The sequence below is a fragment of the Scomber scombrus genome, chromosome 17 (assembly GCF_963691925.1).
Source record: "Scomber scombrus chromosome 17, fScoSco1.1, whole genome shotgun sequence".
Classification (NCBI taxonomy): domain Eukaryota; kingdom Metazoa; phylum Chordata; class Actinopteri; order Scombriformes; family Scombridae; genus Scomber; species Scomber scombrus.
In genome coordinates, this window is record NC_084986.1 from 13955544 (window position 1) to 14099722 (window position 144179).

General features: G+C 39.7%; 5 protein-coding genes and 1 non-coding gene across 8 annotated transcripts; 5 read left to right on the forward strand and 1 right to left on the reverse strand.

Moving 5' to 3' along the window:
* Positions 1 to 639: 639 nt before the first annotated feature.
* Positions 640 to 61147, reverse strand: xkr6b (XK, Kell blood group complex subunit-related family, member 6b). The gene is made up of 3 exons (XM_062437110.1): positions 60582 to 61147; positions 2354 to 2550; positions 640 to 1610 (listed from the first exon to the last, which is right to left on the reverse strand). Exons 1-3 carry the CDS (start codon positions 61145 to 61147, stop codon positions 640 to 642), a joined length of 1734 nt encoding a protein of 577 aa, XP_062293094.1.
* An 8970-nt stretch (positions 61148 to 70117) lies between these two features.
* On the forward strand, positions 70118 to 81464 carry mtmr9 (myotubularin related protein 9). Of its 2 annotated transcripts, none has more exons than XM_062437552.1 (11): positions 70118 to 70159; positions 70533 to 70735; positions 71941 to 72049; positions 72185 to 72310; positions 72492 to 72665; positions 72786 to 73003; positions 73095 to 73256; positions 74332 to 74473; positions 74616 to 74836; positions 75216 to 75367; positions 78900 to 81464. In XM_062437552.1, exons 2-11 carry the CDS (start codon positions 70554 to 70556, stop codon positions 79061 to 79063), a joined length of 1650 nt encoding a protein of 549 aa, XP_062293536.1. In that variant the 5' UTR covers positions 70118 to 70159; positions 70533 to 70553; the 3' UTR covers positions 79064 to 81464. The 2 variants fall into 2 exon arrangements, with proteins under 2 accessions (XP_062293536.1, XP_062293535.1); XM_062437551.1 differs by having other exon boundaries at positions 70151 to 70401.
* Positions 81465 to 84509: 3045 nt separating this feature from the next.
* On the forward strand, positions 84510 to 90374 carry tdh (L-threonine dehydrogenase). 2 transcript variants are annotated; one of them, XM_062437066.1, is made up of 9 exons: positions 84510 to 84667; positions 86529 to 86723; positions 87053 to 87095; positions 87251 to 87321; positions 87836 to 87985; positions 88081 to 88253; positions 88366 to 88456; positions 88806 to 89075; positions 89184 to 90374. In XM_062437066.1, the coding sequence occupies exons 2-9, from the start codon at positions 86537 to 86539 to the stop codon at positions 89321 to 89323; spliced, it is 1125 nt and encodes a 374-aa protein (XP_062293050.1). In that variant the 5' UTR covers positions 84510 to 84667; positions 86529 to 86536; the 3' UTR covers positions 89324 to 90374. The 2 variants fall into 2 exon arrangements, with proteins under 2 accessions (XP_062293050.1, XP_062293051.1); XM_062437067.1 differs by lacking the exon at positions 84510 to 84667 and adding an exon at positions 85636 to 85750.
* Positions 90375 to 96168: 5794 nt separating this feature from the next.
* pinx1 (PIN2 (TERF1) interacting telomerase inhibitor 1) lies at positions 96169 to 117956 on the forward strand. The gene is made up of 7 exons (XM_062437127.1): positions 96169 to 96193; positions 97240 to 97349; positions 97472 to 97564; positions 98378 to 98459; positions 99245 to 99334; positions 103788 to 103870; positions 115849 to 117956. Exons 1-7 carry the CDS (start codon positions 96175 to 96177, stop codon positions 116536 to 116538), a joined length of 1167 nt encoding a protein of 388 aa, XP_062293111.1. The 5' UTR covers positions 96169 to 96174; the 3' UTR covers positions 116539 to 117956.
* Positions 117957 to 120443: 2487 nt separating this feature from the next.
* Positions 120444 to 124285, forward strand: sox7 (SRY-box transcription factor 7). Its single transcript, XM_062437126.1, has 2 exons — positions 120444 to 120898; positions 122006 to 124285. The coding sequence occupies exons 1-2, from the start codon at positions 120667 to 120669 to the stop codon at positions 122965 to 122967; spliced, it is 1194 nt and encodes a 397-aa protein (XP_062293110.1). The 5' UTR covers positions 120444 to 120666; the 3' UTR covers positions 122968 to 124285.
* An 8086-nt stretch (positions 124286 to 132371) lies between these two features.
* trnal-cag (transfer RNA leucine (anticodon CAG)) lies at positions 132372 to 132454 on the forward strand. Its single transcript has one exon. It is a non-coding gene; the product is annotated as a tRNA-Leu (tRNA).
* The last annotated feature ends 11725 nt before the right edge of the window (positions 132455 to 144179 follow it).

The following is a 144179-nucleotide window of genomic DNA, read 5'->3' on the forward strand; positions in this document are numbered from 1 at the left end:
GTGTCCACTCTACAATATACAGTATCATGATAGAAAAATGAGTGCTTTTTAAGTTATATTCTAAGGACTTGGTAAACATCATCATACATTTCAATGATTTACATAAAGAATGGCAGTAAATGTTGGGATGTGCAAAGACCTGCGCCCACTAAGATTCTCCTCCATCATTCCCATCAGGCTTTGCGCCAGTGCCATGTCACAGGGACATATAATATGCCCTTCACAAGTATTCACAGGTTGAATCACCAATACAGTATAATGCATTAAACACATTTCATAATGAAACATTCATATGTTATCTACACTCATCCAGAACCCTCCTCTATCAATGTAGAGGGATTTATATGAGACTTCTGTATATATTATCACATAAGATACTGTAGGTTTATAATTTTCTCTCTGTACTTTGTTTTTTCCAAAAATAAACCATGACTGTGTGTTTGGACTGTCTTAACAGATTTTCAGTTGACCAAACACACATCTCCTGCAGGAAAACTGAATGATCTCAGAGAAGGAGACGGTTGAGTGTCAAATAGAAAGAGATAATACCTGTAGAGGAAGAAGAGCAGAATGAAAGAAAGGAAATGTGTGTGCATGGTTGTGTAGGAGAGGGTAACAGAGCTGTGGGAGAGGATGCCTTCAGAAGGAGGATTCGTACTGCAGGAGTTCATAAAGAAGCGGACCGTCCCTATACCTGATGCCCACCGCATTAGGGCTAATGTACTGCAGCACATTTATGGTCCTGCGCAGGCGCCGATCCACAAAGTGTGCATCCCAGGCTGGGTAGCGTTTTCTGGGCATGTCTATCTTGATGAGAGGACCCTCAGCCTGGATGGGCCTACCGGCTGCATCCACAGGCTCTGTGGACCTCACCTGGAAAACTGGAAGGCAGGTGTCCGTGGCTGTTTCATCTGACTCCACATATTCCCCTGCCACACCCCGTGTAGGAGTGGCCTGGGAGCCACGAGGGCCTGGTGTGGGAGCCATGGGCTCAGCCTCAGGGGGTAAGGGAAGGCCCCACAGCAGCTCAGCACAGCAGGAGCTGGCCAGCACTCTCAGCCGGGGGCCCATGGGATGTAGAACCCCATAATAGAGAACCATACAGGCCACACCTGAGGCAAAGCACAGGAAGACGCCACAGAGGGCAAAAGAGGCATAGGCGTCAGTGGTGGCTGGGTCGCGGTACGCATACCAAAGGGAGCTGAGGATGGCATTCTCTAACATTACTACTGTGTAATAGGCCACCATTCTGTACCGTGTCCGGCCCTCACGTACACTGAACCAGCAGAAGACATAGACCACGCCCACCACCATGTTGAACAGTACCTCCTCCCATTTGGACATGCAGAAGTCGGTGCCACCATGGATGACCCAGAAAGCCATGGCACACCAGTGGAGCACCACAAAAATGCCAAAGTAGATGTGGAAAACAGAGGCAAATAGGGCAAAGGAGAGCACCCGTGAGGAGATGGTAAAAAGGCGCCAGAACAGATGCAATAGGGCACCTCGGTAACTCATGCTCTTCTTGTCATCACGTGAATCACGCAGGAGTTTGTGGTAAGACGCTAGCACCCAGGCCAGGGACAGGAGGGAGGACATGGCAGAAACACCTGGAAATACAGACAGAGAGAAAGAATAAAAGCAGAGAAAGACTAAGAATGGCAAGAATAAAAGATAGTGACAGATAGTGATAGATGGTGTTCCTATAAACCTTAGAAATAGACAAAAAAGATCCAGTTTAATTTTAAGTATAAAGCCTGAACCTAAGATTTATGGTTTTATCTTGACTTGGCTGCCATTCCACTTACTGTATATAGTATGTTGTATTTCAGCCAAAGCAATCCATCACTGTTTTGAAAGGAATATTATTACCAAGATCATCATGGGTCATTCAGTCAACACAGTCTCAATTTAGTGCACCAATATAGTTTCCTTAAGACATGTATAACAGTAGAGACAGCAGATATGTCAGTGCCATATCCTGGTGCATGAAAAATGATAGAGGATTATCTCCAGAGTAGCAGCATGGTGCATCTCAGCAAATGTATTGATGGCATTTCTATAGACACCCCGGCAGTGAAGGGTATCACTGGTTATGATTGAATTGCCTTTCTTGGGGAACTGTATTGCATGGAAAAGTGGAAACCTCAAAGGTTTCAATAACCAGAGTGATGAATGTTGGATATTTGATATAATGGTGTAGAATGTCATACATGGTGTAATGTAAATACGTGATATGTGAACTTGTGCATGGGATAACCAATCACTGTACAAGTAGACCTATGACATATAATGCAAAAAAAGAAATCCTGTAAACTAAACACAAAATACATCAGACTAGGGAACCCCTTACACTGCAGCCACTCAGCCTTGTTGCTCTGGATCATGATGCAGAGCTGCAGCACCAGCTGAGGGGCGCTTTCTAAGAAGGTCTCCAGCAGTCGCAGCATGTTGACATCGGCATACTCATACATCATAGCCCAGTAAAAACGCCGCTGGTTCTCCTTCTGCCGGTGACTTTGTATGCCGAGGTACATGGTGCGAATATACCTGCAGAGAGGAAGAATGAACAGGTTTTGGTTTTTTTATCCATCATTGTGATGTTCTCTAAATCCCTTCACTAATATTTCACTGTATTGATAGAAAAGTCACAAGACCACTCATTAACATCAATATTGCAATGCAAAATGCAAAATGCATAAATTCACTGTAAAACACCTACACATGGTTGAGTTTTGATAACACTAGAGGGCATACTTAGCTACACTTTTGAACACAGAGTATATCCATCTGCATTTATGTGGAATTTATCATTGGGTTCTGAATTAGTTGAAAGAAATTTGCTGATGTCTAGCAATGAATAGAGTTGATGTTTGATAAAACAGTGATAGAACAAAAAAACAAAAAAAAACTTAACATGAGTTGAAGGGAAAACGAAACAAGAGCTGGATGAAACTCAAAAAGTCTCCCATAATATGAGGAGGGCCTTCCCCTGCGTACAAAGCAAATACTTGCATCTCTTAACAAGTTTACTTTATGATTGCCTCGTGTAAAGCAAAAATGAGAAAAAACATCACTGGCATGCCTTGATTAAAAACATTCTCCAATGGTCTCTATGAACTCTGTAGGTGTGGTTATTAAACTTGTTATAGAAAACATACTTTAGTAAGCAAGGCAATAATCATTGTCTTAAGTGCACCACATGACCCATATTGTTCGCTGCTGCAGCGGCTATTTTCATGACTGACTGGGGTTTCATAATGATGAAGTGACTCTAGTGAAGCCAGGGAGATGGTAGGTAATGCAGCAGAGAATGGCAGCTAATTGAATCGCGCTTCTGTTGCAATCAAAGCCACACCACCTCTTTTTTTTAAAAGGACAAGAATCAGAGGCTCATTGTGTGCTGCTGAGCAAAATGTAATATGCTCCAGGCTGTGATACAGCTAATTAAGATCATAATCTTCTTTGGGTTTGGGTTTGAAGAAAGAAAAAAAGGAAATCAAGATGACAAAAAGAAAGAAAACAGCGATCTGGCAGGCTTCTATCCTCTCCAATCTGTAAACAAACCTAAGCTCCACAAACAAGTTAACCCAAGTCTGGCTGTAGAGAAAACAATCACTGAAACCACTATCACAGTTATAGTGGTTTATAGTTATCTTAACAGTGATTCAGTCATTGCATATTGGATGGTAGCTGCAGGGTCTGTCTGCCTGAGCTGGCAGAGTGGCCAAATAAATCCAGCACTTGATGTGAAGGCAGTCAACCGCGGACAATAGTGTAGCAAGGACAGAAATAGACTAGACAGTAGCACTCCCCAAAACAAATTGAGAGGCCGTGGATCCACATTCAGTTCCTACAAGTGAGACACGGATATACTGCAACATAACAACAAAGCAAGAACATGCTTGTGAGTGGTTTTCAACATAATTAGCCTCTGCTACAGCTAATGGGAAAGAGATTACTGTTTAATTTGAAATGAGGTTGAGTGCAATGCACTGTAAAGAATGTATGGTCTGGTAGGGTCAGATTGCCTTTGGCCATTGTTTTGGCTGATTTGAGCATGCACCAGTCTTTTTCTCCATACACACGATACAAATCCCTTCACTTCAGCACAGTTGAATGTAATGTAAAAGAGTGGAAAAATGCATTACATCCAGTCGGACCTATTATTTGTATTATTATAGTACTATAGGTTGTGTTCACAAAACAGTTTTTTTGTCTTGTGATCACTAAATAATTGTTTAAAGGTCAAGAAAACAAGCTCACTCTACCAACAGATCATATAATAGATCTCAGGAAATCAAACTCTATACCAGGTATAAGATATAATCCCCAGGTCTCTGATTGTATTTGCTTTACATGAGGCAATTGACCACACACCAAAAAAACCCAGCCAAGTAAATTACATTTGTGACATTTATAAAGAATTGGGGTATAAGTAAGAAAAATCTAAACACTCAGTGGATCTGTCTTATTTGCTCCCTCCCTTTTTCTTTTTCTGACAAAGCTGGCAAAACACTGCATGGTCCAGTCTGTCAGTCAGCTAGTCCGTCAATTAGCTAACCAAAAAGACAGCCACTTTCCCAAAAAGAGAAAAAGGGAACTAAATAAATGGAACAGTGGAACAAAGACTTCAACTGTAGCTACAAGACAAGTGTGGAGATTTGAGACACCAGGTATGAGATTACAGTGTATTTTAGCAGTTGTGTTCCAGTAGCTCAAAAGGAGAAAGAAAAAGGCTCAAATGAACGTGTTACTGACAAATACACAGTGAAATATCAATACCAAGATTCAGGTGGAGGACTTAGGTTTACTGTTATGAAAAACATACAATTACAGCTGATCTATCGTTAGCGCTGTTATAGCTTCCCCTCCCCACTGAGCCAATGCTGCTGTGATGCACGGTGTAATCAAAGACAGAGGAATGTCTGGCTGGGCAAGGAAATGTAGGAGTGCAGCGATGGTGGTCTTTCACGGGATAGTGGACAGGGGAAACAAGGTGGGTGGGGGCGTCTACAAAAGTTTTTTTGGGATCAATAGCTCTGGGCTGTGAGAGGCACCATTATATCCAGAGGTAAAGGCTGGCATTCCGTGACATTTTCAGTTGGACTGGTAAATGTCAGATGGAACAAGTCAGCCCCTCTTCCTCACTAATGACATGCCACAGAGACCTACACAGGCCCTTTGTCTCTATCCCACCATTTCCATTAGTCTGTGTTTTCCACTGCTACATCTCACTGGTCTGTAGTGCCTCCGTCAGAACCAGTAATCTTCATGGCCTCTGTAGCTGACTCGCTTTGAAAATCACAGCCGGGCCAGCAGCTCTGTGAGGCTGCATTACGTAAAGGCACAGCAGTACTTTGAGCTGAATGCCAACATCAGCATTCTAGCATGCTCATAATGACAATGCTATAATGCTGGTGTTTAGCAGGTGTCATGTTTAATGTGTTCACCGCCTTATTTTAGCATGTTTGCCATGAATTACTTAGCTTAGCCTTGAAAATGAATGTCATTAGTTTTGCAGGTATTTGGTCATAAATAGTTTAGGACCAAATTAACTTTCATATGATAGAATTCATAAATCTAGCATTCTCATAATATTTATATATTTTGTGGTGAAAAAAGGGAAGAATAAGGGTATATGATAATGTATTGTATATGCATATACATACCTACACACATACACAGGAAAGAGAGAAAAAGGGAAAAAGAAACAAGCTCATCGATTAACTCATTCATCTATGTTGTATAATCGTTTGGTCCTTAACATTGACTTTATTACACCTTTTACTCTTCGACTCTTACAAATTCATTCTGATGGGTACTGTACCAAATTTGATGGCGATCCACCCAATGGTTGTCAAGGCATTTCACTAAAAGCCACACATTTCAGGGTATCACCAAAGTCAGTAGGATACATTGTCTGGAAACTGAATATCAGTAAATGTAAATCTATCTAGTAGATGTTGAGATATTTCACAGGATCTGTGAAAACTTTTAACTGTACAGATCACCAGAGTAAGTCAGATTACTCTTCTAGGCACCATGGATATCTGTATCAAATTTCATGGAAATCCATCCAATGCCTGTTGAGACATTTCACTAAAACTTCACCCAAAATGTCAGCCTCATGGTAGCACTAAAGGAAAAGTCATATTATAACCTATCATTCATTTTAAACTGAACTTATTCTCTATTCAAGCAGGTAAATGAGAGTTCTCACTGAACAGATTCACACCCACCCCCTTTCCTTTTAGTTCATATTCCTTTGGTTTCAGCAAAAAAACAAAACAAAAAACCTGTACAGTTAAACACTTTCATGGCTGTCAGAAAAATCGGAACTCACTCCATCATGTCTCCAACACACACACACACACACACACACACACACACACACACACACACACACACACACACACACACACACACACACACACACACACACACACACACACACACACACACACACACACAGCGTATGCCTTCACAAGACTCTCACACACATCCCCGGATTGTGATGCACACTTTTAACACTCCCACTGTGCCTTTTCAGATGTAGTAACATAAATGGCTCCCTAAAAATAAGCAGACACACACACACACACACACACACACACACACACACACACACACACACACACACACACACACACACACACACACACACACACACACACACACACACACACACACACACACACACACACACACACACACACGTGCTCGCACAAGCATACTTGTCAGCTCTGAAGGTAATAGGGGATTTCCTCTCTATTCCAGACACATTTGTCAGATCTCTCTGTCTTCCTCCCCTCTCCTCCTGCCTTCACTCCACTTATGCTGAGGTCCACTCCTTGATGCCCCCACCACCAGCAACACCTCCCACCCCCCCTTTCCTTTTAGCTCCATAGCTCCACTACAGGACTCCTCATGAATTATTTGTGGCAAGATCATAGCGATCGTTCATGGCTCGTTAAGCAGCGTACGCATGGCCTAACAGCTCGATGCTGTGCCAGGGTCGTGTTCCAAGCCCTGCCGTCTGCCATTGCTGTCGAGACACAGGCAACGGTTAACCCACACACACACACACACACACACCCACACACACACACACACACACACACACACACACACACACACACACACACACACACACACACACACACACACACACACACACACACACACACACACATACACACACACTACATGCATGTGCACAATCAAACACACAAGCATCACACACATACCTCACCTCTGATACAAATACTATATGAAACTATTTTTAGTCATTAATAATAATAAAATAATAATTAAAATTTGTATGAGTAGACATCTTGCTGTCTGAGCATTAGCTGCATTGACGGACAGGTGGAATGACAACAGACACACACACAATCACAACCAATCACACACACCATTCGGCTGACCGGCATCTTGGCCATGTTTTTCCTCCCTCTCCTCCAAAGTCATTGACCGATGAGTCATCCAACCACCCTTACACTAATCCCTTGAGTGGGTGGTTAGAAGGATCACACGCACACGCACACACACACCTAGCCAAGTTTAACAGCATCTGTCTTCTAAGTCATGGTCGTGGGAAGGCTCAGGAGCTAAGACTGAATTCATGTCTTGTCATAAGCTGATTCATAAGAAGATCACAAGTACTATTACAGCAAGATGAAGCAGGGCTTATGCATCATGTATAACAGGTAGAATCCGGCAGAAAACTAAGCATGGGGGACACACAACATACGCAAGGCCTGAGGGTTTATAAAAACGTGTGCGTGTGTGTGTGTGTGTGTGTGTAAGGTGGAGGCAATGCCGGCCGCGATGAGTCACACCCTGAGTCACTCCGAGGGGCTGCACATCGACTCTCAATGAGGTTTAAACCTATTTTCTCAGAGAGATTTACATTTCTCTTCCTCATTTGCTCAGCATCTTTACTTCTCTGTGTCTGTCTTGCTTTTCACAGCTCTCCCTGATAGCCCGCCTTCCTTCCAAGACAGAATTCAATTTCTGTGTCTGGATATTTAGCTCTTTTTACAATGCTTGATGGAGGATGTGTGTGTGTGTGTGTGTGTGTGTGTGTGTGTGTGTGTGTGTGTGTGTGTGTGTGTGTGTGTGTGTGTGTGTGTGTGTATGTGTGTGTGTGTGGGAAGGGGGTAGCAGTTACAGCAGGTACTGCCTAATTATAGCAAATCTGTTTCCCCCCTTTCTGTTTTGTTATCTCCTGTATCCACCTCTTCGCCTCTCATCCCACATTGCTCGGTTAAGTTATGGCTATTCTATCCATCGTGAGTGTAGTTTTAACACATGCTTTTTGTTGTCTCTCACAGAATTTTGTTTTAAAATGACACTCACGCCATTTCAACAAAATGAAATGATCCCTTATCAAATGCCAGTAAACACTCACTATACAACAGGAGCATAAGTTGTAATTACTACAATTACTAGAGGGTTTAAAATTTCAAAAAGCATTTCAAAAACATGTTTCTTCAAACTGGATATATCTGGATATAAGTACAGCCTTTCAGTCATTGTGTATAAATTAGTATTTTTAGAGTGTGCTCATATTACTTTATTTATAATGCTAGTGTGTTAGTGTTACTGTAAAGTGTGGAAAAATGACATGATCAACTCAAGAACTATAGTATTTATTTATCTATTCTTCTGCACATGCCCTCTATTTGCTTGAACGGGTCAGTATGCTTTCAACAAAGGATCAATAAACAGTATCCAAACCCCATATCTCAACAGTTTTATATTGTTGGAATGAGAGGAGGTATCGCGTCCTGAAATTGCATTTTTTGTAACAAACCATGACCACCAATCCATCAAGCATCTCACTTTATATAGAGCTGAAAAAGTATGCAGAAATCACACATCTACTTCCATATTTGTGTGAAGAACACCAGGACTTACTTTGTCTGAAAGTTTCCACTGTTATCCTCACTTGAACAATTAGAAAATCTTGCATCGCACAGGTTTTTCACCCTGCCTTTGAGTGTGGCTGTACGAAACAGCAATAAAAAATGCTTCAAAAATCTTCTGACTTCTAAGTTTCCCTTTTTAGTCCAAATTACCTGAATTGTTAAACAGCAATTATAACCGCTAGGCCGACACACAATATTTTCCCTTTTCATGCAAAAAGGAAGCAAAAAGCAAAAATACTGTTGTGGCTTTTTATCAAAAGGCACCACCACAATGGGAGAGCAGCAGTGGGAACACACACCCCTATTTATGTATGAGTGGCTGAAACTGTTTTCAGTAATATTTGCTTGATCTTGGAAGGAGAAAGTCATCCTTTCACTCAAACATGTGGAGGTCAACAGCACAGGTCAGTAAAAAAAAAACTGGCAGGGACTCAATGTCTTGGTCAAGGACACTTCAAAAGAAGCCATCACATGAATGTGTCTCTTTCTGCCCTTTATAGTGAATGAAAGTATCCCAGCTCCAGTGGGAGCCCACCAATGATGTCAGTGTTATTTTATTCATTATTCACCAATTTGTACAGTATCAAAGAAATCTGTTATTGAAAACATCTCTTGAACATCACAGCTTGTTTGAGAGAAATAGAATAGAAATAGAAATATGGCATGGTAGCTGGTTTTTAAAAAAAGTCTACATTTGTGTACATCAAGAGGAGAGATGTTTATACTTTCCAGGAACACTTTGTGGCTCTATGTGGCTCAACCGGCTTCCCCTTAACCGCGTACCACTGATCATACATCAGGTATGTCTTTATCCTCCTCATGGCAGTGAATAGCCCCGGATGAAAGGCCAGCTGTGTTGAGATCTGAGTTCCACAGTCGAGGCAGATACACTCACATACAAACACACAACAATATGTGACCAGAGCCTTTGGGTGATTCCTACATCGAGAGGTGCCAGAACGTTGCATGGAGACTGGGCTGACATGATGCAAGGTGAAAGCGATGGGGAGCAGCAAGCTGAGATGAGGGATGCTGCGTCAACTCTGCCTCGCCCTGTCAGTTCTTAGAGTGTGTGCTGGTTAACCACCACTGACATCTTGACTAAATATTATCAGTGTAATTAGAACACTTCATACATATACTTCATTTCATGTGGTCTGTTAGAAGAAGAGATATATGATGGACATTTTTTTTTCCAAAGGTCAGCAACATCAGTGAGACTATTACCGATAAACACAAATCTACAGTGCTTCATTGGAAATTATGGAGATATATTTGCACCAAGCTTTTTTCCCCATCTTGATCTGTGCACAGACACTGAACCCCAGCATGTATAGCAGCTCTCCTCTCCCCTGCTGCACTCTCTCTCTCTCTCTCTCTCTCTCTCTCTCTCTCTCTCTCTCTCTCTCTCTCTCTCTCTCTCTCTCTCTCTCTCTCTCTCTCTCTCTCTCTCTTTCCCTCTCCACACAGCCACTCCTTTGTTACCATTAGCAACAGCTCGCAGGTACCCCAACTCACTGAACTGTGATCACATGACATAGAGGCATCACTAAGATGAGGAAAAGCAGGGAGGTAAAAAAAAAGAAAAGGAAATGAGAGCAAAGGAAATAGGAGTAGATACATAAGTCACGTGACCAAGGCCTCTCTGCCCTCAGATGGACGACAGCCAAAAGATTCAAGCTGATTTAAGATAATTTGGGGTCATTCTCCAATAATGGACTAAAAGCATGATATGGATAAGGAGGTGCGGATTCTGTATCAGCGCTAAAGAGAAGGGACGTTCCCTTGCGTTTCAGACACAGAAGGATATTGATCACTTCAGATGGGCATTAGCAGCTATCAACAGCAATATGGGGCAGCGCTATCCAATATCCAGATGGTTAATCAAACAAAGGACAGGCCTAATGAAATGACTGATTCATTCAACAGTTAAGATAAAAACAACATAATGCAGCTCCGACCAGTATCATGAAATGGAAACAAACACAGACTGAAAGTGAACTCCTAATGTGAAATACAGCACAAACCATGGCAGTCTCTGTTGCCAGAACTCGTAATCTAAGACATTTAAGAAGTCCTTTTTTTTTGTTGATCACTCCATCCAACAGCAGTGTTTGTTCCTGTTTTGTTGTTCTTGTACTTACTTCTGTCATTTATCCCTTACCTGGTTTTCAGTGAGCCATTTACATACAGATACATGACTTGCAGATTAACTGTAAAAGTTAATGTAATGTAACTTGATGTAAACAAGTGATGTACACTGAGATAGGCTGTACGTCTTCATATTCATTCGTTTTGATTTTAGTTTTCTAAGGACTTGGCTGGCAATAGCTTTTTGATTTGTTGTTTGTTTTGGAAATGTTAAAGTGTATGCCGCAGTGATATTTCTGAATTACCTTTTCAAACACACAGGGCATTACTAGCTGGTTTCTCAGCGCTTTATATCAAAATTGAATCGAGGCACGCTCACAGCGCGAAATATGCTGCTGTATTATTCCTGCTAATGAAAAAAAATCAAGCATATGAGTTTAGATATTAGTAGTACAGTATTATTACAGTAACACTCATTTCTTACTCTGTGGCCTTTTGCTATCTTAAAACACACTACTGGAGAGAAAGTCTGCAGCCTGAGGTGAAATCTTTCTCTCTGGCTCTCCACATCTCCTGTACTGTTTTGTGGCTGCTCTTCAACAAGAGGAAGGGCCAGATTATGCACGGATTAAGAAGAAAAGGCTTGACCCACTTGCTTTTCAAAGAGTGCACCACCAAAAAAAGGGCTGTGCGGATGCTGGCTTCCATTCAGTGTCAGCACTTCTGTTGTGCTGTGCGAGACACTTGAAGCTCATGTTTATTTCTCTTAAGACTATAATTAGCAGGGCTGGCTTATGGTGTTAAAATGCTTCCCTGACTAACCAACTGATTGAAAGTTCTCTGTGTAAATCTCCTTTGTGCCTAGAAATACTGCCTCGCGGTTGCATGCTTCCACCAACCAGTCAAGTTGCAGCCTACATCCATGTCTGGTCAGACTCGTATAAGATTTGTAGTGGAGACTTTGAGGGAATTTAATAATAATAATAGTAGTAATAGTAATAATAGTATTAAGTGTATTTATTGTGAAATGGAAGTTATTACAATATTGTATGTATGATTCGAGTGAATCATTTCCATGTTGTCTTCACTTAGAGACTATTTTTTACAGAGGAGTACAGAGGACTGATAGAGCGCTTTGTCATATTGTACAACGATAATTACCTGAAGCTCAATATCAGCAAAACCAATGAGCTTGTGGTGGACTACCAGAGGAACAGGAATCCTCTTGTCCTGGTTGTCATCCAGGGAGAGGCATTGAAGAGGATGGACTCATACAAGTGCAAAATGCAAAGTAGCTAAACATTTTAAAATGTTGATGCTTTACACACACATCTTCAACCTGACAGCACAGAAGATCTTTACAATCACTATAGTTTCAAGGTGGGCACCCAAGATTAGTGTCACCAATTCAGTGTCTCACTACATGTGAAATATAGGCACAATCTCCCCTTGTGTTTCTGAGTTATGGTGTTGAATAATAGCCAGAGAAGTGTTTTTGCAGAACATTATGATCACAGTGAAGTTGACCTTTGATCTGTTGGATATAAAATGTCATCACTACATCATTTTATTCTAATAGACATTTGTGCAAAACTTTGTCATAATTAGTGCATGAATTCTTGAGTTATGCCCAAAAAACATGTTTTTGTGAGGTCACAATGACCTTGACCTTTGACTACCAAAATCAAATTAGTTCATCCTTGACTCCAAGTGAAAGTTTGTGCCAAATTTGACGAAATTACCTCAGATATATTGTGTTCATGAGAATGGGAAATGGACAGTCTATAAACATATTGCCAGCCACAGCTGTCAGCGGTGCAAAGGCATAAAACTACATAATCACCTCAGAGCACAAGGATGTCGGAACTATTTTCTGGTAGAGAGGGTGCTGTAAATATGTGATTGTCATTGGGGGGGGGGGGGGGGGGGGGGGTGGACTTTAAACCTCTATCGTGGTGCCACACCCTAGACAGCGCTGTCCAACACAGCAATGCTGATCAAACTGAGCTATTAATGAGCCTGACCCAATGCTTTTATTTCAAATAATTTTAGAGGTATGGTGCTATTAAGAAGACTAGAATGTAAGATTTTGATGTACACAAAGCATCTCTTTTATCATAACAATAAAAACAAAATTATGAAACTTTAATAAAATCCTTTAATAAAAAGTGCAAAACCAAAGTCATTAGGCAAATCAAAGGCCTTTGAAGGTCAAAAAATATGTATAGCCTACTTCAACAAGAGACCATTTCTGAATGAAGGCTGGCTATTCCATATAGTTAAATATCTCAAAAATAAATTGCGTGAGACAGAACCTGAGGCCAAATGATAACAGGCAAAAATATAAAAATAGGTACTTGCAGTTAGTTCAGCTGGTGCATGGAAACTTTTATTATCAGCTGTCATTTCTCTCTCTCCAGACCACCAGACATTTTCAGACATTCATTATTTTGTAGTTTATGAATGCAAACACAGACTAAGAGTACATGTTGTATTAAACTTAATTAACATGGGTCAGTAATTTTTCTTGCTAGGTTGCTATGGGACCCTTCTTGGCTCAAGATGATGCGAACTGCACTGGCAAGGCTATTTGTTTACATATAGGTCAAGATGCATCAAGTGCTTTGAGCAGGAGACAGGCTTATCATTTCTGACTATCACATAACTAGGCTATGAAAGCATTTATTCCTTATATTGTAAGAAAACATGGATGACAGAAGCGACAGGCAAATTTAAACAGCTTTTTTATGTAAAAACCCCCAAAACAAAACAAAACAGCATTTGGTGCAGTAAGGGGAAGCTGTCGCTAGCCTTTCCAGGGGTGGGGGGGGTTGTCACAGTGTAATTTGTTTTCAAGGTTTGATGGACTTGCTTGCAGGTTAGGTGTCTTTATGCATTTTGTGTCTTTATGCATTTTTCAAGCCCTGAAGATAACACAAGAATGGAGGCCAGAGCCAAGTCAGCACACAAGAAGGAAGAGGAGGAGGAGGGGATGGTGGCGAGACAGAGATAGAGAGGAGAGGCAGAGGAGATAACCGCCAAGAAAGTGGAGGAGAGCAGGCAAGAGGAGGAGAGAATAGAGAGAAGTGACAGTGTGATGTAGTGACAGAGAGAGAAAGTGGAAAGAGGCGAGAGGGAGCGAAAGTGGCAAGACAAAGACACAAGGAAAAGCTACAAGAGGTAGGAAAGACCTGGGGAGTGAGAGGAGAGTGAAAGGAGGGGAGTGAGAGAGAATGAGACCCAGGAGGTAAACTAATCACCGAGCACGCAATGCAATTTTCTGGCTCTGTGCCTCCACTCTACCATACTCCTCCCTCCTTCGCTCTCGCTCCCTTCCTCCCACCATGTACCCCCTCCATGTCTCGGGGGCTCTTTTTACTATTCCGCTCACACACACTGTCTCTTGCTCCTCTATCTATCAGGCTGTACCATTTCTGCACTCGCCTCTTCTCTTCAGTACTGCCCAATAATCCCCTCTGGCTCCCAAAAATGGAATAAGCCACTATTGGCATCAGCATTAAAAAATGCTGTAGATGGAAGGAAGAATGAGTTTTAATAGAGCGGTTTCCTGTATATCTTTTAATTCATTGTTATCATTATTTGGTGCTGGTTTCTTCAGGTGTTCTCATATGATACCTTTGTAATTGGGTTTGTGTGCGACAAGGTGAATGATGGGAAATACAACATTCAGTGGAAAGAAGAAAGAAAAATGTCATAAAACAGCATCTGTCTGTTTGCATCTGTGAATGTGTGCTGATGCGAGTGCGCAGTGTGTGTTTCCCCCGAGGTGAAGACATTTAGGAACCATTTGATATCGCTGCGGTAAAGGTTTGAAAGTGTGTTCAGTCTCTCTCCTGAGAGTGTCGGCGGCACCTGCCTGCCTGCTTCACTGTTTTGCAGCGCCTTGATGATGATGATAGATGTTCGCTCCAGACATGCAAATAAAGAAGGCGGCTCCCTAGAACTGCAGACATGCTCTCAATCACATACACAAACACACAGACGCACACACAAACACACAAACAAACAAACACACACACACACACACACACACACACACACACACACACACACACACACACACACACACACACACACACACACACACACACACACACACATACACACACACACACACACACACACACACACACACACCAGCACATGTGTATGTTTGACTATGATCAAATCATCCATTGATATATTAATGTCCTCTTTACGGAATATACCCACAGGAAAATGCAGAAGGTTCCCACACACAGCAGTCTCACACACAGCAGTCTCAAAACTGCCCTATTTTCACAGGCGCACTGACTGTAGAGGAAGATTAGTCACATAACATGGTAATTTGAAAGATAGGAGCCCTTCTCTAAGAGGAAGGTGTGAATGTATGAGGGAAGCACGCTCGCTCATTATTGATAAGCAGTATCCATCATAAGTGACACTACTATCACTACTGAGTCTTATAGAGACACACAAATACACAAACATACTTACAAAATTGTAAAAGGACATATGGACTACAGGATCAATTTTATCAAGCTTATAAAACATTCACTCTTACACAACAGTATCAATATGCACATTCTCCCTCTCTCTCTCACCCATGTCAACACATCTGTTTTCAAAGAACATCATGAATACAACTGATGCATTGCACATAAAACCTCTTCCTTTCAAGTAACAAAAAAGCTGTCAGACACACACATGCATGCACACACCTTTTTTTTTTCTTTTACACCAGGCCATCAGTAAGTGTCAGTTTGGGAAAGCCCCTAGCCCCATATTAACCTAAGGGGATCCAATGACACAAAGCACATGTGTTAGCCCCCGACTGCTAGTCACTGACAGGGCCTGCTGAACAAAACCTGTTGTGACAGATCAAAATATCAGCCTGGCAGGCGCAGGAAGGGAGAGAGAGAGACAGGAGATACAGAAAGAGAGAGAGAGAGAGAGAGAGAGAGAGAGAGAGAGAGAGAGAGAGAGAGAGAGAGAGAGAGAGAGAGAGAGAGAGAGAGAGAGAGAGAGAGAGAGAGAGAGAGAGAGAGAGAGAGCACATAAAGAGGCCATCATATCTACTAATCCAGAGATATCTTTGCTATGCTAGGTACTTTAAGGTCACAGACCTGACAGGCACTAATGCAGAAGGCATGCACAGCAGACTGAAAGAGATATAGTTACTGACAATGAGGGAAAAAATTAAGAGTCATGATAGTTTACTTGAGGAACACATACACACACACAGTTATGGTGGAAAAAATGTCTCCTGCCCATTCTAGCATTTTCAGCCTCATATACAGCTACTCCCCATCAACCAAACACTGGGTAACACAATATGATATAAATCCTCTGAGACAGTAGCCTGGATTCATGGTGTCAGCTTTTTCAGCTCTTAAAAATGCACACACACAAACATACAAGCACACACTGAGTAGCAGACATAACTACACATACGTACACATTCACAGACTCTTCTGTGGGGGATGGTTAGATGGAGAATACAAGGAAAAGAGACGGGGGGATGGGATTGGATCGATAAAGGTATCCACCTTTCTTTTCTTCCATGAATCTAAGCAGGGAAGATCGGATGCTGACAGGGAAAAGCCCCCCCCTCCAGACACCTTCTGAGTGGACTTCATCAGCGAACACAGTAAATGATTGGCTGCTTGAGCAGAAGCAAACATCCCTTGTGCATCCTTCATACCTGTTGTATCAATAAAAGTGGTGTGTATGATAGCAGATATCTCCATTTCTGTGCCTCAGGGCGAAAAGGAAAGGGCTGTGATGTGTGATAAGAAACATACTATGTATTGAAAAAACCCCAGAAACTACCATGATGATGTATTGTAGAAATAAACATTCTGACCAAATGAAGATCCAAGTAGGATTTAAACGTTATCTTGATTAAATTTCGTGGCTTGGAGTAAGTTTGCAGGCTTTACCTTCTTTTATTGATAATGATTTCTAATAGCTTTGAATCTATGTGATTTGAGTATAACTACTCTCCTTCAACATGTATGATGTATTGACAATATGCCAAGAATGATGTGTGTTTTTTTATGAAACAGCTAAAATAAAAGGATGTAATTTTAACAGGACATCAAAAATACAATATCTGGATACAAAGCCTGCATTTATAGTATGAGACATGCATGACTGCCACCCTGTATAGAGTATATGCATATATGTACTGTATACAGTATATAGCTGATAGGTTAGTTTCTAAATAAATAAATATGCTGTAATATTCTTTTCAAGTTATTGTTCAGTCAGTCTAATTAGATGCTTTCAATTTTTTTGTCACAACTGGATGTCTGTCTCTGCAACATATCTTCATTATTAAGAACCCAAATAGGTCGATTGTACCATGTACCACAGAACAACCAATGAGAGCATTTTCTAATATGCCATCACAGACTTTCTCAGCTTTAGGAAAGTTTTACAAATATACAGCCTCCATGGATGAAAAATTCATAATTGAGTCATAATTAACCTTGTTTGCAGTTTAAGGTCTCCTGTCAACAGTTTTACAGATTTATTTTTTACGATGGCAATACCACTGCAATACCGCAAGTGGCCACTGGCTACAAGACTGAGCAGCAGCATCCTAGCTAGCCCAGCTCTTGTATTACATCCACGGTCCACTTTTTGCCATCTATCTGGCCACCCACAAAACATACTGCCTCCGATTTTTTCACGTCACTTCTCCAGTTCATAATTACTATGGCTGCTAGATAGCGTTTGTTATTTAAACATTACTATAGGCCATTTTGCTGGCTGACTCATTGATTAATCTGTCAATTATTTCCCTGATTAATTGATTACTTGATCTATAAAATAAAATAAAAAGTCTGTTTCCCAAAACCCAAAGTGACATCCTCAAATGCCTTCTTTTGTCCTGATTAAAAGTCCATTACCCAAAGATATTTAGTTTACTACAATAGAAAACTAATTAAATATTCCCATTAGAAAAGGTGAAATAACAGAATGTGGACAGTTTCTTTCTTTTAAAAAATGACTCAAAACTTTTAATTGATTAGCAAAATTGTAATTTTCTGTCAAATAAACAATTCATTAATCGACAAATCATTGTTTGAGATACAGTCCTGGACTGATATCTAACTGTCTAATATACAATATACAACTATCAGCCAATCATAATCTTTGGATTTCTGGTTGGTACTTTGAATTTTAAATCAGTTTTAAACAATGGCAAAGATACCCTCTGGCCTAAAGTATTGAAATATTACTGAACTATTTCATTAAAACATTTTTATGTTACCAGCGGATGTTCAGAAGTCATCAAACTTTCACTTATTCTAGTCATGCATAGCTTATACCTGAAAGTAGAAACTTGTACACCGGTAAACTTAAATGCATCCATGTTTATCTTGTTCCATGTGTCATATGACATGGCGAAACACAGGTTGGCCATTACTGCTACAGAGCACTTTGAGTCCAGTGGGTGGATGGAGAGAGATAGGGAGAAAGCAGAGAGGCCCTGTGGTTGTTTGAAGGAGTTTAAATGAAGTTGTGTGTGTATGTGTGCCTGTGTTTGCCTGTAAATGGAGGCTGAGTAAGTGAGTGAGAAGAAGCAGTGAGTAATGGTGAGAGTGAAATAGATACATCTAAAATGGAATCGATTTTTTTTATTGCCCTGCATACACAGATATAAAAAATATACTGCATCTTTATTTTCTGATTCTGAAACACTGCAGTGATACTCGGAGAAGAAAATTATACCCTACCTATATCTATAGCTATTGAATATATAGTAGCTTATATCAGCTTTCCACATGTATACTTTGTGATTAACACTATAAATTAAATGTATTGTGTATAGACAACATAAAAATCTTTGTATAAACTACATTATACTACTGTTACATCTCCTTGGTGGAATAAGGGTTAACAGAGACAGTAGCATGACAACCAAAAATTGAAAGAGCCAAAGAAGAAGTAAATGAACATCCAATCATATGCATGCACAGGGGGAAATCAATTAGTTGATGGCACATTACCTTTGCTTAATCCTTTTAGGTATTTTGCAATTTTTAATAGTAAATCTACAGTCTTACAGTATATACTTTACAATATACTGTTTTGACCACACTACTATGATACTTTAAAAGCTACAGTGAGAGAGAGAGAGAGAGAGAGAGAGAGAGAGAGAGAGAGAGAGAGAGAGAGAGAGAGAGAGCAGATGACTCCTGGGATTTGCTAAGTGATGGTAACTGGACTCCAACATGTTACAGTCTGGGAAATCTCCTTATGAATTGGAAGGAGAGAGGGCAGCGGAGGAGAGACGGGAATGAAGACAGGAGAAAACCTAGCTGTGTAATGTACGGGCGTGATGCCAAGGAACCCATTTCATTCACAAAACCCCTCAAGGTCCAACCCCAGGCTGAACAATCTGCTCCTACTCAGCCCAGGGGAGAAAGGAATGAATGCAGCGCTCAAGTACGGATAGAAAATAGTGTTTGTTTTAACAAATGTGCATGACAATTAGTGAGTAATTTATGGTATTTGTAAATGTGTTTTCCAATCAACAAATACCCATCAATTTGAAGTGCAATGTATTTATTCTACAAATAAATATTACCCAACTTGAATACATTTCAGTATTCCACATATACATATTTTTAACTTTAAATCATTAATCTAATAACATTTACTTTTGAAAATCATCCTGTACATATAAATGTTTTAAACATATTTGTGAGTTATTGTACATTTATTTACAGATTCTATCACCTGATAGATGTAGACTGGGTTATATTGTTTGAGGAATTTAAAAATTATTTTCACAGCCTGCAATCCACAAATTCAACGCAGATGATTTTTGTTTGTCTTAAAACTTGTCTGAAGGGGATCTTTAAAATATCTTATACCTCTTTGATGAGATAATAATTAAGCAAGTACTTTTCCATGGCAAATTGACTTTTTGTACTGTTTTTGTCATGTTAAGCATGTCAAAGCGCTTTCCCTTTCCTGACCCCTGCAGAGATGGTTATAGATTGCCTGTGTCCCAACATGATAATTCATTATCAAGTTAAATTGTTCTTTAACATTATGTTTTCACATTTTGGTTTAGGACAGGACTATGTCTATATTAGAATACCACAAAAATCAAGCCAGCTAGGTGACAGACACCCTCTGTGGTAACAGTGAGACATAACCCCACCAAGAAATTGCCAGATGTTTGACATACGAACTTTCCTTTATTCAGCTGTTCTTTCTCATATTCTCCAATCCGATCAAATAGTAACACTAACTACTCTGCACTGTCACCTACTATGTGAATTCGAGATTTCGTTTTGGTATGCTTGTAGTTTGATGAAATGTAAAGGTTCACCATAAAAAAACACTACTGCAAATCAATGAACAAAGTAGAGGTAGGAAGAAACAGAGAGAGTTACAGCAGTGTCACCTGTGATAGTGGTTCTTTCATTGCTGCTCACTCCTGGCATTGCAGTTAGCAACCAGCAACCAGTTGAAGGATCCCAGCGCCCTACTTTGATAATGTACCCCCTGAAGAAACCCCCCAACCAGCTTTATACAAAGGTAATGTAACCCTGGTTCTCTGATAACATGAGTGAGGTGTCTCACTATGGGGTACGCACCTCTTTGTAGTCCTCAGAAGCCTTATATCATTACGCCAGCCCAACTGGCTGGCAGTCATGACGACTGCATCAAGAGGAGGGACAACCTCTCCCTACAAAAGGGATGGTACAGCGTCATTCAAAACAAGCAGACCTCTTCCTCACCTCACACACGGAGGATGGTCTGGTGAGATACCTCACTCATGTTATCAGAGAACCAGGGTTATTATCAGAAGTGCTTGAAGTAAGTATGTGATACTTGAAAGTGACTTTCAAATTATATACAGGGTGTCCATAAAGTCTCTTTACAATTTAACACATTTATTACAAAAGCAAATGAATAGAGAAATCTGTGGAAATGTAATAATTTAATACACCTATGGGCACCATTAGTTGCACGAAGCACATCAAGACGGTACTCAATTTCTTGCCATGTTTGCTGTAGCATAGCCTCATCAATGGTGGCAATGGCATCAGTGATCTTTTGCTTCAGGTCGTTGATGTCCCGTATCTTTGTTCTATACATGATACACAAATGCAATGTGATTAAAAACTTCGATAACCACTGAGTACATAGAACAAATTTGATTAACATATCTCATCAATTGCTTTTGTAATGAATTTTTTAAATTGTAAAGAGACTTTGTGGACACCCAGTACATCTATACCTAGCCTTGATGTATTTATGACAAACTATAGCACCACCATATAGCCTCAGCAAGACAAAAATCTCAGCCTATGGAAATGTGACATATAGCAGGATTTTTATTTATTTTGCATTTTTAATTAAATGAATTAAAATTAATTAAAATTGTACCTTGACACTGACCAGCAGCTACACTTACTTGTCGGTGCTGCTGTCTGGGCTGTGTAGTTGCTGTAATTAACTGAACCAAATAACTGAGGCATTAATGCCAATTTGTAGTCCTACTGAAATTAGTAGAATCTCCAAAATGGAAAAATGTATTTTAAAATGTTTCATAGGCATCCTAGCCCACATTTACTCACCCTGATCCTGGGGTAATTTTGAGTCAGAGGAACTGCTTAAGCCTGTCTAGTCATCATTTTTGACAACAGCAATGGGAAGAAAAAGCATACACAAAATGATGTGCCTGTAAAAGATGATCTGAGTCTGTAGCTGAAATCAATTTAGTTGAGACACTGATGACCTTTCTTATAGTACCAAATTCAGTCCAGCCCTCTCTCCAGAACCTGAGACATACTATAACTGAACTAGCTAAATGGTAGAGGAAACAGATGGCAACAAAGGGAATAAAAATGCTGAAGCCATCTTAAAGTGTGAACACTTCTCTGAGATAATCTTATAGTTCATAGCCTGTTTTGCACTTAATGTCATGAACTCAGGAGACATTCTCATCACACACCTACACATTTGCAGATACCTTCAAACCATAGCGTAGGTACACATACAGTACACATACACAGTAAAAATGCACATTACAGCTTGCAGCTGTATTGTCACATCATATTAGATCAAACTCTCTTGAATTGCTCTTTTAAATTAGCACAGCATGGAAAGTTTAATATAAAGCAGGTGGTTGTTTTTTTTGCAAAGTGGGGATCCTCCAATTCAGAGCCTGGGTTTCTGTATTTGCCTGTGAGTCATAACTGTTGTGTGTTTATGTACATGTCTGTGGGTATGTGTGTGTGGGTATATGCTTTTAGAAACAAATCCAGATACATTTTTTGTCTTTATAGGTTTCAGATTAACCTTATGTCGCCGTGTGTATATGCGTGACTGGATGCATATCTATGTATCAGTGAATTTTTCATTTGCAAGCTAAAAATGCTGCCAATCTTCTCACAGGATTACAAGTTATGGGTGGGTGGACAACCAATAGTAAAACAAAACAAAACCCAGAAAAAAAGGCGCAGGGCTATCAACAAAAATGTCAGCATGATTTTGTGATTCTTAAGCAGCAGCTTGGAGCATGACTTTAAAGGCTGTTGGTGATTGGGAGAGAAGAAGAGCAGGAAGAGGAGGAGGGAGGAAGAGGAAGAGAAAGTAGGACAGAGATGTGTGGGCCTGGCTCTAGAAGGACAGTGGCTCTAATCAGGACTGAACAGCTGCTATTACTCCCATGCTCTCTCAGGGAGAGAGCAAAACCCTACTCATGCTCAACATCAAGTAAGGAAATCTAAATCATACTAGCTACTGTTAGAGGCAGCATATAGCTTTGAAAAAATCTGAAGTTGAAACAGCTTTTTTTCTCTCCAGGCTTTCTAAATTAAGATATTTTGAGAGTTGATCTGCAGATGAAAACGATCAAAGTGAAACTGATTTGAAAGTACTTCACCCATTTGGACACTGTCTATTTCACCCAAAAGTGGTAATTAATTGTTGTGATATTCTAGATTGAAAGAATTTGGAGGGTGTTGCCATTTTTAAGCCCATTTTTAAGCCTTTCAAAAACCAAAAACAGAAGAGTAAAAAAAAAATGGATTAAAAGTGTTTGCCTGCTTTATTGTGAGCTGTAATCATTAGCATATCTTGCAAACTAGCTTACCACCCACCGCAGTAACTTAAGTACAAGTTCCAAGGCAAAGAAGCACATCAATGCATTATTTTGCAGAGTTACACACCGCAGATAATTTTGAAACGAGTGAGGTGGAAAGTAAGTAAGCTAGAGGCAGTGTTTTTAATCAATTCATGTAGCTGATGTTAGCTTTGACTACTTAGCTGTCAGTGTTAGTGGTCATTTCAGCCAACATGAATAGTTGTCGGCTAAAAATGTGAAATCAGTGACCCATCTAACCATAAAGCAAGGACTTTCTCTGTATGTATATGTGTCCTTCTCATATTTCAGGATCCGTTCAACCAATCTACTTCACACTTGGCGACTATATTGACATGTTCAGTGTTAATAAACTTTGACTAACTAAGAGAATAATGCTCTGTGCAGTAGTGGGAGCAGAGTTTTATAGCTAGTCAGAGAAAAGTATTTTCTCAGACACATGACATGTTTATTGATGAACTCTGAATAAACAAGTGAACAGTGAGCTGCTCAGTTCTGTGTCTGAACACAGAGTATGCTGCTGGGGCAGCCGGGACGGACAAGATACCTGGGCATCTGCTCAGGGAATGTGCGGACCAGCTGGCCTCGGTTCTGACGGACATTGATTCACTCCGATAATGATGAAGTGCTTTGAGAGGCTTATAAAGCAGCATATGGTCTCCAAACTCCCCTATACTTTTGACCCGTTCCAGTTTGCTTATCGCCCAAACCGCTCTACAGAGGATGCCATCTCCTCTGCACTCCACCCAAGCCTTCAACACCTGGAGGAGAAGAACACCTACGTGCGGATGCTGTTTGTTGATTTCAGCTCAGCATTTAACACGATAATCCCCCAGCACCTGGTGAGCAAACTGGCACCCCTGGGATTCAGTACCACACTGTGCAACTGGATCCTGGATTTCCTTTCTGAAAGACTCCAGTTTGTACGTGTGGTGAAGAACACCTCCTCTGTTATCACCCTGAGCACCGGCTCCCCTCAGGGCTGCATCCTGAGTCCGCTGCTCTTCACTTTGATGACACATGACTGTGTCGCCAGGTCCACCTGCAACCATATCATCAAATACGCTGATGACACGACAGTAGTGGGCCTCATTCGGAGCAACGACAACCAGGCCTACAAAGAGGAGGTGGAGCAGCTGGTGAACTGGTGCAGCAGGAACAACCTTCTCCTGAATGTGGACAAAACAAAGGAGATCATGGTCGACTTCAGGAATAATCAGCACAGTCACACTCTGCTGCGTATCAACAACACAGCAGTGGAGGTGGTGAAGCACCAAGTTCCTGGGAGTGCACATAACGGACACCTTAACCTGGACGAAAAACCCCAGGTCTCTGGTAAAGCGAGCACAGCAGCGTTTGCACTTCCTCCGCAGGATGAGAAAATCACACCTCCCGCCTCCCATCCTCACCACTTTCTACAGTAGCACCATAGAGTTTTTTAATGGCCAACTGCATCTGCACAGCTGCAGACTGGAAGGGCCTTCAGAGAGTGGTGAGGACAGCGGAGAAAATTATTGGGACTTCTCTTCGTTCCATCCTGGATATTGGACATAAACGCTGTCTGACAAGAGCAAAGGACATTATCAGAGACTCCACACACCCACAACATGGACTGTTCTCACTGCTGAACTCTGGTAGGAGCTTCCGCAGTGTGAGGAGCAGAACAACCAGGTTCTGCAACAGCTTAATTCCCCAGGACATAAGACTGTTGAACTCTCAATAAAAAGGAACCGTACCACCCACATATACATTGAAATGTTCTGTGAAAACTGCTGCTAGAACTACTTTACTTTACTTAGAATTGTAATTTTTAATTTAAATTTTGTATATATTTATTGCAGATTTTTTAACTATATGCGCACAAGCACTTTCACTTTTCCTGAATAATTGTGGTGTACTCTTGCTGCTATTTTGAGAGTCAAATGCAACGAAATTTCGTTCAAAGTGCACTGTGTCTTTTCATGTCTACCTGAATGACAATAAGGTTATCTATCTATCTATCTATCTATCTATCTATCTATCTATCTATCTATCTATCTATCTATCTATCTATCTATCTATCTATCTATCTATCTATCTATCTATCTATCTATCTATCTATCTATGAGTATAGAAAGAGCCAGGTGTTGAAGTGGTGACCGTCCTCATTTAGAGCATTTTTAAGAGCATTTTAGAGCATTTCTCTAAATCTGGAAATGCATTTGGATTACTGTGAGTGAATATTGTTACTCAGGATAAAATCTGATGATTTGGAAACATTGGCCCTACATACCATGTAGGGCCTAACTGGAAATGGCTATATGGCCTGCTAAATCGTGAAGTAATGGAAAAAACTAGTGAGAATGTTCAGTGTGAGTATTCATTAAACCCTCAAGTCCCAGGATTAGTTGTTTTCAACCGAAAAATATTGTTGTATGTTGTATGTTTCTGGGTTTTTTTATACCCCATTATGAAACCATAAACACCACAGCTGGTGATCAGAGCTGTACAGTGAGTCAGAGAAAAGTCTTAGGCTACTTCCCACGGGCAGTTGTCCAGTATGTCTCATATAAGCACAAATCCTTTGAATAAATAGTGCTACCCACTCAAATGATCTAAACTTGAAACCAAAGAAAATTATTTTTTTAAGAGCTCAATATGATTAATCCACTTTATATTAGGATACAGTTTTTCAAAAACTTTCTGTGATATATTTTATTTTTAAAAGCAGTCCTAATCAAACTTGAAATGAGTACTTAACATCTGTGTATAACAGAATGTTAGTCTCTTTCATGGGTCAATGACGTATAAGGATTTGCAACAACTCAATTTTAGAATAATAAAAACAAGCATATCTAATGCAGTAGTTCAAACATTCAGAATGTTGTGTACCTGAAGATCCATATTATAAATTTGAAATTAAGGGATTTTAGTGGGGGTTTTTCAAGATTAATTGGCACTGGCCTTAAAAACAGTCATGTGGTGCGACCATGATTCATCTTGAAATAAATTAATTTACTTAACACGCTTCACATCTTTTTTTTTTTACAAGTTTTCAGTTATATAAAGTGTTTGGAAACAAAGTATGTGAATTTTTTTTTAAATTTTTGTAAATGATGATCTTTTATTTATATAAGATATTTCAAGATGAATCATGGTCGCACCACATGACTTTTTTTTCAGGCCAGTGCCAATTAATCTTGAAAAACCCACTAAAATCACTTTCAAATTGTAATATGAATTGTCAGGTACACAACATTCTGAATGTTTGAACTACTGCATTAGATATGCTTGATTTTATTATTCTAAAATTGAGTTGTTCAAAATCCTTATACGTCATTGACCCTCATATTGTAAGTGAATACTTATTCACACCTCACAACAGTTCAATTTATAGATTTGTGTACACTGACATGAATTTTCCATTTTTTTCACGACACTCAGCACAACTTTCAAACTAATGTTATTCAGTTGGAAGCACTTGTCATGCCTACACCACCATGTATATGAATCTATAGATTACATTTTGTGATTATTTCACAAATTGCCATGGGACTCTGTTGCACTGAAGCAGCAAACAGGCATGTTTGAGCGCACTAGTTGTTTCAAAAAAAGAAGAATTTCAAGTGGTAAATCTGCTGGTGTTATAACCATAAACCACATAAATGCTATAAAATAAGAGAACGTTTGACAGGCATAAAAACCAGAACTCAATTAGTTGTCAATCTCAAAGCTAAGCATTTTCACATTACTTTGGATAGAGACAATTTTTGATAAAAAGACAGTGATGTGTGATCCAGCAATCATCATCATACTTTTTCATTCAAACTTTTTTCCACACACAAATTGTTTATCATGCAAGCCAATAAAGTCCTAATCCCTAGCAGACCCTGTAGCAACAACAACCAGAAACACCTGAAATATTAAATAGCAAATGGAAAGCGACAGTCTCTTGAAAACACAGCGCTTTGTGGTAAAAACAAGCTGTCAATATCAGCACCCTGGAAGCACATGAAACCTGAAAGAGACAAAGAGACAGGCAAGACAGTGACAGAGATGGAGAAACAGAGAAGAGAAAGAGAGAGACAGACACACTGACATCTTTGTCTCCCACATTGTGGGATAACATGCTCGTCTCTGACAAGGGAATGTCGATCTATATGTAAAGTGGACAGCTAAACCAACAGAGCTATCCTATGCTGATACTTTTGTTGGTTCGTGACGGACATGGGGGCAAAATCCTCCAAAAGAAATATTCTCTCTTTGCTAGTCTGGCCCAACACGCTTAAAGTATGGTTGACCAGAAAGTTTTCAAGCCATTAAGTTTAAAATATGACAATAATGCAGAATTTTGATCCATCCACATGATATAAACAGTGGTTTGATATGCCCAAGTGTGATCTACACATTTGTGTGTCATCATTTGCCATCTGTTGTGTCCCAGACAACTGTTTGTATGTGTCAGACATTCCGAAGAAGTAATGTCCTCTAATTTATTCATAAGGTTATTATTTTCCAAAAATGATCACCAGACATGTGTTCATCAATGGATGATGAACAAATGCAAGCACGTAATAAGAGGGACACCCCAGAGCGGGTGGTGGGCTAACACTGCAAGACATAACTAAGCATAACATTTTGAAGCAGCAACATCTCAAATGCGAGGCCAAACAATCAATAGTTACTCTGCTGTCTTACTCTGGTGAAAGTCATGCCAGCACCATTTGCTCAACTCCTCCTTACAGTATGTGCCAAATGTTTGGTATTGTTCATTTAAGATTTAATTTTCATGTAAGTGTAGAGAAGTTTTCCCAGCAGAGAAGATATCTATCTCTGACTGAACTGCATTTATTACAACACAATTTTGACCCAAAAACAGTTGCCACAGTTCATATATTTGCTTGTAAATGTGAGCGATGCTTTCAAAAGTTCTGTTTACATTCACTGTTACTTACCAAAATGCATCTTTGAAGTCTAACAAACACGTTGAAAGCATTTCTCTTGACTTGGCATATGATGTGAAGAGTGGATTGTTATGACAGTGTAACATTTATATATATATATATATATATATATATATATATATATATATATATATATATATATATACTGACTTTCTTCACTTTGATAATTTGAAGTTGCACCTGTAACTCTAAAAGCTCCAGGCTTACTCTGTGGTAACTGTTTTATTCTAGTTTGTTTGTAGTTTCTAGTTTCAAGATCTTCAGTATCTCAGTTTTATACTCACATACTCACAGAAAACAAGGTAATAAAACTCAGTAATTCAGTAAAATTTGTTCTTGTGACATGACAAGGACTATGGATTTTGTTGTCCATCACTGATCCATCAGGCGAGTTTCTTAGCCTGCATCGACAGGAGAAACTATTTCAGCGACCTACAATCCTTTTAAAGTATAAATGGTAATGTCAGTATTATGGTAGACTTGAAAAATGTCTACCTAATCCTTTAATCATATTAAATCACACCTAGTATTAGTATTTTCTTTGCATAGAATTGAAAGCAGTGAGTGGTTTGCACGTTTGGATTTTGTGCTCTGACCCTACTGATGAAACCCTTGGCACTACCCTTCATGGCAGTGGCCAACTGTACATGGCAAATGGTTGTCATGATACTGTTCTTTCTGTAGCTATAGTTTTTTAAATACATTTTATGATGTCAGTAATGTCAGAATATTTTCTTTGATGGTACCCCTGACCAAGCCAGACAGCACCTTAGTAAAGAAAGGCTGATTTAGGAGGTTAATCTGGCCACTGTTTGGCGGCACAAATGCTTAAGTCAGAGACCAATACTTAGAGGTGTTGCTCATTCTGTTAAGTAGAATTCAGGCTGTCCAATAAGTCTTAGTTATTGTCAGTATGCTCCCCCTGTGAATCTCTTCAGTTGTTATGTCTCTTTTTCTCTGACCTCCTTCCATCTCCGGTATGTGTTTCTATTTCTCTTAGTTGATAGCCAATACTTTCAACTTTATTTTGTTGCAGGTGTCCCTTTATATGGATTCCCTCTGTGCCGGGGTTGCAAAGCATCTCAAAACTAAACATCTGGGAGAGGATAATTACCTAGTGTGTGTGTGTGTGTGTGTGTGTGTGTGTGTGTGTGTGTGTGTGTGTGTGTGTGTGTGTGTGTGTGTGTGTGTGTGTGTGCGTGTGTGTGTGTGTGTGTGTGTGTGTGTGTGTGCATGGTAATATGTGTTTGCACCCAGGTCACCTCCCCAATTCACATCAGACCACATCAAACGACTGTGACTCAAGTCTGTGACACACTTTCATCAAAGGCAGCACACAAAAGAGAGAAATCTCTTCAGAAAGGCTCAATATGTTACGGTCGGGTTGCTTTGCTAAAGCAGGCCTGGATAGATGAAGCACTATATAGCACAGAAAAACACAGATATATATACTAATACATTGCTGTAAATGGAGCCAAGTCTGAAAGAAAAGAAACAAGCTGTATTCAGTAAACATACACAAAAACAGGACTGTACAAAAAATTATGCAACTTATTCACAGTCTAGGGAAAAATCTATATGTAGTTCAAAATAAGGGTTTTTATAAAGGAGAATCCTTCCTATAAATCAGCTTCAGCTATGCGTCAAAACATTCAGCTCAGAGATGTTTACATTTTCTTGGCTTTTCCTATTTTTACTGTATTCAGCAGAGTGTCTGTCTGTGTCAGACTGCAAGACAACACAGAGTTGACTTCAAACAGTCTGTCCCATTGAACAACACACCACAGCTAGCCAGCTCTACCTTTGAAGCATCCTGTATGGAGCATGCTCAGCGACGCCTGGTCAATAAGTAATTAGTGGAGGCTTCAATGGCAGTTGCTCATCTTGTGAGGCCGTGCACTGACCCAGACTCAAACCAGGGACCACCAGCTTACTACCCTGTGCATAGCTTCGTCTCACAGATCCAAAGGACAAATAGGATTGAGAAATATCTTGGAAGATAAATTGAAGAATTGGATTATAAAGCGAATTACTGAAATTATGAAAAATAAAGGCTTGGGATCACTTTTGTAAATAAACTTAAATCCCATCTGGCTGTGCATAGAAAAAACACTTGATTGCAAACAACTAGCATAACCTTGCAGATTTTCCCCTATGAAATCCTTGCTATTATACAAGTGCAATTTAAGGCTAGACGTTGAACATATAAATAAATAAATACTACATACTACAAGCAATACAGGAAGAGCTTTAACCGGGTCAAGTCAAGCTGTGTAGACATTGTAAAGAAGATACGACAGCAAGATTCAAAAGTGAAAACCCACAGCAAGATCAGTAGGCATTTATGAAGCCTGGGGACTGAGATCAAAACCTCTATGCACAGCGCCTGGGTAAAGACGCTTCAGAAAGTCTCTTTCATGGCTGTTCTTGTTGTGACTACAGTCTATGGTTGTGACCCACTCTGAGGCCATGTGTGGTTTTACCTTCAATTACTTATTTCTTTGCTTTTTGTCTCTGTCCTCTTACCCAATTTTCTTTGTCTTTTTTCTACCATCTGTGTTTTTCCCTCCTCTTCCTTTTTCCTCTCTCAGTCCTTTTACTCAATTTTGTCAAGGCTCTTTTTATGAAAGACACTGAAACACACAAACCCTGCCAGTGCGATGACAAACTGCTTTGCCGCTCTTCTTTCCTTGATGTTTTGTTAATGCTGGAAAAGTGATGTAAGAGCATGCAAATCATTTTTCCTCTATAAAGGAACAAACATAAACAGCACATTTCATTGTGAACATTAATTTTAAATAGCAACTGAGACCTTTAACCATTATTCAAATCTTTTATGAAAAAAAGCAATTATGTCTTATGAATCACACTCTTGCCTTGTATTTTACAGCACATTTTTTCAGTTTTGTGACCTATTCTGTAGTGTTTTGTCACATATGGACATTTTTGTTTGCCTATGTACATTATATACATATCTTTCATATATTTTACAGTTCATACGAACAATAGGACTCTCTCTGACAGTTGTCTCTATAGCTCTTTGAACATAAGAGGATCTGATAAGGCAGATCCTGTGTTTAGTAAATTCATATTGGATGGAGCAACAATGGCACACATCGAGGGTCTTTTTTCACTGTCATAGCTTGCATTGGCTCGAATCCCTCCTCAATTTTGGCAGCAAGATTAGATATTACTATGCTGACAGCCAGTGTGTTTTGTAGCCTTACTCAACTTCATTGTAGTTAAGCCAAGAAGCTGATGCTTGATTTGTTTATTAATTCTTCATTTGCATGTATAACCTTTTAATAGAAGTTTAAACACAGTCACCAGCACAGCCGCTTTCCCCTTATGTTTGCCTCCTCAGCTTCAGTAATTTCACTAAAAGTCGTCACTGGGTCCTGGTTCCCAACATTGCTAGTATTTTTGTGTTCAGTCACTAATTGAAGCCCAAAGTGTCTGTTAATTTATCAGTCAAGTTGCACAGGTAGAGGAATAGAGGTCTCAGTTGAGTGATTTGTGTTTCACGATGTTATGTTTGTATATTTGAGTGCTTCGATGTTTCTATTTTGAGAATTTTGTAATGGTTAGGCTGATCGTCTGCTTAATCAGTGATAGTGACAACAGGTGTGCATCATTAACTGCACTCAGTAGTGAGTCATTAGGCAATGTGATGTTGAGATAGGCATTCTTAAAGTACAGATACAGTTTCCAATTTAAGAAATAGGACTTTCTTTTGCATGTGATTAATCGATTGACAGAAAACCAATACGTAACAATTTTGATAATATTTTGGAGTTCCTGGATTCAGTAAGACATTTTTAATATTTTTACTTTAGAAACAAGAAATTTGAAGACACTAACTTGGGCTTTAGAATATTGTGATCTGCACTTTGGGTTTTCTGATATTTTATAGACTAAATGACTATGTGATTAATCAAGAAAATAATCAGCAGATTAATAGATAACACAATTAACAATTAGTTTCTGTGGTCTCTAAAATAAATAGAAAAATGTATACCAGAATTATATAAGCATATTTAGTTGAATTATACCAGTAGTAGAGTAGAGTACAGTAGAGTTCCACTGTTTTTTCTGTTTTTTTACACTACATATTCCTACTATAATATTCATCAGCATAATGTTTTAGCAGAGCTTGTGTCCACCAGTCCCCCATCATCCCTCTAACCAGAGATCCCTCTGCCCCTGATCATTTTCCTGCGTCTCCACCAGGCTGTGTGTGAGTGAGTGTGAGAGAAACTGTGATTTCCAGGGAGAAGCAGAGAACTGGCTCAGTAGCGGCACAGCCTCAGGCCTTACACACAACTCCTTTACCCAAGTCTCAGAGGATCTGCCTGTAACCAGAATGATACCTGACAGCCAAAAAGAAAAATAGAGGACATGCGACGGTGGTAGAAGCCAGAAAACACTGTAAATGCTCCAGTCATGAGATATTCACATGTACCCCTCTGTGCATTAGCTCTGATTGCAATGTACTCTAGGAAATAAAACTAAAATAAGGCTAAACTGGAATGTGTTATATAGGTCAATCTAACCCGTCATCCTTAGTGCATTGATCCAGAGGAGGCACATCATTAAGAGGCTGTCTTCTCCACTTAAAATGTCAAAAATTACACCAAACCAAACTGCATGAGCATGACTTTCTATAAATTATTCTTCCAGCACTTTCACAATTCAGTGGAAGCTGAAGGGAGGCGGGGGGATAACTTCCAGTTTTGAGAAACTAACATATAGACAATCTTAATCTTTACCAACGCTATAGAGACCAAATAACTAATCTGTTATCTTTGATGTCAGATTAAATTGTAGAAGTGTTTTAATGCTAATTATTAGATAACTGTCCCTCGCTGTAAAACCAAAACAATCCTTTAATCTTGTTAGTGCTACCAGTTTTAAACCCATGAGTGCACATCAATTCTCAGATAAAAAATTGTGGATGCTGCTGCTGTTGCAGTCAGCTCTTCAAACAGTAGTTGTCAACATTTTTTGTCCATTTGCAAACCCTTGTCAGATTGCATGTACTATATCTTTCCATCTCAGACTGTTTTATTTTAATGATTAGCCATATTAGCGACATGGATGTAGGGCTGGCAATGTCTTTGACTGGCAATGTGCTTTCCTCCAGACTGAGATAGATCAACAACTATTGGATGGGTTTCCATGAAGGTTAGCACAAATATGGTTCCCAGAGGATCAATGCCATTAATTTTGATGATCCCAATCATTTTTGGCTTTTAAATTAATAAATTGACAACTATTTGGTAGCCTAGTATTGATGGTGACCATGAAGGTTGGATCCTTCTAAATCATGTGTGTTCAAAATTTAAGTTTGTATAATAATTTAGCATATGACTAAATACCTGCAAAAGTAATGATCTTCAGCCTCAGCTATATACTTTGAGGTTTGTGCTAATAAGCAAACGTTAGCATGCAAACATGCTAAACTAAGACGATAAATATGGTAAACATTACACCTGTTTAACATCAATATGTCTACATTGTCATTGTAAGAATTAGCATGTTATGATGTTATGTCAAAAGAAGACAAAGCAGCTGTGTGAGATGCTCCTGCCTCTCATTTCTCTGCAAAATAAGCAAACTAAGACAAAACATCTTGTGCAAAACACCAACCCAAGAGTCCGCCCACTCTGACTCTTTAGTAAGTGGACACCTGCTGGGTGGCATGTTGGAATGACATTATCTGCAGAGGGCTCGAAACACCCCTGCACTTGGACCTCAGCAGGGGAGTTTGTGCTTACACAAGGATGCTATGGTAACTACATTTGACTTTTTTTGTGAGGTTTTGCACGCCTGTATGCAATGATACCTGGAGATGAGATGGAACTGGAGAGAGGCAGTATGTGTGTGACAAACCCTTTCAAATAGAGAGATGCTGGTCTGCACACAGTACTGTAGATACACAAAACAAACACTGCATTACGCTTCAGAGGTGCAGGCATTGGGAGACAGTGGGATGAGTCAACACTGTATAGACCCAGATCACAACGCCATCTGGAAGCCAGGAAGTGTCGCCGTCATTGTGTTGCTTCTCTGAACCTGAAATCTACCACAGAACCTTGTAATCAACACAATGCCGCTGGAAGCCGATGTCCAACTGAGAGAGGAAACAATTAGTGATGGCGTTTAGCACCCAAAACGCTGCATCAGCCAGACAGCCAGAATCCAACGAGCATGTGCTGATTGTCGTCTTACATTTAATCATGACTCGCTGCTACATTGGAATAGTGGGTCAGCAGCTGGTTGGGAGTTGTGAGGAGGATGGGGAGGGGGCTGAACATCTGCATCAAGGTTTACAGGGAAGAAGGGGTTTGATTTTGGCGCAGACTCCTCAAAAAAAAAGCTTTGAAAAATGACAGTGGTGAGGCTCAGTTAGAAAGTCCTCAGTCTTCTTCTTTCTTGCAACCTGGCGACTAAAAGCTCTCAAGGGAGCAATCACTCACAGCCCACTCATTGCCATGGTGATTAAATGTCAATCAAGAGATGGCGGGGTTCTCTACATTAGATTTTACACCCACATGCGCAGGCACTCAGTCTCACACTTGCCTTATTCAAGCAGAGAGAGCTACAGCAAATAAACATAAACATGTGTAGGTGGGGTTCACTGATCATGTCATGGAAATCATTCAAACCCAAAAGGATTTGATTTTTTTTTCAACTTGAAAATTATGCATTCACCTCATTGTACCTCAGGTCATTTTTTCAAATTTTCATCCTCATATCTCTTTTTCATTACAATTTTTTTATACCCGTCCCTCTCCATATATATTGCTCTCTCCTATCTCTCTTACTACCCCCTCATCTTCCTCTCCCTTTGTTACTGTGGCTCAGACAGTGTTGTTAAGTCTCAGTGGGGCTGAGTGAAAGTGACCTCGCAATCGACTGCTAATACAACTGTCATCGCCTGCTGCCCACCAAGGCCCACCAGGGTAGGCCTGTGTGAAAGGAGAGGAATGAGAGATGAGACGAGAAAGAGACAGTGAAGAAAAGAGGGCTGTATTAGCGGAAATGTGAGAGAAGATGGAAAAGTGGTAAAAAATAAAAAATAAAATAAAATAATTTGAGGCCCTGGGGGAGAGATAGTGGCAAAAAAAAAGAAAAAAAAGTGAAGCATTGGATTGAGAGTGAAGAGCAAACAGAAGGATGGCAGAAAAGCACAGTGAGACAGGACGTATGTCAGTGGGTGAGCGAGAGCAGAGTTGGGTTGAGCAGGGTTGCAGAGGCAGACTGCTCAGATTGCCGTGAGTCAGTGAGGTCATCCTGTGACAAGGCTGCACACTGTAGCATCACGGTCAGCAGGTCAGACAGGTGGATGGCTGTGAGCAGACAATGTTTTCTACCTCACCGGACACAACATTGTACACATGGGTGCCCTTGACACAATGTGCTGTAGAAAAATATGTACATACAGCTCTCACCTCAATAAATGTATCATTTGATCTTGTTTTGTACAGTGATGTCCTCCTTTGTACATTTCCTCATGACACGGTTTAAGGTTCTGTAAGTGCTGCTGTTTGTTCTTGAACCTTTTCTATATATTCCTAACTAAAGCTGCACTGATCAATATTTGTGTATTATCAGTGGATTAAAAAGACTATGTATGTATGTAAGAGAGGTCACTTGAAGAAATGAACACATAATTATCATCTATCTCTGCAGTTTGCCTCAATACTACAAAACATTATTTAAGCATCTTTCAGCTCATTGTTTTGGTTTTTCAGCCTCACAACTTCACTGTGTTGGTTCAGTCTCACTGCTCTCATCAACCTCATTTCCAGCTGGTGCAGGCAGCTGTTTTTGGTAAAGTAGGGAGTTAGTAAATGCAAAATATTGAGAAAAGAGAAGGATCTAGGAGACAGGGTTGGCCCAGCAACAAAAAGAAAACAAACAATCTCAGCAGGGGTTGGTGGAGAGTAAAACTGAGCTAAAAGGAGATAGGATTACATTCACCAGGTCACTAGAAGCATGATTTCAAATGACTGTTGCTTTGGGTTCACATGACTATAAATATTAGTTGAGGAGATGATATGAGGTAATATGAGATAAACGTCGGTGAATGTTGAACTGCCCCTGAAGCAGCAAAGGTCAGTTCACCCAAATAACGGGGGAAAAAAAGATCTCACTTATATATGGTGGTAACCAGCCATCTAGATAGTTTTACGTTTTAAGAGCTTAGTTATTATATTTAAAATGCAGCATTTGGTTTGGAGTAAGATTTATTAAAGTATATGATACATTATATGCTATATTTTGATGACACATTCTTGTGAGATTAGGTAGAGAGGGTATGAGAGATTCAGAGTGGGAGAGAGGGGCATTTCACGTCTTCATTTTTCTCTGCATGGCTGGAGCTGAGCGTGGACTGTGTTTCAGATGAAAGCAAAGCACTGCCACAGTACAGCAGCACTGGTCTAACTGGCCAGTGCTGGACCTCATTAACAGTTATCGATATGCACATCTACATTTTGGCCCTGCACAAGGAAGTTAGAGGGTAAAGTATAATACTGTGTATATCAAACACAATTTGTTTGAATTATAAACTGGAGGACTTAAAAAATAAGTCCCAATAACAAGTTCTTACACAGAGGACATTTTAACATGACTGCTTTGACTATAGAGGGTACACATATAGCTGCAGATATGAAAGGAAATTAACTGTAATTTATTAAATCCCTTTAGAGGACACAACAACGTTAAAAAATTGCATCAAATCGGTTTAGTGTCATTGAGTCTCTAGCTGTTTTTGACTTGTCTCATTTTAGTGATGTTTGAGTATAGAAACAGCAATTTTAAGAGTGTAACGTACAACAGTCTCCAATGATCCCAAATGAATATTTTCCAGAAATTCCTCAAAATTCCAGACACATTACATGTTTATTTACTAATAATATGATTATTCAACACTGCCACGATGAATTCCGCAGCAGTTCTGACACTTGGAAAATGAAGTGTCAGATTTTTTTGTTTTGTTATTCTGATCTGCAGATGTTGTGCAAAGAGCTAATTAAAACTGCACAGGGAGGTCAGCAGCAAATAATTAATTGCATTATTAGTGTACTGCCAGATGATCTATTAAATAATTCTCACTATAGAACAAATTAGTTAAGAAAATCTCTCAAAAAGCAGAAGATGGAGCCGTTTACATTTTCACAATCTCATAATCAACTTACACAGCAGTGCTTTCCTATGATCTTTTCATACTCTCTCTCATCGTTATCTTGCTCTCTCTTTCAATCACACACACACACACACACACACACACACACACACACACACACACACACACACACACACACACACACACACACACACACACACACACACACACACACACACACACACTTTGCTTTGGTATTTCCTCTCTATTGCACACACAGAGCTTTGATGCAAGGCATGTTAATGACCAGTTGGACGTTTTTTAGAAACCTTAAGCAAATTAATGTTTTGGCTCAATTAATTTCACAGTGTCTCTGGCAAGGACAGGTGTAAATGAAACCTGACACATCAAATCATTGTCAACCATCCAGATCCTGCAGGGGAACGCACAAATACACAAGCCAGCCTGTGCACACAGTTACAGTGCCACACACACAGTCAGCTTAAGTGTAAAAATGATTGTACAGTATTGAAAGCATTGGGCTTGGTACATCAGTGTAACAGGTATGGGCAACAATGCAGATGGTGGGGTCTATAATGGGCAAAACTGAAAAATGTCCCCACTCACAACACTAATGAATATTCTAGGGGTCAGTGCTTCCAATTAAATGGTATGGATTAAAGCCATCCACCCACCTTGCCCTCCTCCTTGTGCGAACTTTGTGACATTTTAAGTGGGACATATGCTTTTTGTGATTTTCTGTGCCCACAAACAGCCATCTGTTAAATAGTTGTTCATGCTATGGTTGTTGATGTATAGTTGTCCCATGTTGTCCACTCCCTGCAAGAAAAAGAAGTTAAACCAACTACATTTGTTTGGGTATGTAGCCTCCGGAGCCAGAAGAAGTCTTCCAAGAGGACAGGCTCAATATATCTGCAATAAGCTAATATAAGCTTTTTTTTTTTTTTGGTCAAGCTCAATCCTTTTAAATTCTAAAAAGAAATAAATATCTTAAAATCTCTAATGTCTGTAAAAGTTAGTTCTAAAATCACCCAAAAGATTAAAGATGGTAGTTGTTACAAGAAATAGATTGTAATTGTCACCTTCAGTCACCAAAGGTCACCTTCAGTAGATACAGCGACCTCAACTATATGCCCACACTGTAGGGGGTGCAAGTGACTTTAAAAGCAATTGTAATAGAAACACAAACAGAGGAGTGATCAAGCATAGGTCAGAGAGAGATTCAAGTAAGCCTGTAAGAATAATGATGGATTCCACACCAACTCGAACTCCAGCTCCAAAAGTCTCAGCACTGGCACAGTAAACACTCCTGGTACAAACACTTACTGCACATGCAAGCAAATACTGATTATACAGCGGATATTATGTCTGTTGTCAGCCCGTGGTGCATGACAGTGCTGCATATTGCTCCACGTTTTGTTACATTCAGTTGTCTTCAAAGAGTAGAGATTTATGCCCCGTGGGGAGGTGAGAGAGAGGAGAGCTCGACCATGCCAAAAAAGACAAAGACCAGTCAGGGATCTCTTGTGGCAGTGAGGGAAAAATGCCAGAAAGGGCAAAAATAAATAAATAAATAAACAACCTTCTCTCTCTTTTGGACATGAATGGTTTGGGAAAAGCCTCAAAGTCCTGCACAGAAAAGACAAGTTAAAAAAAACTCCCTAATAAATCAATAAACAGACACTCAAACCTTTGACAGTGCTGCTTGATTTTGTTTTCCCAAGGACCTTTCTCCTCAGTGCAGACGGAAAAAAATTCCTGCACTGTGTTTTTTTTGGCCTAGCACTCGGATAAATGTTAAGCTTATTTCAAAAGGCTCCATGATTAAACATCCCACTAATCTCGGCGCGTTCTACATAAAACTCTGCAGAGCATAAATCCATTCATTGCAAAATGTGAGTGGAGGAAAGCACAGAAAGTGGGGATGCCGTCAGCTTTTTAGGTTGAAAATTGCAACTATATAAAGACATGAGGAGTGAGGAAATATGTTTCTCCATCACTACTCATTGAGATTACAAAAGTGTAAATTACCCATATGGCTAATCAGGAATGCTGCAAGTGTGGGTGAGAGCAAGGCACAGAGAGGAAAAATGACTTTATGTAATTGACTTTGTTTATTTGTGTGTCCTTGTCCATAAGTACAGTAAAAATTGATTATGCAATACAATAAATACATGATAGAACATAGTCTTTGCATTATTTACACATTTGTGTTATTTACATAATTTCTACTAGCTTTAGTTAGTAATTTAAATAAAGTAAATAAAATACAGCATTAACAACTCTAGGTCTGACAGATATTGTGGTCTACTTTTTGTTGTTCCATCCAAACCTGTAATCCATATGGAGGCAAGGGAGCCACAGTAACAATTTTATGAAAAACTGTTATGTCCCTTAAAGGAATACTAGACTAATCCACTCAGACACAGTGGCTGAAAATATCTCACTGACTCCATTTCATCCTGAAACTACTGCAGAAGTATAAAATAGAACAATGTTCATCCATATCTTGGGTCCATGCTATCTAGTCATATTGTACTTACTGTAAATATGCCTTAAATATAGAAATCCATGTGGTTATTAAGTATATATAATCAGTAGACTGCATATTAAGTATATACTGAGCATCATAAGTAAGTGACATTAAGGAAATCCCAGTAAATATATATGTGATATGTGCATGTACTTATACATGTCTGGCTCTTGCACTTAATGCCAGCAAACAATGATGTATACTATTTAGACCTTAGCATTTAAGAGTCAGTTATTGGTCCATTTCTACACACACTTTTGTACACACTGCCCCCTCCCACATAATTCAGCACTTTGATACTTTGTATTGTGGGTAAACTTGTCTTATGTGTATTTATGTGTAAAAACGGGTTATTTTATGTGTGAAATTCATGTTTTGTCCTCGTACAGCACTTTGTAATCTGTAGTTTTGATACAATTATTATTATCATTAGGGCCCGAGCGGCAACTGCAAGTCGCCTGGCGAAAGCCCTATTGAAATTGTAATGTTTATTATTATTATTATTATTATTATTATTATTATTATTATTATTCCGACATTTCGTGCCCCAATTTCGCCCCTTTCCCAAATGCGAAAATGCTTATACTTTTGCACGGACGTCCGGCCTCATCCGAAATTCGATATTTTTGGGTGGTCGCACATGGTCGACGCAGAATGGCGGAATATTTACCGCGACACACTCAAGCTGTCTCCTCTGTCTCTACCTGATGTGTCCTCGTTTGAATATCTGGCCTTCAAATCAAAACCCCCTTCCAAGATCAATGCTGTACTGATCTACCGGCCGCCCAAACCACACCCATCCTTCATCACAGAGATTCACGACCTTCTCACCTGGCTCTGCTCTCTATCCTCCAATAACATCATACTTGGTGATATGAACATTCACATTGATAATCCCTCCTCCCCCCTGGCAGCTGATTTCCTTCATGTACTGGACTGTCTCAACCTCACACAGCACGTTGATGCACCTACACACACCAGAGGGCGCACTTTAGACCTGGTCATCACAGATTCTCCTTCCATCAAAGATCTGTCAGTATATGACCTGGGCATCTCTGATCACAGCATCATTTCCATGGACATTTCCTGCCCATCTCTCCTCCCCCAGCCTAAACGCGATATTCATTTTCGCAACATAAAAAACATCAACCCTGCCATCTTGCACTCTGACCTCCAACTGCTGGCCTCAGTCAACCTTCCATCAGTCAACAAATCGGTCGATCACTACAACCATTCTCTTCGCTGCCTCCTGGATATACATGCCCCTCTCAAAACAAGAACTGTGTCTTTCTCCCGCACTGCCCCCTGGTTCACGAAAGAACTGCGCAAGATGAAGGCTGCTGGCCGTGCCATTGAGAGGCGTGTCAAATCATCTGGCCTGGTGGTACACAAGCTGGCCTACAAAAACCACCAGAAGGCCTATGCAGCAGCCCTTAAAGAAGCCCGGTCCATCTACTACTCCAACATCATCAATAACAGTCCAGGAAATTCAAAACAGCTGTTTTCCACCATAAACTATCTCCTTAATCCCAAAAACCAAACCCATACAGAACCCACAGTAGAACACTGCAACAGGTTTCTTGCATTTTTCAAAGACAAGATAAATTCCATCCGGTCCCAGCTCTCAGGCTCCCCAGCTCCATTTCTGCCATCTGCCTGCCCTCAACCTGCACTTTTCAGCACCTTTGCTACAGTCACACAGACCGAAGTTGAGGGTTTCATCAAAAAGATGAAGCCCTCCACCTCCCCCCTGGACCCCATCCCTACAACACTCATCAAATCAAATCTGTCTGTCATAAGCCCTCTTATCACACAAATAATAAACCACTCGTTAAACTCCGGCCATGTCCCGCCCTCACTCAAAACTGCCGTTATCAAGCCTCTCCTGAAGAAACCCAACCTCGACCCAGAATGTCTCTCAAACTACCGGCCCATTTCCCATCTTCCATTCCTGTCTAAAGTGCTTGAAAAAGCTGTTGCCGCACAGCTACAGGAACATCTACAACTCCACTCACTGTTTGAAATATTCCAATCTGGTTTCCGCACTACCCATAGTACAGAGACAGCATTGTTGAGAGTTACCAACGACCTTCTCATCTCTGCCGATTCTGGATCCCCCTCCCTGCTCATCCTTCTGGACCTTTCAGCGGCTTTTGACACTGTCGACCACCATATCCTCCTAAGCCGCCTCCACACCGACATTGGTCTCCATCATTCCACACTGGACTGGTTCACCTCTTACCTCGCCAACAGGACAGAGTACATCAGCCTGGGCTCTGCCAGGTCCCAAACAGCCCCTGTTACATGCGGTGTCCCCCAAGGATCTGTCCTAGGACCCCTCCTCTTTATTCTGTACATGCTGCCACTGGGTCGTGTCATCAGCCGGCACGGCATCTCTTTTCACTGCTACGCCGATGACACTCAGTTGTACCTCCGAACTGACCCCAACCTACGTTCAACCCCGGTCCACTCATCATCACCTACTCTAGCCCTCTCCAACTGCCTGGAGGAGATCAGGGCGTGGATGAGTCACAACTTCCTCCAGCTGAACAGCTCCAAAACCGAAGCCATACAAATTGGTACCCCTCATCAGGTCCAGTCATCACCCATAACCACCATCTCCTTCTCTGGTCAAGACATCCCCCTCTCTACCTCAGTTACCAACCTCGGTGTGAAGCTGGACCCACAACTTACCTTTGTAAACCACATCAAACATCTGTACAAAACCTGCTTTTTCCATATCAAGAACATTTCTAAACTCCGCCCACTCCTCACCTTCTCTGATGCTGAAAAACTCGTCCACGCCCTGATCTCCTCCAGGCTTGATTACTGTAACAGCCTGCTCATCGGTATACCCAACAAACACCTTCAGAAACTTCAATTCATTCAGAACTGTGCTGCCCGAACTCTGATGAAAACCCGCAAATACGACCACATCACCCCCATTCTTCAGAACCTACACTGGCTTCCCATAACCTCAAGAATCCAATACAAAATCGCCCTCATCACCCACCTTTGCATCTACAGCAACGCCCCGCAATACCTCAAAGACCTCCTTACCCCTCACTCATCCACCCGTAACCTCCGGTCCCAAAGCACCAACCTCCTCCATCAGCCCCGCACACGACTCCGCACCATGGGAGACCGAGCCTTCTGCTCCACTGCCCCCCACATCTGGAACTCCCTCCCTGAACACCTACGACAACCCCAGTCTGTCGATGCCTTTAAAAAAGGGCTTAAAACTTTTTTGTTCAGACAGGCTTTCCCAGGTCGTTCCTAGATGTTTTTATTCTCTTTCTGCACTTTCTTCTCCTCTTATAGCTATTCTTTCTTCTGCTGATTTTAATCGTGTCTGATTTTAATCGTGTCTGATTTTAATCGTGTCTGATTTTTCTCTTAGTCTTTTGTTTATTTTGTTTTTTGGTTTCTGTAGCACTTTGAGATTACTTTATGAAAAGTGCTTTACAAATAAACATTTATTATTATTATTATTATTATTATTATTATTATTATTAATAGCGCCCCCTACAAAGTCCAAAAATGCCCATAGGGAATTTTGCTAACTTTGTCCTATGCTCACAAAATTCGGTACACATATGTATTATACCCACATATGCAAAAAAGCCTCTTGACCTCATGACCTCAACCCAACAGGAAGTCGGCCATTTTGGTTTTGATTTTTCCCGCCTAAAATTAACTCCTCCCACAGCGTTCACCCGATCAAGTTCAAATTAGGTACGCAACATCTCCAGACCTAGCTGAGCTTAAGTTGTGCTCTGCGCATCCGTAGGTCAAAGGGCGTGTCTGCCAGGGCTCAACTAACTTTGGCGTGCTCGCCATGTACATACTAGTGGCTCTCACGCCCACATACTTCATCCGATCAGCTTCAAACTTGCTGGACATGATGATGGCTCCGCCCTGAACGTCCCGATATATTAACTTCCCACGTAACTCATAGCGCCCCCCGGTGGTAACAGGAAGTGAACTTAAATTCATGAAAAATACATAGTTGACCCCATCAACTTCAAATTCCACTTCTAAAACATGCAGAACCAGTTGGTGAAGCTACATTATGAACACTGTGAAGCTACGAGTAATGGCGTCCCTGTGGGGGCGTGGCTACCATCAATTCCTCGCCATGAAAATACGTTTGGCTTTTTGATGGCTTTATTGAACACGTATCATCATGAAAATTGATACACAGGTCCAGGGTGGAGACCTCTTCCATCTGATAGGGGTGTCGCTCATGTCGCCCCCTAGTGGAAACAGGAAGTGCCATTTTTTGCATCAACATTGTCCGATTTCCACGAAACTTCACATGTGTGATGAGGGACTGACTCTGAACACACCTGCATGCATCCCATTACTGCCCCCTGGTGGATGAACCATCAACTGCTCATAACTCCCTCATGCTTTGTCCGATTCACTCCAAACTTCACATGACTGATGAGTGGCCGCCCTGAACACACCAGACCACACCAGACCATATGTGTAACTACCTGTGACTGCCTCCTACTGGATGAACGAAACATTGCATTTTTGGCCTCCTTCCAGGTTTTTTCTCACTTTCTGCTTCACGCCACAGCCCCGCCATGCCTCAGGCCCCGCGGTGGCATGGGTGAGCGAGGGCCCGCCATCGCCGCTTGCGGCTTTAATTATTATTATTATTATTATTATTATTATTATTATTAGTAGTAGTAGTAGTAGTAGTAGTAGTAGTAGTAGTAGTAGTAGTAGTATTGTTAATGTTATTATTATTGTAATCACAATAACTCTATGAAGCCAGTAACAATCCAAAATGGATGATAAACAAAACAACTATTAAGTCTAATTAAGTTGTTTTTCTTGTAGCTCCAGATATTGTTACCTTCTACATACTGTCCCAACCTAAATCTTGAGCTCCTTGCAGAATTTCCGGTCCAGTCCTCCTGCTTTTTCCATCTAAAGAATATTACAAAAATCAGATACTTCCCTCAGTCTTAAAATTTGGGGAACAAAGTAATCCATCTTTTCATTTTGTTATTTGTTGTTTCCTGACAGTGACAGTGCCTCTGTCCTTTTCAGGAGTAAATCTGCTCTTCTATCTTTTATTATGTCACACCTTAACTAATGCAACAAAAACTACATAGATCACACATTACTCCAGTTGTCACATTGTTCTATTGGCTCCCTGTCACTTAAAGGATCAGGTTATAAGATTTAGTTACTTCTAACAGTGACATTGCAGATTGCAACCAAATGAATACCCCTCCCCTCCCCCTCCCCTTTCAAGCAATTAGGAGAACCTTCGGTGGCTGCGAAACTTATGAAAAACACAAAAGGCCCTCTCCAGAGCCAGTGGTTGGTATGTCTGTTCTGGGCTACTGCTGGACCTGCTCTCTATGTAAATATAAATAGCTCTTTCTGAGGTAACAAAAACACAAACTATCCATCTGTTTTCTGTTCTAAATTCTACACACTGCACCTTTAAAAGATTGATTTTATTATTTCTATCTTGGAATACAAGGCATTGCATGGTCAGCCCCCTAAATATGTAAAAGACTAATCTTAGTCTTAGTAATGACCTGTTCTCGAGTTACAGCGTTGCTGTGTGTCTTTCTGCAGAGATGAACTTCACAGCAACACATCAGATGTTATACACTATATTATATGAGATGAGTCAAGTGCTTCTCACTTGTACCATATGGCAAAAGAACATTCACACCTCCTATGCATACACACACAGTCATACATCCATATGTATGCATATATACAAGTTACATATGTACAGTATGCATATGAGGCTGATGTAACAAGTAAAACAGTTTTTTTGTGTGTGTACATGTTGGGGGGTTGGCAGAAGAGTGTTATCAGTAAGCGTTCATTGCTTTTGCCCGCACACAAGCAAACTCACCACACTGTCAGTGTATTTTAATACCCTGCAGGGCCTGAAGCACACAGGTTGTTGTTATTATTATTATATGTAATTCACTCTGAGGGAAAACATATTGGGAGTGAGGACGCAGCGGAAACAAAACAACAGATAAATGAAAAAGAAAGACTGATAGAAGCGAGGAAGGAGGAGAAGTGGGAAATAAAAGTACAAGAGCAAATACAAATAGAGGGACAAGAGTTAAGAAAGAATGAAAACAAGAAAGAAAAAATAACTAGGAGTTTCAACATCTGAAGCACACTTGGTGTGAACCCATTCCCTGTCAGGCCTGAAGAGGTGGTGATGTGTGACACCTAAATGATCACTGTTGGACTCGTGAGCTGATGACCTCTCTGCCATGATGCTCTCAGTTCCCCCTCAAGAACCCAATTTAGCTCTCCTGGCTCGCCACGGTCACCTGAAGAAAGGAAAAAGCCATCCAGCAACAATCATAAGGAAGAGAGGAAGGACACAGGAAGGACAGTGATAGACTGCTGAGAGGGAGGCCTGAATATGTGCTGTCCTAAATATGAGAAGGCCTTAACATTATGTGGGCCAGATAACATTCCTCTCACAAAACAAAATGTGAAAACCCAAAAAGAGTTAAGCATGGATGCATGCTGGTTGAATATACTACAATGAAAATAAAGGAATAATTTGGGGAAATAGCTAAATGTGCTATCTTGCAAAGAGTTAGATGAGAAGATTTATACAATTTTTACATCTATTTGTTTAATATGAGGAGACAGTTCACTTAGATTAACAATAAGACTAGAACAAATTGTCTGCTAACTTGGCTCTATCTAAAAGTTATAAAACCTTAACTCACTAGTTAACACATTTTATCTAAATTGTTTAATCTGTACAAAAAACAAAACAAGTTGCATTTTTTAAATTAAAAATGTAAAAAAGAAATTTCATGGCCAGTCTTTATGCTAAGCTAAGCTAACCATCCACTGACAGTTATAATGAGATTGATATAATTTTCTTATTTTAGTCTTGGCAAGAAAGAAAATAAGTGTATTTCTTAAATATTGAACTGTTCTTTTTTTAAATGAAGTTTACAGCTGTATTCTTTTTGAAATTGCTCAGCTCAGGTTTTGAGCTCAGAAAACCAGACAGTGGACTTTTGACCTGTAGATTATTTTCCTTCCAAAGATCAAGAAATAACCACACATGCTTAAATAAAGACACTTTCTGCTGACTAGAGGGTTTGATATTTGCTACTGCAGTCAGTGTCATCTGTAACAACCTGAGTATTGATGTTTGAATCCTGCAAACTTTCTGAAAAACCTACACTTTGCGTTTGCCTTAATTCTGTCAATGTCACAGTGTTTGCTGGCTTTGTAGTAATTTCATCTCATTCAAGATGCCCTGCTTAGTGAACTGAAACGTCATCCACACTCTGCACAACACCTCTTAAATTTTCGAGAAGGAGTGTGCTCTTTTGTCTTTGCATGCGGTGCATCCTCATATTCCTCATTTCTCAGAGAGTGTAACAGCTCACTAAGCAGGGTATCGCCATGCAAATATGAGAATGAGAAGAGATGACTGTGAAACCCTGTGAGTGTGACACTGTGAGAGCGAGAGAACTAACGGGACTGTTCAATTATTTATAAGCAGAGATTGTCTGTTTATCAAATTGACGCCTGGAGCGTCAACCGTGATTAGACTCAAACAATGGTGGTCCTCTCTGAGCACTGCTGATGCAGCTTCTAAGACACAGTAGAAATATGAATAAAACACAGATAGCATCAAAAAGAGCCAGGAAGGTGTGTGTGTGTGTGTGTGTGTGTGTGTGTGTGTGTGTGTGTGTGTGTGTGTGTGTGTGTGTGTGTGTGTGTGTGTGTGTGTGTGTGTGTGTGTGTGTGTGTGTGTGTGTGTGTGTGTGTGTGATGACACCCATCAGTTGAAGATTTTGTGAGAAATGTATATCATTTTCTTTCATTAAGTGTTTATGCACCAGTAATGGATGTCTTATTGTAGTTCCAACTGTATAGCATGTTATAAACCACATATAAAGTGTTAATATACTGATTAGAAGATGTGAAAAAGAAGGGTGAAAATAAAGAGTTGGAATTAAGTTTCATATATGATATATTGCTAATACGATTGCTCTTATTTACCAATTGAGCGTTTTACTGACAGTATTTTTATTGGTATGATAATGAGAACATAATGGTCCCATAGACTAACATACTCTATATTCTCCTGCTGTGGTTTCAAATATACATCCTCAGTAAAACCAATGTGGGTTATACTGTGTTTTTTTGTCTTTTTCTCACCAGCCAATTACGCCAGCCAATTACCCTCACACTGCAGCCCTTGTCACTTCTAACTCCCACAGTATTGCTGGTCTGGGTAGGTCGTTTGCGTCCTCCAGTACAAATGGAGAGACCAGCCGCTTCTTTTTTCCTGACAGCATGGAGGAACAAGCTTCATTATGCAGCAGTTCAAACTTCCTCCCAGGACCACGCAAGTATGAGATCCCTCACTGACTTCCCACCCACAAACACTTCCCTTTTTTCTTTTTCAATGGAGTGCTTGGTTACTGCTGCTGGGGATTTAAGAGGGTTTGGTACATAAATGCTTTTACCTTCTTTTTTCTTACCACCCAGGCTGTACAGTCTCTTCTGGTGTACATGGCATTTTGGTAACTGCACACATTCTGCACACAAACCCCACTTTTTCGCCCACTTACATCTGTGAACTTGCTGTTTCTACTTTGTAAATGTAGTCCAGGAGTCACCTTTTTTTATCCTTTGATAGCTCTGATTCATTCTTTCAACTCTTTAGAAAAATATCTGGGTCTATTTGGTTTCCTTGTTGTTTGGTTTTCTTCACCTGCCACTTGTTTCCTTCTACTTCACAGTGGACAATCAGCCTGCGTGAGCTCCCAGACTGAGAGTGGCTAGCCACAGCTGTCACCTAGCATTGTTTTGACTTGAGCTGAAAAGTGGCTAAAAGCTGCATGGCACTGCATAGTGAGATGTTGATTCTGAAGTGCCAATAATCCTCTCACAGTACAGAAAGTTTGTAATTCAGAGGCAATATCAATATTGTATGTAATGCATCCTTCAAAGACTCTTGAAATGGTACTTGTTGAAGAGAGGTAACTTCCCCCTTTTTGTAGAATTTTGTATTGATCCAGGCTATCGTGAGCATTTTTTTCAGTGTGACAAAAAAAGTGCATTTGAAAAGCCATGGATCCAAAGGAATGGCATGAAGAGTGTGAGAGGAGAGCCATTAAGCCACAGGTTGACTCATAAACTGAGGTGTAACAGTTTCCTGCAGACACAAGACGTTTTGTCAGAAAAGGGGAGCAGAAGTGAAGAACTAAAGGGACGGGTGAGTGCGGGAGATCTGAAAATGGGGTCTGTGGGGATTAAAAGACGGGTGGTATGGTAGGATGAGGGAGCCAGGAAGGGAGGAGGTGTACTGGGGCAGGAGCCAGATGCTCCAGTTTCCTTGACAGAAATGGAGGTCAAGTGCAGCTTTATGTGAAGAGAAGCACAGACATAAAGAGAAAGATGGAGGGGAGGGAGGTACCATGATGACTTTAACTAGTGGTAAGGGACACAGCATTTCAGCTCACAGTGTAAAAAAGCTCAGTCTTTTTAACTTAGACAATAAGGAGAGGATAAGACAAGATAGAAGAACACATAGTGCGCCGTTTCCTTGCAGGATGGATAGAGGAAGATAAAAGGCTTTATGAGAAGCCTAAGAACATTAATAGGTGTTAGTGATAGGGAGGATATGGGGAGGGGATAAAAATAAAAACATATGTTAACTTCATAGAGAGGACAGATGGTAATGTGGTGGCTTGAGCTTATGAGGAGCATTAATGGATAGAGTGGGTGTACAAGGAGAACACATGATGGTCTCAAATAGTACATCTGGGAGTTTGGGCCTCACCTAATTTGGGAGAAAGAGAAGCATAAATATATATAAGGAATGTAACTATTAGGCTAGGGAATCTGGATGAAAAATAACCTTTGTGTGTAAGTATTTCAGCTCACACTGGATATCATCTGCATGGCCTAGGTAATGATATTCTCTGAGTAGAATATGCAGCAGATTAATGTGGAAAAATATACATCACACAACCCGCACATCACTTTGTTGTGAAGGCTCAAAGGAAAACGGGGCAGATTTAGATTTTTATGTAGAGAGGTATGAGAATAATAGACAGCTTTAGGGAGGATTGAGAGTTGAAGTGATGCACCCAATATAATTGCCAGACAGTAGAGTACTAGGCACACATCACGTTGAACAAACAACAGACTTCAAAGTAAATAAATCCTACATCATCATGAGCTAAGTTCCACAGGCACGCAAGCTACAAATGTAGCGAGCAGGAGAGAAGAATGTAAACATGATATGCAGTTCTACACATATACAGAAGCAAATTGAAAATATAGTAGCGAGTGTTTGTCTGCCTTAACCTTAAAGGATAAGGTTGGTGTTATTTTATATTTTTCTTGTTGTCTTATAAGTGCCATGAAAAGACCAGCAATACATTACTCTGTCTTTATCCTCTTTATCTGTGTTATTAATCCCTATATAAGACATGAAATAGTTTGATATGAGTGAAATATATAGTTTCATTTTTGAAAAAAGGCCCAACAATTTCTCAAAACAACTGGACTCAAACTCCAACAGGAGTGAGTAGTGCATTTTTGGGGACTACTTTCAGCAGTGGATTAATACATGTTTAGTATGCTCATTAGTGTTAACAGCAGCAGGACAGCATATGTGAGATTGACACAAAATAAACTGTAGCATCCATTAGGGCTGCACCAAATTATTTTAATTATCATTTTTTCTTTATTATTTGCCAATAAATCGTTTGATATATCAAAATGTTGCAAAAAAGTGAAAAATATCCCTCAGTGTTTCCCAAAAGATGAAGTCCTCAAATGTCTTGTTTTGTCTCGGCCGAAAATCCAAATTTACATTTCCATTACCCAAAGATACCAGTTTACTATCATAGAAGACTAAATTTTTTTTTTTTTTTCACATTTGAGAAGCTGAAATCAGAAAATTTTAACATTCTTAATTGAAAAATACTCAAAATGATTGATTATCAAAAGAGTTGGTGATTAATTTTCTGTGGACTGACTAATCGATTAATCGTTGCAGCTCAAGCACCCAGGTTCATTATAATGTCAGAACATTGATGTGTGGTTTTTTGGGTTGTTGTTTTTTTTTAAAAATCAGTTTTGGACAATAATGGAGGTCTATGGCACAAAGGAACAAGCTACATCAAGCTTTGGATAAAGAGGCGATATTGTTAAAATTCTTAGTAGGATGAGTTTGCTGTTGATTTTTTGTCTTTTCATGGGATTTGCTGACAGTAAAAAAAAAAAGGAGAATTATCTTCCTGATCCTGCCTAGTTCTCTAATGTTAAATGAAAGGAGCACATGTAACTAAGTGCACATTTATCATGTTTATTTGTAGTCTTTCTTCTTGTAAAATAAGAGGTATACTTATTTCTGTGTTCTTCAAGGGGAAGAGTGCAAATGATTTTTTTTTTTTTTTTTGCAAAAGCAGAGGGCCAGGAGAGGGTAGGGGGTGGTTTCATTGTCCATTTTCTGCACCACCTCTCTCTGATCTAAGTGCCTGAAGAAACAGGACATGGAAATGTATAATTCTGCCAAGGTGTGTGTTTCTGCGTGTCTGTCAGCGAGAAAGAGGCTGTGATGTGAGACTGCATATAAGAAGGTTTATCAAAAAAGAACTGCTCTCTACTCCCCTGAGGTGTTTGTGTATGTGTGTGTATGTGCCTGACCCGCACACATATATATGTGATCTGCATACAAATGTCTGTCTGGTAACCCATCTGCTCCTTTGCTTTAATATTCCTTTATGTGCACCATCCTGTCTCTTGTCTATTGAACAGTGTTGAGAGGCAGTAAGGATGTAACATCAGGCCCTTCGGGCTTCTACTACAAAATATTATTTTGCTCAGGAGGCAGGCCTGTGGCAGTTAAATCAAGCATCATCATAGGTTCACCCTGCAATGAACTTAAGAGCTCTCTGCAGTAACACCGGGTGTTATCGCCTCAAGAAATGGGTTTGCAATCACCTGACATGTTAGCTACTCATTTATTTCAGGTTTTACCATGACGTGGTAACGTCAATGACAACACACTTGCCTACTCTGTAAATCTTTCTGATTTCTATGATATACAATTTAATCCTGCATCCGTCTGTTTGAATCAAACATTTTCGGGCAATTCTCTCTAATTCAATAACCCAGCTTGAACTCAACTGCTGATGACACTGAACCAAAACACCAATTGAATCCCCCTTTCTTTCTCTGCAGATCCCTCTCTTTTCCTCTGCCACTTGAATAACTGAGCCACATATTTCAGTTTCATTTCTGCCTTTCTGTCTCTTTACCCCCAGCTGCGATATGTTCCCAAGAAAGCCTGCTTTTCTTGCATTCTGATAGGCCCCTCTGTCACATAATTGGGGGGTTTAACAGGTTTGTCCCCTGTTATCAGTGCTAATGAGAAAATGAGCATTGCTCATTGACATGTACTAGAGAGGCAATGGAAGTTTAATGTGCTGTCTGTAAATAATACACAACAGAGTCAAATGTGTACCTTGTACCTTAAAACAGATAAGGATTTCTTGTCTGTGTCAATGTGTTCTTTTCATTTCCAAATCTATTTGGGTTAACAGTATGTATTTTAATGTGTTTCTCATAAAATGAACATCAAGACATTCATATCTTTCATATGACTTTACAAAAAAGGAAAAAACAAATGAATTTTAAGGAGATTCCCAGAGTTATTTATTCTGCCAGTGAACAGAATAAGCAGCCCAGTAAGACCTGGCTGTCTATCAGTTGTTTCTTTCACTAAAAAATACTCCAATGCTTCCACTGTAGAGGGAACAACATGGTCCGATCTTTCGACATTTTAAACCCTCAATACATAATCATATGGATTGTCTCCAGTTTATCCAAGCCTTCATCTCTTCCCTCTTTCATCGCCCTCAGCTGTTTTTTTTCCTTGATAGGGCAGCTGGTTGCATTGTATCATCTCAATGTCTCGCTTTGCTGCATGTACAAACCTTTTTTGGCAACTACAAGCAGCCCAGCCAGCCAAGAGAGGCTTTTGTCGACTCCTTCCCAGTCTGTATTAATATTTACCAGGCTAGGAAACAGAAGCAGATGTCAACCATGAGGCGGTTTCTTCATGTTGCTCGGTGGTGAGCCCACTCTTGTACAGGATTACAGTGTAATCCAAGCATCAGATCTGTGGTGTTAAACATTTTTTACAATTGCAAAGGGGGAACCCCCACAACTTTGGCTTCTGCAGAACTGGAGAATTCCTTGATAGCCAACACTGAAAATGAATAACACAAGCCCTAACATAAGAATGTATGTTTACCAGCATATTTATGGTCCCATTTGACCCTTCAAAATATAGGAGATTACCATTTTAGTAGTCTGAAGTGCAGTGAATTTTGGCACTGAGCTGGAATATTTTACATTTTAATACTGTCAAGCAAGCTATACTGCCTACACACTCTAATTATTATGCACACAATGTATCACCATGAAAAACAACAGGAATCACATATACTGTGTATCTTCATCAGTTCTACCCCAATGAAACTCTACTACCTTATCAATTCATTTTACTGTAAGTAAACATGACTCAAATCATACAAATGTTTCAGCACCTCTTACTGCAGTTGACAAATTCACCATCAAGAATAAAGTCATCAGCAATCCAAATATGCACTGATCATTCAGTATATTCAAATGTGAAATGTGTCTCCTAGGTATCATCTTCGTTGTCGTTAGAGTGCTCAGCAATGCACTGTTGTGTTTGTCTGGGAGACTGTGTAACATCAAATGAGACAGTATAAATCTATACAAACTCATGTATACTCACTGTGTTGAATTATAGGCTGCTTAAACTTAAAGATGCCAAGAAAATGCATTGAAATGTATTCCAGTACTGGACAGCTCCCACAAAAAGAACACAAGTAGAGCAGTGATTTCAGAACTGGACAGCTCCTCAGTTTCAGTCTCAACAAAATCCACCATTCATCCCATTTCCATTAAGGAAGTTTCAGGGAATATTTTGGAACATTTACAGGAACATCCTCTCTGTTACAGGAACATCCCAGGCTGGACTTTTAGATGTCCAGCCTGAACATCTAAAAGTGTCCAGGCTGACATTTGGCAGCCGAGTTTAACAGGATTGGCATCTAGACAGTGTGCATGTTGCGAGTATTGTTTCCTGATGCATATTATGGGACTTTTAAAGTGTTTTAATATGAAATTTCTGCATGCATTTTAAGCACATGGTTGTTCTACAGTGCTATTGGAAGCTCACTACTCAATAGGATTCAAGTCCTGTTATTAGGTTCAGTTCATGGGAAACTTCTTATAATTGCCCATTATACATTATTCTCAACCAAAGACATTAAAAGGAAAGAGAGTGTAACACCCCACCCAATTCTGCTGGGATTTCCCAACAACAAAGAGCTTCCAAAACTTATACTCAGATTTCCTTTGGGGAGAGAAGATGGATGCACTTCTTTTTCGGTCAGACGCTAATTTGGGTTTACACTGATTAAGCTGTCCATCGCACCGCCAGGAGACCTCTGTGTATGTGTGAGAGCTACTGTGTGCATGGGCATATGTGAGTGGAATCTGTAAACTGAAGGAGGCACCGCCAGCAGCGCTGGTGATTCACAGGGAGGACAACATGAAAGAGCTGCAGAGAGCCAATGATATAGTGGGATTACAGATGGGAGAGGAATCCTCCCCGTTCTGTCAACAATTAACAAGGAGATAACTGCAAAACAAGCTTGGTGATTCTGTCATCAGCTCGGTCCTCAGGTGCAACGAGGGAGAGCAGCTAATTGAATCGAGAATTGAAGATAGAATTGAGTAATGAGACATGATGAGGCAGTGTTTGTCAGTCCTGTCAGTACTTCATCTTGTTTTTTCATATTAATGAATGCAAAACATTTCACAAACTGATACTGTAGCATCTTGTTATGTATGCTAAGAAAGGCTGTGATAGTTGCTTTAAAATCCTCTCATGGATAATGATCATTTACTGCCAATATGGTAACAAAACAAATGATTTGAAAAGTACAAATGAGAAAGCACTCACTGAATAGTTTAATATATATTCTTGCCCAATTATCCATTGTAATATGCTAACTTATGCTACCTATTTGCAGGGGGGCCTCTTGCAGGGGCTACTAATCTCCATATCAACTGTTAGCCCTGCAAGTCTTGGGTTGTGAACTCTCACTAAGCTGACAGGAGCAGATTTTGACCCTCAACCCCGAACCAGCAGCCAGGCGGATAATGTCCAAGGGGAGACAGTGGCTTGACAACTATCCCTCGCCCCAGGCTTTGTGCTGTCATAACATACACACCAACAGATTATGTTTCCTTGTGTTCCTTATGACTACATGTAGCACCCAACCCATGTAGCTATATAGTTATGAACTGTCTAAATGGTTACTATGGTTGGAGCCCTGGGTACTTTTACCTGTGTCTGGCTGTGCTAACCTGTGTAACAGAAATGATATATATATATATATATATATATATATATATATATATATATATATATATATATATATATATAATTATTCCCTTTTTAAACTCAAATTACACCTTAATGAAATGTAAATATTTTTATGTAATTATAAAAATAAAAAGAAACGGGTATAAAAAAAGCATAAGAAAACATTTAAAGACTTTGGTTTACTCTTCTAGTGTCCAAGGAGTGCTTCCTAATGCTCTCTGTTTAACAAGTGTACATGACCGTTTTCTCTGTCACTTTAGTCATCCAATGTATCCACCAAAGTAATGGACATAATCACTCTCCAACAGCTTTTACAACACAGCTTGTCTATTTTTCATCTCACTAGCTTGTGGCTTCACTCTCCAGGGTTGCCTTTACATCCCGCACCATCACCTTTCTGATTGGGCGACAAGTTGATAAAAATCAGTGCAATTCACAACATGTCAAGATGGACAACCTTATGCCATCTGGGATTAGGCTGTGAGCTAACTGAATAACTCTTATGTGTACAGTAAACATACTATTTGAATTTCGCTCAATGACAAATATTTGTTCATTTGCCTACATTTATTCATCTAAAATTACACTTTTTAGATTGGGCTACACCCTCCCCCTTCTAAAGATTTCGATGTCCTCATCTGACTTTGGCTCTTGTCTAGTTTGGATGACTGTTATCTCTCCATGCTAAACAACTTGTTGGAGGGTTTAGGATTTTTTAATGATGTTATAGCATTTTTGCCCGAGGAACTAAAGTTCAATTGCATAACCATTTCTTGATGCGCAATGTTCACAAGTTCCTCAGTAGGATGTCCAGGTTGGCCACTTAAATTAAGTGAATGACTGGCTTAATTTCTCAGCAATTTCTTCAGAAGTATCACTGGTTTGCACATCCTCATTTTCTGATTGATGAGGGGCAGCAGCATTTGGTGATACCTCACTTTGTAGTGCCAAATCTCGTTCACTCACAACCCAGAATTTTCATCTTCAGAATGTGTGTAGTTTCCTGCGTGTTGGTAAGAAGCTGAGACATAACTCCTGACTTCATCCATATCAAAGGATATTCATTTACATCCTCAAACTCTGAGTTTGAGGAGGAGGAAGTATCATCAGGTATTCAGGTACTCAAGCGGTGAGTAATGCCTGTGATGCTTATGTGTATGTTGCATCTTTGTGACTGGTGGTTTCTTGACTGTTTCAGCTCACCCTTTCCATCAAGGGTAGTAACAAAACAGAAGTGTCCTTTAGCATAATTTGTGTGCAGCTGAATGATGTGCTGACCTCAGTTTTGTTTCTTTATGGCTTCTTATGTTCCAAGCACTGCCAGAAGTGTTCAACTGAAGTGTTCCGGTTGGGCATCAAGGGGACATTTTTTGTTGTTTTTTGCTGGTACACCTTAATGTACACAAATATCTTTCCCACAAGACTTTGGTGACAGTGATGGCTTTTTGATCCTTGGTGGGAAATGCTTGCACATATCTTATGAGGTGGTCTGTCATTACTAATTCACTGGCAACCCCCTTGCTGTCTTGCTCTACCTGCAAGAAAGGAATGCAGACTAGATCTAAAGGGCCATTGCTTGTGATCTGGTTCAATGATGATGCACACTGTGAGAAAGTCTTGCTGGAGACACATCTTCAGTTTTGATATGCTGCTCCACTTCAGCAGTCATACGTGGCCAATCGACTATGTCTTTGAGCAGTTCAGAGGTTCTTTCTACTCGTAAGTGTCCACACTTTTTATGTAATGACCTTATTACTACAGTCCAGTACCTCTCTGGAAGGAACAATTGTTTGGTTTCTCCACTGTGCTTCGGTCTTTTTAACTCTGCAGAGTATTCCATCTTTTAGCTCTATTTTGAGCTGTCTCAGCTGAGCAGTGCAATATCAGGTGGGTCACTACTGGACTAAACTGGTATCTTACCAGACTCAATGGCTTGTTTTACTGGTCCAATAGCTGGATCAAGGTCTGAGGCAAATTTAAGCTCTTTTGGGTTCACAACTGATCAATGGTACTCGCACCTAAGCTCAAAGGACTGGTGCGCACTTCAGGGATAGCTGTTGGAGGGCCTGTAAACTGATCTAATAGCCCCTAACAGGGGCATTAGGTGTTTTAATGGCACAAACTTGCTTGCAGGTGGCTTTAATGCCTGGGGGGGAGATATCTGTCCAGTTCTCTGTGTCCTCTTTGGTGTACTGCCAGGGCAGCAGGTCAGCGTCAATGTTGTGATGAACAGGACGATGGATGTTGAACTCATAAGTGACTAAGGCAGCTAGCCAATAATGTTCTGTGACATTTTGTTGGGCTGAAGTGAGTACACAAGTTAGTGGATTGTTGTCAATCCTGTGACCAGTGACCTTAACTGTAGCTTAGTACAATTAGTCATGGAATGTGTCCACCACTGCCAACTTCAGTGCTAAGAATTCCAGCCAATGCGCAGGGTAATGATGTTCAGCCTAAGCCATTCTGATTCTGGTTCCAAAGGTACTTTCTATTGCCTGTATGTACAACATATGGCTAGCTTCAGGATTTGATGTGCAAACTGCCTGAATTATCTCTAAAGCTGAGCCTCTCAACAAATCTTTTTTTCTCTTTTTTTCTTGCTTTCTTGTGAACTTTGTCTGTACAAGCCAATCTAGACACTCTTCACCTAGTACAGTGGGGATGACTCAACAAAAGGTCATTAAACATCCATACTCTTTATTGTCTGTTGGTTTGGGGGTTCTGTGTGGGGTTCTTTTGCCTCTTCAGTGCTAATGATGTCTTCATCTTCAGGGACACTAAGTACCATATTGGCATGTGCTACATTTATTCACTCACCTCTGTAGCACCTGATCCATGTAGCTATAGATTTATGGACGGGTGTTGTAGTATGGGCGGGGCCCTGGGTACTTTTACCTGTGGATGACTGTGCTAACGTATGTAACAGAAATTGAATGTTTTTAAACCTTTCAACCTCTTTCCAAATTATAAATATATGACGGTACATCCACTTAGCAGTAAAATGAGTCACTAATTTTAAATCACACTGAGAATTATGTTGTTAATTGTCATTTCCTTTTTACACTCAAATTACACCTTTATGAAATGTAAATATGACACACACAATGCAAATACTTAATTTAATAAAATTAAAATATTTAAACCATTTATAAAAAATAAAAACGGGTATAAAAATGGTGTATCAAAACACTTAAATATGCTTCCCTTTGAACTTCAAACCTTTCTAAAAAGTTTTAATTTACATTCAATTTTTGTTGATATATTCCTTTGAATTCAGTTCTTATTTATTCTTTTTTAACACTTCAAAAGCTCCTTGCCAAAGGGCCCACGCTCACATGCACAAACTCACTCTGCAACCAAAGTCAAATAGTTTCCTTTAAACCAAAAACAAAATGATGCAGGCCTGAGTTGATGTTTGGGAGCGTAGTGACCTAAAAAATGGCCACTTCACTTACTAATGCAAACTACCAAATAATACAGCACATGCATTGGTTAGTTATTATTCACAAATCCTTGAGTTGTCATCTGAAGCACTGATGAAGAATGAGGAACTGGGAGATGCACCATGAGGGAAACCATTGGTGGAATTACAGGCTGGCTGGCAGCAACAGTCCAGAGTGTATCAACCACGATAACCACCAATGTCTTTTAAATGCACACCAGCACTCTCTAAGTCTTTTTCCCACTACAGATATGAACACATAATCAATCGAACCACACTAGAGTAAATACAGCTGAGCTGATGCAACTGCAGCTAATCAATATAACATAGCCTTCAGGTGTGGCTCAAAATGACCCTGATGAGGAATGCAGAGTGGATTGTCTGTGTCATTCTGGGAAAACCCATCTTGACAGGGGATGCACCGGTATGTACTAAATTTAACTTGAATGTCGTGGAGATGTTCTTTTCAGTCACCCGAAAAGGGAAATAGGTTTATTTTAGAGTAAATTGACAAAGGGAATAGCTGAAACTGGATTAGGTTGTCGGAGAAGGTATCTCATTTTAAGTATGTGGTCAGACAGTTTCTGTTCACATTTTACTCTCATTCCCAGCATGTGAGTAATTTAGCCTGTAGCACAAATGTTCTCATGCATTAGGCTACAACACATTGCTTAAAAAATCTATTTGACTTGAGATGGAAAAGGCATCTGTCAAACACAAATATTATAACACACACACAGTCAGTGGTCAACCTCAGCCTCTTAAACACATAGATGCACAAAAACACAACAAACGTCGAATGAATGCCTGAAAGACAAGAGTGTTTTTTGGGGTTTTTTTTTTACTCTGTCCACTGAGTCTCACAGTATGCTGTTTTACATCTGTACAGCCGCTGGCAGTCCTCTCGGAGAGAGCAGCCGTCATGCGTTACTTTTTTTTCCATTAAATGCCAGCCACTGCGTCTGTCTGCACCAAAAACAATTCGCTGCTGAGAAGCCCCGGCTGGAGTAGATAAACTGCGCGCGCCAGTGTCACATTTTACTACTGCTGTAGTCGCTACATGTCACAGATTACGCGCAGAGAAGTAGTCTGCACCTTGAGTATCCCCCCGGACCCCAGATGCATCTATTTGTATGGCCAAAAAACGGATTTGGGGACCAAAGATGTCGAGCGTCGCAGAGGAATCGATGACATCATGTCTGTGGGGGGAAGATGTAGTTTTGTGAGCTGTGAAAACAGATGCTCCCTTGGCCTCTAGTTGCAGAGTTGGAGTATTTGATACGGGGAGGGTGAGCGGGTGAATCGAGGCGACCGTGTGCACTGTGATGTGAACGGCGCGCCTGACACACACACACACACACACACACACACACACACACACACACACACACACACACACACACACAGACACACACACACACAAAAGCTTCCGGCAAGTACCTGTCCCTCTTTGAACAAATAGCCCTCTTACCTCCCCACACAAGCGCAATGGCGCACTGTGATGAAATAATCACAGCGGGGCAATTTCTGTGCCGTTGTGGCAGTCAACCCATTTGACTGAGATCATGAAATTTGTTGCAAACAGGTTCTAATGTAATCACATGTATAAACATTGAAAATGCAAATAAAGGCTGTGATACCAAAATAGTAGAGACTGTGAAGCGAGCGTGATGTCATCACCACGGTGCTGATTTTCACCCCAGTCATGTAGTCTACACAACAGCGGGTTATACCAGGTGACAGTCAGGAGGAGGTTAGAAGGCTGAGTGCATGGATAGACTGAGGGGAGCTGGAAAAACTGTGTTTTGGGGGGTTTAACGGATTCTTTTAATGGCTTAACTTAAAGTTTGTCTTACCTCCACACTTGTCCCATCTGAAAGATGTGTATGACGGTCTGCCAGAGCCAGACAGAGAGGCGACAGCACCTGTCTCTTTGCAGACTGGCTGTAGTTCTACTACTCAGCCCCTCCACGGAGCCCAGTCCGCCCCCAGTGTAATCCTGCACAAACCACCTGAAGCTCAGGATCTGGACCAGAACCGAGGGCACCAGCACGAAGAACAGGGTCAGGCCTGACCACAGGAAGTCCTGCTTGTGGTAATAGTCGATGGCCAGCCACAGATCGGTCCCCACGTCCCAGAAGAAGACCAGCAGTGCCAGGATGATCCACAGGCAATCCAGCCAGAGGCGCTCCTCCTGCGGTGGCCGCGCCGCATCTCTCCCTTTCCCCTTCCCCTTCCCCCGGAGGTAATGCAGGCAGGCGCTCCGGCAGCCCCAGTAGCACGACGAGGTGTTGCAGCAGTGGCAGATGTGGAATGAGCTGCCGTTCTGAGTGTCGTCCTCTCCCGTCCCCACCACCTCGTCCAGGTTGTGCAGCTGGGCGAAACCGGTGACGACCCCGCGACCATCGGATTTCGCTGCCATCTTTCCCTCTGATGTTCCCACCTCCTCCGGCTTCCGGGGTTCGTGACGACACTTCCCTGACACCTGTTTTGCACCCCAGATGTTGGAGCCATCTAAAAGCGGGGTGTCAGCGCGTTGTCGTCGCTCACTCTGTGCCCAGATAGTGCGCCACTGGCACCACGGACGCAGCACATCTTTCCTTGGTTTCCCCCCACTGCAGGTGTATTCTCACTTGGCAACAACAATAATCTAACCTACAGGTTCAAACAATATAATTTGTATCTCGTGCATCCAACTGTAGTCCAGCATTTTTTACCTGTGCATTAATCTCATTCCCCGCTGTTCAGTTGTTTCCCCTCTCTGCAGCTCTCCCCCAGCTGCAAGCTGAGTGCCATGAGCAGACCGTCTCTACACCGTCCCATGCCGACGTAATTCATCTCCCATCTCTCACCTCCTCCCCCCTCTCTCTCTTTCTCTCTCTCGCTCCCTCACTCACTCACTCACGCACACACATACACACTCACTGTCTTTTCTTCTCTCCGTGGTTGCCATCTAGTGTCTCGTTTGAAGCTCCCAAATATGCAGGAGAGGACTGCATGATGTAATGCAACATGCCTATTCACGCCACCAAAGGAAGTCATTCCCGATGTTTGAACACTTGAATCAGTCACAGTGACACAGTGTGTGGTAATTTTTTTGTCGGAGGGAGGCGAAACAAAACAAAAGCACTCCTAATGTCGGAAAAAACATCCTGCTATGTGTTTTATTGCTCTATAAAGAGTTTATAGTGACCTTGCTGTGCTTTTTGTTTGTCTCTCCTCTGGCATGACTGTATAAAGCTGAAATGTCAGCATCTGATGTGTTTTGTATATTTGTGAATTTAACATGTTTTTCGTGAGATAATAGTAGGCTAATTTCTATCAACAAACAAGGAAAAGGCTGCATGAAAAATAATTTTACCACAACAATGCAAATAACATGCCATAAGAGGAGGCTATAGGCAACTTCCACACACCATATCCTCCGGGAAAAGGCAGAATTGATCTGGGTGAATCTATAGATCCCCAGCATGGTTGCTAAGGAACATGTTGAGTTTTCTCTCCGTTCTGCCGCATTTTTGCAGTACCAGTCAAGGGGTTAAGCATTTGCTGAAAAAGAGACGCTGTCCCTCCTCTGGTAGCATGTGCGAGCAAAGAGCTGTTGAGTCCGCTGCAGGCTCAACAACACTGTGATTAGACTGTGCCCACAGAGCTGCCATGCAGGGTCGTATCCAGTGTGAAATTGATTGGATCATGCCCGCTTCACTCCCGCTGCCTGCTAGCCTGTTTTTGACGCTGGATTTGATGGGAGCTGTCTAGTGCTGAAATAGCAGCATTCCCTATAGACCCTTACCCTATATATTTTTTAAAGGATGAGTCTACAGTTTTTTAAAGTCGGTATTTAAATAATAGCCACATGTCCATTATAATTAATCACCTTTGATTGTTCCTTCACTCAATACTGTCTGTTAAGAATATTTGAATTTTCAGAGGGGGCAGCCCCATCAGACACCAGCTTTTTGTTCATTGGCTAGCTTGTATGGAATGCTTTGAGTGGTTGATTGGTAAATGGCTTCTTTAGTTTGGCTGCTAGTTTACTTAAAATTCACAGTTATCAATGTATTAAAATAAATCCTAAATTCATTTGGAAAGGGGGTTTAATATGATACTTCTGCAGTCTGAGTTGGACAAGTGGGTAGCTTACAACCTTACCTTCTTTTTCTTCCACCATCACTCTGCCAGGAAATGCTGCCTATGCCTGTGTAGAGGGAGTTCTGTACTAAAAGGGCTTTGATTTGGAAGATACCTACTATATTTGACAAATACAGACTTCTGTGGCTTTATATTGCATTAAGCCAAACTGAGAAGACTCCACTGATTTCACATTGCAAAACAGAAGAACTATATTTTCCTTTTGTGTTTGTGTGTTTTCTTGTTGTTGTTCTGTGCATTCTTAAAGTTCCTGTTCAGTTCAGAGATGTGGGTGTATTATGCTAGTGGCAACTAGCCTCAAGCAGAAATTAGAAGTGGGCTACAGAGGTCTGAACCTGCAGGAACTTGCAAACTTACAACCAACTTTGCCTCAAATAACAACACAAGGCAGTTTATCTGATTTCACCCAGCTCTTTCTGCAGCCACAAACTATTTTTATACAACTTTTTTCGACATAGTAAAGCCAAAGATCAGACTTTTGTGTTAAATTGCTGGAGTTCCCTTTTAAGATTGCATTCATGTCTCTTATTTCTTACATGGAAATCACTTCAGGAAAAAGGTCTTTCCACAGCCAGTCATTGCTGACAATAACTGTCTAACACCTCAAAAAGCATAATATTTCAAAAGGTGCAGGAAGTGTATACATGTATTTATTAAAGATTAAACTGTCCATTTCTTTTACCTTGTCTTTTCACAAACTTCTAAAGTAAATCTATTTAATAACTCAGATCCAATCCACACCATGAGAGTATTTCCACTAGGGATAGGAAGATTTAATGATTCGCATCAGTGCACCAGCATAAATGTTCACGATGCATTTGCCCCAAAAAAGTACATTGGATCCCTTTTTTCCCCAGGGGTGACAAATTGTGACCAACCCTACTCTTCCTCTGATTGAATAGTACTTGCCTTCATTATTGGGGTTGGTTAGGTTTATGCATGAGGAGTGAGACTGGTTAGGGTTTAGGGGTAGGGTTAGAATCAGGGTAAGCCAATCAGAGGCAGAGTAGGGTGGGTCATCACTTTGCTGTCCTAGGAACATACCAGTTACAATTTGGGATGAACTTGCAATGCATCATTTCTAAGCTCTTTGCATTGGTAAAAATCCAATGTATTTAAATATTAGTAGATTCCCTATGCCTTTATTATTTAGAAATGTGATGAATCATTTTATATTTTGATTCCTCCTCTCTAAACTGTTTCTCAAGTGTGCTCACATGCTACAGTTAAATGTGTTGCCAAAAGGACACTAGAGTACACTAGTGTACACTACAAAGGACTTGGAAAATGCCTCTTCATGAAATAATTTTGTTTAGAGGTAAAAACTAACTGCTTCCTGAGTTACAGTAATAGAGAAACAAATATGTAAAGTAAAAATGGCACTTTTTTAGTTAATTCATAACTTGCTGTATGCTTAAGAAAAACAAACAAACTCTGTAACATATTGAATTGCATATAGCAATATTCTTTTGCATGGCATCAAATCACATCATGTGTGGACGTTCACCAGGTCAGACAGTATGAATTACTCAACATGGATAAAAGCTGTGACTGCAATGCGTGAGACTGTAATTATATGTACACTGTAATTATACATTAATGTATAAATCACTTAATGTAATTACTAGCCAGGTTTAAAAAAAACATTGTGCCAGTGCTACATTAATTCACCTCATTAGTACTGATTAGCTTCATTGAACCTGTCTGTCTCTGGTTTCACACCAAAAATTCCATGTTTTCCGCACATTATTATAGCTAATAGATTATGCAGCACTTAAAACACTTCTTCTGCGAACAATATGATCACAATTACAATGAATCCATCAAGTTGTTGCTTTTTATTGAATGCTATCACAGAGACTACAGTGTATATGGGGTATATGCCAGGCATGTCTATACACAAATACATCTTGTAAGATTAAATAGATCTAAGTTTGCTTTTAAGAACATATCATTGTTACTTCCTTATTTATCAAGGACAATAATCAGTGGGAGAGGAAAGACCTTTGTTTTAGAATAGCAGGAAGAGTCAGAACAATGCTGGATGAAAAGAATCAGGGCATAGTGGTTCCTCGGGCCAGATAACTGCGAAAAAAAAATTCTTTAAATGTGATCGAATGCACACAAGAGAGTATGGTTGTGTGCACGGGACTAACACATCATAAAACCTGTTTCATCTGAGTAGCCTTCATTTTCTCTACTTCCTCAGGGCTGTTAGGCCTCTACAATGCCTTTTGAGGAGCACACTAGACACACACTCAGCTCTAATGTTCACTGGAGGTGGTAGGCAGTTTAATGCAGAAAAGCCCTCACAGCAATGAAAACAAATCACACGACATCAGTTTAAATTGTATGGCATTTTTAACCAATTTGTCACAAATCGCTTTAACGGGAAACAAACATTTTAAACATAAGAACAACATGAGGCTCGTGCGTGAGACAGAAAGAGTGGGTGAATATTAAAGCAGACTTTAAAAGAATACAGGGCAGGAGAAGCAAGAAAAACTCAGAGGCCTCTTGAGGAGGAGATCAGGATGAAGGCTTTTCAGGGGGGTGTATAGGCTAAATAAATCAGATAGACTGTGTGTGATTTCCTTTAGGGACAGGAACTTGCAGGGCATATGAAGGTTTCTAACCAGCAGTACTTCAAATGTAAAACCTGCACCCAGTGAGCAAAATGTCCAGGTGGTTTATAGAGTGCAGATCAATGATGCATTGTGTGCAGGGCCATAAAAGTGTATCTTTGTCATCAATAGAAGTGGCAATGTGAAGTCAATGTGAGTTTATTTCCAGTTTGTGTTAAAATTCTTGTTACTGAGGCCAATATAATAACTTACCAAAGAGCATGAGCAACACAAAAAAGTAATGTTTGTGGCGGTGATGAAAACAAGCATTGCTTCCATGTGGGTGCATTTTTTTCACCATGTCAGACACAGAACTGACTTATGTTTCTAATGCTGTAAACAAAGATATCAGTTGAGATTTTAAAAATGAGCTGTAGAGGCATTTCAAAGAGGAGCGGTAATGCTGTAATACATAACACTCATCAGGTTACCCACTGCGCTTGTCAAATTTCACTGGGGTGCCCAAATTGGTTGTGCATCTACCAATGATATATTGTATGATTTTAACATCATAAGTCATGAATGAGTATGTTGCAAGTGACCTGCAGTAATTAGCAGCTGAGAAAAAAACTCAACTCACTCAAAAATGTTTTATTAGCTATAACTTTAGATGATTGAGCTTCACTGCAAGAATGTATGCGCAGAGTTGACACTGGAAGACTGTGTTCACGTTCATCTGTTGAAAGTGGAAAATTTCCCCATGCTCACTTTAAATCTCAGTTTAAGGTATGTTACCTACAAGCAGGATCTGTGACATCACAACTAGCTTGAAAGCCAGTTATGAGTCTGTATGAATCTTATAGAGGTGTGATGTGGAAACTCCAGTGCAAATACACTGAGAAGTAGTAAGTGAATTACAGAGTCTCTAAAACTTTGAAATGAACAGTATTTGCACATTCATAGATTTTGGATCTCTCTCTCTCCTTAACAAGTTAATTTAACTTTAAAAAAAAAAAAAAAAAACATTTTAGACACAAATTAATATTAAAGAGCAGGCCATTGTGTATGTCTTAAACATGTCTGGAGGGGATCTTTCTCTTTTTTACAATACGTTTTTCTTACTTTGGGGCATTGATCAGGCATAATGAATGACACTTTTCTAAAATTGTAAATAAAGTGTCATTTCATATGCTACAATTGCACACAACAACAACAAACAACATAAATAATAAAACTATCTACTATCACCCAGGAAAGAAAAGAAAATCATTCTCAAAACATGTGAACATTTTATGAAAGCAAATAAGGAAGCATATTGCTCAGGCTTACAAGGTTTATAGTGGCACATATGCGACATGCACTTAATAATGCAAAGAACGTAATTAGTGACAAATCCTTCAGGACTTTCTTTTTCACTTTTTTCCCACTGTGGTGGGAAGTGGTAACTGGAGCTATACTAGAAATGCGTATGTCAGTGCAAAAATGGATGAATGGATACACAAACCTATCCAAGCAATAATTTGAATAAACATAAAAAAGATACCAGGTCATTACAGTCAATAGAGCTGCATTCAAATAAACGTGGGGAGCAAAAGCATTTGTATTGATCTGCCATCCTTTTAATTAGCTATACACATGTCGTTTCCACACTTTCATCGCCAGTAAAGCTATCGATGGAGATTTAAGTGTGGAAATAATGAAGCTTGCATGACAAATTTTGGTATTAGTCTTGCACCCACGTTTAAGTCATCGTTATTTGCCGTGACTGCCTGCTCTGATTCACTGGACAGTTCCAAAATAACACAAAAACAACATCACAAAAATAAGAATTCAAACAACCACCCAGAGCAGAGGGTTGAGGGAAAGAAATGAATCATGGATGAGACATTGCCTTTATTGAAACTGTATGAATGGCATGTGTGAGTAATACATGTAGGTGTGGGTATAAACTGTCACCCCCTAAAATCCACTGGGGGATATTCCCCCTAAAAAATGTGCAAAACTTCTCAATAAATGTCAAAATCTGCATTAATGTGACACAGATTCAAGACAGATTGGGAAGTTCAATGATGACAACGTATTTGACAGTATGACAGTAATTGGCTGTGATACATCCATGACTATAGATGTACTTTAAATAGAAAATGCAGGTTTGTGTTTGATAATTTTGGGATAATTTCCCCAAAGTCCCCTAAGGCAGTCTTTAAATATTCAGCTGCTGCTATAAAAGGTAACATTTTCATACTGGAACTAAAGTAAATCATCTCCTCCTGCACCAACACATTTGTCTGAGCATCCTGTTAAATAAAACATGGAGGTTAGGTTATTCTATTGTATCCCATGCAGGGCTATGAAGTGAATATTTGCTTTGAAAGCTATTTTTTATCATCCCATCTTTTTTCAAAAAAGCCATAGCAAAGCATCTTTTCCAGAGAAGAAGGGCAGTTACTTGGTTTGTAAAGCAACACTGGGTTTCACATTCAGTTGAGCTCTGGCATCTTTACAGTATTCTCTATGATGTGGGCTGGAAAGGTCCAGAGCAAATCATCTATTGTGAAGCCCAGACAGGATGCAACTGAAGCAAATACTGCACTGATTTGCAATACATCACACACACACACACACACACACACACACACACACACACACACACACACACACACACACACACACACCACACACACACACACGTGCGCGCGCACACACACACACACACACACACACACACACACACACACACACACACACACTGCCCTGACAGAGTTTTGTCTAAAACAAACTGGTCTATTATAGACATCGCCAAGCCATCTGCTCTCCTTCTTCTTCTCTCTCCAAAGGTGTTCACCTCTTGAGGGATTCTCCCATTCAAGGTCATGTGAGCATGTATGTGTGTTGCTTCATGTGTTTTAAGATGTGTTTTCCTACTGGACCAATGTTTTTTTAGAATAAACTCCCAGCAGGCATTAGGGAAGCCGACTCAATTCAATTGCATGTTAGTCTAGTAATACTGTTTAACCCATGAAGATACATTTATTTTGCCTGCTCTCAGATTGTTCAAGTTTCTCAGCTTCTCTGACCCTCCTGTAACCTGTTTATATACCAGACTTATTAGACAGGTAATACATTACTGATTTTTTTTTTTAACCTTTATTTTTTCAGGGGAAATTCACTGAGATCACCTGATCACATTCACAGCTGGAAGCTGTCCAGTTTAACCACAGTCTGATCTGTCAGCCACTGGGCAGTAGGTGGGGTTAAGGGCCTTGCTCAAGGGAGGGACAAGTGCTGCTTCTTCACTTTCCCCCCACCAAATTCATCCTGCTGGTCTGGGGAATTGAACCAGCAACCCTCCAGTCACAGGCTAGCTTCTCTAACTTTTACGCCACCACTGCCCCATTATTAATCGGTAGAATGTCTTCCTGGTTTAGCAGCTGTGTGTTAAGAGCTTCTAAGTGACTCTGGTCTACCTAAAGAGTCTGCTCTTCTGTCTGAGTCCTGTTTAGTCGTCCTCTTATAATCACTGACTTTCAATTAAAACTACATTTATACACACATTATTTGGACAATGATTTGATTCTCATTATCATGCAGAATGTGCCTTCAAGACATCTTAAATCAAGGTGATATCATGGATCGTACAAATCTTTTAAGAGCACAAATCTCTCAAGAATACTGCAATGTCACCACCTAGTGTCTGTTTTTGATACTATTATACGTTACATACAGCAGATGTCTTTAGTTGGACTGAAAAGCCAAACCAAAACATTAAAACCACCTACCTGATATTGTGTGGGCCCCCCTTGTGCTGCCAAAACAGCTCTGACCTGTCGAAGGGATCCTGAAGGTGTCCTCTGGTATCTGGCACCAACACCTTAGCAGCAGATCCTTTAAGTCCTGTAAGTTGCAAGTTGGAGTCTGCATTGTTTTTACCCTAAATTTAGTATTTAACTACTTTTCTCAAACATGGGCAGGATTTTATTTTTATTTATCTTTATTGCGCTTTTGCCTTAGAGACATCTGGTCTCAGAAAATGAGAAAATTGGTCAATTTCTGTTTCTGTTTGCCAGTGATTTTATTTTTTATTATTCTAAATATGAAAAGTAAATCAAGCCATTTAAAAAAAAAAAAAAGCTGTTTAAAAACAGCTCGTATTTCAATTTAATCTTTTGTATTTTAAAACGAAAATCAAATCGTTTTTTGTTTTCAATACTCGTTGCCCTCGTCTGTGGAACGCCCTTCCTTAACAGCTGAGGGCGCCACAATCTATTGAGACTTTTAAAAAGGGACTTAAAATATTTCTTTTTAATAGATCTTTTGTATTTTAATTATTTTCTGATGTTTTATGTTTTGTTTTTGTTTTGATTGTCTTGTAGCACTTTGAGTTTTGCCTTGCAAATGTAAAGTGCTTTATACATTATTATTAATATTATTATTATTATTAACCAAAAGATACACGGACCATAGGCCAAATGGTTAGCATGACACGGAAATAAACATAAAAACTAAACCTATATTTCATCTCACATTTCCACGTCATGTTTTGTATTAAACTTTAAACATTAAACTGTAATGGTCAAAATCCCTGGAACAGTAGAAATGTAATCATTTTCCTTAGAAAAACGGAACTTCGGTATTTCGAAGTCAGTTGTTTCCAGTCGGCGTGTTTTTGTGAACGAACCAGTCTCGCCCAACAACAAAATAAACGAAAAGATAATCAGGTAATTGTACGATAAATCATTTTAACACTAAAGACAAGCACATATTCCTGCTCTTTAAGTTCACTACGTTTGTAGTGTGTGCGACTTTAACATTATTACCTAAATTTAGCGCTGCACGGCCATTTTTCCTGTTTGCGTTAGCCTATTCATTTCCTGAATGAAGCTAACTTCAGCTAGCACGCAGCTGCTACAGCATTTGTGGGTTTGATGCTAACTGACAACGACTGCACGGCAGGACTTGAGTGAGTTTGTTTTAGCAAGGATATGCTAATTAGTTTCTTTGTACCATAGACTGTATATAAGAGCTTTATATAATAAGCTTTGTACAAATTAATTCAACATTTCCCTCCCCTCGTAACTCGTCTGTCTGCAGCCTCTTTTTTTAGTTCAGATCATGGAGTTTGCAGAGCTGATAAAGACGCCCAGGGTGGATGGGGTTGTCCTGCATCGACCTTTCATGCCCATTGTGGAGGGGACTTTGTGTTTGACTGGACATCACCTGATCCTCTCCTCCAGACAGGACAACACAGAAGAGCTGTGGCTGCTTCATTCAAACATTGACTCAATAGAGAAAAGGTGCTGAGCTTTTTTTTTTTTTTTAACCAAATTATGTTTTGGGGATTTTTCTTTTTTGTTAAATCCTACTGGCTTTCCATACAATTTCTTATCTCACACTCAAAGAGCCTCTTGATACTTGCAGAACTGTAGCAGCATTTTGTGGCTTCTGTGTCTAATTGGTACCTTTTTTGTTGTGTAGTGTTTGCTCAGAAACCGGCAAATGAGCAGGACATTTACTTTGAGGAACAGGGGTGGAAACACACAAGTTTTTGCAATGATGTTTTCCTTGCAGCTCTTGTGATCGTACAGTGGTGCCCTTTCATGTGACGTCTGTGAGGGCATCTCAAACAGCTTTAACAGGAAGTTTGAGAATGAATTTGGGCTGTCATTACAGCTTTTACCACAGACTGAGAACTTATATATTGTGGTTGCGCTTGAGGTTAATATGTATAACACAGAAAACTTCAAATTCTTACAATCAGCAAACTTTTTTTTTTTTTAAACATACTTTATTCAAGTAAGTGTATAAGGCATACAGAACTTAAAGATCTAGTACTTCCATTTTTTTCTCCTCCATTTTTAGCAAATAACAAAGGAATAGACACAATAAAAAAAATACAAATACAAACAAAGCCTGTTCACAAACCCACCAGGGTAGCCCACATATTCAAACTTTTGGCATTTTTGATTAAAATGACCAAAACGATTATTCAGTTGTCAAAATAGTTGCTAATTAATTTTCTGTCAGTTGACTCATTATAGATCTGTCAGGAATTCGTAAATTGGTGCTACCTGCTGTATTTCCATACATGCTTTTGATAAGAAATGGGAGGATTGTTCTTATAATGCTGTCTACAACTCACCAGCATTGTAGAAAATGCATGCAGACTGTTAATAAAATCTTTTTCTTAAATTCAAGTTTCTATAATGGCATTATCAATTTAGAACATACGGACATCTTTAAGGAAGTGTTTATAACATGCACAACATGAGTTTGTTTACAAAGGGAGTCCTCAGGATGATGAAAGTCAAATTGCACTTTATTGATTTGTTGTGTAAATTGCTTTTAGCTGTCCAACTGCCAGAAGGATCAGCTCTATTTCTGAGGGCAGTGGCAGGAGTGTTCCTAATAGCTAACAAGCTTGTTGTTAAGTGGGTAAATCCACGTTCAATCGTCTCTGCCATGCTTACCTTTTTAATCAAATCTTCAACCTGTCTTCTAGATTTGTGGGCTCTGTGGGAAGCATCATAGTCAAATGCAAAGACCTGAGGGTGATCCAGCTGGACATCCCTGGTATGGAGGAGTGTCTCAACATTGCCAGCTCTATTGAGGTAAGTATACTGTTAACTGCAAAATGTTCCCTGCTCAGTTTGAGAGGTTGTCATGTTTTGTTTTGTTTTTAGTTTCAGGTGAAATTCAATTCTACCTGTGATTAACAAATCCATGTACATTTTATGTCTCTCTAGGCTCTATCCACACTTGATTCAGTCTCCCTGATGTACCCTTTCTTCTACCGGCCCATGTTTGAAGTCATAGAAGATGGATGGAATTCTTTCCGTCCAGAGGATGCATTTAAAGACTTGGAGTCCATGGTATTGACATAATGAGTGACGATAATGTACTGGTTATACAGTAGGTAGGCCCTAATTAGTGTTTAACGCAGACGGGATGACTTGGAACAGTGAAATATGCTTTTTTTTAGGCAAAAAATCAGTACTCTGCTGTACGTAGTTTGCCACCCCTCTCTTAATGTGTCTCTATCCCATCTCTCAGACAGATGAGTGGAGGCTGAGTGAAGTCAACAAGGACTTCAGCGTGTGTCCTTCATACCCTCCTCTGGTGGCAGTGCCCAAAGATGTTGATGACGACACACTGAGGAAAGTAGCCACCTTCCGTCACAGTGGCCGTTTCCCAGTGCTTAGCTATTACCACAAGAAGAACGGCATGGTAAGTTTTGACTGTTTCTCTTCTGTATGATTGTTTAATAGCTGACAGTATTGTAGCACAGTACTGTTTACAGACAGTTGCCACTTCTTGAAAAGTCCTCAAATCAACTTCCATGTGCAGGTGATGATGCGATCAGGCCAGCCTCTCACAGGCACCAACGGGCGGCGGTGTAAGGAAGATGAGAAGTTGATCAATGCCACACTGCGGCCAGGCAAACGCGGCTACATCATCGACACACGCACCATCAATGTGGCCCAGCAGGCCAAAGCTCGGGGAGGAGGATTTGAGTCTGAAGCTAACTATCCACAGTGGAGGAGGATTCACAAGGCCATAGAAAGGTGGGTGATCACTGATGGCTTCAGAAGCTTTGTTTAATGTTTTTTTCTCACTTTATTTCTTTTGGTTCAACTCATAATTGTTATTTTCCAGGTCCAATGTCCTCCAGGAGAGCCTGATTAAGCTGGTGGAGGCGTGTAACGACCAGTCCCACAATATGGACCGCTGGTTGAGCAAACTCGAAGCTTCCAGCTGGCAGACTCATGTCAAGGAGATCCTCACCACTGCCTGCCTGGCTGCCCAGTGCATCGACAGGTCAGGGAGCTAAGTTTGGTTTATGTGCATTCAGTAATCCACAAGCAGTAAATTACTTTGTCCCAAAGATTTTGGCACTGTGTGAGGTCTTTTTTTATGCCTACATACTGGCAACAGCTGGGGCCGTAGGCCATATGTTTCTTGTTGTGTGTCCATCCTTCCTATTGTTGTGAATGTGATGTTTGAGGAACACCTTAAGGGAATTTCTTCAAATTTGGCACTAATGTCCACATGGACTCAAGGATAAACTGATTAGATTTTGGTGATCAAAAGACAAGGTCACTGTGACCTCAGAAAGCACATTTTTGGCCATAACTCAAGACTTCATAGGCTAATTATGACAAAGTTTCAACCAAATATTTCATAGGATAAAATTATTTTTATTTTCCATCCAAAAGGTTAAAAGTCAACTTCACTGTGACAGCATAATGTTTTTCCAAAACAGTTTTTGGTTAGTCTGGTCAGGTACTGAATTGGTGATACCAATCTTGGATGTCCACCTTGAAACTGTGCTGATTGTAGAGATCCTCTGTGCTGCCAGGTTGCAGATGTGTGTTCAAAGCAGCAGCATTCATATCTGAAGCATTGTCTACTGTCATGGCTACAACCTTATGTTTTATCAGAATCAGTTTTATTGGACAAACACTTGAACACATACAAGGAAAATATACTAATACCTTTTTATTAAATTCCTTCAAAGTCTTCACTACAGACATGAATATAAACTGCAACTTGACTTGGAGGCATACAAACGTGAGATGGTGTTTCTAGTTTTTTTCAGAGGTGATGAGTAGTTGCACAAATGACAGGGCATATATATATTTATTTATTCATATATATGTATGAATCTTATATGATTTGACAGGTTGTATGGGAAATGTTTTATCATTTTAATTCATGAATACTCACATTGTTGCTGTAACAAATTTGTCTGCATCCTTTGTACCAAATTAAGCAGCACACTAATCATGATGTACTGCAATGACTGAGATTACAGTTTATACAGTAGGCTGCTCAAGATGTTCAAACATTAGAAACACTTGTGACAGACGGTGAGCATGTATGTTTGTCTCAGGGAGGGAGCATCAGTGCTTGTTCATGGTACAGAAGGGACAGACACCACCCTGCAGGTGACCTCCTTGGCTCAGATCATCCTTGATCCAGCCTGCAGGACCATCAGAGGCTTCCAGGGCCTGGTGGAGCGAGAGTGGCTCCAGGTGAGCTCCTCTGACCTTTTGAAGCACCGCTCAACCCTCTTTTTTAACCCTTCCTGATAGCATTATTGAGCATCATGAAGTATATTAAAGCTAATCTGATATTTCCTCATGCCCCTTCTCATCTCTATGAACCCCTACCCAGGCGGGTCACCCGTTCCAGCAGCGCTGCGCCCTGTCAGCCTACTCCAACAGCAAGCCTCGCCAAGAGTCTCCTGGCTTCCTACTCTTCTTGGACTGTGTGTGGCAGATTATTCGCCAATTTCCATGCTCCTTTGAATTCAGTGAGACCTTCTTGGTGCTTCTCTTTGAGCACGCCTATGCCTCTCAGTTTGGTACTTTCCTGGGCAACAGCGCAGCTGAGAGGTAAGTCTGAAGTCTGTCTGGCAACCATATGTCATTGTGTTTCACATGGGTCTGTTATGTTGTGCACCTGCTAATGCAATAAATCATAGTAGACATGCAGTACAATGTTCCAAGAAAGTTACATCATGTTAAAAACATTTTATGGAGCTGTGCCTTCACCTTTTGGAGCTACTGGCCACTAAGCAGCTTTACTAAAAAACACATTTGTGGATTAGGTGACTTTCCGAAAGTCAATCATAAAGTTTTCAGTGAGGGAAAGGAGAAATATCCTTGTTCATCCAGGGATGTATCATTGTACAAGTTACAAACCCTCATCCACAAACTTTAGGCAATCACTGCTCTTTTTGGTTAACCTAACACCCTCTCACCCTTTTCACAGAGCCAAACTGTCTCTGCCTGAAAAGACTGTGTCCCTGTGGTCATGGGTGAATCGGCCCCAGGAGCTGGAGCGACTGACCAACCCGCTCTATGAGGCCAACAGTCTCGTGATCTGGCCCTCTGTGGCCCCTCAGAGTCTGCTGCTGTGGGAGGGTAAGAACCAAAGAAAACAAACATGCCGTGACTCAGATTATATGACCTTTAGAAAGGGGTTCTCTGTAGAAGCTAACACCCTGCAACAGTGTGTCTCAACACTCATAATATCATAGAACAGCCATATTTAGTTCATATTCTGTGTTATGTGTTAGGGATAACTAACATAGTAAGAAATACATTAAAACAAAAGTAAACAGAAACAAACTCAACTGATCTTTGGACTAAAGACCTACAAGTGAAAATATCCACAAGGGAGGCAAATACAAGCAAAAGTGGCTGTTGGATAATTAAAGTTGGAACTTTTTTTGAAAGACTGGAACAGATGAAAAAAGCAGGTTAGGGATGTTGTGCTCATCATGAAGGTATCACTAGAAATTAAAGTTCTGTGTCACAAAATGTCAACTGTTGCATGGAAAATGTCCACACTTTAGAAGAATATACTTATTATGGGCTAAAAGTAGCACTAGTGGACTGTACCAGTTTTTTCGGTTGGTGTATGTTAAATTTGTGCCACAGCATACTGGGAGCAGACTACACTACTGATAGCAATGCTGTTGCCGGTATTATTGTTTGACACAGAAAATCTGCCTCTGTGCATCAACCTGTAAGACTGCATACTGTGTTTTTATGGCGTGACACAGCGTTAAATGCCATCCACTGGGTTTGACTTGGTTTATGCTGGGATAAACCTGAAACCTGAGTGAGCTGGCTTAAACGTATTAGCTGAAACAGTAATTAGAAATGGGTGTGGAAACTTGTGTAACAACCGCAGGTCTTCTGCCGTAAGTCATTCTTTGTCTCATGTGGGATCCATTGGCTGTGTAAGGAGGTGTGATCACATTTTTCTCAAACAGACATTGTGAAGTTTCACCAGAAGGGGGCACCGTTGATCTCACAATTTGTATCTCTGATAAACTGACTCAGCCTGTAAGTATTAATTATTGAAGCACATTCATTTGGTTACCCACACAAAGTAACAAACATACATACACGCATATTTCAAAGGGAAATTTGCCACATTGTCAGCAAGTCATTTTGGATATATTAAACAACTCGACGCACTCTTATGTCACACTTGTCGAGTCATATGACCTGCTGAACCAACACGTCACACTAATGACAAAACAATAGAAATAGTTCATACAGTAAGGCTTAAATTTAAAATGATAAACGCATTTAGCTTAAATAAAATAATTAGCGTTACATGAAGAGGTTAAATTCTACGTGTGACTGTTATATGACTTTTTAACTCTGATTTGGCTTTCAGCACCTTTCACATTTTGAGCATTGCTCAGATAGCTCCTCTGGCACATCAGTAAGGAGTTTCACTTGCATGTTTGCCATATTATAGGTTGCACAGTAGGTATCTTCACTGATACCTGAGACACCCAAAGCTCTCCTATGCATGCTAATCTTAGACCTGTGGCACACTTTTGTGTTTGTCTGTGGCAACATTGTCATAAAATACATTTATAAATTAAGTTTCTTCGCCTCCATCACTGAATTTTGTAAAAAAAAAAAAACATGTTTGTGGAAAGTGACTATTTGTTTCTATTGATTTTATTGTAATTTTAAATCAAGGATAACATGGAATTAGCAGAGTGTGTCCTCACCCATTACTGCTGGAAATATATTGTCTATTATTTCATAATTTCTGGGATAATAAAGGCTTAATTCAATGCATTGAGCATATTAAATACGACTGAAAGAGATAATACATTTGCTTCCTAAATGACAGTATTTTAGGAAGTTTGGTTTGGAAAGTGGTAAGGGTTTTTTTCCCCCCAGAGCAAAATGTATGATAGTGAGTATAATCTTTATTGAAATGAGGACAGCTGGGTTCATTTCAGTGATTGTGAACTAAACTTGAACTTGCTGAATCTCAAATCTGCACAAAGAAAAGGCAATTTCTAAAGAAAAAAAAACAGGGGGAGGGGTTTAGACAGAATAGGGTTCAGTAGGTTCAGACGTTCCTGTGTGAGGGGGGAGGGCCCGCTTCCTGCCTAAATCCTTTTTCAGCCTATACGAACTGAAACGTATGTGAAATGACTGAAGCACGTGAAATACAACAGCCATCCCGCTTACGCAGCTCTTTTACAGAGAGTGACGCACACTCCTGGACCCACTTCAAAGACCCCGTGTGCGTCTAAATCTGTATTACCATACACTCCTCTAACATTTCCAGGCCATGTTGAGGGCACAAATGTTCTACTTTGACTAGACAAGTCATTTCAGTAGGAATATAGACAAGAAATACTACAACTAATGTGTGACAAGATTCGCTGAGTCATTGCTGTGGATCTGGAACAGAGTTGAATGAGTTTTTCGTGTTTCGACATAAAAGTAGAGCAGCATTGTGAGGGCACTGCACTATTATAATAGGAAACTCGAGCTACAGATCTCTATTCTTTTGTACTTACTGTGCAATCCAGATAGAGCAGCAACTACCAATTATTTTTATTGTTCAGTAATTTATTTTAATGATTAAATCACTTTGTCTATGAAATACAATTCCTTAGAGCCCTCATCAGTCAACATTTTAAAAAATAAACAGTTTATGATCATGTAAAACAGAAAAATCAAATCCTCACATTTGAAAAGCTATAACCTGTAATTTGTTTGCTGTTTTTTTGCTTTGAAAGTGATTGTTGGATTATCAAAATGGTTATTTTTTCAGTTGAGCATATAGCTGATACTGCAATATATCCAGAGACAAAGATGTTGAAATCTTGTTGGCAATGTTTGCCTCATATATTTAATATCGATGCCCTCCAGGCACACACAAGTGATCCACCGGTTCAAATTTGGGGCACAAAACGCATAAAACACCAACTGTTGGTAGTTAATTAATTATCATAATACTGTCCATCACATTTACTTAAACTTTAGATTGATTAATTCCAACGCATATTTGAACATAATTCAATTTACAATCTCAATTAAAAGTAATATACGTAGCATTTTAGCCATGTTGAGGTACATCATTGAGGTTTTTTTTAACATATATTTCTCAGGGATTTTGATTGGGAAAAGCTTGGGCACTTACACTTGCTCTCACTGTGACCAACCAGTCATCTTTGTGCTGTGTTGTACATTCAGTCAAACTAAACATCGCTGCGGTGACACTTGTGTTTCCACTCTATCAGTTCAACAAGTCACTCTGCCAAAATCCCCCCACCCACCATCACAGTGTGGGTGTGAGAGAGGGGAGGTTTACAATCAGTGCTCTGTTCCAACACAGTTCCATGTCTGTTGACATTGCCTTCAGCCTCAAGAACGTTTGGTGCTGCTGCTCAAAGAGTCATTTCAAATGTGTCGATCCACTTAATCCGATTGCTTTTTACAGTTAATAAGTTGTCTATACCCTCTTTATAATTGTCTGTGTATTGTATGAAAGCTCTGTGTTTTCTCACCAACAATAACTGCACACACTGCCTTTGTTGTGTGTCTTGGATGCAGTATTTAGAAACACAACAGCCTTTCAATAGGGTTTCATAACTTAATAGCGCTCTCCCCTCTTTTATCACAGGAGTGTTCCTTCGCTGGAACCGCTCCTCCAAGTGTTTGGATGAGGCCTACGAGGAAATGGTTCATATAATTGAGTACAACAAGGAGCTTCAGAACAAAGTAAACAGCCTACGCAGGCAGCTGGCCCAGCTGGAAACTGAAGATCCTCTACTTCAAACGCCATAGAAAGAGCTGGAAGAAAAAGGTAGAGAATGTGGAAAATGACTAAATACAAAAGCAGTTCTATGTCATCCTGGTTTTAGGTTTAAGTTCTTATCAAACATTTGAGAATATGTAGTCTAAATGATTCTAATTTGATTTTGAACATGATTGTTACTGCATGTTTGTTGGAATTGGCAAAATCAATCTCTCTTTGAATTTGTCAGCTTCAATGCAGTTACTCGTTACACAGCGTACATGACTGAATGGACTCAAAGAGTGCCACAAAGCTTTACATCTATGAAGAACTCACATTTTCCACTTATATTGCCATATTGTCTCATTCAAACTAAGGAATAAGAGGGAAACATTCAGAAACAGAAACAAATGCCAGTTATTTCTCAAAGCGCTGCTAAAAGCCAAACATCCTTCATGTAGTACTCCAATATTAGCATGCATGCAAACCTGTAGACACAGAAAAAAAGACAGTTTTCAGTTTCAGTAAATTATACTTTGGCTTGTCAGCTCATTTCACAGTCGCTAATATAGTCAAATCCCCACGTCTCACACTCACTGACTCTCATTTGCATGCACAAACTAATTTTTAAATAATACTACATGTTTAGACTCCAATGTACTGTATTTGTGGGCATTGATCGTGGTCAGGAGTGGATATCGGAGCGTTTGGAGGACGGTCAGATGTACACTTACTTCTGAGTAACATTCCTATCACATCCTACTGAATGTATATGCCACTGAAAAGCACTGCATAGTAACTATGGCAACATATAGGGTGCTACAAGACAGCATGTGACTTTGCTGCATGATGAGGTGATATAATAAGCGTAGGCAGGGTCAGCACCTAATGTACTATACAAAGACAGGGGAGGCTTGTTTAATATGAATTTGACCAAAATATCCTGGTTCTCGTATGTTAATCTCATTACTTTCCATTACCAGTACGTACCATGACCAGAGTTATGAATAAATTAGACAGAAGATGTATCTAATACAACCATATAAAACAGTAATGTCCATCAGCTTGCCTGGTTTTGTTTGGTCAATATTCTTTCCGAATCTCATTGCGCACAATAGTAAAAAAGTATATATATTTGAGAGTATGAAGCAGGAAAAAAAAGAGTAAAAGTGGTTGCTATGGTTATGTCGGCCATGTTGGCCATTGGTTTATTAATGAGACTTTAAAGAGTTGGCCACAAGAAGGTTTTGTCTGCTTATAAGTGAAAACATGATCGCTTTATAAACTAGTTTATATTTTGGGAATTAAAATTCTGTAATTGTTGCATTCAAGGACATTATTGAACAAACAGCATTTCTATTCTTTTATAGTTTAAGATCTAAATCTAATGCACTTTGTGTGAAAGGCATTTCAGTTACTTTATGTGTATATATGTGTGTGAAGCCATACTATACTACAATGTCAAAAAATGTCCTCTTGTAATTATAATTCTTTTAATTAAATTTTTTTTCTTGTTAGTGCAAAATATTAGATGATAATTGTATTCCTATTAATTGTGAAAATATGCCAATATATCCAATTCACATAAACTGAAACATAATTATCAGCATCCATCTCACAGACCTGGAAACAGTGAAGTTATAAAAACATGCGTCAGGTATTTCTAAGTTTTTAATTACGCCGTCATTAAAGCAGTTAGACATGTTTAAAACAACTTGACGTAACTGCTCTTGGCCACAGTGACACTAAAGCTCATATTTTAACTGCTTACAGCCACATCGAGAAAGCTTTATGCTGCATGGAAAATACAGAAAAGTGACCTTTTTGTTGTTGGTAGAATTCAATCTACAATGTTCTGCTTAGGCTTTCTAACACTTTCTACAATACATCTGATTGTCTCCATATTGTCTTAACATGCTTCATCTATTTTGCTTTGAGAATGATGTAATAATCACACTAAACTGAACTGATTCCAGCCACTACTTTAATCTGCTTGATAAAGGGAAAGTTTACATGTATATTTCATGTGTGCACTATATACACATAGTTTCCTTCAGCAAGAAAGGCTTAATTTGTTGCTTAGTGTGTGCATGAATGGAGCACAGTTTAATTAAGGTCCTGGTGTCATTGTACACATGTCCTATGCTCGCATTACGCAGAATATCCTCTATGCTTTGTCAAAGTCAACAAAACTCTAAAAGATTATCAGCGCTGTGGACTGATAATCATTTTGTTTGTTTGTTGTTGTTCTACTTATCAGCTATGTGCAATGCCTTACTGCAGAACTGGTATTCAAAATGAAAAAGATTTAAGTACTTTAATCACTGCTGATCAGATATTTGTAAAAATCAATAATTGTTGAAAAGCTTACAAGCCATTAAAAATTACAGCACAAGATATGTTTGATCATGTAATTATTTCAAGGGTTTCTGTTCTCACAGCAAGAGTTTCATAATTGTAACTTACTGTGTTTATTGTTGATTGTGTTAACATTTCATAATAATAAATTCATTATTACATGAACTTGTCTTATGTATTTATGTGCTAAACTTTAAAGCTGTGTTTTTACGCGTTTTAGAGTCTTTCAGCTCCTTGTTGCAGTTTGGTTTTAAAGCCTGCAAATATAATGTTTTGGTTCACATTTAACACTTTCACCAACCTAATTTTTCAGCCATAGTAGGCAGATGCTTTTAGCAACATACAAAAGATACCAAGCAGCAGAAAGACAAAGTTAGCGACTAGATGGTGACAACAGTGGAGCATTTAGCAGCTAAAGATCCAGCTATTTCCCTCAGGAGATCTAAACAGAGCTAAGAAAAGTGAAAATTGGGTTTCCATAAACTCCAAATGAATGCCAATTTTGCACCTAGTCGCCTTTATGTGTAAATAAGCATTGCCAGCATTAACACCATGAAAGCTTTATAAGGTGCTAAAATGTCAATTGTTTGGTTTGCATTCTGTTCTGTTCTCCCGGGTGACCAAAAATAACCGGATTGATTGCTATTTTTTGGTCACATGCCCAGTGATGCAGGAGGGGCTTGCCACTGTAATGACAGGTGGTGTAGTCCCCATATGTCTCGTCCAGTGATTAGTAAACAGCACCCCAGCCCGCCGCCTCACAAAATGTGCTGCCATAGCTGTGACGAATGGATCATCTGATAAGGTGACTGTGGAAAAAATAGCCGAGCATCAGCTGCTTCATGAGGGCATGTGATGGCAGCCAGTGTTTACAGTGCTATCGTTCTACATCACTCCCGCTCCATATTAATGTGGCCTTGGGTCTGTCACTACTCTGATTTCCTGGCTGATTGCCCTGCTTAACCAATCACACTGGATGCTAGACAGCCTCTTGGAATCGAGTGTAGTGGACATTTTTGGTGCATACCATTGAAAAGTTGGGGTGTCTCTCTCAAAAGCACCTTGACAACATGATAAATAATGTGTTTTTGTCTTGACTGCCCAGATGTTGTCAGCTGTGGTTAAATCCCTCCTCCATCATTACCTAACACTCAAGTACTAGTTCATTTAACTAGGTATCCTTTTCCTCTCATGTCGCTTGGGAATTAAAAGTATCAGTGGAGCACCTTGAGATTCATCATGATTGCAATCCAAGTTTTTCTCAAAAATGTCCTGGTTTCGTTTGTGGAAAAGTGTGTCAGTTTACAGGTTAACTTGTTTCTGTGTAAGTTATTTCCACCCTAGTGATGACAGGCATGGGGGTGTGCACTGGTCCACCACTCACACACCAGCACAGATTTCAAGCCCACCCTTTGCTCACCCCACTCCGAGACTTCGCCAACCTCTTATCTACTGTAAACAAACCTCAAAGTCAAACAAAGGGTGTGTACATGCTCGCATCATTCTTTCACCTTGATAAACATGAATGGGTTCTGCTACATTCAGTCAGGCTGATTTTTCATGTTACATAAACCTGCAGGGCAACCGCAATGGTTTTGTTGTTAAGTATTTAATTACCTAAGCATTAAAAGTGTTTGATTACTCGACCACATCAGGTTTATCCTGTTATGCTTCAAGTCCAACTATGTCTAAATGACTTATCTCAGTATTTGTATAGGCTTAGTATACACGTGAGCTCAATTGGTTCAGGAGTTTCATCTTTGCGGTCGATGTCCCAGATTTTTGTTGTTGGGTCTGTACTGCCCATATTAATATCCTATAAAATAATAGTTTTATCTGAGTTATAGTAATATTACAGGAGGTAAGTCTGTATTAAGTCCACTAGAAATTCATAACAAAAACACATATGTAGTCAGCAAGAAAATGAGCAGTGATGGCATATATATTATTATTATTGTTATTATTATTATTATTATTATTATTATTATTATTATTATTATTATTATTTATGGTCATTTTGTGTTATTTGTTTTTTCTACTTTTGCTCCACTACTACATACTTGCACATTAAGATTTTACATACAAAACATATGATGTATTGTTTTAATTAAAATAATTTACAATAGCCTGTATAAAGTTGTTATCATGAGCTCTATGTCAACCAGCTACAATGTTAACAGTATTCACCATTCACTAGTATAATACAGTAATATTACTCTATTCTTCATTTTACTAATACTAACCTATCTTAATACTTCAGTGAAATTTGAATGCCAGACGTTTACTTGTAATACAATATAGTAACATTGTAGTATTGCAACATTTACTTGACATCCTCATGGAGCTCATCATCTTCAAATTGCAAGCCATCTGAAGTAACTAAATCTAAGACAACATGAAGACAGAATTATTTGCTGTTCTTATGGCAACCAAAATCTCTATAAACACAAAGCAGTGATAAACCAAACTAAACTACAATACTGCAACTCACATTTTGCTCCTAAATATTGACAATCATATATGACATGTTGTGTAAGAGCTTAAACAATTAGTTGATTGATTAGTCAGTCAACAGGAAATTAATTGGCAGTTGGTTTGATGAATATTTGCTATTTTCCTAAGTCTTCTGTGATAGTTCACTGAATGTCTTTGGTTTGGACAAACGATGGCAATATAAACATGTAGAGGTGACCTCTGGGAAATTGTGTTTTCTCTATATTTTCTGAGATTGTATAGACAATACGATTAGTGGATACTGGATATATGAATGAATATATGTATATATGTGTTATACAATACATTTATATTGCATCTTGATTGCCTTGTGATTACCTTGTTCACCATTTTTTGTACCCTCCACACTTGAGGCTTCATCCCTGCTTATCAATCACCTTGGTCACGTGGCTCCGTGGACGTGTGCGTGTCCAGGTTCAGTTTTTGGAGACAACACGTAAAAAACCGGCGGTGAATGGACTCACAGACATGATCCGCAGCAGCGAGGAGCAGCTGCAGGACGCCGGGTGCCTGTGACGCTCTGTGGGAGTGGTCTGTGAGGGAGGACCGCACCTCCGAGGCTCCACCAATCGCAGAGAAAGCCGGCATCCCCTGAATCCAGATGGCCGCTGATATATAGCTTGAGGACGCAGCTGATGCAACACTGGACCGAGATAACACCAAGCATCACGTCACAGCACTGTTGGCTACAAGAACAGCTCACAAGAGGAAGTCGGGTCTTACTCCCAATAAGAAAGTCTCAGCGGATTTTTTTTGGTCTGTGTAGTCGTGTAGATTCACCGGTGAGTAAACTGCTGCATTTGCTGTATAGTAGCGAGATCTTAAAACTGAAATCAATTTAGTTTTTTAAACTTTAATGTATAAGGCTGAATTGAATTTAAAAATGTATGCTTTATCTAATCTGCTACCACGAGTTTACCCTCACACATGTGCCCATTAGATTTCATGATGATGGGTTTATTTCACATTTTCTGTGCTGCATGAGAAGGTGTTTCAGCTTGTTCTTTTAATTTATTTACGACCCTAATCCACCCCCCACCCCCACAATGCAATTGCCACTTTTTGAATGATTTCCTCTTTTATCAGGCGGCTCCTGTAGCAGTGATGCATGCAGAGAAGACATGCCGTCATGCCGGTGTGCGCTGGCGCGGTTTAATTTGTCCGGATGTCTGCATCTCACAGACTCCCATAAAAAAATGTACATCTAAAATGTGATGCTGATTGAGCTCACTCATCCAGAACTCTCTAAAACTCTCAGGACAGCTCGTTAGCACACTAATCCAATTGGAAATCAGCCACACTCAATGGATACTGAGGGTCCAGCCCCAAAAGGGGAGCAGCCCGAGCCCCCTATTACACAACAAGATGTGAGCACTGAACGATGTTGGCACAACAGTGAACAGCACATGGTGTGAGGAGGGGGCCAGTGCCCCGACATAGTAACTAAAAGGGGATGGAAAATCCTTTAAATGTGCGTGAAGTGCACAAAGAATGCACGGTTTATTTGCGTAATTTAGCCGTAAAATGTGATTTATGTTTTTGTATTTTCATAATATATGATTTCCCTTGTGATAATAGTCGTATCTTATCCAAGATAGCCAAATTTCACTTTTTTCTTTTTTAACCAATGTGTGACTTCTTCTATAAGGAGTTCAAGGCAAAATGGGTTATCTCTTTCCTTAAACAGTGTAGACCGGTTTTTAATGCTGTCACTGCCACATCGGCCTGGTTTTGGCACTGTTTTCGTCTACTGTATAGCACTGTACGCCCTCTCCTCCTGATTGGCTCTCGTTGAAGGCAGGGCAGTATAAATACTCTCAAGTTACCTTCTTCCTTCCTTTTTTTGGAAACTCTCTGAACTCTCGGTAAGTGCACTTCTGAAACGATGAATTACGCAAAGCTGATTGATGGACAAACGAAGAAGCATCTTAAAAAAAATTAAATTAGATGAAACTCTGTTCAGTGTTGGAGACGTCACTTGTAGAAATGAAATTGCATGTTGGAGAGCTGCGTTAGATGAGCAGGTTTTTTTGTTCCGTACGATCCATCGTGGTGTGCGTTTCTAAATCCTGAACACTTGTTGAAAACTACAGTAATTTAGCATTAATGTTAGTCAAAAGTGATCAGGGTGATTGAAAGGCAGTCACTTGGCCTTGCTTTCCGCTGGAGTGCTCCGTTGCGCCTATTTGGAAATAAAAGCCTATCATTTGCATCCAACTGCAGACGTGTCCTCCCCGCTGACACGTCTTGCATTTCAGATCGTTTTCATTGTCTTTATTCACCTTTTCTTTTCTTTTCTTTTCTCTTTTTTTTAAGCGCGAAAAAAATCGAAAAGGTTGTAAAGTAAATCGTCTTTACTTGGTCACACTTCTGTCCTCTTTTCCTCTCTCTGACTGTTGGCGCTTGAGATCATGAAAAGGAGCCCAAATCTCTTGACACAGAACTTGTTTGGTTTTTTTTGCCAAAAAATATATATTTGGCAAACAATATTTGGCAGAAAACAATTAGAACTGAAGGTTGCTTTTGAGGGATTGTTAGGAGAATTCTGCTGTTCCTATATAGCAACACTGAATTTCACAGACACCTGTGGAATTTAACAGCGTTGGGGTCTCAATAGTGTGAATGCTCTCTTTTCCCCCACAGGTACCAGCATGCCTGTCATCAGAACCCTCAGCAAGGTGGCCAAGCAGGCCCTGCTCAGCACCCCAGGGTGCGGCTGCCAGCCTCTAACCGTGGCTGTTCGCAACATCAGCTTCTCCCCCCGCCAGGTGACATCTGATGCCAGCTTCCATTCCGTGTCCTTCTCAGAAACAGACCACCCCAAAGTGCTCATTACAGGTAAGCAACAGTTCAACCTGTAGTGAGAGGAGGTCAGACAGTTCAGATGAGGATCATTGAGATGTTTTGAGTTCGTACAAAATGTGCTCGGCAGGGATTCAACACCAGCAGGACTTCTAACAAGTCTGGCAATGAAAGCAGAGCGGGGTGCTAGTTAACAACAAAAGTGTAGGCGACAAGTGCTTTGACCCTTTTCTTATGGCCCACTCTCCTTAGTTACTTCAGTCTCCATGGAAACCAGCACTAATGATTATGAGCTGCTGCTGATTTAATTTGGTCAGTGTCGTCTGATGACACCTTGTGTTTCTGTCTCTCTTCGTCTATTGCAGGTGGCCTGGGACAGCTGGGTGTGGGGCTCGCCAAATTGTTGAGGTAAGAATTATCCACCTTGTGTTTGTCTTTGCACAAATTTCACATTCCTTGCCTTCTGATGGCAAAGCGCCAGCTGTAAAATACACTGTAAACAGAGTGTTCCTGGGTTTCCGTACCTTTTCGAAGTTGTATAACATTGACTTCCTGCTTCACAGAAAGAGGTTTGGAAAGAACAATGTCATTCTGTCTGACATCAGAAAACCTCCAAGCAACGTTTTCAGCAGCGGTGAGTTGACTCATAGTAAACATACACAGTTTTTTAAAGTCTAGCCAATTATTTCATCACATGAGAAAGTACAGAGTTAGTATGTGTATCTGTGACAAATACCACACCAATTTTAAAATTCCTGTATTTGGCAATAAAGGTTGTTAATGTGTTACAAATGTACAATCGTTTTTAGCCTCAGTTTAAAATGGCCAAATAGGGAAACTACAGCATCTCCTGTTCTTATTGATTTTTGTTTATTTATTCTGAAGAGGTCACGCTCTCCTGGAAAATGTTGAATATATATTACTTAAAATCAGTAAGTGACATTTGGTGGCTTTGCTTTGCCAGTGTCAAGTAATGAACTGTCCAAATATGTAATTAATGTAGAGGTTAATAGCATGTAGTTGTAAAAAAAATAAATAAATTAAAAAAATGCAAATAGAGAAGACAGATAAACTTAGAAGATAGGCAGTAAATCCTAAATAAGGACTCAATACAAGATAAATTGAACAAATCTGTCTGTCACCATCAGGCCCCTTCATCTACTCAGACATCCTGGACTACAAGAACCTGCGGGAAATTGTGGTGAACAACCGCATCACCTGGCTGGTTCACTACAGCGCCCTCCTCAGTGCTGTAGGAGAGGCAAATGTGGCCCTGGCACGCTCTGTTAACATCACTGGTGAGTGATCTTGTGACATGTAACCTAGAGATAAATATTTCATAGTGTTTCTTTAAGGCTTAGTGTCCTCATTTTCTCCTTTGTCTGATTCACAGGGCTTCACAACATCCTGGACATTGCAGCTGAGCACGGCTTGCGTCTGTTTGTTCCCAGCACAATCGGTGCATTTGGACCCACTTCTCCCCGCAACCCCACACCAGATCTCTGTGTGCAGAGACCTCGCACTATCTATGGCGTCTCCAAAGTCCATGCTGAGCTGATGGGAGAGGTGAGATCTCAGATGCCTTTCTTTCTTTTGTTACTCCATAACTCTCCCTTTCTATCTCTGTTTTTAAATTTAAAAGATAGTCAATAATTGATTCCTCTCTGTTCTTTCGCAGTACTACCACCACCGTTACGGCCTGGATTTCCGCTGTCTTCGCTACCCAGGAATCATCTCTGCCGACTCCATGCCTGGGGGCGGAACAACAGGTGAGAGAGATGAAATGCCATGGCATAGAACCTCAGAACATATGCAAGGTTTCACTTTTAATGGATATCTATTCCTGTACCCCTCCTGCCATGTCACAAGTCTGTTATGTAACTGGCTTGTTCCAGAGTCTTCGCTGTATTTTTAGGCCGGCAGATAACTCAATGCGTTATCTCCATATTTTATCTTGTCTAAGCTGCTGCCACACCCTCTTTCAGAGTTCTGTTATCAATTGCTTAACATAACTGTTTCATATTTACTTTGTTTCACTTTTTCCTTTCACCTGTATAGATATTTAAAAAAATTTCTTTTGGAGATGCTAATCTGTGTTTATTTTCTGTGTCTGATCAGACTATGCCGTTGCGATCTTCCACGATGCAATCAAAACCGGAAAGTTTGAATGCAACCTGAAACATGACACGCGGCTGCCAATGATGTACATCGACGACTGCCTTCGTGCCACGCTGGAGGTGATGGAGGCACCAGTGGACACACTGAGCATGAGGACCTACAACATCAACGCCATGAGCTTTACCCCCGAGGAACTGGCCCAGGAGCTCCAGAAGCAGATGCCCGAACTGGAGGTCACGTATGACGTTGATCTCGTCCGACAGGCTATTGGTAAGTCAACTTTTTCTTATGTTTGTAGAGGGATATTAATCAGATTAAAATCAGATAAACCGATTGTCTAAACGTAATTCTACATCTCACTTATGTGTTTATCCCTAGCTGACAGTTGGCCAATGAACTTCGACGACTCCAATGCAAGGAAGGACTGGGGCTGGAAGCACGATTACGATCTGCCAGAGCTTGTCCAGACGATGCTCAACTACTTTGGCGCAGAAACACGCATGGCCCGCGCTAACTGAGGGTGCACAGCATCAGAGTATCGTTTGTACATAATGTAAAGACTGACCAAAGAGAATAGAGAAATATGGCCTGTACATAGTTGTTCTCTCACTTCTCTCTGTAAATAAGAAGGGCTCTGCTTGCCTGACACAAGGCCAACGTGTCTGCAGAATGTCAAGTCAGTGCGGGGTAGACAATCCTTCCCCTGCTCCTGTCTATCAACCTGACTTTGCGCTCTTTTCCTTATATTTCTGCTTGGAGATTTGGGCAAGGAGCAGTTCTGTCAATGGAAGGTTGTCAGCAGTATCAGGGATAACAACGTGGCCTGTGAAAACTTGTTAAGAAGAAAAGGAGGACTACTTGCATGTTCATGAATTGTGCACCGTGTTGCAAAGTTAACTAACTGGAGAATGTTGCATTATGTATTTGTGAGCATCCAGCTTTCTTTGGAAATCCAAATCTGTCAGGGTTTATGTTTTTGTTACATTTCCAAGGACTGCCTAAATTCAGGTATTCAGGGCCTAATGCTCCTGCGCTAAAATCAATTAACTCAGTGACTTTTGGATTTTAAGGGTATACAAATACACAAGTCATGTCCTTTGATGCACTTTAGACCAATTAATATCTTCGAAAAATTACCATCAAATAAATGAGCATAAATGCCTGTGGGGGCAATTTCTATTACAGCGCATCTGTATTTCGAGCAGTTCAGAGAGTTAATTCTTAAGAATTGTTCTTCCTTTTATTCCAGCATAATATTATTTATTCTGTCTATCGGTGTTAAATGTGCGGGAGCTTCATCAACTGAAAGCTTTTTCTCAACACTCTCGTTTCCAAGTGTTTCTGTCCGGTTTTATGTTTGTTTGTTTTTCATCAACTCTGTGGGGTTATTTTGACATAAAGGGAAATGTGACATTATATGCCACATTCACATTCAGCCACATCTGGTGGATTCTGTATTTCAACATTAAGTGAAAGGAATGGAATTGGTTAATATGTGAAGTATTAGCAGGTTCTGTCTGTTCTTTCAATCACACAATAAGCTTTGAAAATAAAACCTTTTTCCATGTACTCTGCCTGTTTCTGTCGTCTTTTTAAAATAAGATTTTATTGTCATAGATGCCTTTGTTTAGCAGTAAACTGACAGGAAACATGGGAGAGAGAGGCAGGTGTGACATGCAGCAAAGGACCTCCGACCCGGATTCGAACCGTGGTCAGCTGCATATATGGCATGTGCACTAACCACTCGACCACCTGCGTGCCTCTTTTTGATAATTTTATCACTAACAGAATCATCTGGATACCATTACATAAACAAAGTGCAGGCAATGTTACCTAAGTTACCCTTTGGGTTGTGGAAAACTGGCCTTGGCAAACATTTAAGTACAAAATGTCCTCACAGTGCAACCGTGAGCACTTCAATCCTGAAAACATGGCTGTTTCTGTTCTTAAAGTGAAAATAATTGTTTTTTATTTTTATTGTATTGGACTGCTATTATGCAGGGTGTCTAGGCAGTCTGTAACAGTCAGTGGATCAGATCCATTAGGGCATGTGTTTAGTGATCTTTAGGGGCATTCTGTAGAGTGGGGGAGATAGTAATATTGCATTTTCAGCATTTCAGAACAGGCTGAAACCTGTACTGTCTGATTGCAGACATTGGAAAAAAGAAAGTAGCAGCTTCGAGCTTGTACTTGCTGTACCTGTAATATAATCTATAAATGATAAGGCCGCACAGAGGGTGAAACAAATTATCATAATGACATGAATAAGAAACAGCTAGCATCTGATCTGCATCTGCATATGCTGTCGAGGCTTTTTCAGACAACGCTATCATGAAACCATTTTGCTTGAGTTTCACCCTAACTGTGCTGTTAAAGCTGCAACTTAGGGTTGTAGCTTTGAGGCAAACAATTTGCTTTTTGCTAGACATATGAAATGTGGGGCTCCTCAACCTGAAATGTCAGTTTTGTGTGCCGTACTCAGAATCATTGTGAAATTGTGTGTTTTTTGTGAAACTCTAGATATGGATGATCATTTAGTATGATTAACAATATTCATAGTGTAAATTTTTGGTAATTAATACTGACTTTATGTTGTTTATGTTATTCAGTGAATAAATGAATTACACAATAGTTACAACTGCAATTAAAATGACTCGAGTGTTAGAATGAACAGTGTGGTTTGGGTTTTTTTTGTTCACAAAGGCCCTACTGCATCTGAGTGATACAAATAAACATTTCCCCAAAATGATTTATTAAAGGGCAGAAGGGTGCAGCTGGAAAGCAATCAAGTGCACTGAGGCAAATGCAGTACAAGTAATAGCCTAATTATTGACGTATTTACAGAATGGACATTTAAAAAAGAACAAAAAAACATCCCAGATGAGAGAAGTGTCCTCCTCAGCACATCAATAAATGCACTAAACCTGGTGCTGCTCTATTTTCTTGATCTAATGGGATCATAAACTGTAACCCTGAGGACAGCAATGTCCTCCACTGAATGCTTGATAGCCTCTCTTCAATTTCTCTGTGTCAGTAATTACAGTTAGGTGACCTTGCTTGGTTTTGTTTTGCTATTGTGCTGCAGAGACAAAGAGCACAGAGGGGAGGCAGACTGGCTGAGTGCGCTGAGAGAGTCACTTTATCCAGCTAAACTCAGTGCCACGTAAGCTGAGGCACATTGAGCGGGCTTCAGTCATGAATGACTGAAACTGAGGCTTTCATTTCAGCCAAACACTACACAAGCTCTCATCACTAATTGGTGCATCTCCTCTCTGAATGTGTGTCAACAAAATCTGCAGGTATGCTCTTCGGTTGGTATTGTTATTTTCTCATTATGAATTTCAATAATCCCAGGAACTGAATGCATGCTTTTTCCCACATCCTCTCAACCTCACCGAGAAGAAATAATTACACACTGTTCTCACATCAAGCAGAAGTACAACAAACAGTATTATCTTTGTTTTCCAAAGATCTTGAGTCTTGTACAAAGGGAAGACAAAATAATCTTAACACCACATGGAAAAAAGGACCAAAGCAACTACCTCAAACACAGCTGCTAAAATGACTGCGATGGATTTTAATGTTAGACTCTTAACTTCCGAGCATTTGTAGTTTTTTTGTAAAGCTTTTATGGTCGTTAAGAAACATCTTTGCTCAAATTGCAGGTTCTTATGATTAAAATGTAGGCATTTCATTGGTTTAAATCCTCTTTTAGAGTTTTCTGCCCCCCACGCCCTATGACAGATTAGTTTAATTTCAGGAGCTTGGTTGAAATGTAGAATTGAAAGTGAAAATCAATATTTGCACTGGATTTCCAAATATAGCTGTAATTCAGTTTTCCTACCATGAGGAACAGAGAGGAAATTATACTGATATTTTCTGTAGCTTGTCTTTAAGAACTGAGAGTATATAGCCTGCTGTGGACTATAGTATGACTGAAAAATAAGCACATTCCTTTCAAGAGTCACAACACATGCACACATGTTGGCTACACAAGCATATAATGCATAGGACATGTAGACCTGTTTCTATTGGCTGCAGGAAAACATATTTTCACATGCAAAGGTTGTTTTATATAACATGCGTGTCTGTATAATGTGACTGAAGGGTTGGAGCATGTATGGTCCTCAAAGTTTTCCAAGAAGAACCATGGGAACAAAGACATACCAGACGAGGCCTTTAATTTTTTTTCACTTCTCTTTCTAGTAAGGGAAATCTTGCCTCTTATGTAAGATACTTGCAAGCCTGCCTTCCACCAACCAATCAGAGAGCGTCCTCGGTCGTCTGGGCCCCAATGTTTTGTCCGTCATCGTGTAATAAAATTCACAAAGCGTGCAGCTGCTTACGTTGGACCAGGGCAGAACGTGAAGGGGCGAGACATGAAGAAGGTCGGGGGGAGGGAGCTGCCGGGCATCAGGCCAAAAACCGCCATAACACCCTGTACCACAGCTGTTATTCCACATGGAGACTTGTTGCTATGGGAATGGCACACCAACACTACCACCAGCACCCTCCCACCTTCTAGCCTCAAGAGAAATATAAAGCTCTGCTGTGTATGACACCCTTACATTTACAGTTACGGTCTTTCAGTCCATTCAGTCAAATCACTGCAATCCTGTGGTTTCTCTGTTCCTCATTTGTGACTATTTGACAGTTACGGACTGACAGAAGTGACTGGCCATTCATCAAAAAGCACAAATCTCTTGACTCTGATGAATGAAGGGCCTCCTTTTGCTGAGGGAATGTCTTTTCACTGCTCCACTGATCTGGAGCAGGACTGACGTTATAATGGTCAGAAAATCAATTTTGACTTTGGGATCATGGCCACATTTATGAGCTCTACAACTCATTGATCCCTAAACTGAGCTATTAATCTAAAATGATTTGATCTGACCTTTACACTTCAAACATGCATTTTGAGCACGCGACCTGTTCTTTTGTCTCTTCAACCGGTTTTGTGAAGTCTAACAATATTTCTTGTCACTGATCTCTCACGAGGCGTCCAACATTGTTATGTAACCTTGCCTTAATCTTTCGCTTGAGGTGGTAACTTTAGCCACAGATTTGGTGTCAGATAAGAGCATAACACAATCCAGTCTGGACTATTACAAAAACAGAGTGATGTCTGACTCTGGCACAGCAGACATCATGTGTTTTGTTCACTTTAATCCCGTAAGTAAAGCTGTGCAAATAGGAGGAGACTGGATTCAAGATAATCACTACTGTAGCTCATATAGTGCATGTTTCACCTTTATGTAACCACAACTATTATACAGAGTTTATCTTACAATGAGTTATTCATTCAATCTATGTTTGGGACTTGATAAAACCCCACTGCACAAATCCAGTGGGTTGAAGGATAATGAAAATAGACATAAAAAATCTAAGCAAGAATGGACCTTGTGGATAGCATATTTTTGTTGTATGACATTTGGCTCTATAAGTAAAATGCAGTCCTCCTTCTCCTTTCTTTTCTAAATTTCATGATGAGACAAGCTAAAAACACAAAGTATGAAAGAAAAAATATCCCGTGGAAAAGTGTGTGCCATGTCAGTATACACTACATACTGGCAATAGTGAGGCAGAAGCAATTATATCTCAAAGTAGATAATTTGTGTCAAAGAGATTAGCAATGACAGTAAGAATTGTACTTTAATTTCTACCTACTCTTATATCAAACATACATTCTTTCCATCACTGTCCACTTCAAGATTTTACATGGAAAAATACCTTGGTCACACTAACTTGGGACATTGGCTCCTTCTCAGGATAAACAATTTTTGAAGGTGACCTGAGTCAGTTTATAAAACTGAAGGGATTTTTTGTCCTTTCTTCCTGGAGGACTATTTAGCATGAACAAATATTATGTTCATACTTAACCTTGAACACCAGCCTCATATCAACTATTTGTACTTTTATGAAATGACACATGATAAACTCAAGGACACGTTCTCAGTCCCAGCCAAGATCTGCAAAGCAACCACCCAAAAAATGGAGTGTGGAGTTTGCCATTGGGATGATTTTAGACTTTTTCTGTGCTATATGTGTTATTGTAATAATAAAAAAAGCTGTCAAGACTCCAGGCTCCACGACACCACCTAACTACACAATAACACAGAAACCAGTGTGCCTATTATCACAATAACAATTTACTACATCCACTAGTGATGCTGCTATCACTGTCCCTTATGTAGTATCTATTGCCTTAGTTTCTGGCTAGTATGTTGTCTTCTACAGTATATAGACCACAAGTTGCATAAGAGGACTGCGGTATTCATGTGGAAACCAGCTGATCCACATTTCAACTACAACTGTGTACTTTGTAGGTTAAAGCTGTTTCCTTCAAGTGTCCAAGTAAGTTCCTATTTTAGAGTTTTAGTGTTTTTGTTGGAAGCAAAAGACCTTGAAGCAAAAAAAAGAATTTAAGCGAAGGCAAGTTTTGTATGTGAGAAATGCTGAGAGAGAGAGAGCAAAAATTATTCGTTTGTATGTTTTGGCAGGTCATCATTGTTCCTCAGCTCTTTGCACTGCGCTGAGATGTTCATGATCAATTGTCTTTGGGATGTTTGCAGTATCTTTTAAAATCAGATCTTGTTGAGGGTTAGAGTATAACACATCAGTAAAAGCATCACGGCATTTCTGTGTCAGCTGTATAATGTCGCAATAACACATTATACAATGCTTTGTTTGCGTTGGGCACATCATATGTTTAGTTTTGGGTGGAGCCTGACTGATAGGTGACATCAGTGGGCTGATATCTGCTGATTTTGGCTGATCACAGACACCGTTATTTGTATTGGCATGTAGGCTTTACTGGCAAATGTACAGAGTTAAATTAGCTGGCTGGCACTGGCTGCATTAATAGGCTATGTATGATTTTGATCCTTATTTTAAGGATAATATATGTTGTTGTATTGGTAGTTTTAATTCTTAAAATTTTAATTAAAGTGCACTGTTATATTCACTGTAACTCTTATCTATTTCACTGTCCAACTGTAATGTAATGTTCAAATTTTAGTCAGAACTGCAATGACCAACTTGGATTTAAAGCTCCAAATGTGAAATGTTTCAACTGAACATTTCATTGAACCTGGGTGACCCAACACATATGGCATGTTTTTATGGCTGTGGCGCCCTCTGTTGGCAGATCAAACTTTGCAGCGATCCAAATTTTAAAGACAAATAATAACAAAACATTTTAAAAAGTAGACGAATAATTGCTATCTAATCTACATAACATAAGAAACGTGATAAACATCGTATAATGACATGTTTACATCAAACAAATAGACAGCGTGCGCTCATATTTTCTTCAGGCATATCCTGGGAATACTACTCAACTCTCGAGAAGTCGTTTAAGGACCCCAGGATGTCCATGCTTGCAGAGCGTAAGTACATTTCTATGAGTTATTTTATACTCTTTCTCCTTTTTTCTTTCAGTGTAACAACATGTATTTATGTATTTCGTGTCCTCAACATGCACTGCAATCCACTGTCATGTGATTTTCTTCCCAAATTGTTCAGTATTTTGATATGTTTAAAAGTATTTTGACAGCTAACGTTAGCATTAGCTCCAGCTGTCTCTGTAAACACGTGTTTACTCTTGTAACGCTGCATATTAACAACAGCAACTTGTTACTAGCTCATTTGTGGCATCATGTAGTATCCATCAAGGCAGATGTTATTTTATTAATTTGTTGTCAACTTGTTGTAAGCTATGACACATTTTTTTCTAACTACACAACATGTTCGTGAGTTGTGATTCCTGTAATTTGATCTGTCATTTAAAGCGCATATAAACGTAACTGCGATAAGATAGATCAAAACTATATTAATTCCAAAGCGAAATTAATATGTTACAACAACCAAAAAAATAAACATAAAGAATAGTAGAAATGTGCATGATTGTCCATGGATGACAGAACTGAACACAACATTAAATACACCCAAAATGTGAATCTGAAATACAACAGATGTGATGGACAGTGCAGTGCATAATAATATAAAAGGTCCAGTTGAGCAGTCTTTCTTCACTGTTAGAGGAGAGTCACTGTTCAGACTGATGACAGCTGGCAGAAATGATGAAATTCCCGTAGTGGTTTTTGTCACAGCAGAGTTGAAGAAGTCTTTGAGCAAAAGTAGTCAGCAGGTCATTGAGGGGATGCTAATTGTTGTCCATGACAGTTTTTGCATTATCCTCCTCTCCGCAACCAGCTCCAGTGTATCCAGAAGTGTCTGCAGTACTGAGCCAGCCTTCCTGATGAGTTTGTTAGTGTCCCTGGCTCTGTCTTATCTTCATACTGCACTGTAAACAATTGTGTTTTTGCATATAAACAAGCCGGAGCCACCTTGCAGAGTTAGTTGCTTGTCCTTTCTTTATCTAAATGACGTGTTGTCTCACTGTCATGTAATGTTGTTGCTGCTCTCTCTGCAGCCCGGAGGAAACAGAAGTGGTCAGTTGACCCCAGGAACAGCTCCTGGAGTAATGATGACTCCAAATTTGGCCAGAAGATGTTGGAACGTATGGGCTGGTCCAAAGGCAAGGTCAGTGTTGAGATATATCTGCAGTGTTTGTAGTTGGTCAAAAGCAAAAGTGATTTCTCTAGACATTGGAAGTAAATGTATGAATTGGTCAACAATGGTATCATTCTTTTTTTCGTGTTAAGGGCCTGGGCAGAACTGAGCAAGGCTCCACCGAACACATAAAAGTAAAAGTTAAAAACAACAGCTATGGTCTTGGAACAAGTGTCAGCCATGAGGTGAGTATATCCAGCACTTAATGACCTAATACTGTGTACTGTTTTTCCAGCATGTTTGTGCAAATCAAGTCTTTTTTTGAGGGATTTCCCAAGAGACTCGAGAGAACTTGCAATCAACAGATCATCATCAAACTACCTGAAGAACAATTACCATTTTCTTGAAGTCTTTTAAAAATAAAGTGTTAAAGAATTGAATTACAGTCTTGTTACACAAACACTAAAGCTGGTCCGTTAATACTTGATTTAAAAGCATCATATTAACGTTACACAAATATTTCAGTATTTTTCAAAGACTGATGCCATAGTTTAAATTCAGTATAATCAAAAATATTTAAAGGTCAAAATTAAATTCCATGTCAAAGGTGTTACCAGTGAAACACAGTGATCAGGCATACACTGATTACATTTTTGCAGCCACTGGAGGCGTGTTGCTGATGTTAGGTCTGGTGAGGGGGCAACCCAGGTCTGGTGGGCCACCAGGCTTGCAATGCACTCACGAAAACTCTGCTTTTGCTGATACTTTCTGAATGGAGCCAGTAGTTAATGGAAATCATTAAATGTAATCACAAACTATGAGTCATACACAGCTTGTGTATTTTAGCTTTCCAGATTTTAAGAGGCATATGGCAGGTCCCCTCACAAGCTGTGCAACTGGCAACTACTGTGGGAAGCCTACACTATGCCTTTGTGGTTTGAATGCACTTCTTAAATTCAACCTACACATCCACATTTAGCTCCCATATAGCTTATGAAAACTGAAAATGTGCTGACAAGTGTTTCTCTTCTGTGTATTGACATCTGCCGTTTTCACAGGATAACTGGATTGCCCACCAAGATGATTTTAATGAGCTTCTTGCGCAGCTGAACAACTGCCATGGCCAAAGCAACAATACCGGTATGGACAAACATTCAGCTTTGTGAGGCAGCTATATGATGCACTGTTGTCAGTTTATTTGTGGTCGAGATTTTATTTGTGCTGGTTGACTTCACAGGGTACTTTGTTCAAGCGCTGGTTTTTCACAAACTCATTATGTCAGATGCATAAAAATTATAATAGATGCATTATGATTATGAAAAGTATGGAAAAACAATGTTCTCAAAGTTTACTGCTTCTTGTAACAGCAGACGTGTTACACATAGTAACAACTGATCAATTATGTTAAAGAAAACTTAACTTTTACTCTTATTAACAGTTTTTTAGCCATTTAAAATTGTTGGCTCTGGCCTATTTATTGAAGGGAAGGGTTGCATACAAAAGTTAGTTTGAGATCAAATTTGTGTTTCTGTTTCTTTGTGGGTGTAAAGCAGAACTGGTCCATACACCAATATGCGGTCGCACATGACTCACATGCACTGCATTAGGTCAAATATTTAAATTTAAGTTCACTGAAGCACTTTGATTCTGCATCAAGCTATTCGTGACTACAGTAACCTCCATGCTGCCAGGTTCAACCTTTTTTACGGTTGGTTGATCCATCGCTTGGACAGTAGAGGGTGCTACAGAGCTGCATCTAGGAGCCAAAGAGTCTCTGTCATGTTTATGAACATCATCATTATCATCTGCAGAGTAGATACAGAAAATTGTTATGGGGGTAGGCTAGAGGCTACATGCAATGATACTGAAAACAATTTAAATTGCTATCTGCTCATCATTGTGTTTTATTTATCTTATCTTTGTAGAACCTCCTCCAGAAGAGCAGAAAGGCTTCAGCCTGGAAGAGAAGTCCAAGACCTCCAAAAAGAGGGTCCATTACATGAAATTCACTAAAGGTGGGTTTATTCCTGAGCAGTTGACGGTTCTTTTCAGCAACAAACAGAGATCAGAGGGATAAATGTTTCATGGATTACCTTTAAAACTGGATCTTTAAAATGCTCCCCTACCCTCATGTGAAAAAAATGAGATAACATTTTTTTTGTGTGTGTGTGTGTGTGATTTGCTATCAGCACTTTTTTTTATTGCAGAACAACTGAAATGGGTGCCTCTGCTTTCTTACTGTTCGACTGACATGCCACTCACTCAGATAGACAGCCTCCTTTACCTCTCCTTGAGCCTGATTCATTTGGCTCAGATCACAGGCTGATCAGAGCTCTGTCAGCTTGTGCTAGGTCAGTTGGGCCGATCAGTGCTAGGGGAGGTTATTAATAACTCTTCCTTCTACTTTCATTACTCCTTTACACGTCAGGAAGTCAAGATTTGCTGGTCAAGGCTGGGACATTGATAGGCGGAATAGGGGGAATTCAGTGTTCAGGACGACTGGAGACCAAAATTAATAACCGCTAGCTTATATTTTATTGCTGAGTCACTTTACTTGAGTGTCAGCTTAGTTTAGAGATTACAGAAACTGTTTCTAAAGATTGTCAGGGGGTTTCATTAGAAATGTTGTTTTGTGTTAGAGTTCAATTTCAAATTTTTTTTTACTTACAGTAATTCTCCATGCAGTTTTGCAAGAATGTACTGCAAGTTCATCAAATTTATGCATGTGGTAAAGTAATTTGTCACTAATCGTTTTTTCTTATTGGTTCAACTGTGCCTCGATAAGGTCACCAAACTTGGGGGCGGGGAAGGGGGAAATCTCAACTTTTTCCTCACCTGGAAGAGCTTTTTGTATTTTACGTCATTCAATAGCAACTTCCTGTTTCCTGTTTGGGGCATCTGGCATGTCCATTTACTGGTCCCCCAAAAACAACACCTCCCAGGGGCTTTCTGACCCATTAGATGACCCCTCCAGATAAACCATGGCCTCAGTCGCCTCTGCAGACCCTCTCACCTTGTTTTTATGATCTTAATTTGGCAGGAACCAGAAAAAGACCATGTCCCTGATGAGTGAGATGTACCTATATAAGGCACACTTAAGACTTGAAACATGGATGTTAAGTGGATGTGAATGGGAGCATCCTTATTTTCTCTGGAGGCGCTTTACGTCTTTCTACATTCTATAGATGAAGTTTTTAATCAAGTTGAGACTTTTTAACTCAAGCAGAAACACTTTTGTGTGAGTTTGTGTCTCTAAGTGCAGTTTTGCATCCGTTTCCCTCTGTGACTACTAATAGATCCATACTGTCTCTTCATGTTACTTCAGTTATCTAATGTGACCACATTGCACCATTCACCACATTTTCTTGGAGAATTTACATTTATGGCCAACTAAGGTCTTTGGAGAGTGTTATTCCACCTAAGTTAAAAGTTTTGCTCTTTATAAGGATAATTCCTGTTAGTATAGTATCATGTGAGATATTATTTGCATACTAAACTAGAATCTTTTATTTAAAATTGTGCATCGAACTGTGAACTCTGTATTCATGGAACCTCTCTGTCCTTACAGTAACGGACACTTCTCTTTACTCCAAAAGTAGCCTCATTAACCCCATTATAAGTCCCTCCAAGAAAGCCTTTCTCAGAAATTCTTACAAGTGATTTATATGGCCACAGTTGTCGTTCAGTTTGACATTTGTGTTGATTGTGACCGTGGGCTGATCCTGCAGGATTTAAAGTTCTAATCCGTTTGAGGAGATGTAATGCAAGTTGAAGCTAAAGAGAAGATAGCACCTGGCACTACTGCTGTGTGACACATTAACATATTTGGTGAACTCTCATGTCAGTATTTTTATTTTCTCAGACTGTTGAAAGTTAAAGCAGGAGACAGATTAGGGGAAATGCAGGTGTTGAATGTTTTCATTGGAATTCAATCTTAAGCCGGTTTGTGTCAGTTTGCAGGCAGCAGACGTGTCAATTCAACAGTCTCTGGCAACTTAACACCACTTTAACCTGTCTTCTACTCAGAGAGGCTGCAACCGTTGTCATGCAACAGAAGATACACTGGCTCTTCTTGTTTGTCCATATGAGACTCATAATTTAATTGGAAATTTGAGAGCTCAGTTCTCCGCCTGCCTCAAGTGGTGTGACAGGCATTAACCTTTAGTGCACTTTGACTGTCAGTTATGAATGTAGGAAATACTTATGGTCCGCTGAGTGGTAGGAGACAGCTACAGGAAGTCTAATTTTATTCATTGATTTATTTTTTTAGAATGTGTCTCTCTGTTGGCATGTCCTCCCTGTGCCCAGCTTGAGGTTGGGATTGGCATGGGCAACCAAAGAGTTACCTGGCAACCCGTAACCTACCACGCCTGTTTGCATGCCTCCACTGACTGCTCCGATGCCGGTTCCCCTCCCTGTGTAGCTGTTGCCAAGTTAAGGCTTGGTAATAGATTTAGTGTTGCTAAGCTTGTTACATGAGAGGTGGAAAATGTCAGGCACTACCTTCATAGTTGTGGATGTATAGAGGTTGTCTGTGTGTAAAGGTCACTGAATCTACACTTGAACTCATTCATACATTATTGCTTGAATAGAAATCTTGCATAGTCATTCAAGAAGTTTATTGTCATATGCATGGTAAAAACACGGAGGTTCAGACAATGCAATGAAATTCTAACTTTGCTGCTCTCCTTACACACAACAATAACACATACACACAACACACACATGACAAAAAGATGCATACAACAATGATATATTACATTTAATATGTATTTATTGAAAACACATAGTTGTATTAAAAAGTAGCCACAGCTTCATCAGTGAAGCTTCCAAACATCTTGGAGGCTTCCTCTCAGTGCAGGCCTCCTCCTTACTCTCTCCTGCTTTTAATCGATATCCCGTTCATGCTGGCTCCCTCACTGCCAGCACCGAGGATGGATGGCCTTTGTTTGTAGGGAAAGGCACCAAAATCTCTGCCGCTTCGGTCCAGGCCCACAGCATAAACCAGTAACCCAGTTTTAATTGCTACCTCCATCTATCACCTGTCATGGCTGCAAGGGTGGTTGATGCTGAATTTAACTAGAGCTCTCCATTGGCTGCTCTTTGTGGTTGGCTTCATTTTGTTCTTTTGGCTTTTATCAAAAGGGGTTTTTGTGATTGTAGGTGGTATGTGACTGAAGACTGAACAGTTTTACGAAAACATGATTAGTCATATCAACAACAGTGTGTTGCAAGTTAGGGTTCGTTGTGCTGTTCCTTTTGTTCCCATAGAAACATCACATCTACATTCAGTTGTGTTTTAATACTGATAACTGACGTGAATGAGTCCTATTTTGTCTTTTTTAGTCATTTGTAATTCTCTTGTTTTTATCAGCGTTTGTGTATTTTTCTGTTGGCACCTCAATGATTTGTTAGTCTGGTTGGACTAGTTATCTGTACTGACAGTTGTTGCCAATTCAATGGGGACCTTGGAAACCAACATGTATTGGATAACACTTTCCACTGCACGTTAGCAGTACCCGGCTTTATCCTGCGCAACGGCTCTCAGTCACCTTTAAACGTTAAAGGGAAAAGTAGGGTTAAGCTCATTTTTATCAGAACATTGTTATTTGCACTTTCACCTGGAAGCCTGAGAATTTTGACAGGTACTTCCTCTTCCAAACAGCAGAAAGGTCACATTGGGCATAATTTTATGTTTGACCTAAGTTCACTAGATGACAAACACTGTACACCCCCCCCCCCCCTTTTATTTTAGTTTTGAACATACTTTCTTAGTTTTACTTCTTAGACCTGCATGTGCAGTGGCTTTCAAAGCCAAGAGTAGGGGAGATAGAGGTTTTAAAGCAATAAATAACCAAATGTTATCAGAGCCCTGCTGAAGGAAGAGGATGCAGCTGTACGAACAGGACCCGGGCTTGAGACAGGCGACTGTGTGCTCCAGGAGTCTTTGAGGCCTGGCTTGAAAATGGGAATCTGGAGGCGTGGCATGGCTGACCTTGTCGTCGGTTTATTTTTCTTTGCTGTTTCATCCCTGGAGCAAGAAGCAAACCATGCAAACCTCCCTTTTCTTCACTGCGAGACCCCCCCCCCACCAACACACACACACACACGCACTCAAGCTTTCAACTGGAACCATAACAGGTTGCTTTTCTAAAACAATTATACTTTCAGATGTCTGAATATTTTTTGGTTAGTGGGTGAACGTTGGAGAAAATGTGATGAATTGTTTTCATAAATCTGCAAAATTAAAGAATGTGTATGTGTATGTGAGCAATTATCATTTTGTATTATATTATTTTGTATTGATGATGCGTGTTTCATATCAGTCAGGTGTTCAAATGGGCTTTGTCTCTATGTGCCAGTAATGTAATGGTGACCAAATGAATTAACTGTGAACTTCGAACAAATTGTAAAATGACTGGAGTTTCATACAGTTGTATGATTTTGGAAATCTGTTTTTGGTTTTAGGGAAAGACCTGTCCTCCCGGAGCAAAACAGACCTTGACTGTATCTTTGGGAAGAGAGCAAGATCTGCCACAGAACCAGAGCAGGTAAGATACATGACCTAATTATACACTTCATTTCCTTAAAGTTGTCTGCTGGCTCCCTCTGATTGGTGGGTTTTTTCTGTGCTATGTTTATATCTGGCTATATATATAGCTATATATACCTCGTCCTTTTTGCTAATTTGAGTTTTACCTGATGACAGTCTGAGGTCAGAAATGTTAAAAGATTTAAAAAATTGTAGTTGGGTTTCTATCGGTTGTTATGTTTGGTTCTCTCACAGTCAGACGCACCTGTCTGTAGGACTTTCTGGTGTACAATAATTTTGTTTTAATTATATCCAAATCATGACTGACCAATACCTAATATACCAAAGCACACTAAATCCAGCTACTAAAGCTTTGTAGAGCATATTCCTTATCTAATTTGTAAGTAACTTTTTTGCAATGAAACAGCACTGGCCTCTGATCTTTGTTAAACCAGTCAATGTCAAGTGTGCACTGGGGGAGGAGATGGCATACCTCTGGCCAGGTGGCTTGAGCTTATCTGCCTCTGTCTTGGTAATTAGGGATCACCACTGGCTCTGATAGCTCCATCAGTCGCTGTAGCATCATGTGATCCTTTTGCTTCTACAGGGCCCAGCTCCTGAACAGCCTGTGGCTCTAGATTAGCCATGTCACAGCATGGAGCTTTAACACTGCCAACAGGCCACTGATGGCAGCAAGAGCACCTAAATCCAGTTAAAGGATTTGCACTCTTACCCCTGACTCCTCTACTTCACACTAACCCTCTTCTCTACTTCCGTCTTTGAGCGCTCACATCAGGTAGTTAAGTGTGCCAGGGGGCATTATTAAAGGCAAATCAAAATTGTGGTGAGGTGTGCAAAAATATTAAATGATGACGCCTGCAAAAAAGTTCCTATTTTTGCTCTTGGCATTGGTGGTTGGTCACTTCAAATGTCACTTTGCCATCTGGTGCTTTGCTGGCTTCCAAGCTACTAAAATGTTGCTTACAGGTTATGTTTCAATCCCAGTTAGTTTCTTTGGTGCACGTAACAAAAACAAAATCTTGCCTTTTTATGAGATTAACCTGCATGTTGTATCTTCGATTTTCTTTGTTCTTTTTAATTAGGAATGCATTGATTTGGGGTGAAACAGCAGTGTCCGTATTGTCATTATTGTCGGAAATTGAACATTAAAATGAAACACAAGCATTCTGTCGAAATAACTTGTAGTGCACCAATTGCAAAGTTGAACTCTTAGAAATTTACAGTGATGGAAATTGAGTCATCCAATACCTGCCTCACACACAGTTGTTGACTGACACAAAATGATCATGTTAAATAAAAATGTCATATGTAAAATCATTATAATCCCACCAGTGAGATTTATAAATGCTTAATATATTAGATATTTAGAATGCTGCCATATTTTCATTGGTGAATTAAAATAGATGACAGACAGGACTTTTGAAATGTGCATGAAGTATAAGGATACCATAATAAAGACAAATAAGACTTCTGTAAAATAAGTGATCATTTAATAAAACTAGTAATTTTTTTAAATATTTTTTTTGTGTCACGAGTTCTGCTGACCCTATACAGAGCCAGAAGGACAATGACAAATGTATCTTTTGGACTCCGAGACACTTGCTGGCTTCCTCTGTTTATCTCAAGCATTTGGCTTGAAGAAATTGGCATCTTAAAATCCATAAATTGCAGGGAGGAAAAAAAAAAACCCTTCTCTATTCCCCTGCAGTTGCCAAGCCATAACATCACAATGGCCACTGCTCCCCAGCTGATTAACATTGGAAATGCAAGCAATATACACACATCATTTTCTCCCTAGTTGGTTGGTTATGGGTTGTTATTTTTCAGCCAGGAGGGACACCATTGACCATATCGAAAACACTGAACACAATTACAATGGCATCCCTTGAGGCCTTGTGTTGAATCCCGGCAACATCTGAGGTTGTTGGGAAGAGGTAAAGGGTGATTGACCAATCAAGCTCTAGGAATTATGCGGGATCTCCTGCGAGTGTGTCCGTTACACTGCCAGTGACCCGCATTTCACACTGATCTGTGCTTACTGTACTCTGTCATTACTGTTACAGCACATAATATACTCTACAGTACACACACACAACCTCAATACCCAAAAGAGTTGTATACTGAAGTGGTGACTTTATCATTGTTGGGAGCGTTGGTTTAGTGTTAGTTGCACTTGCCACCAGTAGCTTTATCTCATATCTACATCCTGACGAGGTGAGGCCAGGAGACTTGACCAAATCTGGATCGGCGTCTCCAGAACTGCCCTCCTTCCTCCCCATGAATCTTCCAGCACTTCACCCACCACCCACTGCTGTCTTTCCAGCCTCCCTTCCACCAGTCCCCCACTGCTGGGGTTTTCCTTCCTCTGCAGTGATGTGCTTCCTGCTCGCCTCTTATCGCGGCTTGCAACGCTCCCTGAAACGCAGACAGGCAGACACACACATACACATACACGCACACACTCAGCCGCCCCACATGCCTCTGTTCATCAAAGCAGTGTTGCAAAGAACATGTGAGCACATGGGACGGATTATTAACCCCTTCATATTGAATTAGTTGAATACAGGTAGCAGTAAAGTCTCATCCATCAGCCTGTTCCAGCTGAACTGCCTTAGTGCTATCTCCTGTCTTGATCTTCAAGGTCAAGATAAAAAAATAAAAAAAGTTTAATTCTTATTTTGCATAAAAGGTTATTTATTTGCAGGTTAAATAAAAGCACGATTGATTTTGATAAGTTTCAAACGACCACAGATGCACTTGGAAGGACACATTATGAAAAAAAAAAAGACAAATTAAGACTATAAGTAGCATCATGAAGTCAAGGTCCAAGCACTGATGTAGGCTTAAATTGAAGAGCATTTTTCTACATACTAAAACAAATATAATTATTTTTTTCTGTGCTTCATTCCTGCATCATACATAAAATCACACCTGTTTTTAAAATAAACAGGTTTGCACAAAATATACAGTATGTATTTATTCATGACACACCTATAAACTAACCACCCTAATTGTAAGTTTATTCGCGCTACAACATTAAAAAATAACATCTACAAGATGAATGGGTGACCCACAACCTCATTCCACACATTCATGTAGCTCACTGAAAATGTATGCTTTAAACCATTATTTACTATCCCTGACCAGCCTGGGTTATCAAGTTGTAGTGGAGCACCTGTCCATCTACACAGCTTCCTGTTATCCATCACCCATCCCACGCTTGCAAGCCCCCTCCGCCTCCTGCCTCCTCTTGTGCCCCTCAACACAATTACTCACGGCATGACAAACGACAGGCTCTCTCTGCCGAGATATCAAAAAGCCCCGGCCACTTCTAAATGAAGGCACTTTGGCAGCCCCGTGCTCCCCGTGCTTATCGGCGGGCAAGCAGTGCCCCTGGCCGTCCTGTGTCCCCCTCTCTTTTCTCCACCTTCTCCACCACCCCCGGCTCTCCGTGCACTCCTCTGGGGGTTTAGTTAGGGGAGCCACATGGAGGGCCAGACCGGCTTGATTTATCTCCCTTGCCCCTCTGCCCGGCCACTCAGGCAGGCCGAAAGAGCCGACGAGGCTCCAACGGGCCTCAGCTCGAAAGCCCGGCATTAGCTGAAATAAACCATTCTGCCGCCCAGTGAAAAATGTCCTCTGATTGGCTAATTAATCAGTCAAAGGGGAGCGACGCGGCTTGTGACTTGAGGGACCCAAGCGGGCGACCGCAGAGGGCCTGCTGATAAATAGACTCCCCGCCGATTCATACATCAACAAAAGTTAGTCATTTTTTAAAGCCGCCAGCTCAGTTGAAAGGTGGAAACAAGCCATAGTTTTATTTTTCCACCTACATTTTCCTCTACGTCTTTTTGTGGAAGTGTTTTGTTTTTTTGAAATTGGTTTTCATCTTTGTTTTTTCTTTGCTTTTGAACTACAGTTGTTTAATCTAATTTCTTATTCATATGATACGACCTTACATTTTCCATCTTTCAAGTAATGACATTAATGCTTGATCATGGTAATTAATTAAATGGTAAGAAATTAAAGTTCAGATTAGATTTTCACGCAATCCTCAGCATAATTTATATTATTATTTTACTTTCTCTCAACACCATTACTGAATTTTCTTCAGTTTGCTTCTGAGAAAAAAAATCCTTAAACATCGAAACAAGTTTTATGGTGATTAAGCGATTTGACTATGAGAAGCATCAAAATTGATGACTCGTTCATTAGTTCTTTACTCCTTTATTCCTTTAAGATGTCAGGCAAGAAAAATAGTTGAGTATAATTTGGTACAAGCCTTGTTTTGACGTCTGAATCTTCTAGTCAGACGGTCGGTATGGTGCACCGCGCTCTCGGGTCAGCGTGACCCCCGCGGCCTCTCCCACTCCCACTCCTGCTCAGGCACAAAGGGCTGAGGATCAAGCCTCATCGGGTGGCACCTGTTGCAAGTTTTTCCTGCCCACGCCTCGTCCACATGAAGGATCGCGCGTCAGCAGGGGCTCCCCTGATACCGCCATCTTAAGGAATATGGGGCAGAGGTACCGCTGGGTTGGGGGTTCGAGCATTTGGCAGATGCGTCGGCAGGGCGCCAGGGAGCCAATGGGAGGAGTCGAGCAGTGACACTTTGCTGACAGCGCAGAAGCAAAATGTCTTTTCGCATGGAAATTGTTTGCAACTCTAGTATAGGATTTACAGGTTGCTACCGAGGCCTATGACCAATGAAGTGAAGTACTGTAGTATTATTGGTTATAACTGTGTCAAAATTATAACCATAAATATTGTTCCATTAAGAGACTGATTTGTCAGCTTGACCTCATGCAAGTAAGCAGGCTAACTACTGATTTACTGTCTTTACAATCCATTGCTGTTCTTAAAAAAATAGTTTGTCTTTTTTCCTTTATTTAAACATGTTAACGTCATCTATTATTTACTATCACTGGGCTCTAAACTGATGTGAACTCCCTTAGGTAGCTTCACATCTGACTACTACTGTGTATATATATATATATATATATATATATATATACAAGCATAGCTTCTTTTTTTTTTCTTTCTTTATTTAATTTACCTTTTTTTCCCCAACCTCGTCAGTCCATAATAGCAAGGTTTTTCCTAATTTACTGCTGAGTACCACTGCATTGTGTAATTGAGTATAAATAGAAATGGCACCAAGCCCAACATTTTCTTTTGCATCAGGAGGGGTTAGGCTCAGTTGTCCTTCAACTTCAACACTGATCTGTTGAAAGGGAATGCCGGTGTAAACGTGCGTTGTTGCAGTGTGGCTGGTGCATGCTGAATGGGCTGGTGCACTCAGGCAGGGTGCGAGGGTTATTGTGAAACTGAGGAGCTCTAATTCATTCTCAGATAACATCTAATTTCCCTAAGCAAAAGCTTTCCCTCTCTTGAGCGTGTTTGTTGACGGGCCTTTTTCTTTCTACCGCCGAAAATATCAAGGCCCGCCAAGTGACATACCCCCCCTCCTATATAGACACACTGCACACATTTACCACCTACCTCCCTGGCAGTTCTGTGAACTGCTCCCTCCTGGCCATGCCAGCTCGCTGACACTTACAGATTAGCACAGGACAAAAAAGAAAAAGAGGGCGTCTGTCTCTTAGTTACGAGCCTAAGCTGGAATACATGGGGCCAGGGTAATTACTGCCTGGTGAAGCTAACCGCCCAAAGATTTCCAGCCCTCTCGGCTGTTTACAGCCACCGACTACCGTTTAATCACTGACTCTTTAATCTAATAAATCACAGCTGGGGAAAATAATCACTGCATCTTCCCTCTCTGGGGTTGGGGTGGAGGGACCTCTGTGCTCTTGAGGGGGGCATTGTCGGCAAGCGTTTTGCAATGTTGAACAAGCACAGGGCAGTCTTGCTGCATGCATAATGTTGTCTTCATTTGTTACTTATGATAAACGTTCCTGCACTGGGCACAAAGTGCAATTTTTCAAAACACTTTTTTTTTGTTGGTGTTCTGTATTATCTACACACAGAAAGTATGCCTTTAGCAAAAGTATTGCTTTGTGGAATCTTCCATGTGTGGCATTTATTTGCTTAAGTTACATCATTTTACAGTTTCTTACTTCTAATTGAAGGAAAAGATAAATATAAGTATCGCTTTTGGGACAGTGACATTACTTAAAGAATATTGATGGTCAACCCAAGGGTTTGCTTATTTACCACAGAATAAGGTATCCACCTGTTTTTCTGTCCACCCACATCAGGCTCATGAAGGATGGGCTGCTGGACTTGTGTGCTCATCAGGGAGAGACAGCTGGCTAATCAGGGCCTGATCCATAGACCTTGAGTATCGCCAAATTTATTATTGTGGCAGGACAATGAGGGCACACTCATGCAATTACAGACCCAACCAATATTGGCTAGAAATTATTGGAGAGAAAAAAATTGCAAGCAAGTAATGCAAACAGGCAGTTTTTAAGAAAATAAATAGGGAACTACAGCTTTGTCAAATGCTAATTAAGAGGTAAACAAGAATGTAACTTTAAAAAGAAAGACAAGAAAATACTATTAGCTAGACATAACTTTGTATTTACTTATGTTTTAATAACTTTTAATAAATCTAATAAACATTAAACTGGCAGATGTGTCCAACCATGCATTTAAGCAGTTTTGCACCATTGCCTGAAGCTTTGATTTTTCAGGATTAATACACATCATAATCAGTCACAATTTTAATGATTTCTTTTATTTCTTAAGCCTTACTTTGAAGTGCTTACTACACTGGGACTGGTAAAGCAGGTGGAGGTTGACCTCGTTAGTGTTTGTTTGATAGAAACCTTGAAATTATGAAATGTACAGTCCGCAAGACCTAACATTTCCTTTAAATTAGGTTTCTAGATTTCTTTCAGATTCCTTATTTTTTTTAAACTTAAAAATCGCCAAACTATAAATAATTGAATTTTAAACTTAGAAAATGATTAACCTTCACATTAGATATTGTATATCCCATGCTGATCCTTACGACCGGGATGAGGGCCGATCCGTGTATTAAATAGATTGACTATACACAGTTAAGTCAATGCGTCATGAGGGCTGGAATGACACATCGTCCTCATTGCATTCAATGCATCATTGGAATGGTCTGCTGATGCACAACATTTTGGGTGTTGGAGCTGCGGAGTTGCAGAGAAATTAACATCCACACTGACAGCAGGTGTCGACAGGTGACGTGAACCAAGTTACATTTTGCTCTATTTCAGTGTTATTTAAAGGGAAGCTGTGATCAAGGCTATATTTTCTAAATGCAAAACTTTACAGCTGTCATAAATATCTAAAATTATAGATTCAATTGGGAGTGAATACAACAAAAAAAGTCATTTGGATATCCCTAAAAGTATTGACTCTGGAAATACTTCTCCTTTATTGTCCCTAATACAGTGAAAACCAATTATAGTGCTCACGGTTAAAGTGATCAACCACTTATATGGATCCAAAAACTTGGGACAGAATCATTCCTACACAAATGCTGTTTACCATGATACACAAATGATATGTACTTAGCAGCTATGGCACCATTATTGCCTGAAGCTGGTGCTGCGTGCACACTGAAATCATGTTGGGAAAAAGAAATGAGTTTGAAACAGCTAAACTGTATTCGGAAAATGGTACCGCTGTCTGTTTCGTTACTTTATATTCATGTAATAAATAAATGGATGTCAACTGGATGATTATCTGCATGAGGAATAAAGAAAATGAAAAAAAAAATTGGTTATAATAATCAGCCGCTTATAGTGATCAATTTGACCCAGACAGATTTGATTAGTATAAGTGGTGTCCACTGTATCTAGCTTTGAGCTTGTCAGCAGTTGATTAGTTGAATAAAGTTGAAAAAATGCCCCTGCTGTTCTCCTGGATTTTGTTGGTTAAAAAAGTTTCACATGCACTCCAGTGAACCATATCCACCAACCCTCTGCTGGCTTGATTGACTCTCCTTCTGAATGCGCTGGCCTCAGTGTCTTGGCACATGTCTTACTGTTGGCTTTTCATTGGCTACATTAGCAGGGACAGATAGAACTGGAGTGTCTTGAAGGAGGCGGCCTGTTGAATGTCTTCCCACCCTCTCCTTTTCTCTGGGACCCTCTGCGGGCCCTCCCTGTGTTCCCCGCCCAGCCCCAGCCCCCGCCAGGGGAGAGAGCGGAGCAGGAAGGGCCCGATAGCCAGCCAGACTGCTCCTCTGCCGAAGGAGTCTTATCTCAGAACTGCACACAGTGCAGTGAGCGCATCCTTTTCCTGGGGTTCTGGGTCTGGTAGGAGGAGGACGAGGAGGAGGAGTATACACGGCTGCATATAGGTGTGTTCTCCAACCCTCCACTCCTCAACCCCACTGTGGACTAGCCTGGGACTGACTTTTTCAGTCATTCTTCTGGTTCCAGTAATTATGTAAACTGATTTTATAAATTGGTGAAATCCACTTTGGAGTTGAGTTTGCGGTCCCATACAAATCTAAAAGTGCATTTAAAGTGGAGTTTGGTCCTGGTCATTATGTTTTGCATTAGTAAGAAGTAGTAAGAATTTAAAATGTGTTTCTCTCTTTATGAGAGAGGATAGGAGGGGGGAGGAAAAAGTTTTACTCACAACTTCACTGAGTAAAACTAATTAAAAAACACTGACTTCCTGCAGGAAGAACCTTAAGCAGTTCTCTTCACTGCAAAGCATTTCACTGTAAGCCAAATACAGGATGTGTGACTGTCCATTAACAGCTTAAGAACGTAAACTGGTAGTTTTAATTAATGTTGCATAGAGGAAAACATTCTCATATTCTAAGAAGAAACGCCAAGTAATGCAACGTATAGGTTTTCTAAAAATTCCTTCAGATTAAAAAATTAAGATTCAACAAAGCAGCGGTCTAATTTTCTTCATTACAGGTTTTGAAAGGATGTATAATAATATATTGATAGAGCAGTAGTTGAAAGTATTTAGTGTGAATTGACTATCACATTAAAATATTGTATCATGAAGCTTATTTCAGGATACATAGAGATATCAGCTCATTTTTCTGCTTACCATACACACAAACAATCAACATTCACATGGAAATTATGACTGCTAACAGGCCAGAGAAAATGAAACACACCAGGATATGCAGAAGCAAGATCCCAAACATTATTGCCGAATTGTTCCTTAGTAACAAGTTGCCATCAGCACTAACCAACAAAATCTCCAGGGCTGCCATACTGCTGACTGAATCTGTAGGTTTATATCCATATGTGTGTGTGTGTATGTGTATGTGTGTGTGTCCAGCCTGTGCTCAGCACAGCACTTTCCTCCTGTCAGATCAGAGTCTAATAGAGATCCCCAGGCAGTGAGGACGAACCACATACCAAGTTCCAGCCACTTTCCCTGATGAAGGAGATGTTTCTCTCTCAGTCACTCTCCTCTCTTTTTCCCCCCTGCGCTCATTCACCCTCTCCCTCTCTTGAGAGTAATTTCACAGGCAGTTCTAAAGTGGCCCCCAGCCATCTTCCCAAATCCCAGTTACATGTTGTTTGGCGCTGTCAGCTCTAAGCCCCATCTCCACTCTCACAAGCAGTGAGGAGACTATTGTGCAGTAACAGTGAGTATAGATTTTCTCTGGGAAGTTTAAAAGTTTTTTGTTTAATGGCACCTCACCTGAAGGGTCTTTTCCCCCTTGTTAGAAGTTGGGGGTTCGCTCTAGTCAAGATCTGAGCTGGCGAAAAACTTGGCTGTCCATCTCAACGCCTGCTGTGTCATTTAGACTCAATCATTCATGTCTGTTTAAGGCTTCTGAACTGCCATCCTTTTGGGATAGCATCTACAGTCAACAGAACATACAATAATTAGTGTTACGTAATTGTCAGTCAAATTAATCAAAGGCCTCTTAATGTTTTTCAAGGATAATTTATAGCCTTGTGTACCCTTGGGTAAATTCGCAGAGCAATCATTTCTTACCATATTAATCAATGTATCAGGCTGCAAAAACAATGGTTGTTTCCCCTTATGGAAATGTATTGACCATGAAGAGCCTTTTAGTGGGTTAAGACTAATAGCTTGTAGGGTTTTACTGAAGTCCCTTGTGGCTGGTTTAACAGAAATGACACTTCTGGTAATCCTGAGTTTGCTAAGAAACCAAAATAATTACAGATGCAGTTTTCTCAAAGGACCGGAGAAAGTTCATATGTAGTAATGTACTCTGCACTTAAGTCTATTAAGGTCCCTCAAGCCCTGTTCACATCTACATCCACATTGTTTTACTAGCCCATCAGTTAACTTGTCTATCTCAATCAGCGTTGAGGGTCAAAGTAGCATAATCTGAATGTAAAAGCTTAAAGGCCAAACCGTGAGGTGACTGAAAACAACACAGTGTTTTCAATTTATCTCTAATCTGTAGGGTTTGAAAAATGCCGTGGACTCGGCTATCTCTAAGGTAATACACAGAGCGGCGGTATTGTTTAGTGGGATTCTCAGGAGGAGGTTCTGTATTCTTCTGGACAAATCATTATGCATTGAGTAGGCCATTAGGAAAATGAAGACAAATGGGTCGCAGGGGTGAGGTGACAAATTGACTGTGTTGGGCCTCACAGTTGTGAAGTTGGTTCTTTTTAATTTGCAGCAGTAGCCTAAAGGTTGGAAATATGAGATGGTAACCAAACTGACTCGTTCCAGGACTAGCTTTGACAATTTAGCAAAAAGAAATAAATAAATAGTGCTTTGGCCTCCTTTTTAACTACTAAGGTAAGTGTATCTTGTAGCAAAACCTTTTTATCCTCCAAGGTCATTCCATTTCTGCTCTTGTATATATTTCTCCTGTATATATTTCTTCTCATTTATATTTTTGCCACACTGCATTTCATTGCACATGTTGTTAATGTCCAAGAATTATGCTGACATGCCAAACACCAAAAACCTGTATTATCTAAAAGGTTTGGGGAACCCAAGTACATCATCACCAATATTAGCCCAATACTACAATATCCATTCATTTCAAATATGACCACTGAATTAAATCAACTCGTCTGACAACCTTATTAAAAACAAAACTAAATTTGTATTTACTGCAGCACTATTCTCAGGTAGATTTGTTACTTATCAGTCAGTGTTTTGGCTAAATGTATCAAATGCTCAAATTATGAATGGTCAGTGTTTTTTCTCTAATTAAAATCTTTGAGTTGAATGCGAAGCAGTTTGCTCAGCCTAATAAAGCATGTTTAAGTATTGTTTGTGACAGGCATTATATGGGTAATGGATGCCTTTAAAGGTTAGAGAAGCAAGCTTGTAAAGAATAAATCGGGGAAGGGGGAAAGCACATAAGCAGCTAGGTGGAGCTCCCCATTTGCCAGCAGATCAGACTGGTTGCACTGAATGGCCTCCAAGTGTGAATGTGTAATTGTGAATTTGATCAGGGTGTTCCAAAAAAAGAGTATTGCACTCAGAAACTCCCCTGAATAAATAAAGGTTAAAAAAAATCTATGGAATATACACTTATATATATTACAAAACCATGAGTTGCCAAAGTGGTGCTTTTATTGTCACCAGCTGAACTAAAAAAAAATCACACACTGTCAACATTGTTCATGAAAAAAGCTGTGTTACCGTCATCAGGCAATTACATTGTTTCACTCTGGGAAAAGTCAAGTCTCAGCTGTAGCTTTCTTTACTAGTGAGGAGCTGTTATGGAGGGATGGAAGTTAAGAAGCTGACTGTGCAAGGACGCACAGCTGGATGTGTGGAACTATGCAGTGTTGTAAGGACAGATGATAAATGACAGATGTGCGACAGTTGGGTCTGTGATGCTTATTTTAAGGTGATCCTTTAACACCTATTGTTACATCAACATCCTATTTTGGGCTCTTTTCACTCACTTAAATCTGCCTGTTTAATCTCTGCATGATGATTGACGATCACTTAAGCTCCGGGATCCACCATTGTGTGCTGTCTGTCTGAGGTTCCCTAAATGCTGCATTAAATCCTAACTCTTATCTTCTCACTTGTGTCTTTTCCGTCTAGGAGAGCAACAGCAGTGATTCTCAGGGAGAGAAGGACAATGTCACTATTGCCCCCACTGAAATCGAAACCGAGAAAATCGCCAACACTGTGACGAGTACTCTCACTATGCAGGAGTATTTTGCTCAGCGAATGGCTCAGTTGAAGAAGGCTCGAGGCCAGACCCAGAGTACAGAGACCAATGAGATATCAGGTCCATCCAAGGAACCGAGTCTCATCCACGGTGCCAATGAAAACACAGAAGAGCCCAAAAAGAAGAAGAAGAAGAAGAAGAAGGCCAAAAAGGATGAAGATGAGATGGAAGGTGAAGTGGTCGAAGCAAAATGTACAGCTCCCATCGTAGTGGAAGTTGACGAGGAGCAGGAGCCTTTAAAGAAAAAGAAGAAGAAAAAGAGAAAAGCTGTAGAAAACGAAGGAGGTTTAAATGAGAACTGTAGCTCCACCTCTGGTGTTGAGCAGGACTGTGAGGAGATGCCTCCCTACAAGAAGAAAAAGCTGAAAAAACACACAAAGGAAACTGAGCTAATAGACGGACTAAATGGGGTAACTGACGATCAAACTGTAGAATCTGAGGTCGTACACAAAAAGAAGAAGAAATCCAGAGAGGAGGTACATGATGTTGTAGAAGAGGACAAAGAGGAGCTAGTAGTGAAGAAATCCAAAAAGGACAAGAAAAAGAAACATAAAAATTAGGGTGGAAATGATAAAGTCTTCTGGTTCTTTAGGGGGCAGGAGGACTTATATTATCCTGTTATCATGCAGATGATCGTGGAGGCACGCGTATGGAGTAAATGCCTTCATGAGCTAATTAAATGTCTTGTAAATATACCACTTAATAATTTGTTAATTACGGTCACTTTGCTACAGTGAGGACAAAAGATAGATTGCACATTTGATCACATTACAACCTTGAAGCTGCCCTTTAAAACCATTTGTTTTATTCTCTTTGGCAGATGGTAAATGCCTTGCCTTAAAGAAATAGCTTGACATTTTGGGAAAAACGCTCATTCACTTTCTTGCCAAGAGTTGATACTACTGTAGGTGTGAATGTTAAATATGAAGCTAGCAGTCAGTTACCTTAGCTTAGCACAAAGACTGGAAACAAGTGGAAACAGCTAGCAAGGCTCTGCTTAAAGATAACAAAATCTAGGTATCAGCACCTCTAAAGCTCACTTACAATATATAACAATACATAACATCTTGTTGTTAGTGTAAGGTTGCCAGGCAAGCTGTAGACTTCACAAAATTACTGCAAAAACATAGTCCAGCAAAAACCACAATGTGTCACTTCAATGGTTTGGTTTTTGTACGGATTAAACAAACCAGATATAATGTGATAATTAGTAAGTTTTACAGGTGCGTCCAGGCAGATTGTTACCTTTGGACAGAGCCATGCTAGCTCTTTCCCTTGGCCTTAATGCTTAGTTCAGCTAACCTCTGCTACCTAAAGCTTTATATTGACTGTTCTCATCAAGAAACAATCAACATATTTTCCAGAATATTAAACTATTTCCTTGATCAATTAGATGAAACAGTCTCTTTCTATGTGGCTGTCTCCACCATGTGTAAAATGTATTAAGAGATACCATAAATTGACACCTCTTTAACCAAGCCTATTTTTCATCATATTTGAATAATTAGATGAGACTGATGTGCTGAAATCTTTCAAAATGAAACCAACCAATTTGGGGGGGGGGTGGGAATTCTTTGTAACCAACAAACCAAAATACATTTTTGCAGATACCCACTTTTGTTACAATCTCATTACATGCATTAACATTACTATTTATTAAAAACATGTCACAGAAGATTGTACTTTTTAATCAATTACTTTTAACTATCTGTTAAATTCTGTATATCTCCTTGTAAAATAAAACCAATCATATTAATGTTCATCAAACTGATCATATGAAAAAGCAACAGCACACAGAAATCAATCCTCTTTGGTGTTATATAACTTGATACATGAACATGATGTAATCTGACTATTTTTTGGTCATAAATCTGGAAAACACTTGTCTGACATCCATGAGCTGTAGAAAATCAGGCAAATGTTGGTTCTTTACCTGGAACAAATCCTTTTTTTAAATAAACCTAAATGTTCAAGCATGCATGTTTCATTGTTTTTTCTTTTTTCATCATCAACATACAGTAGCTTGAGTGACATGTAGCTTTATGTTCTTACAGGTATTACCGCTGCTTCATATGAACTGATGAACAATGGAAGTGATCTAAAATATGTGTTAAACATACATGACTTTCACAACACGCAACTCTTTCCACTTAAAAATATGACTCATGAGGTCATGAAATCTTGACAAACACTGTCTTGATCAGCAACGAGACTGGAGGATGTGAGTCGAAAGAGAAAATTATAGTTGTCCATCAAAAACAGCAGCGTACCTCGTCACCAAAAACTCAACTGAAAAAATGTGATCATGGAGATGGAGACTACCATTGCGAGCCTTTGAGGTGCACAGTAATTTTTTCCTCTCCGCCCTCATATATTATACAGTCATTAGCTGGAGATTACGTAGTTAAATGTATTACAAGGACCATTCATACACAGACGATAAAATAGATCAAAGTGAATGCTCTAACAGTGTGAAAGAGGCACTGTAATGTATCCTTTACCTAAATGAGTGAAAGGTGCAGGAGAAATACAGAATTTTGAGTTTTGAAAAGAATCAAAAATTTGGGCTCTATTTTTCTAATTTATTTATTTTTTACATGTATGCATCTATGAATATATAGTATAAATATTTAGTATTTGTACTCTAAAAAAAAGTATTATAATGATACATCTGGCATGAAAAACAGCAGGGATTGAGTGAATTACATTTTTTACAATTTTAGAAAAAGAGAAAACCCTGATAGTGACAAGGAATCCTTTAAGCTTGATAAAACTCAACACTGGATGTCACTCACAAACTTTTTGGATGTGATGTTTAAGTTCCTTTTTATAACACACACAAAGACTCAAATCCCTCTCACAAGTCTCCAGCAGCCACATGTCTTACACAGTGAATGGGTGAACAACAGCAGGCTGGTGCAGCTCCCTCCCACGCAGCGGTTCAACCATACAGCTATTAGTCATTTTCAGAAACCCCCAACTCCATCACATGTTAAAAATCCAAATTGCAAATATAGTGTGAAACTTGTCACCTCTGTCTCACACAGTCTGCTGTCTGTGCTGTACTGTACACGCTTGTGGGGCTCTGTCAGCTCACACACACACATACACACACACACACACTGACTTTCACTGACTGACTGCACATCAATGTAGCCGTGTCAGAACGGCAAGAGGAAATGTGGCCCTATATATCACTGATGTGCCTGCTCTATGCACAATCTGTGGCTTCAGGTGTCGTATCCTGTTCCTGTGAGGGGCACGTTTCACACAAAGCTATGAGCTGACACTTCAGTTTGATGGGCGGGGAGGCACTACTGACCAAAATATGTGTATTATAACTTATGTTGCCTGTGGACCAGCTCTAACTGAAAGTTTGAAATTCTTAAATTTCAGTGAAGTGGGAGGATACACTTAAAACTACCTACTGCATCTGAAGTCAGGTTACTCCCTCCATAAATATTACAAACTTTGATAGTATCTGACCTGTGATCAGTAGCTGTGTTCAAGCAGTGTGTGAGTGTGTGTGAGAGAGTGTGTGAGCTACTCCATGGCTGCAGCCCAAGAGTATCCTGTCAACAGGAACTCCTGGATTTGATATGCACCCGCCTCTGGCCACAGAAGGAAACTGATTTGTTTGTAGTGTGTGTTCAGTGGTTATCTCTGCTCTTGCTCACAGATGTGCTCAGAGGTTCCAAAAATGTATCCCAAACTGTTAAAAATAGGACATTTTCCTCCTCTGGATGAGTGTAATTGTGACATAGGCACTTGCATTGAGAAGTTTCAAGAAAATTATATTGCTGAACTGCAATTTTTTGGAATTGCAGCTGTTGGTTAAAAAAAAAGAAAAAGGGAAGAATATAGACTTTTACTGAAATGTGAGTGTGGTGTTTTCCTTGACATGTACCCAGGTGCTATGTGGAGTTCAGTGGAAATCTGAAGACGTAATAACGTGTGGAGTTTGGATATTAAGTAAACCACAACAGGTTAGATAAGTTTGTCAGGTAAGGTTTTCCTTGTTCACTAGAAAACGTAATTAAGGTTGCAAAATCTCTCTGTCATCACTGCATAAGAGGAAGAAGATAATGGAATAACAGTGACGTTTCCTTTTAAGATTACTGTGTTTTGTTGTTTGACTAACTTTGACCTTATGTTACCCAATTGACTGTTGAATGGTGATCAGTTGTTCAAAAACTAATCATGAACTGCACAATGAATAATTTATGATTTGCCCTGTTAGTTCAACAACAAATCTGTCAGGGGAAAGTGTTGTTTTGTGTTGAGGCCACGCAGTTTAAGTAGTTAGTGGCGTTGAAATGCTGCGCTCCCTTTCCTACAGTAGTTCACGGGGCTCAACTTGCAATCAAGGAGGAGCCGAGAGTCCTCCGGGGTTTCTCCTGGAACCTGCTCCTCAAATATAAAGCGCTCCCCCCATCCACCAGGAAAGACTGAATCATAACTCACAAGGAGGAGCCGCTGCGTGAACACATTGTGGTTTCTCCCACAACCTGCACTGACATCTGACTGCAGCCTGTAGCTCATAGTGATCTCGCTGGATTTTTAAAGAGCATTTTCTGTATGTTTTCAGCGCTTTAATTAGCCTTTAGATTGTAATCAGAGCCAGAAGTCAACTTGTCAAAGAGAGAGCGAGAAGCGCATCTGAAGTTTGGAGAGGAGAGAGCGCGCAGATGGCAGCCCTCATCAGCGCGTACTCGTCATGGCCGGAGTCCTTCGAGTGTCCTCCAGGAGATGGAGACGTGCCCGACGGACACGGCCCGCACAGGAACCCCGTGGACAAGGCGCCGGAGCCGCGGATCAGACGGCCCATGAATGCGTTCATGGTCTGGGCCAAAGATGAGCGCAAGCGGCTGGCGGTTCAAAATCCAGACCTGCACAATGCCGAGCTCAGCAAGATGTTGGGTGAGACAAAATTAATGAAAGATTTATCACGGATTATTATTATTATTGTTATTGTTAGTATTGTTATTGTTATTATTAGTATTAGTATTAGTATTTTTATTGCTAATTTTTAAAGCTCTCCATAGAGTTTCCCATCCATTCAGGCCTCGGATGTTTTAATAAAAGTTATCTCCAAATCCAATGGGACAGGCCTACATTTAAAACTAAAAAAAATGTTTTTCAAAAGTTCTAAGAACAAACAACAAAACCACGTTTTTAATCTTGGTGGGTTATAAATTAATCTTAAAGTATATTAAACTTCTCATCCTCTTATTGTAGCTATAATTGCGTCCTGAAAACCCCACGAAATTTCAGAAATTAATGTTGCGAACCCGTAAAATTCCCGTAAAAAGAGTACATACGGAGAAAAGCATACAGATGTATCATCTTGTTTTTGATTTACTTGGATCACTGTTTATAATGATAATCTCCAGATCTGGCACTCTAGCAAATCAGAAATCATCTTTAGGCCAATTCCAGGACAACACACACAGAGAAACACAGACACAGACACACACACACACACACACACACACACACACACACACACACACACACACACACACACACACACACACACACACACACACACACACTATTGTTTATCTCAAAAACTATTTATTAAATGCCATTTTTAAAAATTAAAATAAGTTTAATGTTGAAGTTAAAGAAATGAGTGTTTCCTTTCATTTAAAAAAATGTCACGTACCCATGATGTATAAATGAAAAATAGTGTTTTCAAAACAAAATTGCTCTTATTTCTGTTTTATATCTCTTTTGTATAATTTTGTAAAATATGTTGTGATTCTATAATTATTCACATTAATTTTATAACTTAATTATCCAATAGAATTGCCTACAACTTTAAAAAAAAGAAATTATTGTGGACCTTTTTATGAATATTTTACAAGTTGAAGAACTTGAGTGTGAACAAAAGATGTTCAGTTATATTGTGGTGATTATAGATGTGAAATAAAGAAAAAGATACAACAGTGAACAGGGATTTTTTGAACCCGATTGAGAATTTTTAGTCAAAATGTAACATTCTGCTATCTCCCCTTTATGCAGGCAAGTCATGGAAGGCCCTGACTCCCCCTCAGAAGAGGCCCTATGTGGAGGAAGCAGAGAGGCTTCGGGTGCAGCACATGCAGGACTATCCCAACTATAAGTACCGTCCTCGCCGAAAGAAACAGCTGAAACGCATCTGCAAGCGCGTGGATCCTGGCTTCCTCCTGAGCGGGCTAGCTCCTGATCAGAACGCCCTGCCTGACCAACGGGCCCTCTGTCACCCCCTTGACAAAGACGCGGGCAGCCCTAATGGTGTGGGCGGTGGCTTTTCCAGCTCCAGCCCTGCTCTGCCCAGCGTCCGAAGCTTCAGAGACCACGCCGGCTCCAACAGCAGCTTTGACACCTACCCCTACGGCCTGCCCACTCCTCCTGAGATGTCCCCTTTAGATGCCGTGGACCATGAGCATGTACCCCCGTCTTATTACTCCACATCTGGAAGTTCCTCTGTCTCCTGCTCCCCAAATGAGCACCACCAGAATGGCATGGGCAGCCCGCCCCCTTACCACACTGACTACACTCAGACCCAAATCCACTGTGGGGGCACACACATAGGTCACATCCCTCACATGTCCCAAACTGGTGGCAGCGGAGGTGGACTGATCTCCGGCCCTCCTCTGTCTTACTACAGTACCTCGTCTTTCCCCCAGATTCACCATGGGCTCCACCAGGGCCACTTGGGTCAGCTGTCCCCCCCACCAGAGACTCAGGGTCACCTGGAAACTCTAGACCAGCTGAGCCAGGCTGAACTACTGGGTGAGGTGGACCGCAATGAGTTTGACCAGTACCTGAACTCCAACGGGAGCGGGTTCCACCCTGAGCATGGCAGCAGCATGACTGTTACAGGACACATCCAGGTGGCGTCTGCCACCACAGCTTGTCCCAGTAGCACCACAGAAACCAGCCTCATCTCCGTGCTGGCGGACGCAACGGCGGCCTACTACAACAACTATGGCATCTCTTAAGCTATGTTGCAGCACCCATTATACTTGTGACTGATCAGAGACACCACAAGGTTTAAAATGGGTGAAGTCGAGTTGGGATGACGTTGCACTTGGGTGCTAATGAGAGACAAATTTCTGTGTTTTTACTGAAGAAATTTCAAAACTCCTTAGTAGCATCTACGGGGAACTTTATCCCACCACGATTAAAACCTGAACTGATTACTGAGCAATTCGATTGTCTGGAGCCGAGGGAAGAACAAAGAGCAATCGGAGGAATGTGAAGAAAGGGAGATGGACACCTCAGGGATGCAGACACAAAACACTATATAGTATGTCACCTCCAGCTGTCATGAAATATCCAAACCAGAAGAACAATTGTGAAAAGACTTGTTGTCTATTTGTAAATGTCACCAGTTACTGTTGCCACTGATGCGTGTACAGATGCTCATTAGATGCTAATTTAAGTCCTTTGATGTTTCGCATAAATTCTAACTGTAATGCTACTATCGATGCTTTCCATTCGAATGTTTGTATTATTATGTTCTCACTCTCATTAGTTTGGGAGTCTTACCTCAGTAGTTGTAATTGAATGAGGTTTTAGTTGGACATTTCTTATGCAATTTAACAAAGACGGTGTATAATGAAGAAAAAAGGCGTTTATACTTCTTATCAAGTACTTAATAATATATAATCATAACCTCTACAATGAAAAATAATAATGGTAAGTATAACTGTATGCTGATTTAGGTTTGTGAAAGACAATAATTTAAAATAAAGTGAATTTTTTTGTATTAATGTGCTTGCTACTTAGATGATGTATCTACAAACATGCAAAAGACTTCTTATTGTTTCATTATTATCATCAGGAGTATTGGTAATAATTGAAAAACTTAAAAGGCATCATGCAGTAGCATATCAAACACATTTCTACTCATATGTAGCACGTAATCAATACAATCAGATTACTAAATAAAACAAAAAAAGAAGGATGTACTCCTGCTTGGTAACTTTTGAACACTGCAATTTTCCATACACAAACGGGAAAAAGGGATCATCTGTCCATCTTTGAATTAAGTGTCACACCATGTATTCTTCTATTTCGGGCTCTGTCTAACTGTTGTACTGCAAGTGGCCCATTCTGACACCCACTCCCCTGCTTGCTTTTTCCACCCTCCATCATCCTTCTCCATCCGTCTCCTCTCGCTTTCATTTCATCCCGGTTCAGAGGATTAGTGTAAAACAGGCACAGCCGTCGCCACCCGCCTCCATCTCAAACGTCTTTTGTTTTCCTGGAGTCTTATTCTGGGTGCCATTCTTAGGCACGCTGGACCCCCCCAACCCCCACCCCACACTCCTTCCACCCCACCCCCTCACCCCGTGTTATATCTTGCTGATGCAGACCTTTCGTAATCTGTGCAAAATAAATAAAAAAATAAATCCAGAGGCCTCGTTGACTGTTTTACACCCTCCTCATTTTTCTCTCTCTCTCTCTTTTTTTCTCCTCTCTCCTCTCCTCTCCACTCCTCCCGTCTCACCCTCTCTGTTCTCTTGAATTTTTCTTTTTCGATAAAAGGAATTTGGGGGGCTTTTGACAAATCCTGGAGTCTGGCTGGTCTTCCTGCATTTTTTGGGAACGGTTGAGTCGTGCTTCTTGTAAAGAGGATGTGGCGGAGGAACAGTGTTTCCTGACTGATAAGGGAAAAGCCTCTCTCCGTCAGGATGTTTGGGCCTGGCTGGGCCCTGCATTAAAGAGCCAGAGAGAGGGAAGGGAACCCGCTGTTCAGCTAGCGGGAGGAAACACTGCCGTGCTGATTAGCATCTTACTTAGCCGTCTTTACTTACCCAACATTTTTCAGGAGAGGTTTTGTCAACCTGGCCTGTTGTACCTTGCCGTCACACAAACGCACACGATAATAAAATCAGATGATTTTGGTGAATAAATGTACACAAAAGTGCCTTTTCTTAGCAGCTATATTAAACACTGATCTTGTGTTTTTGACAGACCTTCACAACGAATGTGATTAAACTGACCAGAATGACAACATTCATCATGTACCAATGTGTGCAGCTGGGTGATGTTGTGCTCATTTCTTCGGGGTTAGATCATTACCCTTTGTACCTGTGGGGGTTCAAACTCTGTGGAGGGTCTGTTTGAGTGTGACCATACTGTATTTTGGATGCGGGAGACAGCCTGGTGGTGCCGCAGGCATACGAGGTGAGAAAGTAGTCTCTGAGTTGTTTGGGGTCAGCTCCGGGTGCTGCTACAGTCTCCCTTGGTAAAGATGCCCTGCAATGTTTCAACAATCACATCCACCACCTCAGGGAAGGACACTGTAATATGGACAAGGACAAAGCATCATCATGTTAGACTGCACACAAGAACCTCAACTTAGGCACGAGATGTTACACTTACTAAAATTATACATATGGTGTTGCTGTTTTCAGACTGTGATCAAAATAAAAGCCATTTTGATATCTAAACCATTAAGCATTTAGTAGTTTCCAAAGACAAAATAGTAAGCACTGACCAGTTAACATTTCTTTTGAATAATAACATCTATAATTTTAAATTAAATAATCTAAACATTTTGATTTTGATAAAGCAAACTAAATCCCTTCAGTGAGATTGCCAGAGTAGCTCTAGAGAAGTATTTGCTGAGATTTGCAGATCCTGTGACTTTTAAGTTTTCGGGAAGTGAGGGCAAAACACTCAACGTAGCTGCAATAAATCAACAGGAGAGGAAAGAGAAAATAACGTCTCAACAAACAGTGGCATGACATTGTTGTGCACCATGTCAACATTGCACTTTATACACACAGGCACATGCAAGAATTGTGTGTCAGGGAGTACATACCATCCATTCTAAAATTTGACTAATTGAATCTCTTATACACTTGCAGGATCACAAGATTTACAATATTTGCGAATATAAGGATATAGGCTGAACAAACAAAAGAGCCTCCTCTTGTTATTTCTCTCTGATTGCTGGCTGGCTCAGTTCCAGTCTCAGGTCAAGCCTGTGGAATGAGTCTGTCAGGTAGTCTGTTATGTTTCCTATTTCCTTCTCTGCCGTCATGTCACTTCCCTGGGCAAACAAACAACTCGGTGGTCTAACACCAACTGTCAAGGTAACAGCGTTGAGGCTCGGTGTGTGTGGACGGGGCCAGAGCCTGCACAGCTGCGTAAAGTATTATCCATCTGCTGGGATTGAGGTGAGCAGTGATCACTTTAAATATCATGTCCTCCAGAGGCACGGAGGAGGCCGACTGTCTGGTTGGTCCAGCGTCCATTGTGTAGCCAGCGAGGGAGCGTCCAATCACGTCATATCTGGAGGTCCACCGTTTGTGCTATATGACGTTCTTTGCGTACTAACTGTAGGTCAAGAGGAAGTGGCTGATTTGAACTACGTGACTGAGGTGTATTAATGTCTGAGACAGAGATGCCCTTCAAACCTACATGCTAGGATATATTATTGTGTGTTTCAGTTATTAGTAGAGTACCAAATATTGCTTCCATTAATATTAGAAATTACAAAACCTGCAAAAGCAGCTGCATAAACCACAAGCATTTTTTTTTTTGCAGCTGAGGGAAGAAAAGTTATCGTTCCAAGTGATTCTGATGGAATAATCAGGTATTTTCGTGTTAAGCCTTGCAAACAGAAAACTACAAACCCATTACCACTTCCTCCTTACGCTAAACACAGTGAACTTAACACCAAATTAAACTACCCTGTATGACGGATAAAGACACACTTACAACAGTAAATACTAAATGTTGTTGGAGTGCATTTCCAGTTGGAGTGTGTTACAGCAGCATAATAACCTGTTTACAATTTCTACTTGGCCCTAAATCTGGCCAAAGGAGGAAAAGAAGGGGGGGGGGGGGGGGTGCACACATCTCACAGCAAGGGATTATGGGTGCAGCTATTCTTCATCTCATTGTGGCTCAACAACAGGCAGAGTGTGTGGTGGCAGGCAGGCGTGTACGTCGCCGGACGAAGAATGGACCAGACTCGTCGAGGGACAGGTGCCATGTGGCAGAGGATGTGCAGGGACACAGATGGGGACCCCTGGAAAACTTGGGGGACTGTGCGAGCAGCCAAGGGCCTCCCACCCGTACCTGTTCTGTGAATGCTGCAGCTGAACAGGATCCGGCACCTGTTCTAAGCAGATACAGACGACCAGCAAAAGCACAGAGGGAGGCCAGCACATGGCTGCCAACCCAGGGAAGGAGAAGGCTAGATTTCCATTTACCCATAAGCACGGCCTGATTACCAAATCGGTGCAGGCAGGAAAGCTTGTGCTCTACTGCAGAAAGGATTGAGAATTGCTTTTCTTTCCAAGAGTATGCACATTTCAGTAAATTACCAATGAAAAAAACACTAGTTGTGCATTCAAACATTTTGCCTTAAGTGAAATCAGCGTGTGCCACCCAAAATGGAACAGAATAATGATATGAAAGAAGTTACAAAATAGTTTTGATTCAGCACAGATTTATAAATATTTTTAAGACGAGCGGTGTAAAATTGCAGTGGATGTCCTATTTTTACAGCATGGCCAGCAGTGGTCTCTCTCTCTCTCTAATATGGCTTTCACTGGTCTATGTATGCTGCAGCGCTATCTGGCTTGTTTTTGACTGCTGCAGATTCTCCCTGGGGTGGTGTAACTCTTCACCTCAATGTGGAGGAGGATGTTCCTATTGTGCTTCCTAATTGCAATGTGGTTGTTCCATTTAAGAGATAGAACATCCTTATCTGTTCCGCGTGTGATCTTGTATTGTGGGAATCACTGGTAGAGGCACTAGGTATTTTGATTCATGTTTTAATGGAACTAATTACAGTATTTAATCCAAAATGTCAATTTTCTGACAGACAACTAGATTTAATCAAGGCCAGGGTCTTACAACTGAAACATGACTGAAATTCTAAATAATTTGACTGATTCCTACTAAGTTTATAAAATGTATAAAAATTGTCATCTCCTGAGATGCTGCAGTTTACACTTTATATAACAAAATATGACCCTGACCATTTGAACACTGCTTTTTTTAACAAGGCGAGGAAGATATGTCTTTGATCTAAGTCACTCCCCATCTTTTCCATTTTAGTGGGTCTACATGCTTCCACCGAAAGTCTGACTCCGTCATCCTGCACCAACAGTGTTTTCCCAGCATGCATCCTGAAAAGCAGACGCACTAATGATTTAGATGAGTGATGTTATAAGTTCAGCTGTGTGAGAAAGCCCCTTTTAACAGCTACTGTGCAGGATAGACAAAGCAAATGACTGGGCTGCCTGATGACAGCTTGTGAGACTTTTTGAGAGTCATCAAGTTTTAAATATTTCAGCAAATAGCCTGCATAAAATGAATGTCCAAATACAATATAACAAGCAAATCAGATTGTGACACAAACAAGATCGGTCCTAACAGTTATTATTAATTAATTATTAATTAAGTTATGGTTAATATTGATTGTATGTTTTTGTAGCATATTGTTCTTTCCATTTATTTCATTTTGCATTTTTTCACCCCATTTCGTAGAATAACTTAAGTGCTACAATTCTAAAATAATGTATTCATTTACATTATTTCAGTAATTTTTCAAATATCAACAATTTAAGAAAAAAGTATTTTTTCCTATTAAAGAAAATAAACTGATTTGATTTTGATTGGATATAAAGTGATGCCTTCTATTTTAATCAAAAGTAACATGATCGAAATGTTTGCAGAATGCAATAGAATATTATTAATGTCTTTTGGTTTCATGATAAAGTTTAAACACTGTTTAGATTTAATCTACTGTATTACAAGTAATGATACAATGATTGGTTCATGTTGGTTATTAAGCATAAATATTTGAATGTTAATATTTTGATATTTGTGTAAAGTGAATCGGATCAATGCTAACAAATTATTCAAACTAGAATGGACACAATACAATGTATATTATTGAATTTGTCATACTCAAAATGCCAAGAAGTTCAGTCAACAAAAAATGCATTGAAAATGTTTTCTGTTCAAGTAACAGTTTTTACAATTAATGTTTTTGCTGTAGGGAAACAGTATCTAATAATTAGTTCCTAGATGTCTGTGAATCAACACAGTGATCACTTTCTTATTGAATAACTGGTTATATGTCCTAAAGGATGATTGTTGTTATTGTTGCCGTCAACATTTTGAGGATTAATGCTGTCGTAATTGACATTCCCTGCTCGTGATTACGAGTATGCCAAACAGCAGCACTCTACAAAGTCATACAATGCTTTGCAGCATGCCACGTCCGTCTCCTCATCCATTCATTTTCACTTGGAGGATCAAATAGTTGCGTGTAGGCGTATAGGCTGAACACAAAGGAGCTGGTCTGCAAGTCGACAGTACAGTTAGAAAATTGTTGTAGTTGTGAAAATAAAGGCACACATCTAAGAAATATGTTTCCTTGAAAACTTGCTCATGAGTGGGTTATCAGATTGTGATAATATTCAATCCAGAGCAACTGAAATGCTTTGAGGTAGATTCCTGTCATCTACCTTTGACACTGTAACACAAAGAAAATAAATATGGATCCATAAATAAAGTTTATGTTTATATTTACAAATTTATCTTAAATGAAACATTAATAAAATAAATAAACAGATATGCATTACAAACAAAGATTTAATTTTGTTTCTTGTGTATCATAAAAGAAAATCAGTTTTGCAGAGATGAAGAAGCAGTGTGTTAGAAAGCCACATCTTCTAATGTCACCATTTCACCTTCCCAACCCTGTAAAAATGTCCAATATGTACACATAAATACACAAATTGGAGATGGCTACAAGAAAAATGTAGTGTGCCCCCTACAAAAAATTAAAGCTGCAACAATTAGTCAATTGGTCGATTGACAGAAAATTAATCACAAACTATTTGATAATCAATTCATATTAATCATATTAATCACATTTTTAAGACGATATGTCAAGATTTGCAGATTCCAGCTTCTTAAATGTGAATATTCTGTGGTTTCTTCAGTACTTTATGATAGTAAATTGAATATATGTGGTTTGTAGGCTATTGGGAGAAAGATCAAGACATTATAGGTTGCATCTTGGACTTTGGGAAACAATGATCAAAATCATCACCTATTAATCAATTAATCAAAAAATCAACAGAATAATTGATAATGAAAATAAAGTTAGTTGCAGCCCTACAAAAAATGTTTAAAACACTTTATTGGGTTTTTTTGAGAGCAATTGAACGATTGGAGATGACTCCAATAATATTACAAATCAATATCATTGTCAGCCATCGATGGCATTTAGCCAACAATCTAAAAAACTAAATATACTTAACATGGAGAACATATAAGTGTCAGTAAACTATTTTCAGGCAGTAAATGATTCTTTAGTCAAGTTACTTAAAAACTGGGTTTCCTCAATATCTGGAGTTCCCAGATATGATAGATGACAAAAACTCTAGATTTAAGTTTGTTTACTTTCACCATACGTGATTTTGCATTCAAAACTACTTGTTACTTTCATTTCATTTTATTTATGATAAACCTTTGCACTGTAAGAATTTAAATGTCACTGGTGTAGTGTGGATCATATTATTATATATATACATTTTGTGGAAAGGATGGAATACAGTAAATGTTTAATTTCTATACTGGTGGTGGCTTTTGTTTTTTTGTTTTGTGTCCATTCATTTTTATCACTTTAGGAAAAAAGATGCAATACACATATTTAAAAATGCTTACAGGATGTGTTTCGGTAAGGAGAGCTGTTTCCTTCATCATTTAGCTTTTAACCCCCTAAAGGCCTGGTAACTAGAAGTGCAAGATTCGTGTATCAGTGATGCAAGTTCCTACATACAGGAACAACAAACCTCATTACCAGTGCTTATTCAGAGATAAAGTACGTCAGTCATGACACACATCATTTCCGTTGCCTTGATGTTCACTGTTTACACTCAGAATTTCTGGGTAAGACTGACCTTGGCAATGGGTCACTCTGGTATAATTTCCAAGCTCACTCCCATTCCTCCGACCTTACATTACGAGAGTAATATTCGGGATGTTGTTGATGTCTGAGCTTGAAGGAATCCCTTCCTGCTGGATGCTCAGCCCCGTTTCCTTAAAGACTCAACATCAAAAATGAGACATTTGGAAATGACTCACACAGTCGTCCCCAGAGTTCAGACACTTCAACTAAAGTACCATGTTGACAGGTTCAAAACAGGATATGAGCTGTATAGGTCTGTGTTTATTACAGATGGCAGAATACTTAAGAGTAGTGATAGCTGAAAGCTCTGATAAGCAAATAAAGCAGCTACAGTCACGTAGCCTCTGTTGCACACAACCACTGGACTCATAAACTGGTAGCACTAAAAATATCAACTTACAGAGTAAGCATTATACATTTGTCAACAAAGCAACTATATTACAAAAGACTAACATGCAAACATAGTTTGATTTAAAAGGCTATGTTACGGTTAACTTATACCTTTCAAAACTGACCAATTTCTGCTTAGCGGTGGGATAATCATTCTAAAGTGCCTCTCAAACATACATAAATGTAGGATATGGCAGTGTTCACCAACTCTGCTCCTAGAAAGGGTAGCTTTTGGGAAAACTTTTGGATGAACCATATTTTACTCTGATGCCATGTAATTATATTGTTAACTGGCTGTGTGCACCCCAGGTGCTATCATGCCTTATTAACCTAATGAGAACCTAAAATTGGTAGATTTTTGGTGATTAAAGCTGCTTCCGAGCCATACTTTTTCTACCCCAAAACATACAATAATATATTATTTATATTCACGAAGCTTTGAACTAATTCTACCATCAAGTGTATAATTTTGATAAAAGGTTTGATTATATTATTTGGTTTCTTGTCATTCACATCAATAGTGTCTTACAAAATGAATTGCGCCTGAAAACATGCAGTACCAGTCAAAAATTGGGCATTTGAATGGGAAAGTGTGTCCAAACATTTGACTGGTACTGTACCTGTTGGCAAAGGGCCTGATTTCAATATTAGCCTGAAGCAGTTTCTGGGAGTCAGCATCTATCGGCCATGAGAGGAACTGCAGCCTTAAACTCCTTCCGTATTATAAACTACTATCAAAGCACATGTAAGACTGTTAGAGGTGGTACTGTGTGTGTGCTCTAGATAACGGTGCAGTCACGAAGGAGCTATTCACGGTGTCCCAGGTGTGTAACGATAGGTTTCCTATCATAACATAAACACGTTAGCTTCCTGAAGCTACATCCTTGCTTGCTTGTTCATGAGTCAGTTGAGCTAAAGTTGCATTCATAGTCTTTGTTGTTCCATTTATATTTGTAGGTTTAGTAGTCATGGCTCCTGATTTTTATAACTTTCCAAACGCAGTAGTCCCATTCATTTTTATTTGTATTTAAGTAATTAAAAACATCTTGACGTATTGACGTCAGGATGGCCGAGCGGTCTAAGGCGCTGCGTTCAGGTCGCAGTCTCCTCTGGAGGCGTGGGTTCGAATCCCACTTCTGACATCACTTTTTTTTTTTTCAGTGTCTTCCCCGATTAAAATCAAAACCGGCTTAGGTTTCCTTGTCTAAAATGTTGACCAATGTCATTCGTGGCTCCAACATTCTGCGACCAATCATCTTGGCGAATTCTTCACAGCTGACCAATGACAGTGACCAATCACACTGGAGAAATGTTGAGGCGGAGAAGGTATAATTGTGTTTATTTCTGAAGGGTGCGTTCACCAACCCCGGACACTGTCAAAGCTAAGAAGGTAAAGGCTGGTTATGTGTAATGAGAAGAAGTTATTCTCATAAATAAGAAGCCTATGTAGTTTATATTATATTATTTTCTTCACAGGAAAAAGTTTTGCATTTATAAAGGATACCTAACGACCCTTGCATTCAGATCGAAACTAAGCACTTCTGTAAGGTGCAGGGAAGAACTTAAAAGGCAAGTATTTCTTTGTGTTTATCATTTATATCAATTATACCACGTCTTTAAGTGGGGAATACCTCCAACTCCATGAGTGATGTCCAAATAAAGCAATGTGCATCACGCAGCAGGTGTATGTGAATCCCCTCCACTGAGAGCTGCCAGTAAACGCAACAGTTTCCACAGTCGTTGGTTCGAATCCCGCCTGCGGCCCGCTTACAGCATTTAGAAACATTATGTTTCATATTTGTGTTTTGGCAGCTAGAAATATATTCATCAGATAGGTTATGGATACATCTTTAGAATATAGAACAGACGTCTGCAGCTGTCTTAAGGACAAGATGGTGTGAATGATCAGTGAATGTGAAAAAAAGGAAATATGTTGCATTGTTAAATGTAGTTTCTCAAAGATATGTACTTGTCTTAACCTTATTTTGTTTGTATTTCTGTCAATGCACAGCAATGTAGTGTCAAATTAAGACAATTAGGACATTTAAAGAAATATTGTGGCATGAAGAGTTACAAATATGTTAAGGGCTTGGTTGAGTCAAGATATTTAAGGTAAATTAGTGTAAGTTTCCTATTCGACAAATAAAAAAAGCCAAATAATACATAGTAGTTATTTGTGTTTATCATACTGAAAAATGTAACAACTATGTCATTTTAGACCAGCTCCTCTCTAATAGTAAATAAACAACATGTCTGTAATGCCAGCAGTAACCTCTCCTGTATGCTTTGGAGTAGGCTCTATGTGCACTATTTGTTCCTAAGGTTTAAAACCAAAGAAACTACATTCACATTTGCATGTGCTAGCTTTTTGGAGACAGACTTTGTGAAATAAAAGCTTTTTCATTTACAGTGATTTTGTGGGAAAACTGTTGTTAGCCTACACTATTGTACAAGAATTAATCAAAGACAATACAAAATAAATCTTTTGATTTCTACTAATAATATTAAACCAATAAAAATGATGAAACCTATTTCCATGGGGATATGAGGATGTAATTCAGGTACAAATAAGGACTCAGAGAGTTTATATTTACTTAATATGTCAGTTCAGCTAATTTTACCTCAGTGTCAGCATTATTTCATCCTTTACAGCTTCTACTTATCAAGGCTTTCCTCCTAATACCTGAAAAACTAAGACTAAAACAAAATAAAAACTAAACTAAAACTAGTCAATTCCTCAAAATAAAAACTAAAGTAAAACTACTTCATCATTTGTTAAACTAACTAAAACTAAACTGAAATAAAAAAAGCAAACTGAAAAACTAAATAAAAATAGAAACTAATAGAAATTTCAAAACTATAATAACCTTGCGACAGACTGGTTTGATTATGCAGTAGAAGAAACTATATGAGGGCTTTTAAATCTCACTAACAAGATTGCCTTTCTTGTCTTGTGTCATATGCCTTATTTTGGCAGACCGCTATAAAAAACTATTCTATTCTAAAAAAAAACCCAGTGATGGTAAATTGCAAATGCACACATATAGAAAACACCACTTAGGGATGCATTCAAATTTCTGCAAAGATACACATGTACACACACAATTACCTAAGCATTACATAACCACACATTGACATGGTTGTGTTTGGTAATGTGCTGTGGAGTTTATATTAAACTTAATTACACATGTGAAAGAGAAATAGTTAAATGTCTGGTGGCTAAACCTGACCCACCCAGATTTGGACTACTTAGAAATGAATAAATTAAACAAAACTGCAAATGGATAAATATAACCGGACATTTAAATTAGGATTCTGCTGAGGTTTTCTGCTTTAATTCTGCTGTAAGTAGTGCAGGAGGATTTGTCCTGAGTGTGGGCCTGACACTGTGAGATTGGGTAAATGTGGCTCCCTCCTCTTAGACACAGTATTTATAGCCTACTCCTTTCTTGTGATCCTCAGTTTGACCTCGCTAGGACATGTAAATGTTAGAGAGTCAACAGTCAAAGTTTTTTCCAATATTAAATTAAAAAAAGTGAAAAAAGACTATGAACTATATTAACCTAAGTTCAAAGTACTTTATTTGTCATTGCAAAAAATATAAAGGAATGGACATTATGCCAAGAGGGTATCCCTGTTTTTCTATTGGTTAGATGCATAGATGAAGGGATAGTCAACTCCAAGATGACCAGCAATCAAATTGGCATGTTGCTTTTAATTTATCGTTATTTTCATTAGTGTTTTTTTTGTCTATTTTATGAACTTATTCTCACCTTTATTGATAGATTAAAACATTACATGTTGAAAAAAAATCACCATTTTATGTTTTCATTTATTGTAATTTAATTAGCTGTGAGAATTGGAGTTGTGTGTTTTTATGCCAAAATATTTTGATGCCATGAAATTTCATCGTGGAAAGTTAATTGTATTAACGTTATCATTTTTGGTTTGTAATTTTGCACTTGCATCTATGCAGTCTGAAGTAATGTACAATTGCATAGGCTACCTTTTAATTAGGAGCATTTATTATATGTTATATTCAGACTTCAACTTGGGTTTAACTGAGTTTAACGGATGCAATTTGCAGGTATCCTGCTGCACAGCAGGATACACACTAATTACCCTTGATATTTTGACTGGGAGGGGGGGGTGCTAAGCCTGAGCATGAGCGCACACGTGTGAGCTTGACGTTGAGCTTCAGGGCATCCTGCTGTGACTGTGAGACTGTGTGATTTGCATTGTGGAGGCGAGGCAGCTGAGGGAGACTAAAATGCCTGCTAATCATATTTAATTCAGTGTTATGTGGACTGCAGGTTCTGAGAAATTCCTTCATTTGGGTTTCTGGCACGTTCAGCTCTGAGAGGCTGGTGGTGGGTGTAGTAGTTTGTTATTCATCTGACTGAGCACAGATGGGTCCTTGTAGGGGTAAAATATCTGTAGAAATTTAATTAAAAGATAAATCATCTGTGTCATAGTTGCCGCTGACTCAAACTGATCGTAAGCTCTCTCATTTTATTGTAAGGAGTGAGGGGAGGTGCCTTCCTTACACAGGAAAGACCACAGTCAGAGCGAAAAACCAGTGAGTCACTCACTCACTGTCATGACTCAGCAGGGGGTCTTTCTGCTATTTTCACCTGTGAGTCAGGATATAATAAATCTGACCACCTCAAGTCAACCCCACCCCACCGTGACCCATCAAGCTCCTTAAGACGGAAGACAGATGGCAGCATGAGGGCTCGCCCCACTGTATGTGTGCGTGTGTATATACATATGTGTTGTGGGAGTGGGTGCTCCTGTGATTAAGCACTTCTGGCATCATAGGGAGGGATTGGCATGCTGTCTGTATGCCTCTGATAAGGGTAACCCCTCATATGTATTCTGTGGCAGCTCCTTTGTCCTTGAAAAGAGTGAGCTGACCCCAAGTGAAACTTAGACAAGGAAAGCAGAGAATCTAAAATAGCCTTTCCTACCTTTCACATAAAAAATGCTGGTGAAACATGTTTGATGAGACCTTTTTGGCCTTATGTCTTAAAGATATTGCTGCAGTCAGTTCATGTCTGATCCATTTTGAAAAAGCATTTCACATGCCCTGTGACTGTCACATCAATCTGTCTGAGGAGACTGTGCCAGCTGGGTAGAAAGTAGGCCAATTAGCTGGAGGCAGTTCCTCTCTTATTAGTATCACAGTGCTTTGGAAAAATAAATGGGTAATTTAAAGGCTGCGGTCTTTGCCCATTTATCTTGATATGACCCTTGAGACCCCTCTTTGTCTTCTGTTGGGCATTTTGTTGTATCTTAATTGTGTCTGCTGTGTTTTTGAGGTGATGATTACTTGGCATGACACAGGAATTAGGGGAGCTGGTTTCAAACGGGCTGGTGACATTTTGGCTGAATATGATAGACATCAGACTTTCACAGATACAGGATGAAAAAACAAACAAGCAATTCACTCAAATGAAAGCTGCAAATTATTTCAGGTCATAAAATCAACATTTCAATCTAACATGTTTGTCAAAACTCTTATTCGGCACTATTTGAATGGTCACTTAAAGTTTCTAAATTTAACAGAATAGATCAAAAATCAGGTTTTCATTAAGCTGAAACACAAAATTAAGGAGACAGGAAAAATGCCTGAGTTACTTGAGTCAGTTTTGTTGAACATTATATATTTTAAGAGTAAGAATAATTTATTTGTAGAGCTCACTTCAAGGTTAATTGGATAACAGGAAACTAAGACGGGCACAGAGTAATGCAGCACATAGAACCAGATATCAGAAGCTTAATGAAAAGTGTTGCAGTGTATTTTGTTCATTCTCACTGACATGTTTTAAACTGTACACAACATTGTGTCTCAGAGATATTTAAAGCACAACTTCAATGGAGTTTAATAGGAAGACTGAAACATCAGCAGAACAATGTCAGGTTTGTATATATCTACTGAGTGACACTTTTGACACTGAGGGACATACCCACCAATGAGATAACACCATGTGTTCTGGTAGTGATGGGTTTGATAAGCTTTTCCATGACTTACTATCATGCTAACTATGACAAATACTAGGTTATCATGACTGTGTTCAAGAGATAACCATAGATGCAACAAGTGTAGGTGTTTTTTTTTTGGATGTTATAGAAAGACATTCTGGAAAATGTAGGAAACCACAAAGACATTTTCACTATATTCAGCAATCCTTATCCTCCTTGCAAAAACTAAAAAACGGGGGTGGGGGGGATTATCACAATTTCATTTTACGTCAACATACAAAGAAACCTTTTAACTTGTGCATGTTTTAATGGATAGTTCAGACAAAACAGTCTAACCAAGGTGTAGTGCCAGAGACAAAACACAGCAAAAGCAGCAGCCATATAATGATGACTGAAGGAACAAAAGGTAACTTGTAAAAAAAGGAACATTATACATAATCTTCGTTTACCACTGAGCCTTTAACTGCTTTCTAAAAGCGTGTTTAACTCCCTTTATGCAATGGTCAAGTCCAAGTCATGTGTCCAAAGCCTCAGCAGATTTCAGGCCAATCTCAGAGTGATTAGCCAGGCTTTTCAGTCTATCCTTAGCTTCCCATGTATCTGATTAGCAGGTAGGCCTGCTTCTGGAGGAAGGCTTTTGAACTGGTTTCTCATTTCTCTGCTTTCAAACGGGTTGATGTTTCTTTGGGAGTTTACATCTCACATTCTGTGGCTTTGGGAGTACTTTTTCAGCTTGGTTCTTTTGTAGTCTGGATTGTGATTGTGGATCATGTGAGTATACATAGAGTATCTATAGCCTGCTGTATATTTTGGGTGTATATGTATCTGCAGCATGTCTTTCAGGTTGAAAATTGTTTGCATAGCAACTGAAATGTGTGACACTGACTGAAAGAATGAAGTGGAAAGCCTGTTATTATCCACCATGAAGTTAATATTTAAGTCTTGTACTATGTTGTTTGTGTGATACTCACAAAGAAAGGATGCAATAGTCCGTGGTAAACTTGATGAACTCAGCCTGGCCTGAATGCAGGATGTCATTTTTATTTTCCTTGTTTGAACTGTTTTAGGAGCCTCAGTTGGCAAACATGACACCTTAGGGATAACATGGCATTATTCTAGGGATCCAAGGCCACATATGTTTCCTGGTCATGGTGAAGAAAGGAAAAGAAAAAGAAAAATACCTCTAATCCATTGACCATGACTCGTCATTTGCTTAGCAGCAGGACATAATATACACAGAATAATGGTCTCTGACACAATTCTTTGTATCAACTAAATTCTGCAAGTTTGCAAGATACAGTAGACAATATTACCTTACAGTGTATAATGAGCTGTCTTTACACACCATAAGATAGTATCCCTGTAGTTACCCTTGTAGCACCTTTTAATCTTTGACTCCTGCAAAAAGGCTTCTTTAAATTCTGCAGGGTAAAAAATAGCCTTCAGTCACTGTGCATTTTCTGAAGTTTATAACTCATATAATGCTTTGACTTGTTCTGAAACATATCATAGACAATGTCAGCATTGGGTATCGGTAGTTAAAGCAGACTAGCTATACATGTTTTTTGTTGGGTTTTTTTTTCATACAATATCATAATGTATTTAAATACAGTTAATTGAAATATATTTGCTTTCATAATCCTGGATTATAATGGATATTGTACCCTTTTCTGCTAAAGTTATATTCATAGACTTTACAAAATGCTAAAGTACGCTATAAATGGTATATAGTACGTTCAACTCTCAAGATTTATAGGCCATGGTTGACAGACAACATGAATGTATTTACGGAAAAAAATTACTTTTCTCTGCCAAAATGTTCAACTGGGGAAACACTTGCTGCTTGTCGGAAACATTACCAATACAATAACAAGGACAACAGCCAAACCTATTCTTTATAGGTGTCAGTCAAGCTTAGCCTATTTTACCAGTCAAAGAATTTTGAGGCGTTTTTATATGCATTTTAAAGTGGGCTTGCATCCCTCTCCACCAGGCAACAATGAATCATCTTTACCTCGCAGTATTGTCTCAGTAAGAATGAACTGTGCTTATTGCAGATATTTCTGCTTTTTATAGGTAATCCTCATATTATTGATTGCAGGAAAAGCTGTGGTTAAGAATGTTTTTTCTTCAGTGACAGTGACAATCACTGAGGTAATGTCCACTTTCACTGCTAGCGGAGACTTAAGCTCATTATTGAAAGTCACTCAGAGGATTTTTTTGTGGCTGCATGCTCATTATCCCTGCCTTCATTTACTCTTTGATCTTCACAGCACTCTGTACATAAGTAACAGCCGTATCATGTGTATCTCTTTACTTGTAATGGTGTGTATGATTTTAACGGCTGCTAAACTGTGGAGAACTTTATTTATAGTCTGGATTTGTCCTTTTTATGTCAGCCAAAATAAAAAATGTATGCGCATAAAAAGTAGAGTAGAATAGAAAATATATGACAAAGAGTACTTGAGTTTCTTAGATTCTGATCTAATCTCAATGAAATAATTGACTTAAGTTATCCAGGTTGTAAGATATCTAGATGTACTAAACCTTGACCTGGAGAAGCCTTTCGGATCAAACAGGAAAAAAAACAGGACATCCAGTTGCTTTTGACTCAGTATTTTGAGACACGAGATAAATGCAGAGACTGATTACACCTACAGGCTTAAAGGTGTTTTTTAAAGGATTTCCTTTTTCAGACAAGCTTTATGTCAGTCCTTATCAAACATGTTTAGGTGCTAATTTAGACTTAAGTACTTCAGGGAAGAAGCAGAAGAACCATGCTGTGTTACCAATAAAAGCTCAAATAGACCTAAAAGTGCAATTGCAAATTAACTGTCTGAATGCTGGTTAGTCTTAAATTAAAAAAAATGGATGTGAAGGAAACACTAAGTTCAGAATCTGCCATGTTTTGGTTTCTTTCATTTTTGAGTCAAACATTTAATTTTATACATTCCACCATAAGAGCAGGTAGCAATGAGGGACATTTGGTTAACATTGAAATGCCTGTGATATTTCTTCACCTTTTGTCTTAATTTCTCTTTCAGCCTTGAATGAGATGAGATGAATGGCAGCCATGCAGATGTTCTGTGCAACAACTTCCCGTAGGCAACACAGGAGAAACATGACAACCCCCTGTCAATGTTGACCCAAGCTGACCTCCCCCCTTCTTCTGCTCAGTTGAGGTCATCCTTGATCCAGAGCAGAGAGACTACCATCAACATTTGCACAACCCAAAATGTCCTCCCACAAGCGAAACTTCCAGTGCTTCAATGCCATAGGTGGCGAGGGCTCCCACAAGCATCACACCACCAGGCTCCCCAGGATCCACCCACATGGCATGGTGGCCCATCATGACCCTCTGGAGGAATGCTATCTTTGCTCTGAGTATAGACACAGCCAGGCCCTAGAAGCATTAGAGGCTCAGGTTTCGCCTTTGTATCACACTCACACACCCTATCACCAACACCATCATCATCCCCATCAGTATCTTCTCCAGAGGCCGACCCTGCCAACTGTGGCACATCCTGTCCATGAACGCCACATCCATCATCATAGGACCAACAAGACGGTAGCGCTGGTGAAGAACAGCGACCCCTCGTTCAGGAGGACCATCGTCTTGCACCGGAGGAGCCTACGCAGTTTTGGGCTTTTCTTAGAGGAAATTTCTGAGCTCATGGAGTACCACATTAGGAAGTTGTACACTCCGGAGGGCCGCAAGGTGAGTTACTAATGCCTAGAATATATGTAATTATATTGATGTTATGTTTTCATGTTCTGTTTTCATGACATGTCCTCGCATAACCTGCCTAGACTGGTATAATACTTTACTCATAAGAAGAAGTTTCTGTGCTTGACCTAATGTGAATACTTGTGAATACTGCTACTATGAGTTGATTATACACAATAATCAACTCAAACAATAATTCGATTTTTTTTTTATTCTAAAAAGTATGCAGATTTAAAATGTCAAAGTGTCACACATTGTTGTTATTAAAGGCTGAGATTGAAAACCAGGGTGAAAGAGAGGCCTCTAGTGACAGCACTGGTGCCCTGCTAAGACCCAGTTGAGAGTCACATCCACTATCAGCTCTACATGCAGTGAAACACAAAATGTCAAAAAGCAATTTCAGGATGATATTAATTAATTAATGAAACAGCTTCTTAATTATGACAAGACTGAATTAGAGGTCTTTGATTATGATACTGAAGTTAATTGAACATGAACAAATGACAACATGCAACACATACATACACATACATATGGTTGTCAAAGATACAACTTTTAATGTTAACTTTTACGTGAATAAAACAGCAGGTTACTAAGTATTATGATCTTTTAACAGTTACACATATTGGATTTGTGAATTTTTTTTTAAATTACATGTTTTATAATATAAACACATAACGTATAATAACTTTTACATTATAGGGGTAATTGAAAAAACCCTCTTGGAGTCTCTGTAGATCAAAGGTTAAATACTGTTCTGTTTAAAAAAAAAAAAAAATCTGAGTTCTGCTTTTGAATTAAAGGACACTGAATAGAAAAAAACTCAGAAAAGTGCACCTTCTTTATTTCTAGCTACATTATGCATTCTTCAAAATCACTTTCCACCTTTGAATGAGGATTTCAGGATTTCAAAATGAAATTCAATTGTCTGATTTAAAATATTAGTAGACTAGAAAATAACAATCAATTTAACATTAAAGATAACATGAAAAAGGAAATAGTGTTTCCTACACTCTACTGATTGCACCCATCATTTGATCCCTGATTATTAGTTTCTTTACCAGACTGGTAATTTTATCTAGCAGGAGATATGTGATTTGTTTAGCTGTTTTCAGGACACAACAAATACACTCACACAACATCAGCTTCATAGTAGTTTGTTACAATCTAAGTCAAGTGGGATTTATATTTTGAGTGTGTGTATGTGGAAATGATGCAGGGATATTCCCTCACATGTGCATTCAGATAGTGGGTATCTCTCCAAAACCCATTAATCTTGGTCAAATCAGAGCTATTTTTGAGATAAGAGAAGCAGGTCAACGTTAAAACTCTGTTCTTCTTGTTTGATACTGGAGGTGTCTCAGAATTGTGTCTTCCACTGCGGCAATTAATTATCTTCACCTGGGCTTTGTGTGACCATGGATGAAGCCATTAATCTGCTGTTACTAACAGAGGCTGTTTAAATTTGAAACTGCACCATCATCAAAACTGACTGCTCATAGACAAAATAATATCAACAAAACTCTCAATATTGTAGGCTACATTATTTCTCCTAGTTGTCTGCAGAAAGTAGAAGCAGCATTATTCAATATTGAGTGTCATAAAAATGTAAAAGCACACTTTAATAAATAAGATAAAACAAAGCAACTGATACTTTACTTCTTCACTTGAATTTATTATTATCTGTGTTTTCTTGTCATTAATTTGGAGAATGAATGACATTATTGTCACTGTCCGGTGAAGATCATCCATATCCAAACAACAATTTTTAAGCTGGGTTACCATACATTTTTAAACAATCCAGTGCCGTTTCAGAGGGTTTTTATGAGATTAACTTTTAGTATAATCAACAAAAAATTGAATTCCTAAATCATGAAAGATGACATGACTTTTAAAACCTGAAAGATTGTTGGCGAGACATGCTGCTATATTTGTTTATTAGCACAGATGCAAGATAGGTACCTCTATTCGACCTATGTATGGAAACACCAGGGGAAAAAGGTCACCTCACACTCACCCCCACTACTAGATTAGTATTTATCCGTAATTAGTAGTTAGGATAATCATAATTTAATTCACCCCATCGTGATGATTAAGAGAGCTTACATAATATACGCCACAGCCACTTGCATGCTCTAACAGGCATAAGTAAGATTAATGCTTGACCTTACCTGTGTGTTTCTATTTCATTTTACTCTTCAGGAGTGGGGGAGTATCCTATAGAAAAAAAACCCATAATAGAACAAAATAATGATGCTGTATTAATGGATGTAATTGCCAAGCCCACTGTCTGTGCTTGTCTCTACCTCTCACATGCTCAGTAAGTTTGCAGTACTACTGAACAGTGGCTCTTAATGATATTGGCAGCTCACCATTGCAAGAATGCACTGTCATCTGGTGAAGTCTCCCAGAGATCATCCTGGATTAGGACATTTATCCTGTCTTGAGTCACTGCTTGACTTAGAGCCTTCTTTTGCAGGGATTTAAAGCGCTCACCTGCACAAAGAGGAAACAATACCTTGACACCATTGAGATATTCTTTATTATAATACTTGTTTTTTTACATGTTTCCCCAAAATTAAATAAAAAATAAATAATTTACCATTCTAGGTCTATATTTAAATTAATGTTAAGAATTGTCCTACAATCATCGCTACAAGCCAACATCTGACCAGTTTTAAAAAATGGATTAGTGGATTACTAAGCCTTTAAATTTACACATCTTTAACAGACACTAGACTTCATGGATTGTATTTCATTATACCACAGTGGCTTGGGCTGTGTTCAGATTGAACGCCTGCTAAGAAAGGAAAATTGTGTCGTAAGCATTATTAGTAGCAAAATATGGCAAGATGGTTAAAAATTGCATTTTTGTATCAAAACATGGGCAGCAAGAAATCTCTTTACTTGGTCAAATTGATGACGTATTGGTGCAGATAAACAGTACTATCACACCACAACAGATGAGGTACATCAGGGTTATTTTGTGACGTAAAACAGTAAAAAGTCTTATTTCCATTTTAATATGCAGTTATCACCTGCTTGCAGTCTGATATATTGTCTGATTATAAATTGTCCATTTAGATAAATTTACTTATATCCCTGATTTGTTTAAAATTAAGGCATGTCCATGCCATTTGATCCAAATGGTTTCC

What these genes read in the sequence shown, in the direction of transcription:
- xkr6b (XM_062437110.1), bottom strand. Translation starts at nt 61,147, where the DNA reads ATGGCAGCGAAATCCGATGGTCGCGGGGTCGTCACCGGTTTCGCCCAG. An exon ending in CAGATGGGACAAGTGTGGAG is followed by an intron (nt 2,551 to 60,581) that starts GTAAGACAAACT and finishes TCCTCTCTGCAG; the next exon opens with GTATATTCGCACCATGTACC. An exon ending in CAAGGCTGAGTGGCTGCAGT is followed by an intron (nt 1,611 to 2,353) that starts GTAAGGGGTTCC and finishes CTGTATTTCCAG; the next exon opens with GTGTTTCTGCCATGTCCTCC.
- mtmr9 (XM_062437552.1), top strand. Translation starts at nt 70,554, where the DNA reads ATGGAGTTTGCAGAGCTGATAAAGACGCCCAGGGTGGATGGGGTTGTC. An exon ending in ATTCACAAGGCCATAGAAAG is followed by an intron (nt 73,004 to 73,094) that starts GTGGGTGATCAC and finishes GTTATTTTCCAG; the next exon opens with GTCCAATGTCCTCCAGGAGA. An exon ending in TGGAGCGAGAGTGGCTCCAG is followed by an intron (nt 74,474 to 74,615) that starts GTGAGCTCCTCT and finishes ACCCCTACCCAG; the next exon opens with GCGGGTCACCCGTTCCAGCA.
- tdh (XM_062437066.1), top strand. Translation starts at nt 86,537, where the DNA reads ATGCCTGTCATCAGAACCCTCAGCAAGGTGGCCAAGCAGGCCCTGCTC. An exon ending in ACGCTCTGTTAACATCACTG is followed by an intron (nt 87,986 to 88,080) that starts GTGAGTGATCTT and finishes TCTGATTCACAG; the next exon opens with GGCTTCACAACATCCTGGAC. An exon ending in TCTCGTCCGACAGGCTATTG is followed by an intron (nt 89,076 to 89,183) that starts GTAAGTCAACTT and finishes GTTTATCCCTAG; the next exon opens with CTGACAGTTGGCCAATGAAC.
- pinx1 (XM_062437127.1), top strand. An exon ending in GAACAAGTGTCAGCCATGAG is followed by an intron (nt 97,565 to 98,377) that starts GTGAGTATATCC and finishes CCGTTTTCACAG; the next exon opens with GATAACTGGATTGCCCACCA. An exon ending in TGGCCAAAGCAACAATACCG is followed by an intron (nt 98,460 to 99,244) that starts GTATGGACAAAC and finishes TTATCTTTGTAG; the next exon opens with AACCTCCTCCAGAAGAGCAG.
- sox7 (XM_062437126.1), top strand. Translation starts at nt 120,667, where the DNA reads ATGGCAGCCCTCATCAGCGCGTACTCGTCATGGCCGGAGTCCTTCGAG. An exon ending in CGAGCTCAGCAAGATGTTGG is followed by an intron (nt 120,899 to 122,005) that starts GTGAGACAAAAT and finishes CCCTTTATGCAG; the next exon opens with GCAAGTCATGGAAGGCCCTG.